At 41.0% G+C, this 144,179-nt stretch overlaps 6 protein-coding genes across 6 annotated transcripts in view; 3 read left to right on the top strand and 3 right to left on the bottom strand.

Moving 5' to 3' along the window:
• LOC139443696 (DNA helicase MCM8-like) overlaps positions 1-29,934 on the bottom strand; it is a 30,737-nt gene extending 803 nt beyond the window's left edge. The window contains exons 1-27 of the mRNA XM_071224633.1: positions 29,775-29,934; positions 28,908-29,036; positions 28,153-28,235; positions 27,408-27,468; positions 27,080-27,168; positions 25,996-26,155; positions 24,995-25,095; positions 24,051-24,092; positions 23,327-23,412; positions 23,056-23,141; positions 21,453-21,521; positions 17,122-17,308; positions 15,791-15,821; positions 13,766-13,828; positions 12,584-12,652; positions 10,965-11,042; positions 9,824-9,961; positions 8,774-8,817; positions 8,185-8,271; positions 6,717-6,780; positions 6,407-6,462; positions 5,713-5,746; positions 4,033-4,146; positions 3,179-3,244; positions 2,286-2,455; positions 1,474-1,558; positions 446-535 (exon numbers count right to left, since the gene is read on the bottom strand). Of these exons, the coding sequence (XP_071080734.1) occupies positions 446-535; positions 1,474-1,558; positions 2,286-2,455; positions 3,179-3,244; positions 4,033-4,146; positions 5,713-5,746; positions 6,407-6,462; positions 6,717-6,780; positions 8,185-8,271; positions 8,774-8,817; positions 9,824-9,961; positions 10,965-11,042; positions 12,584-12,652; positions 13,766-13,828; positions 15,791-15,821; positions 17,122-17,308; positions 21,453-21,521; positions 23,056-23,141; positions 23,327-23,412; positions 24,051-24,092; positions 24,995-25,095; positions 25,996-26,155; positions 27,080-27,168; positions 27,408-27,468; positions 28,153-28,235; positions 28,908-29,036; positions 29,775-29,934 (2,442 nt within the window). The remainder of the gene's footprint in view (positions 1-445; positions 536-1,473; positions 1,559-2,285; positions 2,456-3,178; positions 3,245-4,032; positions 4,147-5,712; positions 5,747-6,406; positions 6,463-6,716; positions 6,781-8,184; positions 8,272-8,773; positions 8,818-9,823; positions 9,962-10,964; positions 11,043-12,583; positions 12,653-13,765; positions 13,829-15,790; positions 15,822-17,121; positions 17,309-21,452; positions 21,522-23,055; positions 23,142-23,326; positions 23,413-24,050; positions 24,093-24,994; positions 25,096-25,995; positions 26,156-27,079; positions 27,169-27,407; positions 27,469-28,152; positions 28,236-28,907; positions 29,037-29,774) is intronic.
• A 3,815-nt stretch (positions 29,935-33,749) lies between these two features.
• On the top strand, positions 33,750-48,875 carry LOC139442352 (uncharacterized). The gene is made up of 5 exons (XM_071223151.1): positions 33,750-35,109; positions 38,479-38,628; positions 39,604-39,806; positions 42,130-42,372; positions 43,312-48,875. Exons 1-5 carry the CDS (start codon positions 33,957-33,959, stop codon positions 44,788-44,790), a joined length of 3,228 nt encoding a protein of 1,075 aa, XP_071079252.1. The 5' UTR covers positions 33,750-33,956; the 3' UTR covers positions 44,791-48,875.
• A 15,793-nt stretch (positions 48,876-64,668) lies between these two features.
• On the bottom strand, positions 64,669-68,303 carry LOC139443047 (cyclin-dependent kinase 2-interacting protein-like). The gene is made up of 5 exons (XM_071223967.1): positions 68,090-68,303; positions 67,515-67,677; positions 66,666-66,759; positions 66,029-66,149; positions 64,669-64,865 (listed from the first exon to the last, which is right to left on the bottom strand). The coding sequence occupies exons 1-5, from the start codon at positions 68,301-68,303 to the stop codon at positions 64,669-64,671; spliced, it is 789 nt and encodes a 262-aa protein (XP_071080068.1).
• On the top strand, positions 68,258-90,961 carry LOC139443046 (serine--tRNA ligase, mitochondrial-like). Its single transcript, XM_071223966.1, has 16 exons — positions 68,258-68,411; positions 69,430-69,748; positions 70,611-70,646; positions 72,520-72,597; positions 73,113-73,167; positions 73,367-73,430; positions 74,178-74,283; positions 74,917-74,964; positions 75,843-75,951; positions 78,397-78,442; positions 79,549-79,636; positions 80,023-80,135; positions 82,779-82,872; positions 83,349-83,441; positions 84,252-84,317; positions 90,839-90,961. Exons 2-16 carry the CDS (start codon positions 69,458-69,460, stop codon positions 90,959-90,961), a joined length of 1,410 nt encoding a protein of 469 aa, XP_071080067.1. The 5' UTR covers positions 68,258-68,411; positions 69,430-69,457.
• Positions 90,962-92,321: 1,360 nt separating this feature from the next.
• LOC139442069 (putative lipid scramblase CLPTM1) lies at positions 92,322-120,868 on the bottom strand. The gene is made up of 14 exons (XM_071222851.1): positions 120,736-120,868; positions 117,703-117,897; positions 112,363-112,521; positions 111,116-111,233; positions 110,265-110,350; positions 109,074-109,191; positions 108,350-108,452; positions 107,146-107,290; positions 106,506-106,599; positions 106,005-106,195; positions 105,313-105,408; positions 101,305-101,440; positions 98,179-98,346; positions 92,322-96,961 (listed from the first exon to the last, which is right to left on the bottom strand). Exons 1-14 carry the CDS (start codon positions 120,841-120,843, stop codon positions 96,663-96,665), a joined length of 2,016 nt encoding a protein of 671 aa, XP_071078952.1. The 5' UTR covers positions 120,844-120,868; the 3' UTR covers positions 92,322-96,662.
• Positions 120,869-121,129: 261 nt separating this feature from the next.
• On the top strand, positions 121,130-143,851 carry LOC139444341 (menin-like). The gene is made up of 6 exons (XM_071225277.1): positions 121,130-121,550; positions 123,940-124,092; positions 126,697-126,881; positions 128,857-128,897; positions 130,698-130,922; positions 132,281-143,851. The coding sequence occupies exons 1-6, from the start codon at positions 121,136-121,138 to the stop codon at positions 133,347-133,349; spliced, it is 2,088 nt and encodes a 695-aa protein (XP_071081378.1). The 5' UTR covers positions 121,130-121,135; the 3' UTR covers positions 133,350-143,851.
• The last annotated feature ends 328 nt before the right edge of the window (positions 143,852-144,179 follow it).

Genomic DNA, 144,179 nt, shown 5'->3' with positions numbered 1-144,179 from the left:
TGCTGCGTTAAACAACAAACCAACCAACCAACCAAGCTTATTAATCTATTTTATCTAATGCTCTTATGATACTGGGCCCTGTTCCAAAGAGCAATCTTAGCACTATTATTGTCTAAGTTAAAGTATGGGAGTTACGATTATCTTAGTGTACCCGTGAAGATCCAGGGTAGAAAAGGTCTTCAGGCCGCCGTCATATAGCTGTAATATTGCTGAGTGCCGCGTTAAACAATAAACCTACCAACCAACCATCTTAGCGCTCTGATCACTTTGTGGAACAAGGCCTGCTCCTACAAACATTCTCGGTATAGAATCAACATGCCTGGCATATATGAGTACATGATTACCACATGTATAAGACATGAGACAAAATGGACAGCAGATGTCTGTTCTGTTCTGATCTACCGCATGTGCCCTATTAAGTACTATTCAGTACTGCTGTTCCCACCTTGGCTATCTGCCTCATCTGCTGCACAGTGAAGATGGAGTTGTACGTCTGCTCCGCCACCTTCTGAAGGGCTGCCACAAACCTCTTGGGCTGAAACAGAGGGAAGCCATCCATCCCGTTCTTCTATATTTTCACTATTTTGGTTATTAAAAGTTTCAGGTTATGTTGCATCCCTGTAAGATATAACAACACATCGGATTCAAACCTGATTAATAATTAATCATAATTATCAATGCAGCAATGATGTTTCATGGCAAGCTCGTATTTTATAATATGCTGGTCTTCCCATACTCTACATTCTGTGTCTGCATGGAAACCTTTATGTGATAAAAGCTGTCCTTTATTGATGACACAGACACCATATTACCACACAACACAAGGAACATATCACATATTACAAATCAATCAGTTCAAATGTCCATGAAACAAACCTTATTTGTAATAGTTGCAGGGCAGTTATATATCCCTTCTACACTGCTGTGCTTTCTGTAGAAATACCGTATTCGACGTAATAAGCGCCCAGGGCCTTCTCAAAATTAGAAATAGGGGCTCTTATTAGAATATTATTTTGGTGAAAAAAACAGAGTTGAAAAATCGTGGTTTATGCTGACAGCCTGAAATGTTTACATACAACAGATATATTTTTCAAGAATTTAATTCCCCATAATTGAGGGTGCATATAACACCTGAGTGCGCATTATACACAAATAAATAAGTCTTGTGTACATTGATCAATCGGAAGGGATCCTAACTGGGATCGTGCACTAGCCATCATATTAGCAAATATCGCCGGGCGCTTACTACGTCGAATACGGTATGTGTAATATGCTCGAGGAAATACGGAATGCCATGTCAGTTTTCGGGGTCAGTATCAGTTCAGTATAAAGATTACAGGTTGGTCAAGAAGTTGGTCAGGGGATGCTTAAATACAGTGACATCTCTAATTGTAATTTATTGCAGTTGAATCAGTTGTCATTACCAGGTTTCATGTGCAACACAGCCTTATATACTTGATAGAATCTGCTTACCTGAGATCTCCCACTCATGCCTGAGCCGTGCTGTGAACGTTTGAAGTCCAACCACCCAAACTGATCCGAGTAAACGTCCACCATGCTGGGAGTAGACAGACACACTTCATCAACAAACTAGAACATCATTTATCAGTCATGACTAATGAATAAACCTGTCATATTAAAACAAGCATGAAATACACATATCCCTGCCAATTATATGTTGCACTGAGTGTGAGACACCAGACCCTGACCACAAAAGGCACCTGGGACTCGTCCCAAGCAGTCAATAGCACAACAATAGACTGATTAATATGCTGCTAGTACCATTAGCAATCCCAGCAAGGTAGTGTTACTTTGAGAAGATCACTGGGAGCAGTGGTTATTATCAGATACACTGGTGTTGTACATTTGCTTCTGTGGATAAGAGACATAAAATTCCTAACAGTTGACCACTTGTTTGAAAAGTTAGGAAACGGTTCAGAAGATATTTTCACTGATTGAATCTTAAATTGAAGTCCAATTGTTGTTTCCAAAATTCCTAAATAATAAAAGGCACCAGTTCAGGGCTTGGGTGATATCTGAGAAAAATTTGATCAAGAAATATTGAAGTCTTTGATTTAACCAGAAACTTGACGGACAGAAGAAGCGACACACTTTCCTATATCCCTGCCACACTATTCAAGTCTGAGTCCCTCTCAACCTCATGATACACACACATCTCTCCATGCCAGTCTAGCCTCTAAACCTCAGTCAATCTTATGATATATGCTCCACTCGCAGCACAAGCCTAGCCTAGGCCTGTCAACCTGCCAGGAAGTGACACTCACCTGAACTTCATGATCTCCACCACCTCCTCGGCATCCTGTGAAGTGGCCACCTCCCTCAGCTCCAGTCTAGCCCTGGCCTCTGTTAGTCTGATCAGGGACTCCAGCTGTCGGGTTGTGATCGGGGTGCTGTCCTGTGTCTGATGCTTCTTACGGAGGTCCAGATAGAAGTTCTGGGGGATAATTAGGAATTGAATTCAATACTTTTTGCATTTATGGAGGTATAATTACTTTTATGAAAAACACTGGTGTGCCCTCTCTGGAAATCCGTGTAGCAGATTTGCAAAGTGTGTGCACACCTGTTTTCACATTTTTACCTCCATAAACGCTACATATTGCAGATAACAATACGAAATCATCGACAACACAAGACCCACCCACTCTATTGTCTAGCAATCAGGAACAGTAGTCAGTTACTAGGCACGGCCTACTATTGTTTTAGGTTTATGGAAACAAATGCAAAAATATTGCTTGGTTATCCAAACAAAAGCCATGTAATCACTTGCTATTTATTTATTCAAACATTATCAGGAATGGCAATAACGTAACATATAAGAGACCTATATGTCATATACTGATCCATCTGTTCACATCATTGTACTGTACTACTATCAGTTACCTTTTTGGACATGAATCAACATTACTGTTTCCATTATCAAAAAAATATAAATCAGTCCCAAATAATTCATGACAAAATTAAATGCATTACCAGAGCAGTAATTGAAACAGGCATCTTAATTGCAAACTAACCTACCATATTTATTTCATTGGCATCCAACACTCCAAACATGGATTAGAATTAATATGGATCAGATTGTCTTGCCGTAGTTAATCATTAAAACAATAAATCATTCACATGGAGTTTAAACACAAACATCTATTCTTCAAATACAAACCTGTAAAACCCTGGCTGCTTCAGGGCCTATGGTTGTATGAACATACTTCCTGGCATAGCCTATGTACTGCAATACAAGAATACAAAAAAGTGTTTCAAAATAGTTCAGCAACATTCGGATAAAATGTTAGTCTATAAGAAAACATATTATTTTCTCAGTGTAAATGTTGACAATTTGATCAAACATGCAGATTTATTAAATTCCCTCAATTTCTGATGTGAAACAGCAGTCCATTGGTGACATTACAATGCAGTTTAAGAACATTGTGGCACTGCTCCAACTCAGTTAGAAAGGTACTATATCCACTTCTTATACTTTATTGCAAAACTGTGAAGACGGTGTGTGATGTCCCTATACGTCTCTATAGTAAAATGTTATGTTTCTAGGTTTGTCAACACCATACCCGTGCTCATGGGTTTCACCGAAGTGGTAAACGTCTAAGACCTGTATCACTTCGGGCTTTCCTCCCACATTAAGCTGACACTCCACGATATAACTGGAATACTGTTAAAAGCGGCGTTAACCCACCTCACTCACTCACTCACTCACTACAGTAAAGTGTAAATTTTGCGCTGTTTCCTGATTTGGACAATTAGATCAATAACAATATCTCCATCCTAGAAATAGTTACACTCTCTTAATGCAGATGATCAGGTATTCTTAACCAACACTGATTCCTATTACAAGAACAGGACCAACCACCTACAACCACCTGAGAACCAATAGCTTGTAATTTTTCAGGCTACAGACCAATGTGTGAATATTAAGTGGTTAATTTGGATTCGCTTGATAAAAGCATGCATAAATATGTTTGAGAAGTGACTGACTAGGTGTGGGACTGTACGAGGACATACCTTCCGAAGCAGCTGATAGGGGATGGGATCGAAGGCATCGAGCTTCGGGATCTTCAGTCTCTCACTCAGTGGCTTGTCTGCCTCCCACTGCAGCCGGGAGGAATCAAGGTCATCCTGAAACAGTCGAGATCTATGCCGTTTTTATCAATGTTATGGCAGGGGACACCAAGAATGGATTTCACTTTACACATATGGGGAATCAAACCCTGGTCTTCAGCATTGTGAATCCAGGCTCTAACGGAGAGGAGACTTCATGGACACATGCTCCTGCATTCTATGTGTATAAACTTGAAACTGCAGAGTGCAGAAAATTCATATGCATGTTCAGGAATGAATGCTGATATTTCATAATTTGGTACCATTCAAAATTTATTTCTGTACATAATCATGTTTAAATTCAATGCATTTCAAGGCATCTTGTTCATTTTCAAGGCAGATCAATGTAAAGCCTCATCAAGGTAGGGATCCCAAATGCAAAGCCTTTTCAGGCCTGTGCCAACATTGCTATGTTGTAACCATGACTTGTTTAAGATTATTGTACATGTACTTACATAGCGATGTATGTGTGTATGTGGCTGCTTGTACTAGTCCGGACTCCTGGCGATTTTATAGGGTTAGCACTTTGAGATACCATGCGGTAGTATACTGACTCAGTGCCAACCAGTCTTTGTTTTAGCCCCTTAATGTCGAGCACCAGGCAGGGTAACAACAAGTTGCATCTTTCAACGTCTTTTAGTATGATGTGGGCAGGGATCGAACCCACAACCTTCTGCTCTCGGAGATGTGTTTGTGGAAGATCTGAGAGCACCTCAATAGGAGTCGTGTCAGATGATAATTCAAATAGGCCAATCAGCATCGAGGCTTCTAAATTCTCAGTACGAATGGACGAAACATTCAGACCAGCATATCTGATTTCTGTATCTTGAAAAACAACTTAACCACAAATTCTGAATGAACATAAATAAGGCTGCACTATTATATTGTGGATATTTTACACCCTGTCGTTTCTGACCGCCATGGCATCAACATCAAAAGGCGGTGCCATCAATACTTGTGTTCCGTGGTAGTGTCAACTCAAATCTATCTTCTGGAGGCCTGGCAGTTTCTTTTAAGGACAAAACCTGGGCCACAAAAAGTTACTTGATCACTCTTGGCCCCATTTTGGATGATTAATAAGCTGTCAGATGTTACAGAGATTCTTAATGTCATGTATTTTGGAAAAATCACAAATTTCTATAACTTCTTGTGCAATATAAATGAATGTGTCAAAAACCAACAAACAAATATCCCAGGACAGACACCCACAATACATATGCTCAATCCCTTGGTCAGTAACTCCCTCCTCTTAAGGTAATAGAGGGCCTACAAAGTACATCTACTTACCATGCAAACAGCTTATCAAGGATGCAACTTGGCAGTAGCCTGCTACCCCGAGTCACTTTGCCTTGTGTTAAAGGTATCTCAAGGGCTAGTACAAGTTCATGATTTTAGGGTGTCCCCTTACATAGACTACTCAAAAAAAGTTAAAGAACGCCCAATTCTTTCATATTACTACAGTTAATCTGTCGTGGCATGAAACAATCAGGCATTCGGTAAGCTCTCTTCAGTAGTGTATTAGCACTATTCAGGTATGTATGTATCAGGTTAACTTGCATCCCTGCTTATCCAGTAGCAACTTGCCTGAGTTCTTCTGACTGTAACTCCCAGAAAATCACTAAAAATAAAATGACAGGTGCTAAATGATCGACAATCGAACAGCATAATATGCCAATATTTCTTTGAAGACAATTGAATACATCTATCTGTAGATTTCAAACAGATGCAGTCAAAATAACTCTTGAAATAACAATAATATCTAAACACATCCAAACAGATGCTGTTATCCATAATACTCCTCATCGTGACATCCTAACAGATGCTGTTATCCATAATACTCCTCATCGTGACATCCTAACAGATGCTGTTATCCATAATACTCCTTGTCGTGACATACAAACAGATGCTTAAGAAACCATATTTTCAATCAAACAGTATTTCTAATTTAATACGTATTTACTTCTGGAAATTTTGGACAGCTTCACCCATAGGACAAGAAAGAATATTGATCTGGCCTGAAAATCAATTTAGACATAAACAGAAATCTTGACCTCTGTCAGTTTACTATAAGACTTATGAAAAATATATATTCTTAGTCACAATATTGTCAGTAGAAACTCAAATAGCTGTATCTTTACTTTGAGTCGTATACCAAAGCTGAGAATGAATATCATGTGCACACTGATCAGGGTAATAAAAATGTAGTTATTTGAGAATACCCCTGCATGGTGTGGAAATGTAATCCCAATATAGTCAGTAGAAAGACAAATAGCTGTACCTTTTCTTTCCTGCATGTAGCGCCATCACATGTTCAGACAGCATGTTGTCCATTTCCTGTAAGACATCACAATGGTCTTTTATAGAGAGAATTGCCCTAAACAGTCAGTGCAGTGAGTACACAATCACATTTTCTCTTCCCTCATCCTACTATTCCAGGAAGTAATCTTTTATCAACATCATCTGTATTCAACGACAGCATCAAGTTCAAACAAATTAGGTATCTTCTATCAAACATTTCAAATTATTAATTCACTTTATTATTTCAATAAATCTGCACAGCATGATGTTTCCTGTACACATATTCTGACCTCGTCTGGCTTGTCCAACAGGATGAAAACTAGGTCAAATCTTGACAGGAGTGCACTGCCCATTCTGAAAGGACAGACTTGGGATAAGGCTGACTCATATTTATCATAAATAGCAGTGAATCGATTCACCCAGTATGCAGTGTACTGCAATGTAAATTGTAAAATATTAATTCTGCTCGAGTAAAGAAATGTCTCAAGCCACTACCAGTACATCAGTTGACTCAAGTACGCAAAATATGGTTAAAATATTGTTAGGGCACTTAGAAATCACCTGTGGTCAAATAAAAAAACTTGCCAGTGACAAATGTTCTTTCACACAAGGAAACTTGATAAATGTATGGAAATGATGAACATTAAAGAACCAAATTTCATGTATTTTTGAAACCGGTTCTTTTTTCATTGAAAAGTTTTCTTCGGAATGGCACACTGAAATCTCCAAAGGGCACACTTAAACATCAATAGACGTGCCCTGTGGCACAATTGAAAGAAATATATTCTATCCCCGGTTTCCTTCACATTCCAAGTGTTGCGTCAGTGGTAGAAACTAACAGTTTTAGTTCACTAGTCCTTATAATGATAACATATAGCAAAGCCCTTAAAAAGGGCAAATTTATACTAGTCACTTAGGATACCTTAACTATTGGGCAGTTTGGAAAGGATTTTAGGACTAGTGTTAACACTGTTGTCTTTATGAATCGTAATGTGCATCTCTTCTCAACCTTACTGTCAATATAAATATCTTATCACAACACAGCTCCCCATCATGAACCCAGGTGAAAGGTGGCCATCTAAAACTTAGTGAATGCTGATTTGAACAGTATTTCATCTATACCACAGTTCGTTAGCTTTCACATGAGAGGAAAGACAAAAGTGATGCAAAATGTAGTAAATATTATACATAAAAATTGGAAAGATATCACATAACAACTTATGCCATTGATTAGTGTTCAATGCTTGTTTGAGTGCTGACACTTCACTACTTAGATGTATTTGTTGGGGAACAATGAAGACCAGACAGGGAGAAGCAATGACACTTCTTCCCTTTACTCAACTGTGACTATCCCTGGCACAAGTCTAGATGCTGTAGCAGCCATAAAAATTCTGAGTCCCGTGATGGGATTCGAACCACGGACCTTCTGATCCGAGGTCGGACGCCTTGTTGACATGACCAAAGGGGTTAACCCCGTCAGCAAGCTGACAAGGTAAGGATGTCATCTGTGGGATGACTCCACGCCCTGCTACAGACGCCACAGCGATAAGTTGGCAAAGACATTAATAATACTAGGGGTGTCACAATATGCCTACTTCAAGTATCAAGGCATATCACAATACTTGAGTCACAACTATCACAATACTTAATTTGCCCAGTTTTGGCATGAAAGTCCTAACATTCCACGTGGCCCAGCTAAGAGGTTGTTGCTATCAACTTAACTATCTCTGTCAACCAATATAGATGTTACAGACATACTTGAGGTTTTCTGAAACTGTTTTAGCCTTGTTGTAATGTCCGCCAACTGGATTGGCTGCTGCGATGATGGAGGTACGAGCAGGCAGACTGAAATGTAATGGTCATGTGACTTTACAGATATATGTGCTCTCTTCCAAAAACTAATAACAGTGTTTATTTACAATATTTCTCGTGTTTAAGGAGGTATAAAAGAAAACAAAGTGTGTGCACACTGAGTCAAATCTTATGAATAAAATGCAACAAAAGCCCTGCAAATGCTATTATCAGCCAATCAGGAAACAGTAGTGTGGGCAAAAATTGCTTGGTTAGCCAATCAAACGCCACGAAATCAATTGCAATTTATTTATAAGAACAGAAGTTCTCAATCATTACAAAGAGTGACCATTAAGAAAGGTTTGTCGCTCAACTGGGTATTTATGGCAATGAGTGAGTGAATATTGGTAATATTGTTAAGTCAAGGCTAAAGAAAATTATATAAAAATAGTCTACCACAAAATGACTTTTAAATAACTGATTCAACCAAGCAGATTCATTCTTTATGCAGAGGGCAAAATGTAAAACCAGTGTGTCAGAATTTGACCCATCTCACCTGCAGACTATTCCGGCTTTAGCAATACTGATACTCTGCTGCTCCTGCAAGAGTCACAGACAAACATCTCACATCACTGAGAACTGAACGATGGTGTACAACCTCAGTTTGTTTCAAGTCTTTGAAGGCATTTAGAAGTGATGCACATGAGGAAGAGAATTTATGGATGTCAGCTTCTTTATTATGAGGAACACAACGTTTCGGGGTATATGCTTACTCCTTCATCCTCAGTTTGTTTGCTTGTTGTTTAATGCCTCACTCAGCAATATTTCAGCTATATGACGGTGGTCTGTAAATAATGGATTTTGGACCAGACAATCCAGTGATTGACATGATGAGCATGAATCTACATATTTGGGAGATGATGTATACATCCATCAATCAAGGCAGTGAGCCTGACCACCTGATCATGTTAGCCGCCTCTTACGACACAACCTCAGTAGACTGTCCCACACAACAAGACATTCTTATACTGAGTTTTACCAGGAGCAGCATATTGAATCCTATATGGATACAGATTAAAAAATGAACACATGTAATATCATTTGTGAGTTCCACTCAACTGAAGCAGGTACTTAAGATTTATGTGTTATTTCTGTTCTCAGAATAGAATCGTTGTTTTGGACAATCTGATTTTCTTCACTCAATCATTAACTTGATTAAGTCTCAATTCCAATAAGGAATCCCCATCTGAAGGAAGCATTAGGCGTCATCATACTTTGTTTTTTTATTTGTAAATCCAAGAGACACATTATTATTTGAATTTGGCATGGGGGTGGGGTTGAGATGAGGTATTACAGCAATAGAAACTAAAAAATGTAGCCCACTCGTCCTCATCATGATAACATATAGCAAAACCCCTAAAAGGGCAAATTTTAAAAAATCCTCAGGATACCTTAACAATTGGGCAGTTTGACAAGGACTATAGGACTAGTGCCAATTTCTAATGCTGGTATTACAATGTCAAGACCTGTTGAAAACATGTCAAAGTCACTATATAATGAATCTACTAAACGTTATTCCCAGAATTCCATATCTTATACTACTCACCATAGCCTCTAAGAGAGCTTGATGCTGATTGGTCATCTTGTCAAACTCATCTATGCAACAGCAGCCCTGGTCAGCCAGGACAAGAGCACCTGCTTCCAGGGCATAATCTCCGGACCCTCCATCTTTGGACAGTGTCACCTGGCAGACATCAGACAGCATACAATTGTTGCCATACACTACTCTACCAACTCAAACTTCAGGTAGTTCTCTTTGCAAACAGGGCGTACTTTCACACCCTAGCTTAGATATTACTCATGTAGCTACCAAGGCTGACTGTTACTCAGGACACATTTCCATAAACATCTCATCCAAGACACTTGCTGAACAGATACAAGCATTTTACAGAGGCTGAGCGAAGAGAACAGGGACTCTGTACACAAATATGCACCAAAATGAAGCACTTGACTCTGAAGTCACATAAATTCAAGCACTTTTCACATCAGTGCACAAACTCTCCTGTCCTTTGTTAACCTGGAATGTTTTCATTTAATGATTTAACAGAGAAACCAGTAAAGAGATGCTGAAAATGTGTTCAATTTTCTATCCAAAGCAGCTGGAACGCTTGTCATTGAAGTCACATAAACATCTTATCAAAGACATGTGTTGAAGAGATACATGTTCAACAATGTTTTTGCAAAGAAACAAAAATTTTCTTCTTTCAACTGATAAATTAGATAAAAGGAAAATACCTTTTAAAATCATGTTTTGAATAAAAGCCATAAAGCCACATCATTAGAACACATATTTCATTTTTGAATATTCAAACAGCTGGAAATATATACAATGGAATTTTGTTCAAGAAATTATTAAAAGTGAGTTACATATTTCATATCAGTTATGTCATATCAGTGTGTCAGTGATGAAGGTCGAGTCACAATATGGCTGAAAAACTGCCGATGTTACTTAAAGGTTTAACCCCCCCCCCCCCCCCCCCCCCCCCTTGAAGGTCGTTGATGCGGAGTAGTGAAACCATAAAGCAATGGTGTAGTTCTGATATAGCCCAAGGATCATAATTCTGATGAACCTAGGATTTGAACCTATCACCAGCAGATCATTGACCAGCTAAGGGAGGTAACAAGTAATAAGCAGTACTTAGATCACTGCAACACCAGTACCTAGGAAGAATAAGTAGGTTACTTACAGTGAGGCCTGACGTTGTTGTGGTGTTTCCACACACATACACGCTCCTGGGGGCGATGTTCGACACGGCCTGCAACATCTGCAACATAAACAGCATCCTTGCAGGCAGTGCTAACAGAACTCTACTAGCTTCCAGGCTAGTATGAAATGAAATTGATTGTTACCTGCTTATTTATAAATTCAAGTCACATATGACAATGAAATGCATGTTTTACAGTTTATGTTTTACCTAAACCTTGAAATTACTCTGACCACCATTGACAAACGTTTCAATCATTTAGGTCCAAATACCACAAATGTACTGTAATGTAACAGAACCAGCAGTGACACAGATACATTTGAAATCTTCAACACTAAGGGGTGTCATCTAATCATGTGCACATTGTTTCTAAACAAATCTTCATGAATGTTCAGGAAGAGTCATCAATTACAGCTATTTCAAAGCAATTAAGCACTTCAGAAAATACTTTCTTTCATATAAGTCATAAGCTTCCATTGCATTATACATTTTGGAACCGAACTAGTATTTGTAATAGACAATATTCCAATTCATATGTCTGAGTGAGTGAGTGAGTATGGTTTTATGCTGCTTTTAGCAATATTCCAACATTATCATGACAGGGGACACCAGAAATGGGCTTCACACATTGTACCCATGTCGGGAATCGAACCTGGGTCTTCAGCATGAAGAACAAACGCTCTAACCACTAGGCCACCTGACCGCCCCTCCAATTCATATGAAATGCCAAGGACTTCTACTTACAGATCATACCTCCTCCTCAATTGAATCTTAATGGGAAATACAATTAAGATAAACATTAATTCAATATTCAATCTACTCATGGACACGCATGGACAGAAGCAAATTGCAATTATCTGTGAGAGTATTTGTTCACTCAGCAATATTCCAGCTATATGACAACATCCTGTAAATAATCAAGTCTGGACGTGAAAATCTAGTGATTGATATCATGAGCACCTATCGACACTGACGGATTAGTTTGGACACCATTGACCAATTCCCCAAGCCTGACCACCAAATCCATTGAGTTGCCTCTTATAACCAGCATAGGATGCCTGGGACTAGTTCTAACCCATAATCACTAGGGGTAACTTGCAATGGAAGAAACATAGAAGTTAACAATAGGTTGATAGAAATATCTACTGATCTTCCCTAGATTTACACATGGATGTGTCCTTTCTTACAATTTGAGCACTCTACATTGGCTGACCAAAGAGAACAGAGACTTTGTACACACATATGCATCAAAATTAAGCACTTGACACGGAGGTCGCATTAATGCAAGGACATTTAACATCAGTGCACAAACTCTCTAGTCCTATGTTAAACTGGACTGCTTTCATTTAACGATTTAACAGAGAAATCAGTAAAGTGATATTGAAAGTGTGTTCAATTTTCCACACAAATCAGCTGGAACGCTTGTCATAGAAGTCACATAAATTCAAGCACTTTTCACATCTGTGCAAATCAGGGTAAAAAAACACTCTGGTTTTGAAGGCCTCTAAACGCTCTGCCACACTGACACTAGTCCAGACAGAAAGAAACTGACAATGGCCTTTAGATGTTCTTCAAGAATACCCTGCAATAAGTAAACAAACCTGACTCTTCCCCAGCCCCGGGTCCCCGACAACCAGTATGTGTGGATCTCCTCGGACCGGGATACGGTTCTGAAATGTACGAAACAGATGAACATCAAACAATGTCTTAGAATTGTACATGACTTCCTACTTTCCAATTACTATAAACTGAATGCCTTGAAAAAAATAAAATATAGGTCTGCATCAACCTTTCAATTGTTTCAATATCATGGACACTTATATTCCGAGGAGTCAATTATTATTCAAATCTCACGTCACAGGGAATTCATTTGAAGCTATTTAGGAGGCTTGGATGTCTAGTTTTCCCCACCCAGCAACCTGGGCTGTGTTCCCCAAAGTGATCTTTTAATTATAGCACTTGATAGTTGTAGCGCAAAGACAGCTTTGCGGAACGGGCCCAGGTAATTCATTCTTTGTTGGTCATAAAACCTGCAAATTTTTCAGGATTTTATTTTCAGTCTTTGATTGTCAACTTAGTGATGCAACTTAACCTGAAACATGGTACCGGCTCTTATATCGCTAATAAATAAGGACACCCCCTGAAGAGCCAGAAATACTACTAACAATGATAGCTTTAACCTTAAATAGACTCTGGCTTGTGTCAAGTTGCCGCCCTGCAGCTACAGCACTTCATACTGGTGACAGGTTGACTCAAATATGCAGGGTTCGCAATTAACACAAGTCCGCTAGTACGACACTAGGAAGATTTCATTGTGGACTAGCACTTCCACCATTACCCTATTGGCAACTCTGTAGCAGTTCATTTTTTGCAGACTCGTGAAAATTAACCTCTGGCCCTGATTCCACTAATGGACTCCCGATACACAACAGTTTGAGTTGAGCAGAGTGAGTGAGTGTGTTGGGTTTAACGCAGCTTTTAACAGTGTTCCAGTTGTATCGCGGGTCAGCTTAATGTGGGAGGAAAGCCCGAAGTGATACAGGTCTCAGATGTTTACCACTTTGGTGAAACCCACGAGCACGGGTATGGTGCTGACAAACATAGAAACATAATCGAGGCAAACCGGGATTTGAATCCACAATCATAGGTTTCTGGCGTGTCCATGGGACGCAACTCTGTGCCTGGGCCACCCGTGCCCCCGAGCTGAGTAGAGAGTGTAAGTACATACCAGAAGACCTGCTCAAGCTGACAACAGAGAGGTGGCTGAGAGGAATACTACGTACCTTGTCATTCGTGTACTTCTGACCTCCACCAAACATGCCCAGTGTCAGGCCAGCCTTCACCAACTGAAGAAACAATCCACAATAAAAATTGGAATTATCATTTTATATTATTGAAACTGTCCTAGCTACTTGAGGTATAACAATATAGTGGGCCTACAATACGATACATATCCAATACTATGGGTGCAATACGATTCATATCAGATACAGTACTTTGCAGATGTATAACAACCCTGGATCATTTGTTTTGAAATTTCAAAGAGTAAAGATGGGAAATGGTAGGGCAGAAACATATAGGCTTGAGGGCACTGTGAATGTTATGCTATTCATAGCCAATCAGGAATACTGGAGAATCTGTGTAAGCTGGGTGTTGAACAGGCTCTATTATTATTCATGTGTTTATACAACACAACTTGTAATGTAATGTATCGTATTGTATGTATCACGAAACAGGCGTTGTAAATCAATGCATTGTATCATGGCCTCATACGGCAATAAAATGCTGTATTGCCGTATTGTTACACCACTACTACTGTAGCTACATATATTTTTGAGAGAAGACAAAAGAGAGATAACAGATTAATATAAAAAGTAACTAGCACATTAATCGTGTTTTGAGTATGGTTTAACGCCGCTTTTAGCAATATTCCAGCAATATCCCGGCGGGTGACACCAGAAAATGGGCTTCACACATTGTACCTATTTTGGGAAAACGAACCTGGGTCTTCAGCATGACAAGCGAACGCTTTAACCACTAGGCTACCCTACCACACCCAATCATGTTTTGATGAGGCTCAATTGACCATTCTATAATCTTGACTCCCATGGAAAATCACTCCCTATCATAAAGTCAAATCCATGAATCCTAAATAGTCAAAAGGTTTACTTGGATACTAATTGACAAGTATTGCTGTTCTGTTAGATATACTTATGTATTCCCTTGTGTGTCTGGTTTGTTTTCTACATCAAGTGTTTCGAAAATATTTTCAAAAATGCATGATACAAACAAATTTTCCTAAAAGCATTTCACCAAGATCATATTTTATATGGTATCACAGAAATTCTATGGAGCTTGGATGCTGTATCATAAACTTTTTGAAAATGAGGAGCAGCTTTCATTATAGTAATACTAATAGTTTTATACTTAAGACTTTAATGTTTGAGACCATGTTCTTTCCTGTACTGCAATATGATAACAGAGCTCCAGATAAGCTGCGTATCTGCGTAAAATACGCATCAGAAATGCAGAAATACGCAGTAAAACAAAATCCAAGCGTATCAAATATGCAACGAACATTACAGATACGCTACAAAAATAAAACTTGTGCGTATCATCAAAATATTGTGAAGTAACTCTGCGTATCGATTAGCAAATCAACAACTTATTTTGAAATTATACACCGGCATTCCGTCAACCTTGCCAAACTCCACGATGACAGTTACATCATGATCGTTTGCCATCACACTTTCTTGTGGAAGTATCATGGTATTTTTGAGTCCTATAAAGCTCTCGAACCCACACAACACCAGTTTGCAGGGACTAGATGAATAGTGTTTTTAAATATTGAACTTAAATACCCACATGTGTAAAAACTAGTGGGTAACAGAAATTTGAATACCCAGATAGAATTACTGATACCCAATGATTTTAAAATGCATGGGTAAAATACCCACAACACCAAAAGCTTATCTGGAGCTCTGATGATAAGCTTTAATAGTTTATGCATACTTGATATACATATGCAATATATCTGTATTACTAGAGTGAATGTGTCAGAGAAGTATGTTATTGTAACATATGCCATGGGCTTTTTGCTACCCTAGGCAGGAGCCTATTTTCATGTAACAGGTACTTCTTAAAAACAGAAGAAAAAAGAGAGAAAAATATGTATTTTGTATCATCATGTATCGTGATACAGGTCCGTATGTATTTTGTATCATATCCAAGGCCACGTATTGCATATGCTTTAACACATCCACATGTGATTGAAATCAGTTCTGATCAATGTAACCATGGTGTAATACCTCATGTCCATAGATGGTAGGGCATAGTGACCTGCAACAAGAGCATCATTATCACTTAATACAAACAAATCATTTCTATGTCAATGTCTATTATCTTTGTATGATTTCCTAATACGAAAAAACACGAGTATGTTCACAACCTCAAAGTATGCTCATGAAATTACTGATGTACACATCCATGTTAAACATTGAATTGGAATTCTTTGAGCACAAGATACATCCATTGCTGGGATCATTCATGCAAACATTTCAGCTTTATAAGCCTTGCTTGTTTGTTTTTTGTTGTTTAACGCTGCACTCAGCACTATTTCAGTTACATGACGGCGGTCTGTAAATAATCAAGTCTACACCAGACAATCCAGTGATTGACATCATGAGCATCACTCCACGCAATTGAGATACGATGACATGCATCATGCAAGTCAGTGATCCTAACAACTTGATCCCGTTAGTCGCCTCTTACGACAAGACAGTCGCCTTAGATGACAAGCATGGGTAAGACCTATTCTAACCTGGGTCCTTACAGCCTTATAGTTTCTGGGATGTCTTAAATATAGTAACATCAAAAAAGGTAAGATGTAAAGATCATAGCTGGTATAACAGGGCTATGTTTTTGGGTTTTTTTTCATTTTCATTATTCCAAAAGTTGTAGAGTAGTACAGTATTCCATCATAAACATATTTATAGGCCTATGTTGTTCTACATCATTTCATAATCATACATGCAGAAATGACTGAGTAAAGGGCAAAAATGACATTTTTAAAATGGCTGCCATGGCTGCTATGTAGTTTTAGATGGACATTGGAAATGTAAACGTTGATAGATCAACAGACCATGACTAATGAATAGAAGAGAAGGTTGGTTGGTTGGTTGGTTGGTTTGTTGTTTAACAGCGCACTCAGCAATATTCCAGCTATATGACGGCGGTCTGTAAATAATATAGTCTGGACCAGACAATCCAGTGATTAATAGCATGAACATCGATCCACGCATTTGGGATCGATGACATGCATCAACCAAGTCAGCAAGCCTGACCACACAATCCCGTTAGTCGCCTTTTACAACAAGCATAGTCATCTTTTACGGCAAGCATGGGATGCTGAAGACCTATTCAACCCCGGAACCTTCACGGGTCAGAGAAGAGAAGGTGTTTCATGGTTATTCATCAGACATCCATTTACAAAATAGACTTCATATATCAAAGTTTCTGATCCTTCCCAGTAAGACATCAATGTTTGATTCTACGCAATCCTAACAAACATGTGTGATATGTATAAAATCCAATTCATGCGCTGAATTCAGTTAGGAATCAATAAATGAGTCCAACTCACCCGACCAGAAGCCTGAAGAGATTGTCTTGACTGTGTATTTCCTCTATAGCATACAGCTCCTTCATGGTGAAGTCCATGGCAAGCCCGGAGCTGCCCTCGCCTCCAGACTTGTTGCCCTTCAAGTTGCTCACCGAGTTGGCGTGGAGGTACAGCAGGAACATACACTTGTCCTTGTTCCTCCCCTTCCCTGCAGCACACAGGACGGTCGGTACACACGGGATGATCGGTACATACAGTACAGTCGGTACACACAGGACAGTCGGTACACACAGGATGATCGGTACATACAGTACAGTCGGTACACACAGGACAGTCGGTACACACAGGATGATCGGTACATAGAGTACAGTCGGTACACATGGGACAGTCTGTACACACATGACGGTTGGTGCACAGAGTACAGACAGTACACACAGGACAGTCTGTACATACAGGATGATCGGTACATACAGGACAGTCGGTACACACAGGATGATCGGTACATACAGTACAGTCGGTACACACAGGACAGTCGGTACACACAGGATGATCGGTACATACAGTACAGTCGGTACACATGGGACAGTCTGTACACACAGGATGATCGGTACATACAGTACAGTCGGTACACACAGGACAGTCTGTACACACAGGATCATCGGTACATACAGTACAGTCGGTACACACAGGACAGTCTGTACACACAGGATCATCGGTACATACAGTACAGTCGGTACACACGGGACAGTCTGTACACACAGGATCATCGGTACATACAGTACAGTCGGTACATACAGTACAGTCTGTACACACAGGATGATCGGTACATACAGTACAGTCGGTACACACAGGACAGTCTGTACACACAGGATGATCGGTACATACAGTACAGTCGGTACACACAGTACAGTCTGTACACACAGGATCATCGGTACATACAGTACAGTCGGTACACACGGGACAGTCTGTACACACAGTAGAGTCGGTACACATGGGACAGTCTGTACACACAGTACAGTCGGTACACACGGGACAGTCTGTACACACAGTAGAGTCGGTACACATGGGACAGTCTGTACACACAGGATCATCTGTACACACAGTAGAGTCGGTACACATGGGACAGTCTGTACACACAGTAGAGTCGGTACACATGGGACAGTCTGTACACACAGGATCATCTGTACACACAGTAGAGTCGGTACACATGGGACAGTCTGTACACACAGTAGAGTCGGTACACACGGGACAGTCTGTACACACAGTACAGTCGGTACACATGGGACAGTCTGTACACACAGTAGAGTCGGTACACACGGGACAGTCTGTACACACAGTAGAGTCGGTACACATGGGACAGTCTGTACACACAGTAGAGTCGGTACACATGGGACAGTCTGTACACACAGTAGAGTCGGTACACATGGGACAGTCTGTACACACAGGATGATCGGTACATACAGTACAGTCGGTACACACAGGACAGTCGGTACACACAGGATGGTTGGTACACACAGGATGATCAGTACATATAGTACAGTTGGTACACACAGGACAGTTGGTACACACAGTACAGTGTACACACGGGACAGTCTGTACACACGGGACAGTCGGTACACGCAGTACAGTCTGTACACACTGGACGGTCGGTACTTACAGGACGGTCGGTACACATAGGACAGTCGGTACACACAGTACAGTCAGTACAGTCGGAACACGTGGTACAGTCGGAACAGACGGTACAGTCAGTACAGTCGGTACACATGGTACAGTCAGTACAGTCGGAACACACGGTACAGTCAGTACAGTTGGTACACATGGTACAGTCTGTACACACAGTACAGTCAGTACAGTCGGAACACACGGTACAGTCAGTACAGTCGGAACACATGGTACAGTCAGTACAGTCAGAACACACAGTACAGTCAGAACAGTCGGTACACACGGTACAGTCAGTACAGTCGGTACACACAGTACAGTCGGTACACACGGTACAGTCGGTACACACAGTACAGTCAGTACAGTCGGAACACACGGTACAGTCAGTACAGTCGGAACACACGGTACAGTCAGTACAGTCGGAACACACGGTACAGTCAGTACAGTCGGTACACACGGTACAGTCAGTACAGTCGGAACACACGGTACAGTCAGTACAATTTTACACACGGTACAGTCTGTACACACAGTACAGTCAGTACAGTCGGAACACACGGTACAGTCAGTACAGTCGGAACACATGGTACAGTCAGTACAGTCGGTACACACGGTACAGTCAGAACAGTCCGTACACACGGTACAGTCAGTACAGTCGGAACACACGGTACAGTCAGTACAATTTTACACACGGTACAGTCTGTACACACAGTACAGTCAGTACAGTCGGAACACACGGTACAGTCAGTACAGTCGGAACACATGGTACAGTCAGTACAGTCGGTACACACGGTACAGTCAGAACAGTCGGTACACACGGTACAGTCTGTACACACAGGACAGTCGGAACACACGGTACAGTCAGTACAGTCGGAACACACGGTACAGTCGGTACACACGGTACAGTCTGTACACACAGGACAGTCGGAACACATGGTACAGTCAGTACAGTCGGTACACACGGTACAGTCAGTACAGTCGGAACACACGGTACAGTCGGTACACACAGGACAGTCGGAACACATGGTACAGTCAGTACAGTCGGAACACACGGTATAGTCAGTACAGTCGGAACACACGGTACAGTCGGTACACACGGTACAGTCTGTACACACAGGACAGTCGGAACACACGGTACAGTCAGTACAGTCGGAACACAAGGTACAGTCAGTACACACGGTACAGTCTGTACACACAGGACAGTCGGAACACATGGTACAGTCAGTACAGTCGGTACACACGGTACAGTCAGTACAGTCGGTACACACGGTACAGTCTGTACACACAGGACAGTCGCAACACACGGTACAGTCAGTACAGTCGGAACACACGGTACAGTCGGTACACACAGGACAGTCGGAACACATGGTACAGTCAGTACAGTCGGAACACACGGTTTAGTCAGTACAGTCGGAACACACGGTACAGTCGGTACACACGGTACAGTCTGTACACACAGGACAGTCGGAACACACGGTACAGTCAGTACAGTCGGAACACACGGTACAGTCAGTACACACGGTACAGTCTGTACACACAGGACAGTCGGCACACATGGTACAGTCAGTACAGTTGGTACACACGGTACAGTCAGTACAGTCGGTACACACGGTACAGTCTGTACACACAGGACAGTCGGAACACATGGTACAGTCAGTACAGTCGGAACACACGTTACAGTCAGTACAGTCGGAACACACGGTACAGTCGGTACACACGGTAGAGTCTGTACACACAGGACAGTCGGAACACACGGTACAGTCAGTACAGTCAGAACACACGGTACAGTCAGTTCACACGGTACAGTCTGTACACACAGGACAGTCGGAACACATGGTACAGTCAGTACAGTCGGTACACACAGTACAGTCTGTACAGTTGGAACACACTGTACAGTCAGTACAGTCTGTACACATGGTACAGTCAGTACACACAGTACAGTCGGTACAGTTGGAACACACTGTACAGTCAGTACAGTTGGTACATACGGTACAGTCTGTACACATGGTACAGTCGGTACACACAGTACAGTCGGTACACACAGTACAGTTGGTACACACAAATGCACATAGTTTGACAGATTGTTCATCCAAAGACTTTTGCAGTGGGATTTTAGTTTGAATCTTTAACCTAAAAAAAAAAGATTTCCTGTCAAACTGAATGAATTAGGAGCCACTTATGATGACAATGATGCTGCTTCCACAGACCTACATGTTGTGATTGTAGCGGCCATAAAATTTCCGAGTCCAGTGATGGGATTTGAACCACGGACCTTCTGATCAGAGGTCAGACGCCTTGTCCACATGACCACAGAGGTTAAGTTAACCCTGTCAGCAAGCTGACAAGGTAAGGATGTCATCTGTGGGATGGCTCCAGGCCCTGCTACATACTCCCCCGTCAACAGAAGGCACTTTCCAGGCCGCATAGGGTAGGGTACTGAGACTTATTTTCCTCAAATTTAAAATGAACGTGCTCAGCCCCACGTTGGGTGCCAATGTAGCGGCCATAAAACTTCTGAGTCCCGTTACGGGATTTGAACCACGGACCTTCTGATCAGAGGTCAGATGCCTTGTCCACATGACCAAAGAGGTTAGTACCGTCAGCAAGCAGACAAGGTAAGGATGTCATCTGTGTGATGACTCCACGCCCTGCTACATGAACATAATGACAGGACATGCTGACGATGTTGTACTTGCCTTCCTCAAGACTGTTGACTTTCACAATCCCCGACACAGTCACAATGTCCCCAGGTACACAACTGTCCACTGAAATACACATTGACATGTACTGATACACACTGATACACTGTAATACATGTTTATACACCTTCATAGTTAATACACCTTGATACAGTAAAACACATCTGGATACATACACTGATACAACAAATTGATACACCAAAATACACTTTGAAACAACAACAAAACATTAGGATTTTCTTTTTAATAATTTGTTTTCCCCAACAAAAAATATTTCCTCAGATTTTTAACCCAAAGAAACCGTTGGACATACCAAGTGTCCTGAAAAGAATGTGCTGTGAGAAAAAACAGATGTTCGGCTCGTCATATCACAGAAAAAAGTGTGTGTTTTGAAGCAGTGACCGACATATTATCCTGACTCAACCAAAACTCCCACTGTGGCACACCACCAAGAATATGTAAAGGTGGGTCTCTAACACAACTAACTACATATTGATACACTGATACATATATACATCGATAGTAATGATACACCTAAAACACAATGATACACCAACAATTTTGAAACACTGACATATATGTCTAGAAAGTACACTGCCTGCAAGCATAATTGTGGTGAGAAGTCCTAGGGCTTCACCCATCAAGTATTACACATACCTTAAAGTCACTGTAGCCACCTGATGAATGAATGAATGCGTTTATTCCGTAAAGGGGCCACCGGCCCATTATACAAGGTACATTGGATTAGTCAGTTCACATGTACAGAGAGCGCTGATTATTACATCAGGGAACCGATTCACAAAAGCGCCCGCGAGCCATGAATTAGCGGTCAACACTCATCGGAGTGCTGAGAAGGATGCACAAAAGGTTACTGAGGCCGTTCATAACCCACAAACGCCCCGTGGATCGGGTCCCAACACATGTTACACACACTGGCAACAACCAGTCTCACATTGTTACAATGGCATAGTGCTACATAACAGGCACATCTTTAAGAAGAGTGTTCCTTTTATTGAGAGCGAGAAATACATACTTTCGCAAATCTTCTTATAACATAGAGGTTGCAGCTATATAATTGTCTTAGTTTATCCAGAGTTAGACTTATGCAATAATATTTAGGAAGTACCTGTTCCCTTAAATTTGAATAAAATGGACACTCAAGGCAAAGGTGGAATTCAGTTTCTATATATACTCATATAGTAGCCACCTGATTGTCATTAAAATAAGTGTGAGTGAGTGAGTTGGGTTTTATGTTTAATGCTGCTTTGAACAGGATTCCAGTTGTATCAAGGCATGTCAGCTTAATGTGGGAGGAAGGACCAGAAAGTATACAGGTCTCAGATGTTAACCACTTTGGTGAAACCCTTGAGCACAGCTTTTTATGCTAACAAACCTAGAAACATAATCAGGGAGAACCGGGATTCGGACAATCAAAGGTTTCTGGCATGCCCAAAGGATGCAAAGCAAATTGCAGCGCCTAAGACAACTGGGCCACCCGTATCCACTAAATAAGCATGAGATACAAGAGACCTGGTCTTCCCTGGATCACAGAAATCACTTCCAACAAGTCAGATACATTAAATTCAAGATAGTTCCTCACCTAAGTCTGCTGTCAGTTCACAGTCTATTGTACGTGGTATCCTTCCAGATTCCTTCTGTCCTCCATCTCCCATAATTTCCTGAACCCTAAAACACCATACATCTACTTTGAACATTTAGAATAAGGTGAAATGGAAAATAAATTCATAACGGATGTAAATTTTACATCAACATGGCCAGTATAAATAACTTATCACATTAACATCCCTTTCATTCCGAAAAACAAGGAGGGAAGCAAATCCTTTATCTACAGTAACAGTCTTGTACCATACCTGACAGTTTGCCAATCAATAGTTTCAGTTTGACTTGAGTTGCGTTGTGGGATGAATGTCTTTCCTCTGCACTGCTGAGCAGGGCACTGGTGTGAAGAAACTCATATTAAGAACACAATTCTGGACTAAAGGTAATGTCAAAGAAGTTTGAAATACATGATACATAGCTTAGAATAACTTTGGCAGCTTTGGTAGTATAATCGTCAGCCAGGGATGAAAACTAGCCTGCTAGCCAGGACCAGTTTTGTTAATGCTAAAGGTGTCCTAAGGCCTTAGAATTTCAAAGATTTACAAGGTATTGCTATATGTTATCACTATTCAGGGTAGTAGACTTTCTTTGTTAATTTCTATCCCTTCCAGGGAGCTGAGAATGATATTCAAGAGCACAGTAATCCATTGACAGGGTTTATAATGGTGTGGTGTGTGGATCTAGCATTTCATCATTTTTCATGGTGGCTTGTAAATAATTGAGTTTTGACCAGACAATCCAGTGATTGATACTGTGAACAATGACCAACACTGACGGGGATACGAGGGACGCTCAATCAACCAAGCTTGACCACCCAGTCAATGAAGTCACCTCTTACGACAAGCCTCGGTTGCTGGTGACCTATTCTAACCGGGACTCCAAACGTGGGCATAACCCTACTACTGAGATGCATCTGTTTACTGCTCCAACTCATAAACAGATTCACTCATAAATACCTTATCATTCTATACTTACCTTCGTGGGGACAATGAATTTTCCATCAGGTAACGATATACTCTGTGAAAATAAGAAGAAAATGACACAAACTGCTGCCTTAATGTACACAAAAATATAAGGTCACAGTTTGAAACCTACATAAAAGAAGAAGTTAGGATCACCCAATTTTTTCATATTGCTATAGTTAATCTGTCATGCCATAACAAAGTAATAAGAAAGAATCGGGTGGTGCTTAACATATTTTGCATAGGATAGTTAAGCAGGCTTATTATTACATGACTTTGTTCATTGTTTAATGCGGCAGTCACTATTATCCCAGCCATGCCATGGTGGTTTTGTCCCACAGTCAGGGAACGAGGACCCACAATCAACCAAATCAATGAGCCTGACCACCTGATCTGTAATTGTTATGATAGCATAGTATTACTGATACCTATTCTTATAAGGGATTCCCAAAAGTTAAAAACATGAACTCGTGCATCTAATGACATGCTCACCTTAGGTTGAAAATTATGATGTACCAATAGTGCCTTCTACATGTAAAACCAGTTCAGCAGCATCGTACAGGTATGTATTGTTATTGCATTTACCCAGTGCATTGAGATATTATTAGTTGGTTGGTTTGTTGTTTAACGCCGCACTCAGCAATATTTCAGCTATATGACGGCGGCCTGTAAATAATCGAGTCTGGACCAGACAATCCAGTGATTGACATCATGTGCATCGATCCACGCAATGGGGATCGATGACGTGCATCAAACAAGTCAGCGAGCCTGACCACCCAATCCTGTTAGTCGCCTTTTATGGCAAGCATGGGTTGCTGAAGACCTATTCTACCCAAGATCTTCACGGGTCTGAGATATTATTACATTTAATACATAGTAACTGTAGTACCATGACTATTAGCCAAATCGCTAGACATCACTACTATACTTTATCAGTGTGGGCGATGGAATACCTACCTGAACAGTTCCACAGCCAGCACACTCAAACGCCATAGCGGTGCACAGGGGCTTGATGTTGCTCACCCTCACTACTGTTCCCTTCACACACACAAACTTCCCTGCAAAGTGAAATCCCGATCTCATGAAAATCTGATTTAAATTATTCAGTACATGTACCTCTCTCCATCAACATGTGACAAAACCCTCTCTAGGTCACCTGCTATAGGTGAAGTTTTACCACCCAATCAAAATGAAAGCTGTGTGGGCAAGGGGACCAATCAGGTGTGATGTTTCTAAAATGTTTTGGCATCAAAATATTCTTAATTTTGTCAACAAGTCTGTTGTCAGTGTCAGTCTGGGTTTCCGATTTGAAAAATCTGGTCTGAACATAAGAAAACCCACACCAAACACAAACGATGCTTTAGTAGGGAACCTTTTTGGGTGGAGATGCTATGGCTCTTAAAAGACAACGTATAAAATTGCTTTTACTAGTCTCAATTTTAGACCACCCATTAATGTCCATTTTTGAGATACAGAAATCAGATGTGCTGCTCTTAATGTTTTTGTTTGTTTGTTGTTTAAAGCCGCACTCAGCAATGTTCCAGCCATATGACTGCAGTCTGTAAATAATCGAGTCTGGACCAGACAATCCAGTGACTGACATCATGAGCATCAATTACACAGTTGGGATATGATGACATGCATCAAACAAGTCAGTGAGGCTGACCACCCAATTCTCTGAATGTAGAAGCCATGGATGATTAAATATCTAGTTAAAGTTGTTTAACTCTGCAATATTCCAGTAATATCACTGCAGCCTGGACCGTCTTCCATAAAGCAATCATAACATTAAGTCGATTTATTCATTAATACTGTGACTAACAACAGTCGTAGAACTAAGATCGCTTTGTAAATAGGGGCCCTGTCCAACACAGTATACAAGCAGTCTACAACTTGAGTAACAGTAATATATTGTAACAATGAATAGGAATGGATATCCCAGTGCCTCATGTTCTTACCATAACAACTTGCCTTTACATTTTTCAGTGGTATGGGTTGTGCAAAATTGACAACCCTGGCATGAATGACAGGCACTATGACATCACTGACTACAGCTTGGCTGCTTTCTTCGTCCCGCAGGTCAGCAGCAGCCTCTCTTTCATTCTTCTGACAAACAGACTAGAACAAGATATTTAAATTTTGCAATACACCATGCACAACTTGCATGCAATAAACACATTATATACCAGTATATCAATACTGTTTATCAATTAAACTTATCACAAAAAAAACATTTCATGATCTTTCAGGAAATGTTGTCCTTATTTTGAAAATGTTCCTGACTCTTTATGCTGTGTCATCGACTCATCGTACATGAGTGGAAAGCCTTAAGTGAGGCAGGTCATTAACTCTTGGGCAATTAACACTTTGGAGAAACCAACAAGAACAGGTATGGTGCCGACAAAACCAAGGATGCCAATTGAGTTGTATCTTAAACCCAGAAGATGCAATCAGCTAAGGGAAGCAACCCTGCACAGTGAGCTGCAGCACCTTAGGCCACTCAGCCACCTATGCCATGTTACTAACAACAGTTTGTACAAGTAACCAAATTTCACAAAGGGAACAAGAAAGAAAGTGTGGACTGACTGAGGCTTGTTAATTTCACACTACGGCACAGTGGCAACTATGCATGCATGTGTGTGTGTGTGTGGGGGGGGGGGGGGGATAAATACACAAATGGAAATAAGTTTGCATTTTTCAAGACATTTTTGCAATGAATTTAACTTATCGGACAATCTTTAACAGATGATAATTATATGTAGCAGTCTTGTTGAATGGATAATGGAATATAGTCACATAGGCTGGCCTGTGCCAGTGGTACTCCATTAGGGTTAGAAATTGGCACTAGTCCTGTAGTCCTTGCCAAACTGCCCAATAGTTAAGGTATCACAGGGACTAGTAGAAATGTGTCCTTTTTAAGGGTTTTGCTATATGTTGTCATTATAAGGACTAGTGGAAACCTGTTAGTTTCTACCGCTGCTCCATTGACCATAGGGTACTCTGGCTAGGAAAGTGACTTCATTCATTTTATTTTGCACTTACCTGGTGCATAGCAAGCCCCATGCAGGCCAGAATGTTGTCAGGCATTTCTCTCATCTGTGCAGCCAGCTCTGGGAGGCCCTCCATCAATACTGAAACACACAACGAGTGAGTGAATGAGTTGCGTTTTACGAAGCTTTTAGCAATAGTCAAGCAATATCACAGCGAAAGGACCCTAGAAATGGGCCATATACATTGTACCCATGTGAAAATCGCACCCAAGCCTTTGGCATGACGAGATAACGCCTTAACCACTAGGCTACCCGACCTCCCCGAAACACACCATGAAGAAACCAGCAATTCTTGCTGAGTCATCACCAATAGGACTTACACTGATCTGAAGACAAATCTTTGAAGTCGACTGTGAAAAATCCTTTCACCTCAATTTCAGACTGAAATAAAAAATATCAAAATATCATAATTTGAACAACATCAAGCTAACAACAACAAAATCTGATGTCCAGGTTTTGTAAAACAGATGCAGACCTTCTGCTTTAAAACAGAATCTATATGCTGTCTTGCATGGCAGAAACGAGGGGTGAATTAATCATATAGTCTCATAGGTGAAACCACAAAAGGAGGGGGATTTACCATGATGTTCAAAGTATAGTGACAAAATTGTTAATGGCAGATATTGTGCTGCTAGTTAGACAGTACATTCAGGGAAAGGTGAGTGAGTAATGTATTAAACACCATAATTAACATATTTCAGCATTTTAGCCTTAGAAATTCATTGAAGCATTAAGAACTGGTTTAGAATTATAACTTCAAATGCTATTAGTCAATGATAAATACCATCATTGCATTCTTACTGGTACTATCATGCCTTGTCAGCTTAATTTGTGAGACAAGTCCTAGTCATGCAGGCAGTATTTGTTTAACACTTGTTTAAATTCACGAGCAAAGGTATAGTTCTTACAAATCAAGGATCTTTATCTGAGCAAATCCAAATTTCAAACCAGTGCCCAGCAGATCCATGGCACAGCATCATGTTTCATCATGAAGCTCTTTATCAACCCTGCTTCTGGAGGGTCAAGAGGAAATCTATAAATACCTCAGTAAATGGTTTAACTTACTAATTTAAACATCCCTGACCAGCTGAGGAAATACTTTTCAAATATTTGAACCTTCTTCACTGTTGGCGAGTGGTCAGAGTACCCTACAAGAAAGTTCAGTATGTCAGTACATCAATAAAAGTGTATGTGATGAAAACATTTTGAAACTAAACCATGTTTGTGAGAATGAAACTGGTTCATTTTCCAGACAAACCTGGAAAAACCTAGAAACATTACCAAGGCAAATCTAGGATTTGAACCTTAGATCATAGGGTGCTGGCATGCTAAAGGGATGCAGCAATGCACAGAGAATTTTGGAACACTAGACGAGGGTGCCACATGAGCCCCTAATGATAAAGGAAGATTTCTTAGCCATGTTATGCTACCCTAAAAATGTAAAGCCTTTTTATTCGTATATTTCTAAAACCACATGGTTGGTGATCGATATTAGCAAGCTGCATCAGCAATTGTTCAGCCACATAGCTTGAAGTTGAAATAAAAATAGAAATGAAACGATAAAAACACATTATACCGAATGATCTCACAAAAGTAAATTGATTATATGAAATAAATAGAGTTTGAATGCTACATAACCATAAGCCAAGATTTTAAAACATAACAAACTAAAGGGGCCTTTTACAGACAAAATATGGAGTGAGCTACCAAATATGTCAGAGAATAATGACACAAAGCCATCACAACAAATCAAACATTTCTGTTACTAGCGTAAGCAAAAAATATCTAAATCTATCAATCACAGTATATATTAATGCTACCTTCGTCTGGAAAATATATTTTCCATCCTTTGTAAGGTGAGGAAACTTCAAGACGAGTCTGGACCATTGGTTGACGACGAGGACTTGGATCATCCATTAACCTCATGCTTCCCTGAGAATTCTGTGAAGCTGTTAATAAGGTTAGTTTAATTTAGTATATGTATCATTTATTAGATTATCATCAATATTCCCTGAAAGTGAGTGAGTGAGTTGTATTTAATGCAGCTTTTAACAGTATTCCAGTTATATCACAGCGTGTCAGCTTAATGTGGGAGGAAAGCCCGAAGTGATGCAGGTCTCAGACGTTTACCACTTCGGCGAAACCCACGAGCACGGGTATGGTGCTGACAAACCTAGAAACATAATCAGGGCGAACCTGGATTCGAACCCACAATCATAGGTTTCTGACGTGCCCAAGGGACGCAACTCTGCACAGCGAAATGACGACGGGGCCACCCGTGCCCCCTCCATGAAAGTGAGAAAGTATGCATTAAATGTTCTGTTTTTATTCTTTTTACAGAAAGATGATAATGAAATGAATTTACTTGAAATAATTAATACCCTCATAAATATCAATATAGAATTTGTCTATTCATACCATGGACACTTAATACGATCTATATTTAGGGTCCATGTTCATACACATGCACAACAATTCAGAATTTAAAGCAAAAATAACTTATAGAGGCCTTTTTCCAGTTTAGGTCTCATTGTTATAACTAATGTACAGTACAGCAATGTTACCATCACTGTCCATTTGGGTAAATGTGAACTTGCTACTCAGCTAGATTGATCTACATCCTAAACTATACCTTATCTGACAACCATATTGCAGCTTATTTACAAATTCTCCCAATCACAACTTACAATTTCCCCTGCCTCTCCAGTTTCCTCTTCCATTTCCTCTGTTGCCATACTGCTTGAAGTACCCACCCCTGCCACGCCCACGACCCCAACCCCTTCCTCTCCATCCCCCACCGCGGCTCCAGCCTCTTCCACCTCCGCCTTGGGTTTGATTCTGGCTCATTTATACGGCAATAATTTGAGGAGGAAGATGTTAGCGACTGGGAGGACAATCCAGCAATGTCAAATAGGAAGTGTCACAGAAGCAACCAGGAGCGTGATGATCACTGATCAGTGAAGCTATCAGCAAGACTAAATCAACTCTGTGTCGTCTGGGCCCTCGTCACAAATCATCAGCATTGATAATTCTGATATGCCTAGATTTGGTTCAGTTGCAGCATCACTGATGTTGATACATTTGCTTCTTTCGAAGTGCTATTTGGCATTCTCATCCACTGGGAAGTGCTTGTTCTTTTAATATTAATAGTTTATGTTTTGATTTTGCCGCCTGCGGTGGAAATGTTTCAGAGGAGACAACTCTCAATTTTAACCCCAAAGTCAAATTTGCAACCCACTAAAACCACCATTCTGTTCTTCAAGTACCTATAGAGAAACGCCATATTATATTTAGAATTTACATGGTGAGATATATGTTTACATTATCTCCATAGACCATTGAGAAGGTTTCCCATAACAATTAGTTCAAACTGTAACAAAATTCAATTTTAAATACTTGTAAATATTATACGTTCTAAAAGATTTTGATATTGGAAGGAAAACAACCATTGCCTTATGGGATCGGAGTCGATTATACAAGAATTTTAAGTCATTATTCGAAGGTGTGGTCACAATACACAAAATATCCTATATACCACAATCCTGTGTGTCTTTTCTACTAAATGGTATTTTCTTTCATATTCGAATAATATATACAATTAGAGCTTTTGTTTGTTCATCTGTACATGTACGAGGTTATCGAAACAAATATTGTTTCTCGATTTTATATCACTTCTATTGTATTCTGTTGTATTTGATTACAGTATTTATTTTTACAAAAAGAATGGTATTTAGATATATCACAGTCAGATAACAGCAATTAAAAGTCAAAAATAATAAGTACAGAGACTATCCACAATAAGAAACCGGGGCCTTAAGCTGAGTAGAAACAGTGACGCTTATTAGAAGGAATGCGGTATACTGCACCGGTCGTGTTTAAGGGTTACACGCAAATACTGAAATTAAATTATTAAATCCAATTTTGTTATACACTACACATCCTGTAACAAAATACAACATGATATGCTTTGTTCGAAATGAAACCTCTTTGACGATAGTAGTCTATGGTTATTGTCGACTGGAGGAAGTATGGTGTGTCAGAGGGCCATTACCAGTCTACACTAGACTTTGTAAGAAGTGACGTGTGGCAAACTGAGTCGCTTGTTGTAGTTGGTGTAACCAGGGAGCCTATCTCCGTCAAGTCAGTCTCCCTGGTGTAACCCTTCAGCTACCAACACTGAAGTGGCGACCAAAAGGATCTGGTGGTCACGCTCGGTGACTTGGTTGTAAGCGAGTCATAGTACATGAACGGCGTGGATCGTTTCTCACAGTATCGGCCACTGGGTCGTCTGGTCCAGAAACATTTACCTACACACCATCGTCATAGAGCTGGACTATTGCTAAGTGTGGCTTTAAACAACAAATTGATATTAATAAATAATAGAGTTAAGGGACAAACGAAGACGTGATTCAACCTTGCCTTGACTGTAATAGATACGCGTCTACATGGTTTTCAACAGCTTGTTCCTTTACCTAAAACATAATACGTTCAATTACTCTACTGTAACAATAAACTATTCAACATGTAATTGAGAGCTTATTGTAAATTACCGAGAACAATTACACCAATCAGTTATAACAACAATATTAATACCTCAACTCGGACTTGAATTGCTGTCAACACTGTCCTGGTACCTGGTTTGGTACTCTCATTTCTTCTGTACCTTCTGATTGGAAACTGACATAAAAGTTACCGATCACCTTTTCAATGATGGGATCTACGCATCCGAAACAGCGGAAAGGGAAGTTTTCTTTTGTCCGGCAAATTTCTTTTTTACGGGCCACAGTTATCACATGATACAGCATGTTGATTTTCTCTGACATTCTTCTCGCATGCAACACAGCGAATCGTCTAATTTCTTAATTGTTTTATGTAAGTTTATTATCATTTATTTGACCAAGGTGTAAAAAAATATAAGGTGCCGTTTTCGCCAGGAAATAGTAGCCGTTTTCGCTTGAGTCGAGGTGCCGTTATCGCCAATCGGTGCCGTTTTGCTGAGGTGACGTTTTCGCTATAACCCCTTTTAATGACGATTTTTAAAAAGTGTTTCATTTAGATCATTTTCATATGAGATCCTGACATCTAATATAAGGGACGTAACTCTGCATGTCGAGTGTCAACAACTAACACTACTCATCATCTCTGTGTTGGGAGACGTTTGATTTATGGAGTTAGCATCATAGTAATGGAATTAAATGTAACAATTCTCCCAGGGGAGGAATTCCACTCATTCTTGTGGGTTGGGTAGCGATGTTTTCGTCAAAGAAATTATTCATAAAATACAAATAATAATTCCTCAAATTTTTGTCGTAGTGTAAAAGTTGATCATACCTGAATCATATTCAGAAACGAACACAAAATGTTTTTCACATGTCTGCAAACGTTACCGCAGAAGAAGCCTAAAAGATCTTGATGGTTTCTAGTTGTTCAACAATTTAATGGGTGGTATATACATGCGTCGGTTCCATGACGATCTTCATGCGTCACAACTCACAAGCCATAATAGATGAAAGGCATGCATCGCTTAAATTGAATCATTATTTCCGTGTTTCTCAAACTAGTATCAGGGAAATACGTCGTTTTAGACTGTTAGTGAAAATTATTTATTCAGAAAAAATACACTATTTACATGGGTGTCACTTAATCAATCTCAAAAGGGATACTCGATTCTTGTGTATAACCATGGCCTGCTACAAACATTTCATCACTGACGATTTCTTTCTTAATATTATAATTATCATTTGCTTTCCCTTTCTGAATACGCGCCATAACCAAAGAGATGTATACGAGCTGAAGAAACGACTCTTTTATATGTTCTTTGGGTGATCAAGGCAGTTTCATCTATCCATACTCATAGCATACAATATGGCTGGATAAACGAGTATTTTTACGCATTACTGTTTTGTTTATTCCTTTAAATGTTTATTTAAGAATTATGTGATTTGTTATTTAATTTATCAAACATCAACGCTGAAACCATGTGTATGTCAGGTTTAATTTTGTAACTTTTAAAGAAACAAATGTGGAAATACATGATATCAAAATATTAAAATAAAACAGATTATCAATTAGTTACAATATGTTAACATAACTTATACCTTGCATATGAATAGAGAAGACGAGAGAATTACATTGTGTATCAGCTTTCATTTCATTGTTAAAAAAAACAGGCCTACATGGCACCTACTATTTGACAGATGTATATGGTATTCAGACCTTGGCCTGAGATATTCAGGCGTTATGACCACACAAAGATTCATTTTAGCATGCTGATCACAGAAAATTATATTTACGCATTTTTATTTCGAATGAAAAGTCTGAAACTGTTAATTGGTGCATTCACCCATCTCTAATATTGTCACTTTGCATTGGAACGTGTTAATTTCACTTGTACAGAAGTTCGAACACATTTCATTATTTGTAAACAAACATTTTCCACAAAGGAAACATGCGAGATTGTGAACTTTGACCCACGTGTTATTACCAATACTTTGTTTTTCCAGACCAACTTTAGTTGCTCAAACTTGATAGGTCATGTACTGGCGTATAAGTACGACATAAAGTTATTTACAAAGGAGAGCATCGTTTTCAGCATGCACAGCACATGCAGCTCGCGCGGGTCACCGGTCACCTGCAGATCGCAGCGCCATCTACCGGTAAGATTTAGCTCAAGGTGGTGAGTTCGCGGGAACGAAAATAAAGGGACTTTTCAGGCAGTTTACGATGGAAATGTGCAATATGGTAGTTATATTTTTAATAGATGGTTATATCTAGCTTGAATAAGGAGGGTCAACATGCATAATTTCAACTTTTCCCCACCGCTTTTGGCCTGAGATCACGGGCACTCTCTCGCTGCCAAACCAACAAATATGGCGGACGGCAGTGAGATCGAATCGGGCCTTTTGATGGAAGTGACAACAGCCCCTAGCACACTTAGTCAGGCTGCTCCGGTGCAAATCGTATCGGTGACGGATGGGCATGTGTCAGTCCCGAGTGAGGGTCAGGTTGCTGAAGATATTCTTCAGCAGGCCTTTGTAGGAGCAGAAGATTTTACCCCAAATACTGTTGAATACACAAGTGGTGAAACTGTGGAAGATACATCTGTCGCTGCTGAAATTGTAAACAATGTTATTGCCGAAGACAGTTTGGTCACAAATGTTGCAGATTCGGTGTCAGAAACCACAACTTTCGCAGGGGTTGAATATGGGGTTGTTGGGACTGAGTCTGAGGTGGGAAGTGCGGAAGTAGCGTTAGTCGAAGAAGGGGAAGAAAATGGCATGGTTCAGTCAAATGGCAACACAGTTAGTGTAACGTCAGTGATCGAACAGACTGAAGCTTCAGATTCCAATAGTCAAACTGTTGTTGCCAGTAGTCAACAAGCACAGACAGGAAGTGTCAGCGTGGCTGTCATCCCTGGCACTGGACCAAACCTTGGCTCAAGTCATAACCCAATTCGCATCATCCAACAAGGAAATCAGTACACACCGGTTCAACAATTGACTGCTGAGCAACTACAGCAGATAATGCAAGTAGTGCAGCAACAACAACTTGCCAAAAGTACATCACAAGGTGGTGGATCAAGTGTTTTGTTCAATCCACAGACTAATACACGGATAGTTTACCGAGTCATCTATCCATCTGAGCTGCACAAAGGTGGCACTGCTGTGGTGACAACGTCAACAGTGTCTCCGGGGCAGCAAGATTTACTTGGTAGTCATCATAAGAGACCCTACAGAAGGCGAGTCAGAGAAGATGAGGATGATAAAGTTGAAGGACCAGAACTTTCCAAGGAGGAAAAGGAGGAGAGAAAAAAACATAGACCTAGAACAAGATCTGGTCGGGTGTCAAAACCTCCCAAACACATGATGAAAGACTATAAACATATCCATGTGTTAGATTGGGATGAAGACTATGATGATTCTGATGGAGGCTACTCTGACTACAAATGCAGTGATGAGGAGAAGAGACGCAATGAAGAAGGAGAGGCTTTGGAGAAAGAAGAGGCAACATATGTTTATCCAGGTGTGTATTTATTAGTCAGAAGCAGTGAGTAAAGTGTTTTTAGTTACTGTACTTCACCTGCTGCACCATAATTATGCCAAATCGCAGGCACTGGTTTTAGAAAAGATGACTTTTCCCCATGGCCTGATTTATTTCAGTTGTTCAAAACTGTTTGCAGCTAGTTCTATCGTGTCTCTTTGGCATTTCAGGCCTTCTGTTTTATGCCGTTGTAAGCACCCGGCTCTAATTAGCAGCTCTTGTCCAACCTGTATTAATCTGTTATAAACACCCCCCTACCATGCCTACTAAGATGGAAAATTTACTTGACAGAACTGTCAGTCCATATTTTCTTGTGTATACCAAGTATGTTTTGTACAGAAGTAGAAGTATATGATTACCTAGTCACTGTCTTCAAACTTTGTACACTACAAATCTTGATCTACAAATACATTTGACTCATTGATGACTAAAGTGCAACACGCACCCACATACCCCTTTGTAAATATTCAGAGCACAAGAGGTTCTTAATACGGCATATTAGGTTAATAATATGACATATAACTGAAAAAAATGGTGGTCTGGATGCATGATGTTCTGATTAACGAATGTGTAAGTAACACAACCCTTCCAGAGCTCCACATCGGCAGTGTATTTGCATAAACTACCTGAAATTAATCACCATTAGCCAATTAGTTTTGAGTTGCTTGCAGAATTATATTGAATACCCAAAGAAAACTCTCAATAAGCAATCATAACTTGTGAGTAAATGGCTAAATATATTATCTGGAGCTCTAATCCATTATCAATTAATTAGGTGGGAATTCTTAACATGCTTAAGATTTATTTGGATGATACTATCCAGGGTGCTGTTGTACAAAGCAATTTTAGCACTGAGGTGATCGTTACTCCCATACCTGGGGGATTGGGTGGTCAAACTGTAACTTGGCTGATTAGATGTTGTACTAAGGATTTATCCAGGATTCCAAACATTTGAGGGGGGGAGGGGATCAGCATTTTGGTCAAGTTGTTCAATGAAATACAACATCCTTGTACATAGTCATAACATTAGTTATTGCAATATTACATGTATATTACAAATATTTACTGACATTTGTTGCAGACTTGGGGCTGAATATTGGCCTCTGAGCAAGCTGACCCAGTTGTGTGGATCAACATTGTGTGATCAATGCTCATGCTTTCACTGGTTTGCCTCATTCATACTTTATTGTTGACAGAAATAGATCCAAGAAATGTGCATTTCAGGGAGGTAAAGGTAACAGATACATGTGATACCAACACAGTCGTTGACATTGGCCATCTTATGGTACATCGTTCCATAACAGTAATGCCTTTGAATGAGCAACAGTTCAAATGCCCACAAACGTTACCCCTTTGGACATGGAAGACGAGGACAACATAAATGTATCTTTAAAAAAATCATTTCATTATATGCCAAAGATTTTCTTTCAGCACTGTTTTCTGTAATGCTATATGCAGGGTTTTACCACAGAAGTGGGGGTCCAAGGGACCCCAAATAATTAATTTTGAGGGTCCTTTCAGGCAATATGGATATTGAACCATGTGGCCTCGGGTTGCAAACTGCCATTTGTCGTGATATATTTTTTAAATGTGAAGTTTACACGGTATACAGCCTTGCCATTAAACTCAACATGCTAAAGGTTGGTCACATGACCGTGAAATTGATGTTCATAAGTGTATGAACAACTCAATTTGATGTTCATATGTTACTCACAGGACTGTTCTCGAAATGACGTAAACACTGACAGACTACTTACACATTCCTGGGGGAACCCCTGGAAATTTAAGAGCACAAATACATACAGGATCATTGTATTAACTATTATCTGGACCTTTTTAATTATCCTCCGCCCAGCAATGTTGGCGGGGGATATAGAAACGGGCTCAGTCCGTCCGTTACGTTTCGTTTCTGGAGCATAACTCATAAACCGTTCAATATTTTTTCATGAAACTTTGCAGGTCTGTGAAGTACATGCTGAACTGGTGCCTTTTGCTATTGAGAAATTTTTATTTTTTTTACGTTTCCATGGCAACAAGATGGACTTAGGTTCAGTTAGGGTAGGGCTCGTTTAGGGAGCATAACTCATAAAACCGTTCAATATTTTTTCATGAAACTTTGCAGGTTTGTCAGGTACATGCTGAACTGGTGGCTTTTGCTATTTAGAAATTTTTGAAATTTTTATTTTTTACGTTTCCATGGCAACAAGATGGACTTAGGTTCCAAACTCTTCTTTCTTTATACACTTTCCATGACAAGTTCTACCTCGGTTAAAAAATGTTAGGGTTTGTTTAGATTTAATTATGTCATAATTTCTGCAACAGGGGCGGGGGATATAGCCACGTTAGTGGCACACTCTTGTGTGTGTTAATTTTGTGTTTTAGCTTACATCAGATAAGTTGACTGCATGATCGTTCACAAATATCCTTGCTACGACCCATCCCAGTGAAAAAAACCAATGCAAGCCTAACCTATCATGGTATCAAACTAGATTCATGTCTAGACTGACGGTGGCAGTCTAAAGAAATCTATGAATTTCCTTAGTATCTATTTGACATATCTTTATAATCACTTTTCAATGATTGGCCAGTTGATCAATGATGACTAACACATGTGACCGCCACAGGCTCATTAACAACTTCAGAAATCTCCTACGTTTTTCGCTTTGGCCATTTTGACATCTTGCACTTGATGCAATTGTATTACAACATGCTGTCATTGTGACTGACTGACTTTGGTAGTTCTTAACAGACCTAATCATATAAGAGGATATTATTTTAATACATTTGTTCCAAACAAACTACATACAAACCTCATGACACCTCTTTTGGAGGAACAATTTTATTCCGAGATGCAGCTTGTTGTATGGCTGTCGGTGTAGTCACACATACTAAATAGAATTTTGAATAGATCTAGGCCTACATCCTTCAAGGTAAAAAAAAGAGCAATATAAGAATTGACTTTCACTTTGTGTGGGTTCATTGGAGTATGAACCTTCATGTACAGCATGACCCTCACTCTATGAAAGTGCATACCATGCATACTCCAATGAACCTACACTAAGTAAAAGTCAATTCTTAAGTAGATTTTGACATGGATGGTAAAGGCATGGTATTGTCATGATAGTTTTTTCTTCAGAAATGTTACTCTTTCCATTTAACTTCAAGATGAAATGCAAGTCAGCTGCAAGGCCATGTTCATGCTTGCTCTGTTGTACATGCTAAGCTATCATTATGCCACATGTAGGAGACTGGTTTTGAACAGTGGGGGTCAGCGTGGTGTCATGATGCATATCCTTTACTGATTGAAAGAATAGTTAAAAGCACGTACACAAAAACTGTTGGATGTTGCAGGTCTAGGGTCAACCCGCCCCAAGAATTACAAGTGTGACACTTGTGAGAAGGCATATATCGGACAAGCAGGTTTGAGTCGGCATTATCGTTTGAATCCTTCACATGGCTCCATACCCGAAGGAGAACAGGAAGATGACAGGAGTCAAGATGGTGAGCTTGAAATATGAAAGTCGAGCCAATATCTAATATCCAATATCCAATTACTAGTGGGATGATGCATCGGTGGATCACAATATTTACTTCCCGATACAAGTATCGAACACAGTCGCACAATCAGTTTAAAATATTGATTCATACCTTAAATGTTAACCTAAGTGGCTGTTACACCAACTGTAAGTGAAAAAGTAAATATTTCATCCATTGCGCCATACTTGACACTGCCCAGCACTGTAAATCTTCAGTGTGCCGGATATTTGGCCATCATGTCTATGAAAGAGATGGCTTGTGCACCACATATAAGAGCACATACTAGTATTGTGAACTTACGCGTATCAGTTATGGTGTATCGTCCCAGCCCAACTTATAATGATACGTGTTGTTGCAATTAGTACTGGGACGATACACAGATGCATTGTTGGGTCGCGATGTTTTACTTCTCGATACAACTATCCAAAACAATAGCATACACTAGAAGTAAAAGGTATTGACTCTTACCTTAAATGTATTCTTTAATAAATGTTACAACAAACACTAATTACTATTGAAAATGAGAAGTGAAAACGTAACTATTTTCAGCCATTACACCATATTTGACACTGCCAACCCTAAATTGTAAGTGTGCCAGGTATTGGTTGTCCTGTCTATGAAAAAGATGGCTTACGTAACCACAGATAAGAGCACATGCAAGTATCAAGATATGTATCGGATAATGAGCAAGGTATCGTGATGCGTAATGGATTGCACAGTTAGTGTATTGTCCCAGCCCTAGTTGCAATTCAATGTACATCTCGATAGTAAGGTTGCAATTTGATACATTAAAATTAACACTTGACATGCTAAAATATTTCAATTATTATAAAAGGAACTGAATATTAAAGTCATGTCTTCTTTACAAGAGACTTAAAAAGACTTTCTTCGATGAAAATGTGTTCCATATTCTCTGCCTAACCTTGTTTGTCATCGCAGGGTCTGGACGAACAAATGGAAATATGGGCAGCTTATCAGAGGATAGTAATACTCAAGACTCCATACCCGGCCTGGGGCTGATTGGTACAGGGACACCTTCACCAGTTGCCAAAAGAGGAAACATCCACTCCAGCCGCGGGAGGGGGAGGGGGCGCCACCTACAGGAACTCTCGCTATCTAGGCGGAAAGCCAAATTAAAAGAAGTAAGAATACAAGATCAATACACATGTTATATTTGTAAGAAAAGAAGACAACGATGGATTATATTTGTAGCCATACTAATTTATTTGAAGCAGAGCTAGCTATTCTCAGCCTTTTGCAATTACTAATTTACATTTGAAGCTTCCAGGGTTTTTTGTTTGTTGTACAATCTTAACTTTTAAGAGATAAGAAGACCTGCATAATCTCACCTAAATCTATGCCATTGTTGGGCTTTTTAGCTTAATATGCATGTTTGTGTTTATGTTCATACCTTGGACTCAAAAGAATTATTACTGAAACTACTCCCATGGCCTCGAAAAAAGATAAACCCGGGTAAATCTCTTCACAATTCAGTTCAGACTAGAGACAATGATGCTCAAATATATCCTGCATGCTTCAAAAGTGAAATACGAAGGTGACAATATTTTGCCCAGTAAGGAGGAATAGCAATTAGCATAAGCTTCACTAATGTCAAATGTGTCATAAGGGCTAGTAAAGTTTCAAACATTTTTGTGGGTATTGCTATATGATATTACTATTCGGGCTCGTACACCTTCTTGCCAATACGTCACTTGAACAATACAGAAAGGAGGCTATGATGCTTAATATTTTTCGTCATCCAAATTGAGAATGATGCGGAACCTAATTATCTGAGCCTTCTGATTCTTTATTTTATGTAACATAAGATGGAACTGGATGTGTGGGAAATACAGAGGTGGTGTAGGATCACTGTGCAGAGTTATATCCCTTAGCTGCCAGGACCCTCTGCTTGTGTGGTTGAATTGGTTTCTCTCTTATGATCCTTGACACCACCATACACATATTTGTTTGTTTCTCTAAATGTCAATGACTGGTATGAAGTATGACTTTCCTCCAAAATGTAGCTGACACTGCAGCTGAACTAAAATACTGGTTAAAGTATAGTAAAAATTGTTCTAGAAAATGTTTTCTCTGTTAATTATTGTGGAAACATATTTGGTAAATGGATTTGACATTTCAGGGTTCGTATAGGCTTGGGAAGGCGTTGAATTTTAAGGTCTCTCTTGAAAAGCCTTGAAAATCAGCATCATAGCTTAAAAAGACTTGAATTTGTACAAAATGACAGTTACTTGTTAATAAAAGTATTAAAGCACACAAAAATATGAACCAGTGATGTTTAGTGTGATTTATCACATTGACAGATTTATGTTCCAAAGACAATGAATAATTCATGACAAACTTAATTCAATTTTTTGTTGCGTTGGAAAATAAATCTTGTTGGAAAATGTCTGATGGTCATAATGCTTTTGATAGTATAATAATAATAATAAAAAGAAACACACATAAATGTTGATGGAATATTCTCTTAGATTCCGAATCCTACACAGAATACTTATTGTAATGTTTAAGAAAATTTGAGAACATGAGTAAGAAGGCTATGATGTTTCATATTTTTCGTCATCCATATCTTGAATGAGGAAACAAATTATCTGAGCCTTCAAATTCTTAAAGATAAATAAGCTTACTGAATCAAACCTCTGTTGTCCATTTTATTTAAGGAGCTAAGTTAAAGTTTGTTCCAGACATGTTATTTCCCTCTATTAAATATTCATTGTATAACTGGATGTTCACATTGATTCATCTCCACTTTCCAAAGATGCCCAGTTTGTGTCATAAAGCTTGAATACTTCAAGTGTGGTGTTAACAAACAAACATAGATAAGTCTAGTGGTGAACTAGTGCCTTTTGATAGGTTGGATTTTAAAAAAAAAAAATATATTTCCAATTTCCCTGGCAACAACTTTGACTTGGGCAGAAAATGGCAGTAGTGCTCATTTCCAGAACAGATCCTGTATTCCTTACAATATTTATTCACCATAGTTGCTACTTAGATAGGCCAAGTGGTGAACTGGCCTTTTCTTTTGCTATTGTAGGATTTTTTAGACAAATATTTTTCGAGCTCTCTGGCAAATTGTTTAATAAATATTTATTCGCAACAAGTATATACCATTGCGGGGAATATCTCCATTGCGGTCGAATATACTTTTCTCAGCTCTTACCTGAATAATTGAAAAACAGAGAAAGGAAAATTCTATTGCCCCAAGGATGCCTGGACTGCTAACATAGGTCAAATTGCTTCAAGTAAGTCGTTAGTTTAATTCAGTAAGTGGGTATTTATAATTATGTTTCTAGAAACATGAGAGTTTCTCAGCAAGGATGTTTTCTTTTAATAAAAGAGATCATATATCCTATACGCAAGTCCCCGAGTCATGCAGAAATGCTTCTGGTGATGAGAGTATTTTGGGTCATCAGTGGTTTTGATTGAGCAACTGTCATTGTGTTTCAGATAGTGCGACAGTGTGAGGACGAGGATCTGATGGAGATTGTGTTACCCCGGCTGGCCAAGGTGATCACACTGTGGGAGTTCCTCCTCATGAAGGTGGAGAAGGGTTATCCATCACGGCCACATGTTGATGACATCTACCGGGAGTTCGAGGCCCTCCACAAGCAGGTCCAGAAAGTCTGCCAACTCTATCTCAGTCCTCGCAACAAGGACAAGTCAGAATCTAACTCTACTCAGTCATTGCAGGTGTGTGGAGAAAATTAATTTGTGGAAAATGTGAATGTTTTGACAGCTTTATTATGATTGGGACTTTTATTCTGATACAATACCTCTGCATGAAGATCTTACAACACCTCCATGCAAGGTTGCGACAGGTGAACCTTGTGCAAACTTTGACTGCCCAGTTTATATGAAGTATGTGTGGCTTCTTGAGCCAGTCAGATGTCAGCTTTCTAAAATATTTTTGCTTCAGTTCTTTGCCATCTCGATTTGAGACAGGAAGAATTGTTTGTTTAACGCCGCACTCAGCAATATTCTAGCTATATGATGGCGGTCTGTAAATAATTGAGTCTGGACCAGACAATCCAGTGATTGACATCACGAGCATCAATCCACACAATTGGGACCGATGACATGCATCAACCAAGACAGCAAGAAACCAACACCACATGCAACTATACCTTTGATGGAACTCCAATTTGTTTGTCGATAGCATTGCACAGGATTACTTATTTGCATTTGGAACTGGTTGTTTTGAGTGTTCTTGAGAAATCAGATATGCTAATCTGAATGGTAAGCTCACTCGTACTGAGAATTTAGAAGCCTCGACACTTATTGAAAGTTCACCTGACTTCCTCAAATCTTCACTCAGGGAGGTATCGTATCAGAGGGTAAGGTCTGATTTTAATGAGATTGATATTTCTGTCAAATTGGATTGCAGACTGAATTTTGACAGTTAAAGCTCTTCTTCTTCAGACCAGTGTTGTCGATCAGAGGTGACTGTGTAGTTACACAAATATTTTTAGCTTTGTAGTTGTATTTACCCATTATCGTAATTTCCTGTTACTAGCATTATGGTAACAGGTGATATGATTGCATAGATTTCCAAGTAGAATTTGAGCTTGTTTCTCATGTTATGACAAGAAAGAACTTTCCCATCTCAAAACTATATCACATATATTTCAGGTTGAGAATGTCCAGCTGGCTCAAGCTCTTGGTCTTGAAGTGGGGATGTTTGATGTGAAGGAGATGCCAGCAGAAGAAACCCCCACATTCCAGTTCAAACTCACACCAGAAACCATACCCTCCCCCAGCAAGCCGTTGCCAGTCCGCCGCAAGATCCAGGTGACCACACCCGACCAGACGCCTGGACTGCCGGCCGCTAAACGCCCTAGGACTGTTTCTGTACTTTCGGACACGAGTCCTATGAAAAACAATAGTGCTACATCAACTTCAATTCTGAAAGGGACGCAGAACGTTCAGTTCCGTGTTGTCTCTGCATCCTCCCCGGCAGCTTCATTGACAACTCCGCACATAATCGCTGTGTCCAACCCCCATAGTGTCAATATCGCCAACAACAACACAGCACCTGCCTCACGTTTTGTGACTGTGTCAAATCCGAACATAGTGACAGTGTCAAATCCCAACATAGTGACAGTGTCAAATCCCAACATTGTAAGTGTGTCCAAGCCCAGTAACACAGCTTCTACCCTTCCTCATGTCGTGGCTCTTTCAAATTCTAGTATTGTATCACACCCGCAGATAGTGACTGTGTCAAATGCTAATGTGTCTGGCTCAAACATTACAACTGTTCAACCAAAGACAGTTGTGCGACCACCAGAATCAAGTGTTCAGACCACATCTCAGGTTGGAGGTGTCAGTAAATCTCATGAAATCCTTACCTCTCAGGCAGCTACTTCCACAATGCCATCCAGTAGTACAGAGACAATTGTTGCTGTAGAGACCGACAATGTGTCAGTTGTGGACACAATGAATCAGAACGTTGTGTCTGCTGTCAACAGTGCTAACTTAGTTAGCAGCAGCAATGGCTCTGGTGTCAGTAGTGCTAGTAACAGCATTGAAAGTGCTCCCAATGGTGAACCTGTTACCCTAAGAACTATCCTTGTTAATGGAGGAGTGACAGGCGATGGTGGTGTTAAACAGCTTCAGCCTCTTGTCCAGGAAGCCCTTCACACTAATATTCAGAATATTCAGGTGGTGGAAAGCCTGGAAGAAGCTCAGCAACTTATTCTGGCACAATCTCAAATGAATGGTGTCGACCCGTCTTCAAATATTGCCACCCTAGCTGAAGTCATTCACAATGAATCTGAGTTTATTGAACAAACCATTGATGGGGATGTGAAAAGGGAAATTGTTCTCAACCCTGTTGAAGCCAAATCTGAAGAAGTGGATCCTGGTGAAGTGCAAGGCCAGATTGTGAGTGCTGAGCAAATAGAAGGACAAGTGATAAGTCAAGATCAGATAGTGACTCATTCCAATATCTACCAGACAGAGGATGGTATATTAATCATACAGAACCCCGATGGAACCACGTTCCAGCTGCAGGGTGCTGAAGGCATACCGTTAGAGACAGTTCAGGCCTTGCTAGCCATGGAGGGGCAGTTCGAGGGAGGGGAGGCAGTTCAAGCTGAACTTCAACAATAGCATCTTGCATTGTTATTTCACTGCTTTTGCCAGAGTTCTTGTTCGGATGTAAGGGAAACTTATAGCAAACAAAATATAGTAAAATACTTTCAACCTTTACCAATATTCATATGTTTTGGTCTTCATAACTCAAAAAGGTGGAATCAGTGGTTGGTATGTTGTTGTTTTTTAAGTATTTCTTTATATCCAGCTACAATATCAGCATATTTGTATGTTTCCCCAGATGCCCCGATAGTTGTCCATCGGGAGTTACTTCCCTTCCCTTTCACTTGCAATATTTTAATTGGTCAAAATCTTAAATGCAAATTATTCTTTCGTGATATGGTTACCTAAAGGTCGGTGTTGAGGTAGGTGTTATGCAACTAATGGATGCACCTTAGTTTCAAGAAATAGAGGGTGAATAAGAAAAAGAAAATAAAGGTTTTTGACATTATTCCATCTCACAATAGAAGATCAAATAGCCTGTATTCAGTGTGAATGATAATCAAAGTGACAGTTATAGGTGTAAAAACACATGTTGTAATTGACTTTTATTTTTATTTTTTTATTTTTTTATTTTTTTCATTTTGTAGGATATATTGAATTTGTCCCTTTGAGATTTGAGATTTGATCAATATCCACTGTATACCCCAATGTTTTGATGACACAAGATTCCATTGTTAGTATTCTGCTGGTATTTTCAGACAAACGTGGATGAGCATGTTGAGTCTTAGTCTGTGATTTTTCCTTGCACCGCAACAGAACTTTGGTGAACATCTTCATCTTTGCATGGCACATCCTGAAATCATCTTTGTACAGTTCAGACCTATTTTCTAAAAGCATTATTATTGGTTCATGCGCAATAAACATTTACCATTGATCTCATTTTCTACTGAAATTCACCTTGTACGTCTGATTTTGTAATGAAGGAAGGTATACAAATGTAATGTCAATGACGATATGTTACTGCCTACACAAAGACAATTGGTAATAAGGTGTAGTCATGAAATACATATTACAGCGCATGTTAAGAATGTCAAGACATACATATGGGAAGTATTTGGCTCACTGACATGTATTGGACTTAAGGCTTAATTTATGCAAGGTATACAAGGCCAGTGTCATTAAAATCAGATCTTCGTGTTCGCTACTGCTATGCAAAGTTATGAGGGCATCTAATAACAGGTCACATCAGAATGACCTTTCGCAAATATTAAAGTCGACATGGGCCAATTGGAAAGAAGCTTTCTGTAATTTTACGGCACTAGGTTCAAAAGGGCATCTTCTATTCCAGTCTAAACTTTAAAAAATATTGAAAGTCTCTTCCATTTCAATTTTTTATCCCCTTGATATAATCTGTCATACAGCCCCTAACTGTTGTTCGGAATGCGCCATGTTAACCTTTTTGAGGTTAAATTCGGAAACCTTCACTTTCATGATCTCATAAGTGACTCTGATTGGTTGGATGACCCATAATTTGATGTCCTCAGATCTTTGTTTAGCGAAAGCAAGAACTAAAATATGATTTTAATGAGACTGACAATAAGGTCGGATCTCACTAATGAGAATGAAAGCAATATTACAGTCAGCCATGCTCTGGCTTATGTAGCCTTGAAAAGGCCCCCATCAGATTTTGTTTGTTTAATGTGTTAAGTTTTTATAGAAGATTTTTTTTAATGGCCTAAGGTAACACTGGGAAGAAGAAAAAAATACTGTTTTTGAATTTTGGTATATTTTTAAACGTCTGGAAATGGGTTTGCTAATCTATAAACAAAGTTACAATGAAATGAAGGAAATTGTTTACACATGAAAGTTTCCATCTGATCAAAGGTAGAAAGAATGTGCCAACCAGTCATGTAAGGCCACAATAAATGAATAATAACATTCTCGCCCATTTCTTTTTTTAAGGTTGGATATGTGGGAAATTACTTTTTTATTATTTATTTTACAAGGTCACAGGTATAACTGTTCACACACTTCACATGAGTACTAGTCAAACTTCCATTCTTTCGAGGGGGCACGGGTGGCCCAGTCGTCTAAGGCGCCGCGATTCGCTGTGCAGAGTTGCGTCCCTTGGGCATGCCAGAAACCTATGATATAATATCACCTAGATTTTAATACAGAGAATTGTTAAAATCTTTTGAAAGCCGCACATGTGCAGACAAAAACTTCCACCAATCTATTTAAGAACATACCAAATGAAGCATTCATATGATGTCAGTTTAACACTTGGAGTTGCATTGTTCTAAATGCCGATACCAAACATCGGCAAGATCTAGGCAGACGTTTGGGTGGCAAATACATTTTACTGAGGCGTGTTTGGTCATGAGGCCGATAGGGATGAGAATGTAATCATTAATTTATTGTGGCCTACTGAACCAAAATTAATCTGTAAAATGTAAAACAAAATGTTAAAGCTTCCTTTCACCAGACAGGTTATTTTTGTCAACTTTAAATGCAATTTGTGTGTACTTTGTATTCAACAATTATAAGATACACTTGCAATTTTCTATACAGTAAATTTTAAAGAGCTAACAGTCTTTGCCAGTATATATATGTCCCATAGATATCAGTCTCTTTGTAGATAAATCTGGTTTTCCCAAACTGCTCTCCCGAGACTGACATTTAGGACCACTTAATACTGATTATTAAGACTTTCATGCAGGGAAGGGTACTACATTTTGATGTCATGCAATTTTGCTTTCCAAATTGGTCTAATGAAATATTGAGTAATTCATACCAACACAAAAAGTCCACTTAACTGAAACAAGTCATGTGAGAATATACATGATAAATAGTGCATAGGGCTTTTCTTATTAAATCTCATGACCTGAAAAAGTGGACATTTTCACTTGTGGCTGAGCCACTCATGTCAATTTTGTCAGGTCAATGAGATAAGATGTCCTCCATGTACCCTTGTAGCAGTTAACAATTTAAGGAGGTTTATGTATATTTTAGGACTGCAAGATTGTCTCATTGAAAATCTTTATTACTGAAATATTTAGATTGGTATCATCAATCAAGAATCTATACTGATCCCATCCTTCTCACAAAAAGATAGAGGAAACGGTTTTCTATTAATTTCTCTATATACATGCTGTACTGCCCAGACTGAACTCTGCTTTATCAATTATCTAACTTCGAGGGGTCCTTTCAACATAAAGATCAATGAAGTCTGTCGGATGGAATATATTGGGGTCCTTTCACTGAAGTAGGGGAAGATATGTTATGCTAAATTGTTAAATGTCGACTACTGCATTGACAAAATCGGTTGACAATGTAAGCAGATTCTTCCGTTTATTTTTGTTCCTGAGCATGCGTCTTGAGTTGATACAGGTAATACATTTGCCATGGCTTTGCTCGGGACAATAGAGCATTTGTCATTAATTGTATTAAACTTGTCCATTGTGCAACTGATGTAAAGTGTAAATGCCTTATTTTTTGTATACCATTTCAAGACCAGTGATTTTTGCAAATAGTTTGTATTCCAAATACCATGTATGAAATAGGCCTAGCCTAAGAGGTTGGTTTTGTCTTGAGTTTGTCGAGTTGATACGAGACCCGAAGAAATGTCCACCCTACAGACCATACATTATAAAAGACTTGTACATTGAAGATTTTGTGAATAGATTCCCTCAGTAATTGTACAATAGATGTAATAGACGTTTTATACTCACAACTATCTTAGAACTAAGTTATTGGCATAGGACTGTGGTGCACGTTAAATTATGTTATTGTTGAAAACTGTTTTGAATGCTTGTTCGACAACATGTCATGTTTGTTTGGTCAGTGTGTATGTTTACCTGAACTTGGGAATTTGAGAATGTGTACAAGAGTTCTATTATCAATATTATATGTAAGGAAATCTTACGGAAGTGAACAACTAGAAACTTGTTATTTGGATATGTTTGTTTTATCAGGAGGAGACATCACAATTTGGACATATTATTTATTAAATCAGCATGTATGGTCCAAATCTGCTTCACAATTGTCAATTTCAGTGGCAATTCGGATTCTGTAGTTGGCATTGTTGCTGCATTTAGAAATCAGATATTTATGAATTCGATTCTCAGAATTGATTTGAACAAGAAATGAACAAATGCTAAACCATTCGCCCTGATGTTGTTTCTAGGTTTTTCAGCACCATACCATGCTTGCAAGTTTTACCAAAGTGATAAAGTCTGAGACCTGCATCACTTCGGACTTCCCTCCCACATTAAGTTGCAAAGCCATGATATAATTAGAATATTGTTCAAAGCTGTTTTAAAGCCAACTCACTCACCCACTCTGCAGTTTTATGGCTTGTATCGACTTCGATGACCATCTTACACAAGGATAACTGAAGTTAGCCTTCATTACGATTTGATTACACACTTACTAAACATTTAGCATCATTTTTGTCTGTTAACTGACTATGAGACTTTTTCTTTATATTTATTTTCAATGACAAAATGTTGGTGAGCCAGCAATATCTCATATCAACATATCTTGGCATATATACTACTCAAACAAGCTAAAGAACACCTACAATTGAAAGGCTATGTGTTGCAATACCCACTAGCCATGACAGATTAAGTACATGTATAGTCATTTGAAAATAAAATAGGTGTTCTTTCAGCTCTTTTCTGTAGTATATCCAGTATAATATAGTCTTTGATAGGCACTTACAGGTAGGAAAAACATGAAGACAGGAAACGTTTGTGGGAAATAACTTCTTTATTGTTTGTAAAGTCATTTCAGGACACATCTTGCCCTTGAAACATTCAAACAAGAATGAAGTTGTTAGCCGTAGAAGTTTCATGTCTTTGTTGAGTATGTATGAGATAAGTCAGGTTTGAAACTTACTGTAAGATTGTGCACAAATTAAATGGTTGGAAACAACTAAAAGAATGACCCAAGACTAATAAACATTGACACCCATAGTATTATGTCTCCATTCTATAATGATAAAAATCCTGGACCCATTTGCAGTCATGGTTTCATTTGGGATGTCCTCATGCCATATTTCCTTTCAGTTGCTTCCCCCAGAATTGTACATGCACATGAGAAGTCTGCGTCCTTCGATTCATTTTATCAGAGCACAACAATGTGTTCTATTACACCCAGCTATAAAATACCATGTATTAAAACTGTAAATGATACTAGGAGAAATTTTGACTCCCGACTTTTGCCATGGACTGCACAATGGTAATTTTTTGCATCATGTCATTTGAATGGATCCAGGGCATTAATCAGAATGGCAATATAATGCACTTGATAAACGAGGATGGTATATATCTTGAACTCAGGAGACCTATCATCCATGGAGTTTGACTTCAGGGCATACATAGCCTCCAATTTTTGGGGGGCACGGGTGGCCCAGTCGTCTAAGGTGCTGCGATTCGCTATGCAGAATTTCGTCCCTTGGGCACGCCAGAAACCTATGGTTGTGGGTTCGAATCCCGGTTCACCCCAATTATATTTCTAGGTTTGTCAGCACCATACCCGTGCTCGTGGGTTTCACCGAAGTGGTAAACGTCTGAGACCTGTATCACTTCGGGCTTTCCTCCCACATTAAGCTGACACGCCGTGATATAAATGGAACTGTTAAAAGCGGCGTTAAACCCAACTCACTCACACTCACTCTTATTGTTCTTACCTCCTACTTTTGCACAAGCCATCAGAATTATTTCAAGTAACAAATATTCAAACGCCATTGTAGAGGAACATATATATTAAATATTTATTTGTTGATATGGTGCTGACAAAAAGTGTTCCAAATTCTTGTTGACAATGAATGAAGACAATAAGTTATTTTTCCTCTGTCAAACAATACAACGTGATTAACAGGGAAAGGTATTTTTCAAAATCGTAATTGCTTGTCTCCTCCACCTTTGCAGGCTTAGATGTTCTAAACAGATTTATATAAGTACACCTGTCCATTAGTCTGAGACAAGTGACATTCAGGAGGTACAAGTGGCACTTGTACCATTAGGTTGATGTAGGTTTTGTTTTGTAGGATGTCATTATTTTTTTAGAACAAGTTGAAATAAAACAAAATATTTTGTGACCCTGTTAATACAGGGATACAGCAATTAGGTTATGATTCTCTTCACTTTTCTCACTGATGGACTGTACAAAACCCGGTGAAAGGTAGCACCTGTATATTCATTTACAGTTGTAATCAATGAAGAAAATCGTCAGGACACATTTCTATTTCTTTTTTGTTTTCAGAAAGATACTTGAAAACATACATAGGAATAAAATATTTTGTTCAGGCATTTTAAGAAAATGTTATTTCCCTCTTCTTTTGAAAACCAAATCTTCAGATCAGTGAATAAAATGTATCTAGCAAATTAGCAATGAAGTGTTATTGCTATCCACTCCACTGCTTGTATCACATACAACTTACAGAATGCCATTCAGTTATGTAAGCATCATAAAAGTAAGCATAAGAAATACGTTATCTCCACATCTTGAGCATTTGTTGCATTGGTCCTTATTTTCAAGGTTGACAAAGCATGTTGAATACTTACTTTTATGTTGTCAGGATATGAACAGAGGTGTACAAAGAGTGTGTTTTATTATGACTAAGGCAGTTAACAACTTTAGCCATTGTCTGGATTACAACACATGCCATTCTCATTGTATCAAGTTCATCCCATGTCATGGAGGCAATACAGGCTATATCATCCCATTGACGTGCCATCTTTCACTGTATATCATTCTTTATATTTGGAATCCCCCAGTCCTTGTATTCACCCATACTGCATAGTCATTTCATTGTTCAAAAGATTTATGAATATACAAATCCAGTTGTTAGAAATACTGATGAAATATTCTCTATTTCACTTGAATAAATCTTGAAATTTGTCCCACCTAGTTGTGATTCTTTTTCTATCTTTACATATTTGTTTGTCCATCCTGTTTTGTGTACTTGAGAAGAAAATTAGTGATTGATATTTATGAATCTTGAAATGGGCAGGATGTGAGGACAAACCAGTGTGTGGTGGTGTGAGCATGGGCCCATGACAGGATGTGTTGGGACAAACCAGTGTATGATGGTGGGAGCATGGATCCATGACAGGATGTGAGGGTACAAACCAGTGTATGATGGTGTGAGCATGGATCCATGACAGGATGTGAGGGTACAAACAAGTGTATGATGGTGGGAGCATGGATCCATGACAGGATGTGAGGGTACAAACCAGTGTATGATGGTGGGAGCATGGATCCAGGACAGGATATGTATGGACAAACCAGTGTGTGATGGTGTGAGCATGGATCCATGACAGGATGTGAGGGTACAAACCAGTGTATGATGGTGTGAGCATGGATTCATGACAAGATGTGAGAGGACAAACCAGTGTATGATGGTGTGAGCATAGATCCATGACAGGATGTGAGGACAAACCAGTGTATGATGGTGGGAGCATGGATCCATGACATGATGTGAGGGGACAAACCAGTGTATGATGGTGTGAGCATGGATCCATGACAGGATGTGAGGGGACAAACCAGTGTATGATGGTGTGAGCATGGATCCATGACAGGATGTGAGGACAAACCAGTGTATGATGGTGTGAGCATGGATCCATGACAGGATGTGAGGGGACAAACCAGTGTATGATGGTGTGAGCATGGATCCATGACAGGATGTGTTGGGACAAACCAATGTATGATGGTGTGAGCATGGGTCCATGACAGGATGTGAGGGTACAAACCAGTGTATGATGGTGTGAGCATGGGTCCATGACAGGATGTGAGGGGACAAACCAGTGTATGATGGTGTGAGCATGGGTCCATGACAGGATGTCAGGGGACAAACCAATGTATGATGGTGTGAGCATGGATCCATGACAGGATGTGTTGGGACAAACCAATGTATGATGGTGTGAGCATGGGTCCATGACAGGATGTGAGGGTACAAACAAGTGTATGATGGTGTGAGCATGGATCCATGACAGGATGTGAGGGTACAAACCAGTGTATGATGGTGGGAGCATGGATCCAGGACAGGATATGTATGGACAAACCAGTGTATGATGGTGTGAGCATGGATCTATGACAGGATGTGTTGGGACAAACCAGTGTATGATGGTGTGAGCATGGGTCCATGACAGGATGTGTTGGGACAAACCAATGTATGATGGTGTGAGCATGGATCCATGACAGGATGTGAGGGGACAAACCAGTGTATGATGGTGTGAGCATGGGTCCATGACAGGATGTGAGGGTACAAACCAGTGTATGATGGTGTGAGCATGGATCCATGACAGGATGTGTTGGGACAAACCAGTGTATGATGGTGTGAGCATGGGTCCATGACAGGATGTGTTGGGACAAACCAGTGTATGATGGTGTGAGCATGGATCCATGACAGGATGTGTTGGGACAAACCAGTGTATGATGGTGTGAGCATGGATCCATGACAGGATGTGTTGGGACAAACCAGTGTATGATGGTGTGAGCATGGATCCATGACAGGATGTGTTGGGACAAACCAGTGTATGATGGTGTGAGCATGGGTCCATGACAGGATGTGTTGGGACAAACCAGTGTATGATGGTGTGAGCATGGGTCCATGACAGGATGTGAGGGTACAAACAAGTGTATGATGGTGGGAGCATGGATCCATGACAGGATGTGAGGGGACAAACCAGTGTATGATGGTGTGAGCATGGATCCATGACAGGATGTGAGGGGACAAACCAGTGTATGATGGTGTGAGCATGGGCCCATGACAGGATGTGTTGGGACAAACCAGTGTATGATGGTGTGAGCATGGATCCATGACAGGATGTGTTGGGACAAACCAGTGTATGATGGTGTGAGCATGGGTCCATGACAGGATGTGAGGGGACAAACCAGTGTATGATGGTGTGAGCATGGGTCCATGACAGGATGTGTTGGGACAAACCAGTGTATGATGGTGTGAGCATGGGCCCATGACAGGATGTGTTGGGACAAACCAATGTATGATGGTGTGAGCATGGGCCCATGACAGGATGTGAGGGGACAAACCAGTGTATGATGGTGTGAGCATGGATCCATGACAGGATGTGAGGGGACAAACCAGTGTATGATGGTGTGAGCATGGGCCCATGACAGGATGTGTTGGGACAAACCAATGTATGATGGTGTGAGCATGGATCCATGACAGGATGTGTTGGGACAAACCAGTGTATGATGGTGTGAGCATGGGTCCATGACAGGATGTGAGGGTACAAACAAGTGTATGATGGTGTGAGCATGGATCCATGACAGGATGTGAGGGTACAAACCAGTGTATGATGGTGGGAGCATGGATCCAGGACAGGATATGTATGGACAAACCAGTGTATGATGGTGTGAGCATGGATCTATGACAGGATGTGTTGGGACAAACCAGTGTATGATGGTGTGAGCATGGGTCCATGACAGGATGTGTTGGGACAAACCAATGTATGATGGTGTGAGCATGGATCCATGACAGGATGTGAGGGGACAAACCAGTGTATGATGGTGTGAGCATGGGTCCATGACAGGATGTGAGGGTACAAACCAGTGTATGATGGTGTGAGCATGGATCCATGACAGGATGTGTTGGGACAAACCAGTGTATGATGGTGTGAGCATGGGTCCATGACAGGATGTGTTGGGACAAACCAGTGTATGATGGTGTGAGCATGGATCCATGACAGGATGTGTTGGGACAAACCAGTGTATGATGGTGTGAGCATGGATCCATGACAGGATGTGTTGGGACAAACCAGTGTATGATGGTGTGAGCATGGATCCATGACAGGATGTGTTGGGACAAACCAGTGTATGATGGTGTGAGCATGGGTCCATGACAGGATGTGAGGGTACAAACAAGTGTATGATGGTGGGAGCATGGATCCATGACAGGATGTGAGGGGACAAACCAGTGTATGATGGTGTGAGCATGGATCCATGACAGGATGTGAGGGGACAAACCAGTGTATGATGGTGTGAGCATGGGCCCATGACAGGATGTGTTGGGACAAACCAGTGTATGATGGTGTGAGCATGGATCCATGACAGGATGTGTTGGGACAAACCAGTGTATGATGGTGTGAGCATGGGTCCATGACAGGATGTGAGGGGACAAACCAGTGTATGATGGTGTGAGCATGGGTCCATGACAGGATGTGTTGGGACAAACCAGTGTATGATGGTGTGAGCATGGGCCCATGACAGGATGTGTTGGGACAAACCAATGTATGATGGTGTGAGCATGGGCCCATGACAGGATGTGAGGGGACAAACCAGTGTATGATGGTGTGAGCATGGATCCATGACAGGATGTGAGGGGACAAACCAGTGTATGATGGTGTGAGCATGGGCCCATGACAGGATGTGTTGGGACAAACCAGTGTATGATGGTGTGAGCATGGATCCATGACAGGATGTGAGGGGACAAACCAGTGTATGATGGTGTGAGCATGGGTCCATGACAGGATGTGAGGGGACAAACCAGTGTATGATGGTGTGAGCATGGGTCCATGACAGGATGTGTTGGGACAAACAAGTGTATGATGGTGGGAGCATGGATCCATGACAGGATGTGTTGGGACAAACCAGTGTATGATGGTGTGAGCATGGGTCCATGACAGGATGTGTTGGGACAAACCAGTGTATGATGGTGTGAGCATGGGCCCATGACAGGATGTGAGGGTACAAACCAGTGTATGATGGTGTGAGCATGGATCCATGACAGGATGTGAGGGGACAAACCAGTGTATGATGGTGTGAGCATGGGTCCATGACAGGATGTGTTGGGACAAACCAATGTATGATGGTGTGAGCATGGGTCCATGACAGGATGTGAGGGGACAAACCAGTGTATGATGGTGTGAGCATGGGTCCATGACAGGATGTGTTGGGACAAACCAATGTATGATGGTGTGAGCATGGGTCCATGACAGGATGTGAGGACAAACCAGTGTATGATGGTGTGAGCATGGATCCATGACAGGATGTGTTGGGACAAACCAGTGTATGATGGTGTGAGCATGGATCTATGACAGGATGTGAGGGGACAAACCAGTGTATGATGGTGTGAGCATGGATCCATGACAGGATGTGAGGGGACAAACCAGTGTATGATGGTGTGAGCATGGGTCCATGACAGGATGTGTTGGGACAAACCAATGTATGATGGTGTGAGCATGGGTCCATGACAGGATGTGAGGGGACAAACCAGTGTATGATGGTGTGAGCATGGATCCATGACAGGATGTGAGGACAAACCAGTGTATGATGGTGTGAGCATGGATCCATGACAGGATGTGAGGGGACAAACCAGTGTATGATGGTGTGAGCATGGATCCATGACAGGATGTGTTGGGACAAACCAGTGTATGATGGTGTGAGCATGGGTCCATGACAGGATGTGAGGGTACAAACCAGTGTATGATGGTGTGAGCATGGGTCCATGACAGGATGTGTTGGGACAAACCAGTGTATGATGGTGTGAGCATGGGTCCATGACAGGATGTGAGGGTACAAACAAGTGTATGATGGTGTGAGCATGGATCCATGACAGGATGTGAGGGTACAAACCAGTGTATGATGGTGGGAGCATGGATCCAGGACAGGATATGTATGGACAAACCAGTGTATGATGGTGTGAGCATGGATCTATGACAGGATGTGTTGGGACAAACCAGTGTATGATGGTGTGAGCATGGGTCCATGACAGGATGTGTTGGGACAAACCAATGTATGATGGTGTGAGCATGGATCCATGACAGGATGTGAGGGGACAAACCAGTGTATGATGGTGTGAGCATGGGTCCATGACAGGATGTGAGGGTACAAACCAGTGTATGATGGTGTGAGCATGAATCCATGACAGGATGTGTTGGGACAAACCAGTGTATGATGGTGTGAGCATGGGTCCATGACAGGATGTGTTGGGACAAACCAGTGTATGATGGTGTGAGCATGGATCCATGACAGGATGTGTTGGGACAAACCAGTGTATGATGGTGTGAGCATGGATCCATGACAGGATGTGTTGGGACAAACCAGTGTATGATGGTGTGAGCATGGATCCATGACAGGATGTGTTGGGACAAACCAGTGTATGATGGTGTGAGCATGGGTCCATGACAGGATGTGTTGGGACAAACCAGTGTATGATGGTGTGAGCATGGGTCCATGACAGGATGTGAGGGTACAAACAAGTGTATGATGGTGGGAGCATGGATCCATGACAGGATGTGAGGGGACAAACCAGTGTATGATGGTGTGAGCATGGATCCATGACAGGATGTGAGGGGACAAACCAGTGTATGATGGTGTGAGCATGGGCCCATGACAGGATGTGTTGGGACAAACCAGTGTATGATGGTGTGAGCATGGATCCATGACAGGATGTGTTGGGACAAACCAGTGTATGATGGTGTGAGCATGGGTCCATGACAGGATGTGAGGGGACAAACCAGTGTATGATGGTGTGAGCATGGGTCCATGACAGGATGTGTTGGGACAAACCAGTGTATGATGGTGTGAGCATGGGCCCATGACAGGATGTGTTGGGACAAACCAATGTATGATGGTGTGAGCATGGGCCCATGACAGGATGTGAGGGGACAAACCAGTGTATGATGGTGTGAGCATGGATCCATGACAGGATGTGAGGGGACAAACCAGTGTATGATGGTGTGAGCATGGGCCCATGACAGGATGTGTTGGGACAAACCAATGTATGATGGTGTGAGCATGGATCCATGACAGGATGTGTTGGGACAAACCAGTGTATGATGGTGTGAGCATGGGTCCATGACAGGATGTGAGGGTACAAACAAGTGTATGATGGTGTGAGCATGGATCCATGACAGGATGTGAGGGTACAAACCAGTGTATGATGGTGGGAGCATGGATCCAGGACAGGATATGTATGGACAAACCAGTGTATGATGGTGTGAGCATGGATCTATGACAGGATGTGTTGGGACAAACCAGTGTATGATGGTGTGAGCATGGGTCCATGACAGGATGTGTTGGGACAAACCAATGTATGATGGTGTGAGCATGGATCCATGACAGGATGTGAGGGGACAAACCAGTGTATGATGGTGTGAGCATGGGTCCATGACAGGATGTGAGGGTACAAACCAGTGTATGATGGTGTGAGCATGGATCCATGACAGGATGTGTTGGGACAAACCAGTGTATGATGGTGTGAGCATGGGTCCATGACAGGATGTGTTGGGACAAACCAGTGTATGATGGTGTGAGCATGGATCCATGACAGGATGTGTTGGGACAAACCAGTGTATGATGGTGTGAGCATGGATCCATGACAGGATGTGTTGGGACAAACCAGTGTATGATGGTGTGAGCATGGATCCATGACAGGATGTGTTGGGACAAACCAGTGTATGATGGTGTGAGCATGGGTCCATGACAGGATGTGTTGGGACAAACCAGTGTATGATGGTGTGAGCATGGGTCCATGACAGGATGTGAGGGTACAAACAAGTGTATGATGGTGGGAGCATGGATCCATGACAGGATGTGAGGGGACAAACCAGTGTATGATGGTGTGAGCATGGATCCATGACAGGATGTGAGGGGACAAACCAGTGTATGATGGTGTGAGCATGGGCCCATGACAGGATGTGTTGGGACAAACCAGTGTATGATGGTGTGAGCATGGATCCATGACAGGATGTGTTGGGACAAACCAGTGTATGATGGTGTGAGCATGGGTCCATGACAGGATGTGAGGGGACAAACCAGTGTATGATGGTGTGAGCATGGATCCATGACAGGATGTGTTGGGACAAACCAGTGTATGATGGTGTGAGCATGGGTCCATGACAGGATGTGAGGGGACAAACCAGTGTATGATGGTGTGAGCATGGGTCCATGACAGGATGTGTTGGGACAAACCAGTGTATGATGGTGTGAGCATGGGCCCATGACAGGATGTGTTGGGACAAACCAATGTATGATGGTGTGAGCATGGGCCCATGACAGGATGTGAGGGGACAAACCAGTGTATGATGGTGTGAGCATGGATCCATGACAGGATGTGAGGGGACAAACCAGTGTATGATGGTGTGAGCATGGGCCCATGACAGGATGTGTTGGGACAAACCAGTGTATGATGGTGTGAGCATGGATCCATGACAGGATGTGAGGGGACAAACCAGTGTATGATGGTGTGAGCATGGGTCCATGACAGGATGTGAGGGGACAAACCAGTGTATGATGGTGTGAGCATGGGTCCATGACAGGATGTGTTGGGACAAACAAGTGTATGATGGTGGGAGCATGGATCCATGACAGGATGTGTTGGGACAAACCAGTGTATGATGGTGTGAGCATGGGTCCATGACAGGATGTGTTGGGACAAACCAGTGTATGATGGTGTGAGCATGGGCCCATGACAGGATGTGAGGGTACAAACCAGTGTATGATGGTGTGAGCATGGGTCCATGACAGGATGTGAGGGGACAAACCAGTGTATGATGGTGTGAGCATGGGTCCATGACAGGATGTGTTGGGACAAACCAATGTATGATGGTGTGAGCATGGGTCCGTGACAGGATGTGAGGACAAACCAGTGTATGATGGTGTGAGCATGGATCCATGACAGGATGTGTTGGGACAAACCAGTGTATGATGGTGTGAGCATGGATCTATGACAGGATGTGTTGGGACAAACCAGTGTATGATGGTGTGAGCATGGGCCCATGACAGGATGTGAGAGGACAAACCAGTGTATGATGGTGTGACATGGATCCATGACAGGATGTGAGAGGACAAACCAGTGTATGATGGTGTGAGCATGGGTCCATGACAGGATGTGTTGGGACAAACCAGTGTATGATGGTGGGAGCATGGATCCATGACAGGATGTGAGGGTACAAACCAGTGTATGATGGTGTGACATGGATCCATGACAGGATGTGAGAGGACAAACCAGTGTGCAATGGTGTGAGCATGGATCCATGACAGGATGTGAGGGGACAAACCAGTGTATGATGGTGGGAGCATGGGTCCATGACAGGATGTGAGAGGACAAACCAGTGTATGATGGTGTGACGTGGATCCATGACAGGATATGTATGGACAAACCAGTGTATGATGGTGGGAGCATGGATCCAGGACAGGATGAGAGGGTACAATCCAGTGTATGATGGTGTGAGCATGGATCCATGACAGGATGTGAGGAAAAAAACAGTGTGTGATGGTGTGACATGGATCCATGACAGGATGTTAGGGGACAAACTAACAATTCATTACGAAAAATCTACCTCTGTTACATATCTGCCATAAATCCTTTAATTTGGCTTCAATCACACTAACTACAATTTTCAGATTTTCAACAGACATCCTCTTCACTGTCAATCACACAATTAGTTGCTTCCAAGTAGTCTCGTAACTACTCATGCCATGACGTCATAATGGCGGCCATATCACTTGTTTCCTGTGTGTGCTAGAGTTAACACTTACTACAATAGCACTTGGTAGTAAGTCACCTAAGATGATTCTAATATGTTTTCTACAATAACAGACAAACACGCACGTAAATATAGCTGGTGTTTTAGTGATTTTGTGAAGTCATCATGCCGTCTTGCTCTACCCCTGTGTGCAAGAAGTGTGGCCGATTCATGGTCACGGGGGATCCTAATGAAAACCACGATCAATGCAGCAATGCAGTTACACATCAGAGAAGATCTCCAAGATGACAGGCCATGACTAAAGCCAAGAGTCTGCCAACAAAAATGTGGAAAACATCATAACTGCTAAGTCAGTTTCCATGCCAGCGCCTCTCTCCAGCCAATCAAACCATCTCCTGCACTCACCATGCATCTAATCCACCAACTGTCCAATGAACAGCAGGAGATGGTGAAGGGCATGCTCGAGACGAAGCTCTCAGCAATGGACATGGAGATGCATAAGATCAAGGAGATCAAGGTTCTGGCAAAGACTATCAGATCTTCATCTACCGCAGGCCCATCTACACAAGACCAACAAGCTGAGTACGGTGGTCACATGGACCCCATGGGCCTGCCTTCCATGGCAACCCAGCTGACGGATAAGCCGTCCAGCCAGCCAGCCAGCAGTAAAGATACCTACGGCCGTGGCACGGACTCCATCGGCCAGCCAGCCAAGAGGACAGCCATCGCAAAGAAATTTAAGTCTACAGTTCAGTGAAGAAAGTTATGTATTCTGGGATGCAAAGGGTGAGATGGTTGTTGAATACTTAGAAAGTCAAAAGGCAATTACCGGTGCCTACTATAATGATTTGCCTCATCGCCTGAGAGATTCTATCAAAGAACAGCAGCGATGAATGCTGACTGATGGAGTTCTATTGTTTCATGACAATGCCTCTTGTCACACCTCTCGACTTGCAAATGCTGCTGTGCAACAACGTGGGTTCGAAGAGCTTCCTCACCCTCCATACTCGTCAGACCTGGCACCAAGTGATTTCTACCTGTTTCCTTAAACTGAAAGAACACCTTTGTGGAAAGAGCTATGACGACAACGATGACCTGAAAGCTGCTGTGAATGGGTTTTTCAGGCTGGCTTCAGAAAACTTCTTCCCGACTGGAATTGAAAAGCATGTTGAAAAATAAAATATAAAAACTTTCAGAATTATTTTTTGTGTTGTTTGTTAGGCTTAGAACTTTTTGATGAGCCCTCGTAAGTTGTCAACTGATCTTGAATCGTATATGGTCTGATGTACCCTGTCGTTGAGTGAGTGAGTTAAAATTCAAAGTCACATCTACAGTATTTCAGCCATATCGTGACTCTCAAAGGTCATCACACCATATACCACAATGAATTTATCTCACCGACATTCATTAATACAGACCAGGTAAAAATGTCCGAAGTTTCACTGGATAAAATGTTTTGATTCAGCCATTTTGACGGCGAGCAGATGATGCAAATGAACCGAGTAACTTCCCTTTACAGCTTAATGATACTTAGCTGAGATAAGCAAGGTACCTGAGGTGTTACGATTGATTTCTCAGCAGGGTACATAAGCAGGCTACATAGAAAATAATTGCCTGCACCTCAACCAATCAGAAGCTAGTATTTGAATGTAAGGTGAGATAAGGATCATTGTCGGGATGTGATGAACATTTACAAGACAGAAGAAAGAATAAAAGGTCTTTACAGTTGATCGAGTATGAATAACATTACTTAATCAGCTAGTGAGTGACAGTTGTTCATGATGCCGCAGTCATTGTAGCTCAAGTAGGACAACACAAACTAGTGGCTGATAGCATAGACAATATGATATGCCACTGGCTGGAATCGACTGTAAACACACTCTGCAGATAGTTGGATTTAATAAATCTGTATATCCCTGTACATGAACATTTGATCAAGCACTTACACATACAACATTGGAAATTTGGCACTTGACCATATTCCTGCCAAGAAACTAATTGTCTGGTTGGAAGTTTCTGGATCAACTGGATCTAACAAGGTGTAACTGTTCATTGAAGAAGAAGAAGAGCACATTCGGGGGAAAGCACAAGAGTCCTGCTCTCAATCAACTACCAGCATCAACTCTTATGAGGACAGTTTTCTGTGTGAGGTAAGTGTATCATCTGTGACCAATCTCGGTAGCCAGACATAGCACCATCTGGGCCGAGACTTACACGTGATGTGCTGATGTGTCCAGACGTCACTTATGTCCTGTCTCAGTTATCAGACTCTCCATCAGCATCTGGGCCGAGTCTTCCACCTAGGGCTGATGTGTCCAGACATCACTTATGTCCAGTCTCAGTTATCAGACTCTCCATCAGCATCTGGACCGAGTCTTCCACCTAGGGTTGATGTGTCCAGACGTCACTTATGTCCTGTCTCAGTTATCAGACTCTCCATCAACATCTGGGCCGAGTCTTCCACCTAGGGCTGATGTGTCCAGACATCACTTATGTCTAGTCTCAGTTATCAGACTCTCCATCAGCATCTGGGCCGAGTCTTCCACATAGGGCTGATGTGTCCAGACGTCACTTATGTCCAGTCTCAGTTATCAGACTCTCCATCAGCATCTGGGCCGAGTCTTCCACATAGGGTTGATGTGTCCAGACGTCACTTATGTCCAGTCTCAGTTATCAGACTCTCCATCAACATCTGGACCGAATCTTCCACATAGGGTTGATGTGTCCAGACGTCACTTATGTCCAGTCTCAGTTATCAGACTCTCCATCAGCATCTGGGCCGAGTCTTCCACCTAGGGTTGATGTGTCCAGACGTCACTTATGTCCAGTCTCAGTTATCAGACTCTCCATCAACATCTGGGCCGAGTCTTCCACATAGGGTTGATGTGTCCAGACGTCACTTATGTCCAGTCTCAGTTATCAGACTCTCCATCAGCATCTGGGCCGAGTCTTCCACCTAGGGTTGATGTGTCCAGACGTCACTTATGTCCTGTCTCAGTTATCAGACTCTCCATCAACATCTGGGCCGAGTCTTCTACATAGGGTTGATGTGTCCAGACGTCACTTATGTCCAGTCTCAGTTATCAGACTCTCCATCAACATCTGGACCGAATCTTCCACCTAGGGTTGATGTGTCCAGACGTCACTTATGTCCAGTCTCATTTATCAGACTCTCCATCAACATCTGGACCGAGTCTTCCACATAGGGTTGATGTGTCCAGACGTCACTTATGTCCAGTCTCAGTTATCAGACTCTCCATCAACATCTGGACCGAGTCTTCCACATAGGGTTGATGTGTCCAGACGTCACTTATGTCCAGTCTCAGTTATCAGACTCTCCATCAGCATCTGGGCCGAGTCTTCCACATAGGGTTGATGTGTCCAGACGTCACTTATGTCCAGTCTCAGTTATCAGACTCTCCATCAACATCTGGACCGAATCTTCCACATAGGGTTGATGTGTCCAGACGTCACTTATGTCCAGTCTCAGTTATCAGACTCTCCATCAGCATCTGGGCCGAGTCTTCCACCTAGGGTTGATGTGTCCAGACGTCACTTATGTCCAGTCTCAGTTATCAGACTCTCCATCAACATCTGGGCCGAGTCTTCCACATAGGGTTGATGTGTCCAGACGTCACTTATGTCCAGTCTCAGTTATCAGACTCTCCATCAGCATCTGGGCCGAGTCTTCCACCTAGGGTTGATGTGTCCAGACGTCACTTATGTCCTGTCTCAGTTATCAGACTCTCCATCAACATCTGGGCCGAGTCTTCTACATAGGGTTGATGTGTCCAGACGTCACTTATGTCCAGTCTCAGTTATCAGACTCTCCATCAACATCTGGACCGAATCTTCCACCTAGGGTTGATGTGTCCAGACGTCACTTATGTCCAGTCTCATTTATCAGACTCTCCATCAACATCTGGACCGAGTCTTCCACATAGGGTTGATGTGTCCAGACGTCACTTATGTCCAGTCTCAGTTATCAGACTCTCCATCAACATCTGGACCGAGTCTTCCACATAGGGTTGATGTGTCCAGACATCACTTATGTCCAGTCTCAGTTATCAGACTCCCCATCAACATCTGGGCCGAGTCTTCCACATAGGGTTGATGTGTCCAGACGTCACTTATGTCCAGTCTCAGTTATCAGACTCTCCATCAGCATCTGGGCCGAGTCTTCCACCTAGGGCTGACGTCACTTAAGTCCAGTCTCAGTTATCAGACTCTCCATCAGCATCTGGATCGAGTCTTCCACCTAGGGCTGACATCACTTATGTCCAGTCTCAGTTATCAGACTCTCCATCAGCATCTGGGCCGAGTCTTCCCCTAGGGTTGATGTGTCCAGACGTCACTTATGTCCAGTCTCAGTTATCAGACTCTCCATCAGCATCTGGGCCGAGTCTTCCACCTAGGGCTGACGTCACTTATGTCCAGTCTCAGTTATCAGACTCTCCATCAGCATCTGGGCCGAGTCTTCCACCTAGGGCTGACGTCACTTATGTCCAGTCTCAGTTATCAGACTCTCCATCAACATCTGGGCCGAGTCTTCCACATAGGGTTGATGTATCCATGCAGCGGAGTAGAACATCATTATTTGTCGGCTCTCTGCATGAGCAACATTTTCAGCAATGGACTTCTTAAGTTTCAGCTCTGAAAGGTACATCTCAATCAGCTGGTCCATTGTATTTACTGTAAAGAAACCAAATAAACCTTTCTGAATACCAAAGGACAGTGCAGATCAATGATTTCAACATTTTTTACAGTCAATACCACAAACGTTTGAGTCTACAAACCCAAACATGGCACTGAGCATTATTTTCACTGAGTTCAGTGTTACCATATGGTCTGTCACCATATGAGCTTACAGGACCGAACAGAAATTTACTGCACTTGGGCTTTGGACAATGTGACTAAAGTTGAAAGACAGTTTTTCCTCTGTCATCACAGTTTTATCACAGCAGTCTGAAAACTGTTCTGGAGCCTGTTCTACCAAGCAGTATTAGGGTTAAGATGAACATACCTCCAGACATTAACTAACCAATCACACTGCTCAGATCACTTTGTGGAATGGTGCCCGGGGCTTCTTGCCCTTCATCTTACAGAGATATATTTTTTAATGGGATTCTTCAGCAAAGGGATTTTTTTTACCTATCATATAATCCAGTGAGAGCAGTGCTGTGCTAAATGGTGCTGTGCTAAATACTATTTACATAGCTCAATCCAGACAATTCTTTTTTATACCTTTTTTCACTTTTTCTCTCTCTTCTCATGGAGGTTTACTTTACACTAACACTAAGTTAAAGGACACCCCATTCTTTCATATTACCATACAATGAACTACATCCATAACGAACACGCTTATAACAAACTGGCGGATATAACAACTGACTTTCTTTGTCCCGGCCATTTGCTGTGTATATGCTCTATATATGTCTATAACAAATAACGGTTATAATGAACTAAAATTAGTGGTCCCTTTGAGTTTGTTATAACTGGAGCTTATTGTAGTTAATCTGTGGAATAACTATAGTAATATGAAAGAATCAGGTGTTCTTGAACTTATAATAGAAGCATAAATCACTTATGATATCATTAGTACACAGCCAGTGTTGGAGGGACATAAATCTTTAACAAATACAAGATGGATGGGGACTCAACCTTGGTGAAAGGTTCTGTGATATACAAAAAGGAACAGAAAACAGTAAAAGGTGTGGATGTTCTGTCAAGAATGTTTAAAATGCGTCCACAAAACCATCAGTAGTTGTTGTATTGTTCTAAAAGCTACCATTCACTGAAGCCAGTCCTGTAAATTGGTCTGTAAGAAAATGAATACAGGAAGTCAGTTCACCTACCAAAATCCTGAATGTTCCAAGTGTGAAACAAAATGTCCTCTTCCCCACCCTTGTGTCGAGACAGAGCCTGCACACCGCACAGGGCAGCCCTCAGCTGTTGCAGCTTCCCCACAATCTTCTCCTGAACAATATCAAGTAGTGCACAACTAGAGGTTACATTTGGACCGACTCGTACTACATAGAGGACTTCAGGTCACACACAGTCTGCTTGATCACTCAGAATTATTATATCTTTTGTGAAATAAAAAAAATATCTTCTTTGAGAAAACAGAATTAATTTCATGCTGTAATACAACAGCATATCACATCACAAGTAGCAAACTGAGGCTTTTGGTAGGGGGAGTGAGTGAATTTTGTTGAAAGTCGCAGTGAGCAAGACTCCAGCTGTATCATGGCAGGAAATAATCAATCTGAACCAGACGAACCAGTGGATGATATGGACAATATCCCTCACTGTCAGGGCACGATGGAATACAATCAACCAAGTAGGTAGGTTAACATAGCATTCAATCCATGATGTAAAACTAGGCATTAAAGCTTGGGAAATTTTGAATTCCAATTTGTGAAATGTACTGACATTTGCTGCTGTCTAGATAGCTCCCTGATCAGTGTATCTGAACCAAGGTTGAAGCCTCACCATGTTGTTATATACGGAAGTGAGTTTGTCACACAGAGGCTCGAGGCTGGCCGGCAGCAGGTTCCCATCTGTCTCCTCTCCAGCTACATTGAACCTGCGAGGGTGAAGCAGTAATGATGGTTAGATACAAGACTGAACCATTTCAATGGTGTGGTTGGCAGCATGAGGAAAGGTTCATGCTGCTAAGGTATGCAAACACAGAACAACCAGGTGACACATTATTATATTATAGTATACAAGCATGAGAGACTTGTCTGCCCTGGACTGGATGAGTGAGTGAGTTGGGTTTAACGCCACTGTGAACAGTATTACAGTTATGTCATGGCACCTTGATGTGGGAGGAAAGGTGAAGTAATGCAGGTCTCAGACATTTACCACTTTGGTGAAACCCACGAGCATGTGTATGGTGCTGACACACCTAGAAACATAATCAGGTGGAACCAGGATTTGAACCCACAGTCATAGGTTTCAGGAGTGCCCAAGGGACACAACTCTGCACAGCCCACTGTCTTCCCTGGAATCCCAGTGGGAAGTTGCACATGTACTTTTGTTTTTTGAAGTGGTCACCCACTCCAGCACTATCCATAATCTACAGTAAACTTGACCACCCCTTCCTCATATTAGCTTGTGACCTATATTCCCTTGAATTTTCATGAAGTTAGCTACTATATATATCCAATGAGACAGAGAATATTATTTTTCCACAACACATCCTCAAACAAACATACACTGTATCATTCATAGGAACACCTTTCAGTAGTTATTACTTTGATGAACAAGAATTCCACCCATGGTTTTCAAAACTAAACATGTGTACTAATTTGAAAATAGTAATTCCAGAGTCCTCACACTTTTTCTATTTTGGTGTTAGCTATTTCACTGATGATGTTGCTTCCTTCAGTATTCAGTTTCTTCCATTTGAAAATTTGATTGTGAACGTCTGCAGCAGTGTCCTTGACCTTCCGCAGCATGCCTGTAAGATTGCCCTGGTGACGGCCATCATACTGGGGAACTATATAAACAAGTATACTTAGTTAAAAATTATTTGTGTGTATAGAAAATGCTTCACATGACATCTCCATAATTTCACATTCACATGACATGATACAAAGTCTTCCCTTCATAAATCTGAAAAGACAGAATGCAAAAGCACACTAGATCTATAATTAGATTATAGAATATCCATTTGTTTTCATATACATCTCCAAATATTTGTAGGCCTATTATTTTTATGACCCTACCCTTGAGACTGTCATGTTTTGGTGACCTTCCCCCGATCCCCTCTGACACCCCCCATCCAGCATAATAAATGAAGAGTCCCTCAGCAGACGACATATACAATGTCTAGTATCTAAACAGACAGTATGAACTTAAAACCCTCGTTATTGAGGGTTAATCGTGAAGACCCATTAATCGTCGAATACCTGGTGACTTTACAGGGGAAAATGTAATTTCTTGTCCATCTGAACGGTTTCTACTTTTGTCTGACGATTTAGTCACTTCAGCCATTGTATTTGAGCAAATATAATCGGAATATCCTTTTAGATTCGGGCACCTGCTTCGACATTTGCCATCAAGGGGAACACCGGAAACTGTAAAGTTGTCCCCCTTATCTATATCCAATATGGCTGCGCCCATGAAAACAAATGTGAAATACTTTGACTGCAGACAGCCCAAATGATCAAAAGAAACTGCAGACAAATTGACGTGACATTTTTAAGTTTCCACGCATTGGAACTTTCTCATGTAAATATTTCTTTCTTTTTTTGAGAGAGAGAATAAGCCGCGTTATTTACAATCTCAAAATTGGTCGGTGATTGCGAGAGTCGACAGGTATAGCACTTGGTAAAAGCCTGCAGTTACCTAGGCACAGCTATTGGCTCCGGATGTGGCCAATGATTCACCGAAAAACACCCCTCAAAGAGAATAATTTGAATGCATTTTTGTCTGTCATGTAACAATTGGGGACGGTCCAACTACATTTATTATATTTTTAATGTATTTTGTGTTCTAAGTCAGTAACTTTAACTCATTCATGTTTACTATTGATCATAACTTAAGCTTGTTGTAATAGATGGAAATTGGCTGGTACAATATATTAATATGTGTTAGAACTCTCATTAATTGTGTGTCATTGGACCTAATACCAAAATACCTATGAAGATCCCAGGTAGAATACGTACGTCTTCAGCAACCCATGTTTGCCGTAAATGGACTATGCTTGTTGTAAGAGGCGAATAACGGGACTGGGAAGTCAGACTCGCTGACTTGGTTGATGCATGTCATCATATCCAAATTGTGTGAATCGATGCTCATGATATCAACCCCAGGATTGCCTGGTCCAGACTCGAATATTTACAGACTGCCATCATATAGCTGGAATATTGCCTAGTGCGGCATTAAACAACAAACAAACAAACAAATCATACCATGGATACTGATGGTATTAATAATTGATCATGCTGAAATACTGTTCAAGGCTGCGTCAAACCCAAGTCACTCACTTGATTCTTTACAAGCTGCCGTGATATACAGACTGGTGCTGCAATATTGCTGACTGTGGCATTAAACTACATTCGCTTGATCAATAGCATGTTGTGAACAGTTGGGATATATCTCATGTTCCAGACAACAGACAATGAAGACAATTTCAATGTTAACGTCACTGAATATTAAATTCTTCACATTTATGTATTACATGAATTCATAAATGTGAGACAATAATTTCAGGTTTCAGTTAATATCATACTATTTTCATTTACAGATGTTGGTTGCCAAAATCTCAAACTGTCATGATGCTTGTGTCTGAAATTATTTCACCTGTTATCAAGCAGTGTCTTGCAAGGGTTGTTAATCAGTCTCGGTTTAAACGCCTGCTTACTTCGCCACACATACCCTGCCGCCGATGTCCTCAGCGAAAACTTCACTCTAACAGTAAAGAACAAGTTCCCCAAGCCTGGCAGGAATCATTTCATCTAGAACCTCCACAACTAGATCTTCAATATCTCTGCAATCCACAAAATACTGAGCAGATTCATCAAAATATTGTCAACAGAAAAGGAGTTGGTGATATTCATAAGGTGGTATGTGGTAATCTTGGCATTACTTTAGTCAATCATGGAAGCTCCAAGTGGAAATCAGAATAATGTCCAAAGCACCCATTGCTATTCATAAAAGGCAACTAATTTGTATCAGGTGAACAGCCTCTGACCTCAGGCACCTGGGATATAGCTGGAATATCCAAATGAGTTCAAATGAGATCTTTCACTCTTAAGATACCTCTCTGTGAGAAGTGCTGATGACACATCCATAGGAGGCACATCGGGTGAATTTCCTAATCAGCCAATCAATGTTGAGGCATTTATATTCTCCGTGCGAGCTAGTGAGGCATTCAATCCATCATATTTGATTTCTGTATCTAAAAAACGAACTTAAAACGACTTCCAACTGTAGCTGATTAATGCCGTGCCATTATAATGTTGTGGATACTTTATTTACCCTGTTGTTTCTGAGCACCATGTCATCTTCATCCAAATGTGAGTTCCAGCAAAGGAATAAGTGTGTTCTCTGGGTTTTTCTGTTGTTTTTTAATTCAAAATTTTCATATCGAGGTGGTGATGAAATTAAGCCAAATTGTTTGAGAAAGTTGACATATGATTGGCTCAAGAACCTACGCATCCTTCATTCAGTCCGGGCAGTCAAAGTTCACTCAGGTCCATCTGATGTGACCTACTATGGATCTTTCATCAGATCTTCCTGCAGAGGTTTCATATGAGTGTTAAAGATAAGGATTTTAATGAGATTGAGTATATACCTGTTTTGAAATACAAATGATCCAGGTAAAAGTCAACAGTCAACAATCGTGCTTGTTATTTAGGTTCATTTAACCTTTTACAAAAATATGTGCTGCAACACATATTGAAATAGTATTTTTATTTCTTCCAGGTTTCCCTATGGCAGGAGTATAACAAGGCCACTGAGGTGTGTGCAGTGTAGTCATGGAATAGTGTCTTAATAACATTAAACAGAAACAAATAATTGTTTTTGTTTGTATGTTAAATAACATTGAAAGGCCTTTTGACATATTCATCATACACTTAAATGAAACTTTTGACAGAGCTTAAACTTTATCCATAGACTCCTTAGCTATATTTGTCCGATACCATGCAATTTTCAAAAACTAAGAATTAAAGTCCAAAGTTATCTTGTCATAACTCTGTTAGACCCTGTTAGATTTTCATCCCCACCTACCTCACCTCATTGTCTCCTTGTACGTGGTCCACAGATGAAGGAAACCGCTATGTATGCGTACATCTTTCATTCCTTGACTAAATGAAACATATAAATATAACCTGACAATCATGTTTTATGGGAAGATATCCCTCAAAAGTAATATACACAGATGCCTTCAACATTTGTTTAAATTTAAAATGTTTAAAAATAACATGCCACCAGCCTCACATAGTCATTCGTATATGTACATTTTATATATCATATAGATAATCAACAGATGGTAATCGTTTGTTTAAAATTGGCACACATAATTGTCATTGACCCAGGTTCAGTATTGCACACATAGAACAATAGATTTTCAAGGTGAAGGTCATCTGTTCTCAATATCTTGTATAGCCACCAACTGACTGGCATCGTCATCCCATGGAAGCAATGACATCACATATTGTGGCCTGGGGAATGGTCACCCACTCTGCCTGCAGTGCTTGTGCCAACTGTCAGAGGTTCTGTGGTTTTTGCTGACATGCTTGCAGTCGTTGATCCAGTGCATCCCATAAATGTTCGATTGGGTTAAAATCTGGAAACCCGAGGGGCCATGGCAAGACCTGTATGTTGTGATTCCTGAAAAAGGCTGTTGTCATTCTTGCCTTGTGAGGCCGGGCGTTGTCTTGTTGGAAAATGACGTTCGCTTGTTGTATAATGGGAAGGATGTGTGGCCGAGGAATCTGTAGGAGATGGCTGCCCACATCATCACACTACCACCACCAAATCTGTCTACTTCCTGTATGCAACCTCATGACTAACGTTCCCTGCGACGCCTGTAAACACAATATCTACAATCCGCATGGAAAAGCATAAAACATGACTCGTCACCAAACCAAACTTGTCTCCATTGCAATTGTTGCCATACTCTGTGACCATTGATGTCAGACAACAATGTGGTCTGTCAAAATGACACCTCAAACTGGTTGTGTAGTGCAAATACCTTCTGCGTGGAAACAGTTCCTCGCTGTCTGGGCTGATATCCTACTCAATCATGGTACTGCCGTTATTGTAGAGGTGGTCATGGTGGTTCTTTCACGTAAGTGAGGTAGCCAAAAGAATCTGTCCTGTTCTCTTGTGGTGATACGTGGTTGACCGGATGTGGGAAGCTCACGTGTTGTCCTGTGTGTCTCATAATGGTTCCACAGTCTTGTAATAGTGCTTGCTGCTACGTGGATCAACCTGTCTACAGCCAAATATGATTGTTTGTTTGCAGTCGGCCGATGGCATTGTTGCGTTGGGCTTTTGTCAGTCAAGGCATGTTTTCGCTGTTCACTTGCTGTAAGATTGTTATAGCAAGCAAATGAAAACACAAGGTTTTTATAGACCAACAAGTGATGTTGACCATGCATGTCATGTTGGTGTATTTTGTTGCCACGCTCTCACGTGGTTGTGTTTTTTGTGATTTTTCCGTTGTTTCACCAAATTTCTGAATTTCTCATTCTTTCCACACAAATCAATCCCAATTGATATTTGTATAGATGTTGGCAACACTCTGTCAGATATTTACGTTTTTACTACATTTGCGTTTCTTTTGTTGCAGAGTATAGTATGTTTTATGTGTTGCATGTTATTTTAGGCTGACTACAAGAAGGAAATATGGAAACAGCTGATTGCTGCAGCTAAGGACATCCCCAATACAAGCCATCCTACTTCTGTGAGTGGTCTGTCCTCTCTGTGTCTGTGTGTTTATACTGGTACATCAGTACATGTAGCCCCATGGAGATTCCAGTAGGTCCTCAGCAGCCTATGCTGGTCGTAGGAGGCAACCAAATAGATCGGGTTGTCAGGCTTAGTGACTTGGTTGATGGCGTGTCCTCTAAACCATGAATCGTTGCTCGCAATTTCGATCACTAGATTGTCTTGTCCAGATTTGATTATTTACGGGCTGCCCTCATATAGATGGAATATTGCTGAGTGCAGCCTTAAACAACAAACAAATATAACATGTAGTGTTCACCTGTTTTATAGCACTGTGACACTCTTAACACAATAAGATGTTTTTGTAAAACGAAAGGCCGTTTTATATTGTTAGTACATGTTAATTGTTTAATTGTTCATTTGAATAATATGTCATCTTTATAATAGAGAGAGAGAGGGGGGGGAGAGAAAGACTCTTTGAGAGTACTTGTCAGGTTATTGTTTGTGATAAATTACCATTTATGTGTGTAGCCAATTGGTGATGAGGATCAAGCCAGAGTAGTCTCCCTTGTTGGCACAAAACGAGGTGAGTTGAGCTGCTTTGACCAGTTACATCTATCATCAGTAAATTGCATTCGTAATCAAGTAATCAAGAATTATATGATACAACTGAGATAAATTTGATAGTTTATGGTCTGTCATAAGGTCCTTAAGTACCAGTACCTAATATTTTACTTTTCATTTCAGCACTAAATGTAAGAATGTTTTTCTTCGGTATTTTTCAGAGTTTGATTTCAAGCCAAAGACAGTGGTGGAACTCGGAGACAAGCTGGGCTTACTAAGAACCGAGTAGGTTTTACATCATTGGTGATTAACACTTCGTCTCATTTTTTACTCAGGGAATCTCATCAAGGATGCCAACCATTATGAATTTGATGGATCATTATGAAATCTTGAACTAAGTTCTTATAACATGGGAGTGTTAAATATTTTACGATTTACCAAAAAATGACTGCCAGTAATTTTGACTATCACTAATAAATTAGTACTGTTTGGCATATTTACTGAACAAAGACGTCTACATAGAATTTTTCATACTAGTGATGATTACTAATTATGTTTTTTAAAATAATAATTTTAGACCCTACAGCAAAAATGTTTAGATCTAACCCAGATATTTCTAATTGTTTCAATTTTGGGGGTTGACATCTTGTCAATGTATGTTGTTGTATATAAATTTATTTTATCTACAACTATTATTATGGTAGTGTATGAATTTTGATGGTTTGTTTGTTGCTTAACACCGTACTCAGCTATATTCCAACTATATCACAGCAATCTGTGAGTCTGGACCGGACAATGCAGTAATTGACTTCATGAGCATGGATGTACGAAATTGGGATACGATGACATGCATCCACCAAACCATGTGATCCTGACCACCCTATCCCGTTAGTTGCCTCTTACGAAAATAATAGGTCTTCACTCGGATCTTCGAAGGGCTTTGATATGAAGAGGTAACCTCTGATAGTGTATACTACAACGATACCCATATTCTCTTGACGTCTGTGTTAATAATCAGAGGCTTGTTTACAGCAATGTCTCCATGACAACTGGTGAGAGGACATACTATTTGAAGGATGAGCTGGCGAGGCTGGAGCAAGCTTTGATTCAGTACACAGTGGACAGGGTCAAGCAGAAGGTACACCATGGCAGCTTTGTGCCTTGTGTGACTGTGTGAACGTAGGTATTAGATGGAACCTGGAGTCTAAGGCCTCTTTTTGTGTCGCACTAAGCAACCCCAAGTTGATAAATGTCATGGCTCGTTTGTTTGTTTGTTGTTTAATGCCATACCCAGAAATATTTTCAAGCTGTATGACGGCGGTCTGTAAAAAAATCGAGTCTGCACAAGACAATCCAGTGATTGACATCAGGCAATTGGGATATGATGACATGCATCAATCAAGTCAGCGAGCCTCACCACCCAATCCCATTACTTGCCTCTTACAAGCATGGGTTGCTGAAGGCCTATTCTATCCCGGATCTTCATGGGTCTCATGACCTGTAGCAAATACACTTGTTAATTCACCTTCGACTACTTAGCCTTCTAATGTTCTTTCAAGTTGGTAACATTCTCAGTTAAGGGAGAGTATTTGTGGATGTCAACTTCTTTGTTATGAGGAACACAAGGCTACGGAGTACATGCTTACTCCTTCATCATACTCCAAAACGTTGTGTTCTTCATAATCAAGAAGTTGACATCCATAAATTCTCTCTTTTATGTTTATCACTTCTAAGTGCCACAAAAGATATAATCCTTGTTGTTGTCCCACAGGGGTTCCAGTTGGTGACGGTGCCTGATATGATTCACCCAGCTGTCATTGTGAGTTCTGTTAGCAGATGGGCCATGTGTTGCCAAGTTGTCTAAGATGCCACAATTAAACGTGCAGAGTTACCTCCCTTTGGTGATCCAGCAACCTATGATTGTGGGTTCGAATCCTGGTTCGCTGTAATTCAATCTCATTCAGATCTTAGTTCTCGCTATCGCTGAAAAGATCTGAGCACATCTCATTACGGGTCACGTCAGAACGACCTTTCATCCGACCAATCAGAGGGTCGCTTACCAGATTATGAAAGTCATAGTTGGAATGTGTTTTCTAATCGTGCAACCTCGAAAACATTAAAACGGAGTATTCCGAATGACAGTTTGTATGTTAAGTTTTCAAAATTTTAATTGAGAACTGTGTCAACATATTTTTCAAGCGTAGCCTGAAATTGAAGTCGCCAGGTTTAAATGAGTGCCGTGAAAAGAGCAGCAGCGAGAGTTAGATCTGGCTGCGATTATGTTTCTAGGTTTGTCAGCACCATGCCCATGCTCATGGGTTTCACCAAAAAGGTAAACGTCTGAGACCTGCATCACTTCAGGCTTTCCAACTACGTTAAGCTGACACGCCGTGATATAACTGGAATACTGTTCAAATAAGCGTTAAAACACGACTCATTCACTCTCTACATTTAATAGCAGTCATTGTGAGTTACACCATTTTGTAATCCTGGTAGTACTCCTGGAAAGATTAGTGAACAATCACAAGAGCATCATAATGTCATTTTGTCATCACCATCATGATCCCAGAATTCATTGAGCCTCTGTGCTGCTTGTCAATACATAGAGTTTAATCTAGCAGATCAATTACATTGTAAATCTATATTACTGAAGCTTAGTGTTTGGAAGTTTCTGAATATATAAATTCCCCTCTCAAGGAGAGCTGTGGCTTCAAGACATCAGGGGAGCGAACTCAGGTATACAAGTTGGACCCAAGCAAACATGGCGACGTCTGTCTTGCAGGAACGTCCGAGATGCCTCTGGCAGGTCAGTTTTAACGCCATTCAGTTAGGCAGACACAGTCATGTTTAATTCATCCCCAGTTCTTGCTTTTTGAATGGTTTGTTAAACCCTGCACTATAGTAGCCCTATGATAAACCAGTTTTATGTATTAAAAACAACGTCCCCCGTCATCGGGGTAAAAGGAAAGGCAGTCAACCACATCACCAAGCAGGATAACTTTATCCATTAAGTGTCTTGCTGGGGAAGTTCCTTCTGAGTTTGCTGTTTGAAATACTGACTGAAATGTATGTCAAATAGTGGGTAAATGTTTCACTGCAGCAAAGGAGTCCGTATATAAAAATAGACGCCCTCATGCATATTCATGACCATGTCCACACGCCCAGGCTCGCGTGTGGAGATGGTCATGAATATGCATGAGGGCGTCTATTTTTAGATACAGACTCCAGTGACTGCAGACAGCAATAGTCGAACTCCGCTCTACAAAAGAAAGAAGTGCTTAGGTGGTAACAATATTTCACTGCTACATGAAAGTAACGTTCCTTTTAACTGATAAAGTGTCACAAAAGGGATTTATTGTCTTTGATAGAGTTATGTCGATAATCTTTGAGATTTGCATGATGCATTTTCTTGGGAAGCCGAAAAGCAGATGTCTTCATGGAAGTCATGGAATTTGTTATTGGGCAAGTTTATGACACATAGTTATCACGAAACATTCAGGTTACGAAGTGACTTTTAAAAATCATTATGCAACAATAATGTGAGAAATAATGCTATTTGTAGACTTGAAGCATGTGAATCACAAGCATGAGTGGGAGGCATTTCAACATTTCCCGGAGTACAATTTCCTTTGTGGGCCCAATATTGTCAACATGGCACCACTAGAGATCGCCCAAGATCAGGACTCTGTATTAGCAGCCCTGGATCGCTTCATCTGGGTCCTTCACCATCGAAACTTCTCCATTTCTCACTGCATCGTACACTGCAACACAAGTTCCTGGTTTACATGCCATATCTGCACAAACTGTCTGGTACCGCTTACAAGCTACTGTGATCCGAGTATGAGGGCGCTACATTGGCCTTATTATACCTCAATGTAATCAACTTCAGTGGCTGCAGCAGTGTCCATTACATCCTCAGTGGTTTCCCCAACATTGGCATAGCGTTTGGTAAAGTGACGAATCTTCTTCAAATGAGAGATGTGGCGTACATGTGTATCATCCATGGAATGAACGTTATGCTGGATGTTGTATACAGGAAGTATCATGATGTGGGGAGCCCACTCTTGTAGGCAAAGATCTTGTTCGTATCCAGGGCAACAGATGTGCGTTATTGTGACAAGATCTCATGTTGTCCTGGCTCGTCCCCACACAGCACACGACAGTACTGATTTCCTGAGAGGTCAGGACATGAACGTAATTCCGTGGCCATCAAAGTCACCCAATTGAGCATCTGTGTGATAAGTTGTTTATGTTTTTGTCAATGCAACCAGGGTGCTGTTGTACAAAGCGATCTTAGCACTAAGGTGATCATAACTCCCATACCTCAACATAGCCTTACGACAGTCGTAACGCTAAGGTTGTTTTGTACAACGACACCCAGGGCCACAGAATCTGCAGCAGTTAAATCAAGCTCTTCAGGAAGTAAGGGCTGCCATTCCACAAGGCAGACTTGTTGGTTCCATGGGCAGGAGGTGTTGTGCAGTCATTCAAGCCCAGTGGTGGAAACACACGATACTAGGCTTTAGAACTTGAGCAGTGACATAACTGATACATTCAAAGACTTCTCTGTTAACATTTGATGAACTCTATTTCACAGTTTAATCTTCCAAAGCCTTGTAGAAGTCACATGAATCTCTTGAAAACCACATATGAGTTTCTTCTTAGGTGGAGTATATATTGATGGGTAACAAATAATCATCTCCGGACTAGCTATACCATTGGATGATAACATGAGCAACAATCCCTGCTGTTGGGATACACACGTTCAGAAAGTCACACAATGTGACCACCTGATCCTCATTGGGTGGCTCTTTAGATAAGCAGTGGATGTTGGGGACCTGTCCTTCTTTGAATTCCCTGGAAGAAGTGTCTGTGCCCTGCACCATAATGCGGCCTAAGCACTTTTGTAAGCCAAAGTTGACGGATGAGAGTCATGATCATCTTCGAGCTTTGTGGAATGGGGTCTAGGATCTAGTTTGGTTGTGGATTAGGAAGGCAGAAATCTTATTTATCTGTTGAATTCATCTAAATATTTGCCCTTTTGTTCTGCAGAGCCTTCTCAAATTCTTGTCTTTTTTTCCATGACGCTTTCTTCAATTTAGTTTTGTCCCACCATATAGAAATCAGCAACTGTGTGCCTATCAAATGTCTAAATGTCTGAGGGACGGTCAGGTAGCCTAGTGGTTAAATATTGCTAAAAGTGGCGAAAAAACATACTCACTCACTCACCCTAAATGTCTGATATTTTCAGGATATTTCATGAATGAGGAGCTGCAGCTAGATCAGCTTCCAGTAAAGTAAGTAAGGAATCTTTAAGCAGCGACTGTAGTGGGGGCGGTTTAGTGTGTTGGCTTGAACTTGAGCTCAGCTATGGTTTTTAAACCATATACTTATGATAGATGTTAGAGATTTCTTACTTGAGATGTATGCAATGTACTCCCTGGGGAAGTTTATGACCTATTATTGGATGACATTGAAGGTCACGGTCACTCAGTATGAACTGGCACCAAAAAGCTTATGTACATGATAACTTTCTTAATGGAATTTGACATTAACATTTGACACTAAAGAGTGGTCTGTTTTGGTGTCACCTCTGTTAATGGTTAAGGTCACTGAAGGTCAATTTCTGAAACATGGTTCATGTTTCACCAAACTTTGGAGTAATTCATGAACAATCAGTTAAGATGAACTCTAAGTAACTAACTCCAGCTATTGTGTCATGATTGTGTTAAATGTCAAATTTGCTTAAAAGGTCATTCATTCTTGAAATCATTTGTAAATAGTAGCATGAATTGGAGACATTGTATTTGTAACACCACCTAAGTTGTGTTCTTGCATGTTATTGTATGTGGTTTTTATGAGTAATTATAATTTGAATCAATCTCATTAAAATCAGATCTTAGTTCTTGTTACCGTCAGGACCTCCCATTATGGGTGATGGGCGGTCGGGTAGCCTAGTGTTTAAAACGTTCGCTCGTCACGCCGTAGACCCGGGTTTGATTCCCTACATGGGTACAATGTGTGAAGCCCATTTCTGGTGAACCCCGCCGTGATATTGCTGGAATATTGCTAAAAGCGGCGTAAAACCATACTCACTGACTGACCATTATGGGTGATGTCAGAACGACCTTTCATCCAACCAATCAGAGCGTCGCTTACCAGATTGTAAAAGTGACGACAAGATTACTGTGTTTTTTATGTTGATGAGTAAATCTTGTTACTGCAACTTACATACTGAAAGGTTGAAAGATACTTTTATACTGAACAAAAAAAGTTAGGAATCATAAATATTTGTTGTTGTTGTTATGAAGACTGGGTACACAAGTTCATAAAAATATCCCCAAAGTATTCATGATCCTTGACTGTTTTTGTTCAGTATGGTTATTTGGTTGTTTGTGTGTAGATTGTCATCAATCAGCCGATGTTACCGGGCTGAGACATCCGAGTTACAGGAGGAGAAGGGCATCTACAGAGTGCATCAGTTTACTAAGGTACTGCTAGTGCTGCTGAGCACTGCTCAGTGTTACTTAGTGCTACTCAGCAACTCAGTTGCTCACATCTCTCAGGGGGTTACAGTTAGCAGCCTGGCTGATTGCGCCACCATGCCCTGGTAATGTAGATGATTGCTGATGATATAAACCACTGCTTTGCCCAGCCTGGAGTCGATTGTTATTGGAGACTGTTATATATTATTGCTGAATGCGGCATAAAACAACATTCAATTACTCTCTCTCTCTTAAGAGGACTTTACTCTAAGTTTATGAATTCTTCACTCCAGAAATGTAAATATGAAGAAATTGAGATCCTAATGACACATTTTGAAACGCCTTGATACTATTACAACAAACAGCCTGCACTTCACTGTGTTCCTGGTCAGGTGGAGTTGTTTGGAGTGAGCTGCAGTAAGGGCGGCGGGGAGAGTGACCGTCTGCTGGAGGAACTCCTGGATCTACAGAAGAACCTCTTTGCTGATCTCGGGCTGCACTTCAGGTAGCAGGACATGGGATCTCTGACTTAAAGTTGGGAGTGTGGGATTGGGAGTTGGTTGTTGGATGGTGGGGTTTTGGTTGATGGATGATGGGGAGTTGGTTGATGGATGGTGGGGAGTTGGTTGATGGATGGTGGGAGTTGGTTGATGGATGGTGGGGAGTTGGTTGATGGATGGTGGGGAGTTGGTTGATGGATGGTGGGGAGTTGGTTGATGGATGGTGGGGAGTTGGTTGATGGATGGTGGGAGTTGGTTGATGGATGGTGGGAGTTGGTTGTTGGATGGTGGGAGTTGGTTGATGGATGATGGGGAGTGGGTTGATGGATGGTGGGGAGTTGGTTGATGGATGGTGGGGTGTTGGTTGATGGATGGTGTGGTGTTGGTTGATGGATGGTGTGGTGTTGGTTGATGGATGGTGTGGTGTTGGTTGATGGATGGTGGGAGTTGGTTGATGGATGATGGGGAGTGGGTTGATGGATGGTGGGAGTTGGTTGTTGGATGGTGGGGAGTTGGTTGATGGATGGTGGGGAGTTGGTTGATGGATGGTGGGGTGTTGGTTGATGGATGGTGGGTATTGGTTGATGGATGGTGGAGTGTTGGTTGATGGATGGTGGGAGTTGGTTGATAGATGGTGGGGTGTTGGTTGTTGGATGGTGGGGTGTTGGTTGATGGATGGTGGGAGTTGGTTGATGGATGATGGGGAGTTGGTTGATGGATGGTGGGAGTTGGTTGATGGATGGTGGAGTGTTGGTTGATGGATGGTGGGAGTTGGTTGATGGATGGTGGGGTGTTGGTTGATGGATGGTGGGAGTTGGTTGATGGATGGTGGGAGTTGGTTGATGGATGGTGGGGAGTTGGTTGATGGATGGTGGGAGTTGGTTGATGGATGATGGGGAGTTGGTTGATGGATGATGGGGAGTGGGTTGATGGATGGTGGGGAGTTGGTTGATGGATGGTGGGAGTTGGTTGATGGATGATGGGGTGTTGGTTGATGGATGGTGGGGAGTGGGTTGATGGATGGTGGGGTGTTGGTTGATGGATGGTGGGAGTTGGTTGATGGATGGTGGGAGTTGGTTGTTGGATGGTGGGTGTTGGTTGATGGATGGTGGGGAGTGGGTTGATGGATGGTGGGGAGTTGGTTGATGGATGGTGGGAGTTGGTTGATGGATGATGGGGAGTTGGTTGATGGATGATGGGGAGTGGGTTGATGGATGGTGGGGAGTTGGTTGATGGATGGTGGGAGTTGGTTGATGGATGGTGGGTGTTGGTTGATGGATGATGGGGAGTGGGTTGATGGATGGTGGGGAGTGGGTTGATGGATGGTGGGGTGTTGGTTGATGGATGGTGGGGTGTTGGTTGATGGATGGTGGGAGTTGGTTGATGGATGGTGGGAGTTGGTTGTTGGATGGTGGGAGTTGGTTGATGGATGATGGGGAGTGGGTTGATGGATGGTGGGGAGTTGGTTGATGGATGATGGGGAGTGGGTTGATGGATGGTGGGGAGTTGGTTGATGGATGGTGGGGTGTTGGTTGATGGATGGTGTGGTGTTGGTTGATGGATGGTGTGGTGTTGGTTGATGGATGGTGTGGTGTTGGTTGATGGATGGTGGGAGTTGGTTGATGGATGATGGGGAGTGGGTTGATGGATGGTGGGAGTTGGTTGTTGGATGGTGGGGAGTTGGTTGATGGATGGTGGGGAGTTGGTTGATGGATGGTGGGGTGTTGGTTGATGGATGGTGGGAGTTGGTTGATGGATGGTGGGGTGTTGGTTGATGGATGTGGGAGTTGGTTGATGGATGGTGGGGTGTTGGTTGATGGATGTGGGAGTTGGTTGATGGATGTGGGGTGTTGGTTGATTGATGGTGGGAGTTGGTTGATGGATGGTGGGGTGTTGGTTGATGGATGGTGGGGAGTTGGTTGATGGATGGTGGGAGTTGGTTGATGGATGATGGGGAGTGGGTTGATGGATGGTGGGGAGTTGGTTGATGGATGGTGGGAGTTGGTTGATGGATGGTGGGGAGTTGGTTGATGGATGGTGGGGAGTTGGTTGATGGATGGTGGGGAGTTGGTTGATGGATGATGGGGAGTTGGTTGATGGATGATGGGGAGTTGGTTGATGGATGATGGGGAGTGGGTTGATGGATGGTAGGGAGTTGGTTGATGGATGGTGGGGAGTTGGTTGATGGATGGTGGGAGTTGGTTGATGGATGGTGGGGAGTTGGTTGATGGATGGTGGGGAGTTGGTTGATGGATGGTGGGGAGTTGGTTGATGGATGATGGCAGTTGGTTGATGGATGGTGGGGAGTTGGTTGATGGATGATGGCAGTTGGTTGATGGATGATGGCAGTTGGTTGATGGATGGTGGGAGTTAGTTATTGGATGGTGGCAGTTGGTTGATGGATGGTGGGGAGTTGGTTGATGGATGGTGGGGAGTTGGTTGATGGATGGTGGGAGTTGGTTGATGGATGGTGGGGAGTTGGTTGATGGATGGTGGGAGTTGGTTATTGGATGGTGGGTGTTGGTCGATAGATGATTGAGAGGTTTAAGCTCTGACAGTACTGATAAAATGTTTGTTAATATTAAAATATGTTCGTGTTTTCTCTTAAAACCATGATTGTGATGTGTTATGATTTGTTCACTCTGTAGAGTCCTGGACATGCCGACCCACGAGCTAGGGGCCCCCGCCTACAGGAAGTACGACATCGAGGCCTGGATGCCAGGGAAACAGTTCTGGGGAGAGGTAGACAAGATTTGGTTGTTTATATAGATCTTGCAGTCCGAGATCAGTACGAACATACAGACTAGTCTCTTGTCACAGACTTGTTATTTAGTACCTTACATTTGTAAGTTGTATTTCTATATCTAGTACCTCATATAAACAGAACATCAAGGTTTTAGCTCACCTGAATAATGCTGCCTTCCCATTGCTGTGACACTGTAACCCTGTAGAGATTCCAGGGTGGAAAGGATCCCAAGTAATCTATGCTTGTTGTAAGAATCGATTAAAATGGATCAGGCTGTTACACTCATCGACTTGGCAGATTGTGTCATTGTAGCCCCTTGGTGTGGAGTGTTGATTTGTCTGGACTCGATTATTTACAGGATGTGGTTATTAAGCTGGATTGATGTTTTTGTGATAGCCCTGTGATGTATCTGTGACACATTTAATGTTGCTGTAGCCGTGATGTTGCTGACAATGACTTCCTACTTCTCCAGATTTCTAGTTCCTCCAGCTGCACAGACTACCAGAGCCGTCGTCTCCACATCAAGTACAGAGGGCAGGACGGCCATCTCAAACATGTCCACACAGTGAGTAGCTCAGACCATGCCGAACTCTGTCTCATTAAACTGTTTATAGGCACCTTTGTCAATTATTCTGAGTGAATTTCTTTATTAATCATGCTTATCAACCTGTAAACATATCCTCCATTATTCTGATATAGAATTAATGTAAAAACAAAGAAATGTAAATGACAAAGGCAAAAATACAAATCATAGACCATGTACAAAGCAAATCAGTTTAAAGTTACCATTTATCATGTTGCAAATAGCTAAGTTCAGGTGAACATCATACCGTTAAAGGGGCAGAAGGGTAGTTTAGTTGTTTAAGCGTTCAGTCATCATGTCGAAGATCCGGTTTCGATTCCCAACATGGGTGCAATATTGTGAAGCCCATCTCTACTGTTCCCCGCCATGACATTGCTGGAATATTGCTAAAAGTGTCATAAAACTATACAGACACTCAGTCATATGATTAAAAACCAAACAAACTGATAGTTATGGTGCCTCAGATGTGTCATCCTCAATTATCCAGTGAATACCTCCATGCCATGTTGATGCTCAATGCATTTGCCTCCTTAGCTTCATCTTAGCCCAACTGGAAAGGCAAGGTCGGGTAGCCTAGTGGTTAAAGCGTTCGCTCGTCACGCCGAAGACCCGGGTTCGATTCCCGACATGGGTACAATGTGTGAAGCCCATTTGTGGTGTCCCCCGCCGTGATATTGCTGGAATATTGCTTAAAGCGGCGTAAAACCAAACTCACTCACTCAAAACAGCATGACAAGGTAATTGAGGGTGAGATGTGTCAGTCTGTACATGGAACACCTCCTCTGTGTGTAGGTGAACGGGACGGCCTGCGCTGTTCCCCGGATGATCATGGCCATCATGGAGAACAACCAGAACAAGGTAGGGACATAACTGTCTCCATCATCTGTATTGGTCAACATAAGGGGTTGATACAAGTAATATGAAACACTTGTAAAATAACTATTTCCCACAACCAGAACCAGGTAGGGACATAGCTGTCTGCAGCATCTATATGGATCAACATAAGGGGTTGATACAAATTATATGAAACACTTGTGAAATAACGATTTCCAACAACCAGAACAAGGTAGGGACATAGCTGTCTGCAGCATCTATATGGATCAACATAAGGGGTTGATACAAATTATATGAAACACTTGTGAAATAACGATTTCCAACAACCAGAACAAGGTAGGGACATAGCTGTCTGCAGCATCTGTGTGGGTCAACACAGGACAAGGTAGGGACAGAGCTGTCTCCAGCATCTGTGTGGGTCAACACAGGACAAGGTAGGGACAGAGCTGTCTGCAGCATCTGTGTGGGTCAACACAGGACAAGGTAGGGACAGAGCTGTCTGCAGCATCTGTGTGGGTCAACACAGGACAAGGTAGGGACATAGCTGTCTGCAGCATCTGTGTGGGTCAACACAGGACAAGGTAGGGACAGAGCTGTGTCGTCTCTAGGGTCACAACCAGAACAAGGTAGGGACAGAGCTGTCTGCAGCATCTGTGTGGGTCAACACAGGACAAGGTAGGGACAGAGCTGTCTGCAGCATCTGTGTGTGTCAACACAGGACAAGATAGGGACAGAGCTGTCTGCAGCATCTGTGTGGGTCAACACAGGACAAGGTAAGGACAGAGCTGTCTGCAGCATCTGTGTGGGTCAACAAAGGACAAGGTAGAGACAGAGCTGTCTGCAGCATCTGTGTGTGTCAACACAGGACAAGGTAGGGACATAGCTGTCTGCAGCATCTGTGTGGGTCAACACAGAACAAGGTAGGGACAGAGCTGTCTCCAGCATCTGTGTGGGTCAACACAGGACAAGGTAGGGACAGAGCTGTCTGCAGCATCTGTGTGGGTCAACAAAGGACAAGGTAGGGACAGAGCTGTCTGCAGCATCTGTGTGGGTCAACACAGAACAAGGTAGGGACAGAGCTGTCTGCAGCATCTGTGTGGGTCAACACAGGACAAGGTAGGGACAGAGCTGTGTCCAGCATCTGTGTGGGTCAACACAGAACAAGGTAGGGACAGAGCTGTCTGCAGCATCTGTGTGGGTCAACACAGGACAAGGTAGGGACAGAGCTGTCTGCAGCATCTGTGTGTGTCAACAAAGGACAAGGTAGGGACAGAGCTGTCTGCAGCATCTGTGTGGGTCAACACAGAACAAGGTAGGGACATAGCTGTCTGCAGCATCTGTGTGGGTCAACACAGGACAGGGTAGGGACATAGCTGTCTGCAGCATCTGTGTGGGTCAACACAGGACAAGGTAGGGACAGAGCTGTCTGCAGCATCTGTGTGGGTCAACACAGGACAAGGTAGGGACAGAGCTGTCTGCAGCATCTGTGTGTGTCAACAAAGGACAAGGTAGGGACAGAGCTGTCTGCAGCATCTGTGTGGGTCAACACAGAACAAGGTAGGGACAGAGCTGTCTGCAGCATCTGTGTGGGTCAACACAGAACAAGGTAGGGACAGAGCTGTCTGCAGCATCTGTGTGGGTCAACACAGAACAAGGTAGGGACATAGCTGTCTGCAGCATCTGTGTGGGTCAACACAGAACAAGGTAGGGACAGAGCTGTGTCCAGCATCTGTGTGGGTCAACACAGAACAAGGTAGGGACAGAGCTGTCTGCAGCATCTGTGTGGGTCAACACAGGACAAGGTAGGGACAGAGCTGTCTGCAGCATCTGTGTGGGTCAACACAGGACAGGGTAGGGACAGAGCTGTCTGCAGCATCTGTGTGGGTCAACACAGGACAAGGTAGGGACATAGCTGTCTGCAGCATCTGTGTGGGTCAACACAGGACAAGGTAGGGACATAGCTGTCTGCAGCATCTGTGTGGGTCAACACAGAACAAGGTAGGGACATAGCTGTCTGCAGCATCTGTGTGGGTCAACACAGAACAAGGTAGGGACAGAGCTGTCTGCAGCATCTGTGTGGGTCAACACAGGACAAGGTAGGGACAGAGCTGTCTGCAGCATCTGTGTGGGTTTACACAGGACAAGGTAAGGACAGAGCTGTCTGCAGCATCTGTGTGGGTCAACACAGGACAAGGTAGGGACAGAGCTGTCTGCAGCATCTGTGTGTGTCAACACAGAACAAGGTAGGGACAGAGCTGTCTGCAGCATCTGTGTGGGTCAACACAGAACAAGGTAGGGACAGAGCTGTGTCCAGCATCTGTGTGGGTCAACACAGGACAGGGTAGGGACATAGCTGTCTGCAGCATCTGTGTGGGTCAACACAGGACAAGGTAGGGACATAGCTGTCTGCAGCATCTGTGTGGGTCAACACAGGACAAGGTAGGGACAGAGCTGTCTGCAGCATCTGTGTGGGTCAACACAGGACAAGGTAGGGACAGAGCTGTGTCCAGCATCTGTGTGGGTCAACACAGGACAAGGTAGGGACAGAGCTGTCTGCAGCATCTGTGTGGGTCAACACAGGACAAGGTAGGGACAGAGCTGTGTCCAGCATCTGTGTGGGTCAACACAGGACAAGATAGGGACAGAGCTGTGTCCAGCATCTGTGTGGGTCAACACAGGACAAGGTAGGGACATAGCTGTCTGCAGCATCTGTATGGATCAACATAAGGGGTTGATACAAATTATATGAAACACTTGTGAAATAACGATTTCCAACAACCAGAACAAGGTAGGGACATAGCTGTCTGCAGCATCTGTGTGGGTCAACAAAGGACAAGGTAGGGACAGAGCTGTCTGCAGCATCTGTGTGGGTCAACACAGGACAAGGTAGGGACATAGCTGTCTGCAGCATCTGTGTGGGTCAACACAGGACAAGATAGGGACAGAGCTGTGTCGTCTCTAGGGTCACAACCAGAACAAGGTAGGGACAGAGCTGTCTGCAGCATCTGTGTGGGTCAACACAGGACAAGGTAGGGACAGAGCTGTCTCCAGCATCTGTGTGTGTCAACACAGGACAAGGTAGGGACAGAGCTGTCTGCAGCATCTGTGTGTGTCAACACAGAACAAGGTAGGGACAGAGCTGTCTGCAGCATCTGTGTGTGTCAACACAGGACAAGGTAGGGACAGAGCTGTCTGCAGCATCTGTGTGTGTCAACACAGGACAAGGTAGGGACAGAGCTGTCTGCAGCATCTGTGTGTGTCAACACAGGACAAGGTAGGGACAGAGCTGTCTGCAGCATCTGTGTGTGTCAACACAGGACAAGGTAGGGACATAGCTGTCTGCAGCATTTGTGTGGGTCAACACAGAACAAGGTAGGGACAGAGCTGTCTGCAGCATCTGTGTGTGTCAACACAGGACAAGGTAGGGACAGAGCTGTCTGCAGCATCTGTGTGGGTCAACACAGAACAAGATAGGGACAGAGCTGTGTCGTCTCTAGGGTCACAACCAGAACAAGGTAGGGACAGAGCTGTCTGCAGCATCTGTGTGGGTCAACACAGGACAAGGTAGGGACAGAGCTGTCTGCAGCATCTGTGTGGGTCAACACAGGACAAGGTAGGGACATAGCTGTGTCGTCTCTAGGGTCACAACCAGAACAAGGTAGGGACAGAGCTGTCTCCAGCATCTGTGTGTGTCAACACAGAACAAGGTAGGGACAGAGCTGTCTGCAGCATCTGTGTGTGTCAACACAGAACAAGATAGGGACAGAGCTGTCTGCAGCATCTGTGTGGGTCAACACAGAACAAGGTAGGGACATAGCTGTCTGCAGCATCTGTGTGGGTCAACACAGAACAAGGTAGGGACATAGCTGTGTCCAGCATCTGTGTGGGTCAACACAGAACAAGGTAGGGACAGAGCTGTGTCCAGCATCTGTGTGGGTCAACACAGGACAAGGTAGGGACATAGCTGTCTGCAGCATCTGTGTGGGTCAACACAGAACAAGGTAGGGACATAGCTGTCTGCAGCATCTGTGTGTGTCAACACAGAACAAGGTAGGGACAGAGCTGTCTGCAGCATCTGTGTGGGTCAACACAGAACAAGGTAGGGACAGAGCTGTGTCCAGCATCTGTGTGGGTCAACACAGGACAAGGTAGGGACATAGCTGTCTGCAGCATCTGTGTGGGTCAACACAGAACAAGGTAGGGACATAGCTGTCTGCAGCATCTGTGTGTGTCAACACAGAACAAGGTAGGGACATAGCTGTCTGCAGCATCTGTGTGGAACAACAAAGGACAAGGTAGGGACATAGCTGTCTGCAGCATCTGTGTGGGTCAACACAGAACAAGGTAGGGACAGAGCTGTGTCCAGCATCTGTGTGGGTCAACACAGGACAAGGTAGGGACAGAGCTGTCTGCAGCATCTGTGTGGGTCAACACAGAACAAGGTAGGGACAGAGCTGTCTGCAGCATCTGTGTGGGTCAACACAGAACAAGGTAGGGACAGAGCTGTCTGCAGCATCTGTGTGGGTCAACACAGGACAAGGTAGGGACAGAGCTGTCTGCAGCATCTGTGTGGGTCAACACAGAACAAGGTAGGGACATAGCTGTCTGCAGCATCTGTGTGGGTCAACACAGAACAAGGTAGGGACATAGCTGTCTGCAGCATCTGTGTGGGTCAACACAGAACAAGGTAGGGACATAGCTGTCTCCAGCATCTGTGTGGGTCAACACAGGACAAGGTAGGGACAGAGCTGTCTGCAGCATCTGTGTGGGTCAACACAGGACAAGGTAGGGACAGAGCTGTCTGCAGCATCTGTGTGGGTCAACACAGAACAAGGTAGGGACATAGCTGTCTGCAGCATCTGTGTGGGTCAACACAGGACAAGGTAGGGACAAAGCTGTGTCCAGCATCTGTGTGGGTCAACACAGAACAAGGTAGGGACAGAGCTGTCTGCAGCATCTGTGTGGGTCAACACAGAACAAGGTAGGGACAGAGCTGTCTGCAGCATCTGTGTGGGTCAACACAGGACAAGGTAGGGACATAGCTGTCTGCAGCATCTGTGTGGGTCAACACAGGACAGGGTAGGGACATAGCTGTCTGCAGCATCTGTGTGGGTCAACACAGAACAAGGTAGGGACAGAGCTGTCTGCAGCATCTGTGTGGGTCAACACAGGACAAGGTAGGGACATAGCTGTCTGCAGCATCTGTGTGGGTCAACACAGGACAAGGTAGGGACAGAGCTGTCTGCAGCATCTGTGTGGGTTTACACAGGACAAGGTAAGGACAGAGCTGTCTGCAGCATCTGTGTGGGTCAACACAGGACAAGGTAGGGACAGAGCTGTCTGCAGCATCTGTGTGTGTCAACACAGAACAAGGTAGGGACAGAGCTGTCTGCAGCATCTGTGTGGGTCAACACAGGACAAGGTAGGGACAGAGCTGTCTGCAGCATCTGTGTGTGTCAACACAGAACAAGGTAGGGACAGAGCTGTGTCCAGCATCTGTGTGGGTCAACACAGGACAGGGTAGGGACATAGCTGTCTGCAGCATCTGTGTGGGTCAACACAGGACAAGGTAGGGACATAGCTGTCTGCAGCATCTGTGTGGGTCAACACAGGACAAGGTAGGGACAGAGCTGTCTGCAGCATCTGTGTGGGTCAACACAGGACAAGGTAGGGACAGAGCTGTGTCCAGCATCTGTGTGGGTCAACACAGGACAAGGTAGGGACAGAGCTGTCTGCAGCATCTGTGTGGGTCAACACAGGACAAGGTAGGGACAGAGCTGTGTCCAGCATCTGTGTGGGTCAACACAGGACAAGATAGGGACAGAGCTGTGTCCAGCATCTGTGTGGGTCAACACAGGACAAGGTAGGGACATAGCTGTCTGCAGCATCTGTATGGATCAACATAAGGGGTTGATACAAATTATATGAAACACTTGTGAAATAACGATTTCCAACAACCAGAACAAGGTAGGGACATAGCTGTCTGCAGCATCTGTATGGATCAACATAAGGGGTTGATACAAATTATATGAAACACTTATGAAATAACGATTTCCCACAACCAGGACAAGGTAGGGAGATAGCTGTCTCTGGCATCTGTTTGGGTCAAGACAAGGGGTTGATACAAGTAATTTTAAACACTTATGAAATAACGATTTCCCACAACCAGGACAAGGTAGGGACATAGCTGTCTCCAGCTGTTCTAAATAAAGGGTTGATAAAAGTGATACATGGATCCAGAGCGGGTTGCATGGGTGAAAACTCCAACTTTTTTGAGAATGCTAAATACAACATATACAGAACATTTAATAAAACCATTTGGTGATATTGCAAAAATGTATACACATTACCGAACACAATTTGTGTGGAAAATTACATGCATGCATCTTGCATCTTCTGCTAAGTGCACTCCTCTTTTCCGAAAAGCTGTATTCATGCGAGATCCCCTCGGTAAATTCAGTGACATATTAATGTTTGTGGATATTTCCTTCTTATGATGTCTTTACTCAGAGTGTTTCAGTAGTTTGAGATATGTTTGTTGCCAGGACGGGTCTGTCAGTCTCCCGGAAGTGCTGTGGCCTTACATGAACACAGAAGTCATCACCAAGTCCCACAGCAATGTTCAACCTCACTGGATCAGGTTGAAAAAGATCAAGTCAAAGAAATAAATGTCTTATTCATAGCAATGTTTTTGTGTAATTTTTAGGGGCATGGGTGGCCCAGTTGTCCTAGGTGCAGCAATTTGCTGTGCATCTTGGGCATACCAGAAACCTATGCTTCTGATTTCGGATTCCGGTTTGCACGGATTATTTCTAGGTTTGTCAGCACCACAACCATGGGTTTCACCAAAGTGGTACACGTCTTGAGATCTGCATCACCTTGAGCATTCCTCCCACATTAACCCAACACACTAACATCATCATCCATCATAAGTATCTCATTTTTCTTGAGGAGTGAATTGTGGTTTGATGCTGCTTTGTACAATAGTTCAGTATAGTGTATCAGCTGAAGTTGGAACCCAAATTGATTCGCGTGAGTGGGTGCAAGAACGTGTCACTGGTATTCTGTTTGAGATACGCCAGTCCGATAACACAAGTTTAGACCCTATTGTGTGTGTAGCTGCTTGTTCTAATCCTGCACTGCTGATTTCATAGTGCTAACCCACTGAGATTCCTTGCTGCTCTTTAACTTGGGATACCCGACTAATGACACAGTATACAGCCAGGCAGGGTAACAACAAGTACCATCTTTTTAAAGTCTTTCGGTATGACGTCGCTGGGGCTTGAACCACAATCCTGCTAGAGCTGGTTACATAATTTGGTCTCCTAGTTGAACTCATTGTACTCACAACAGTTTCTGACTGGATGTTTGTTGCATTATTGTGCTGAACAATGTCCCAAATATTAACAAAAATATTGTGTGTGTGTTAATGATGATGTAAGCAATCTATGGAGTTATGGTTGACATTTTTATTTATAGGAATTGACTTCAATATTATTTTGTGTTTATGGAGTAAAACATGTGCACTCTTTGCTTAAATCTGTTACACATGATTGACAGTTTGTACACTGGTTTTTACAGGGTGGGCGGGTCAAAGGGAATCGGGATGTCATAAAACATACACATATTGGGGAGGTTCATGACAAAAATTGATTTTCATAATAAGATATAAAATGCTTTTGCATTTTGTATTTTCAGGGAGGGTCATAAAAAAATTATACAAGGACAGAGGTCATCCAAAAGTATTGCAAGCATTAGGTCATTCTTTTCAGTTCATTAGTGCATGAAAAACCTCTGACCCAGTCACCCCTGAACAAATTATCGGTCTCTTATGTTATAACTCCATAAACACCAAAATACTGAAGTCAACTCTCTGTGAACCTTTTTTTTCATCAACCACAAGCTTGCATTCTGTTTTTCAAATTTCAAGTGACTCTCTTGTTGGGAAATCCAATCCGTGTTTCCTCGAGTGTGATTCTCGACCTCCATAACAAACACACCAAATAACACAACACTCGAGGCAGCAGGATCACTTCATTTGACTCTTCAACAATGATGATAACATGCAATATCACAAGTAATGCTACACGCTACAATTTACACACCTTTTCAATTCCTACATGACAATCTGCTTACAAAACAGTTCTAATACATGATACATCTGTCTGCATGTCTGGGCAATTGAAAACAATAATCCGCTAGTCATTATATTACTCCGATATAACATCAACATCTCCTATATGATTGACAAGTAACAGCTTTCAGAAAAAATATACACATACTACTCCATGTTTCAGAGGGGTCATCAGATATGTCGTTCTATTTACATATACACTCGACATATGAGAATCACTTTTGTGTATCATGGAAAGATAAAGATATCCCTATAAAAAATGGAGTAGTATATGTCCTTCCCATGCAATGAATGGACAGAATCAAGTCTTTCATCACCTTGATGTAGGTATCACTGTTAGAGTTTACATGGTACAGACTTTGAAACATCTGTTCAGTGGCCAATGGTGTATTATTGCAGCATGGGGAACACTGAGCTTTTCTTGGCCTGTGAACCCGAGGATCCACATCAATGTTGGTGAGGGGAAAGGAACTGAACATATCGTGGAGCAGAGATAAAATCCTACACTCAGAGTGAGTGAGTGAGTTGAGTTTAACGCTGCTTTTAACAGTATTCCAGTTATATCACGGCGTGGCAGCTTAATGTGGGAGGAAAGCCCGAAGTGATGCAGGTCTCAGACGTTTACCACTTCGGTGAAACCCACGAGCACGGGTATGGTGCTGACAAACCTAGAAACATAATTGGGGCGAACGGGGATTCGAACCTACAATCCTAGGTTTCTGGCGTGCCCAAGGGACGCAACTCTGCACAGCAAATCACGGCACCTTAGACGACTGGGCCACCCGTGCCCCCCCTACACTCAGAGGCTTGGTGGTTGGTAGAACAATTTGGGGTACAACTATTCAGTACATCTTCTTCACATGACATGTATCATAACAATTTCACTGATAACATTCATTCTCCGTGAAAATCACTGAAAACAATCCTGTGTCACTTAGAATGCTAAATTTTAACTCGCTCACATATTTATTTAAATTGTCTTTCCTTAAAAATTGAAACGCTCTAATCATGAAAGTAAGTTAAAATTTGAGGTCTTCTAATTTAGGATCAATGCCGATTTGAAAAGAATATCAGTTATATTAGGGTTTGTCCTATTAATCCATCTACACAATGAGTAGTCCATTAACTTCCAAGACTGATAAATGCATCATGTTATCTTTGTAATACAGCAAGATGACTAAACCCTTTGAAAAACTGATTGATCAGTTATTGATTCCAAAAGAAAGGACTTCGGAATGTCTTGATGAATTAATGTAGCTGAACCTGACCACAAGGAGTTTTACTGACCCTCTAAATACTTCTGCATGGACACAGGTTGTAAGTTGTATCTATGGGGCATTAACCAATAGATATTCAGGGGACAGCTGGTCGTATTAAAATGCATCATGTACTTCCCAAGTTATTTGTTTCGTCTGAGATTACCGTGAATTTTGTCGAAGATTGGAAGTGTCTATGAATTCTTCATGGCTACGAATTAGTATGGTTATGAATTCACCGACATCCCTTACATCTTGAAGGCATTGAGCAAGCTCCATTTCGTTTGATATGAACAGGAAACATTTTAAATGCAGTAGTCTGGAAAAGCATCGACAGACTTAAACTGTATCTGACAATTTTGATCCATTTGTTTCTTATGAGAACAGTTTGTGACTTTAGCCACGAGTCCAAAGCCAGAGTTTAGAAAAAGTCAGTTTGGTAGTTGATAATAGTTCATATGATGACATATAAAAGCACTAAAAATTATTTTAAGACCCAAATTGGGGCCAGTAGACTGCGCGAAAGAGGATAAAAAAGTGAAAGGCTTACAGGCGTGAAGTGAAAACCCTCAATCCCAAAAATCTAAAATGGCCACTTTCAGCAATAAAATGTTTACAATCCTGTTTCCCTGGAACAAACTTTTTTTTTTTGGTTAGAACTGCTATCTCCTGATGGTGATAACAATATGAACATTTTGACAAAAAACATAAACTCATGTACGATTAAAACAAATGTATGCAATATGAAAAAACATGTATGTGAAATAGATGACAAGCTGTATAAAAGTGAAAGAGAAGTGTTTGTTCCATATCAAAGTTTGAAAAACTAGATAAAACGATAAATAAAATTTGTTTTTACAAGAAAACATAAAATGGACATGTAAGGTTTCCTGGGGTGATGGCACTTCTGTTATCATAGATGTTTGAAGTGATCACAGCCACGTGTACAGGTCAACAATGTTACAGTTGCCTTCATGTATCTAGCTAAACTCTAAACTCACAAATAGTTATTTCAACATGACAATGATTCATCTGCAGTAATGAGATCTCTTATTACATGTATCAATACTATTTTAAATAATGACTTGTGCAAATGTTTCATTAAAACAATAATGGTTATCCTGCAGTAGTGTAATACCACCAAGAAATACTTTACCATGTACAAGGACAATGACTTTGCCAATCTCTTCAATTCAATTTGTTTACTACAATACAATGCCTCTCTGTGAGTGAGTGAGTGAGTGAGTGAGTATGGTATTACGCCACTAATATTCCATTAATATCACGGCAGTGGACACCAGAAATAGCCTTCACACATTTTACCCATGTGGGGAATCGAACCCGGGTCTTTGAGGTGAGGAGTGAACATTTTTAACCAGTGGGCCACCCCACCGCCCCTCACAATGTGGAGACTTTTAGGATGCCTCCATGGGAGGTCACATCAGGGTAAGTTTCTAATCAGCATCTAGACTTCCAAATTTTCAGTACAGGTGAGTGAAACAGTCAGACAAGCATATCTGATTTCTGTGTCTCGAAAATAAATATCATCAGGGATATCTGATTGCAAAATATACAATAATACGCGACAATATTGTGGATGTTGAATGCATCAAGGTATAAGCTACATCTAAAAGGGTGTACAATCTTTTGCATAGATTTAAAATTTCCTTAATAAGGTAGTAAAGAAATGAAGCCAAATCGCTTCAGAAAGCTGTCATCTGATTGGCTGAAGAACCCACTCATCCTTCATACAACTGGATTGGTCAAAGTTTGCTCAGCGCTCACCTGATGTGACTCTTGTGTCCTAAGATGTTCGCACAGAGAGGAATCATATCAGAGTGAAATATGGGATTTTAAAAGACACTGATGACATTAAATCTGAGCTTCCCTATTAGACAATAAAACTCCATAAATCCTAACACTGGGAAACACAAATCTCACAAGATGTATATGCTAAGTGGAAATTACAAATAATCAAGTGTCCTTTAAATCAACTTCTCTTTACACAATAAACATTCCGTTTATAACAATGCAAATAAATTATTTTCCAGTACCCAACTACTTGTCCGCACAGCAACATCTCTGATTACAAAACTTGACAGACAACACAATATAAACACAATGAATCTCAACATCGGTGAAACAGACATGACAGTATGGTGGTATGGGCACGACACATTTTGATCACATAATATTGAATGTTCGGTGACCGATGTATTTCTCCTCAATGATCTCAGGAAGCATATGCTAAGACTGGCCATATTGGTGACTTTCACAGTATGTTACATAACACAGGGCAGATAATAGGAGTTCTATAAAGTCCTGTCTTATAAGTCCATTAAAAAATGCATCCGATTCCATTCACCAAGTGAATGCCTATTACCCAGTCTTTATTTCTAAAAGCAACATCTGAGTATAGGTGGTCTGAATAGTTGTCAAACAATTTTACCTTCAATGCAGAACATTTTGAAAGGGCACCTGTCATGTCCTATATATAACAGGTTTTGTTGACAATCTTAAGAGTTAAAAAATTGAGATTTGGGGGAGGGGTCCCTGTAATTTCCAACACTGCTATTTTAGGCTGCCAACTATCTAGGTTTTCTGTCAGACCTCTTATTCACACTCTTAAAATAAAATTCTATTGCACAATATAATTGTTCTAAAATAAAGCTGGTCAAAATAAATTCCATCTAAACATTTAAGGGGGTTAGGTCCATAGAGAACCATCAGGCATTCCAATAGAGTTGTGGCCAACACTTGTGAAAACAAATCATTGGATTTCAAACAATTATGCTGTTCAGCTCCTGTGAGAAAACAATACAAAAGACTTCATAACACACCACCGAGGAGCAATATATCTTTCAAGTTTTGGCTCAGAGTTAAATACCTGCCATTCTCCAAACACTAGCATTCCTCTCATCTACCCTCTCACACACATTCATCAGAGCTCTGGCTTCCACAACGGATCTCAATCTACTCCTAGTCATTCTTCTTCTCCTCAGCTGGCTTAGGCTCTGATGCTGTGGAGTCCGTTGCTGTGGAGTCCGTTGCAGGGTTCTCTGTTGCTGTGGAGTCCGTTGCTGTGGAGTCCGTTGGTGGCTTCTCTATTGCTGGGGTCTCACCTTCTGTTGTAGACCCTGCTTTAATCGCTGCTTGATCTTCAGTTTTGACCTCTGCACTTTCATCAAACATATCCTGACTTGTTCCATACTCATTGACTCTCTTTGGATCAATCTTATATATGTAACGCTGATAGACATATATGAAAAATATCACATCTGAAAAGAAAAGACAAATCATGAGAGTTGAAATTAATCATCAAACGGAGTAGGTAATGATTCAATTTTAGCAAACTTAGTGTAATTCACTGAAACTGTGGACAGGAGTGGACATCCACAACAGGATGCTCATTGGCCATTTTCCATTTCAATCGTTCAGAACGTCTCATGAGCCAAAATACTTTGATAATCCAATTCATTTGTCAAAAACATAATCTATGTTAAAACTACTCAATGACGGAGATTTATTACAATACCGATCTTGATTATCAACAAATTCAAGTGATATGAGAAGTGGATTCTGATTAGTCAATAGGAGAAACACAGAAGGGACATAACTCTTCATATCAACTGGTGACACGAAGAACAAGCCATGAAATTCCAGCCTAGTTCAGCAAAAGTGGAATCTGGACATCTATAGTCAGTAAACTCTCTTGCCTCATTAAGATGACAATGAAATGAGGCCATGTGTAACTCTTGGAAGTCAAAGGTCGAGCCATAAAATTCAAGCCTAGATCAGTAAAGATGGAAACTGGACATCTACAGTCAGTAAACTCTCTTGCCTCATTAAGTCAACAATAAAATGAGGCCATGTGTAACTCTCGGAAGTCAAATAAACGTACTTTGTGCATGACACTGAAGCAATAAGTTGAGCAGATAGGACAAGGCTAGGGCACATGAGGCACAGGATGTCAAACAAGTACCGGTATCATTGACATTTGTGTGATGAAATCAGAGCTGGTTTCCCTCTCCAAGCTGCCAGAAGTATTTATGGGTGATGGTTGGTTGGTTTGTTGTTTAACGCCGCACTCAGCAATATTCCAGCTCTATGACGGCGGTCTGTAAATAATCGAGTCTGGACCAGACAATCCAGTGATTGACATCATAAGCATCGATCCACGCAATTGGGATCGATGGCATGCATCAACCAAGTCAGCGAGCCTGACCACCCGATCCCGTTAGTCGCCTTTTACGGCAAGCATGGGTTGCTGAAGACCTATTCTACCCCGGAATCTTCACGGGTCTCATGGGTGATGGAGGAAGGTAGTGTATACAGAACTGTGAAGTCTTGTTCATGTGAGTGTTGCTCAGCAATATTCCAGCTACTGAAGTATTGACAATGCAAGTGAAGATACTAAACCAAAAGTCTATAATTACAATTCAACGCAGTTAACAAATCACTTTCAACATGTTCAATATGAAGCATTGAGACTTACCATCACGTAAACATCCTAAACGATATAACGTTGGCATCTTAATGACAAATGCAAATATATCATCAATGAATGTGTTGAGGGCTTTGTACGTCAGCATCCTCCACGGTAGATGAGCCACAGACTTCAGCTTGTAGTTGATGAACAGCTGGGGAGTCATCATGATGAACCCTGAAGACAACACACAACCGCAACATCACAATCACACTTTCTCAAACTCATTAAAATCTTATCTTTTTACTCTGATACGATACCCCTTAATTGAGTGAGTGAGTGAGTGAGTGAGTGAGTGAGTGAGTGAGTGAGTGAGTGAGTATGGTTTTATGCCGCTTTTAGCAATATTCCAGCAATATCACGGCGGAGGACACCAGAAATGGGCTTCACACATTGTACCCATGTCGGGAATCTTCTTCCAGGTCTTTAACCACTAGGCTACCCGACCATTCCCCCCCACCCACCCCACCCCCTTAATTGAGATCTGAGGACTCAACTTATATGAAACCTTTGTGGGCTCTTTCTACATCAACCACCTCGATTCCAAAATTTTGATTTGTACAAATATTTTGCTCAGAAACAACAGGATGTAGAAAATATAAACAACATAACGGTACTGATTTCTACTTTTGGAACTTGTCGTTGCAGTTTGTTTTCAGGATACAGAAACCAGATTTGGTGGTTTGAATGATTCACTCACTCGTACCGAGATTATGGACCCCTAAACGGTGTTAGGCTGATTAGAAAGTTCACCTTAGACGATCTCAAATAGACATGATGGAAGTGTCCTAAGATTGTATCAGAGAGGTATCATATCAAAGTAAAAGAACAGATTTTTGTGAGATTGAGCTAAAATGGTGCCAAGTCATCTGTGACTTCTGAAAGGCATGTTATGGCAGTCTGTTACCTCTCTTCTTAACACTACTAACATCCCTGTATTTAATTACAATGTTATAAAACTAGACATTTACGGAGAGACTGCTCACTTAACTGGCCTCATAACAAGATGGATGTCTTAAGCTTCATGTTTATAACAAGCTAGACTCTCCAAAGTGAGACTGCTCACTGAGGTGATCTGAATTAATGCTTACTGTGTATCTGATACTGCAAAAACATGACAATACATGTTTAAGGCACATAATGTTGAGTACAACTTGCTCCGTATATTCATGACTCCTACTCCATCCAAGAATAGCATGTTTTGTTGAAACCCTTTCCCAAAGGTCATGAGGTAAAAGTAACTACAGAATTCGGTCAACTGGTCCTTATATGATATAGGTCAACCAGCCCAGGGCAGCTGTCACAAGTGCCGAGGGATGGGCTGTAGGCCTTCATCATCCTGTCTGGGTCACAGCGACCCAGGCATCACGATGCCAATACAGATATACAGGGTTGGGTGACCATTGGCAGGATATAGCGACTGTTTATAACTGGTTGCAAGTTGAACATTTCAGGATGAAAATGAATTGAACTCGAGTCATCAGGAGATGACATATCACCCCCTGATCTGGTGCATTTCTGAAATGGACTATGGCTATTCGGACTCCACTTTTTAGCTTATTGCCCTTGGATACCTTCAGTTCAGTGAAGAAAACAAAAATGTAGTTTAGTTTTTTTAAAAATCAAAATGCACCACTTCACCACTAGACTGATCTGTATAGCAATTTTCAACAAGAAATGTTCAACAGTTTTGAAGTCCCACTCCACAAATGAGCTTTTCATGAAAACAAAAAAATTAAAATTCCAAATTATCAAAAGGCACTTCAACAATAGACTTGTATGGCAAGTTTCAATAAGAAATATTCAACGGTTTAGGAGTATCTTTGTGTCTGAATCTCATTTTTTGAAAAAGGTGCCCACTGCGTTGGCAAAATGGATACTGCACCAATTTTATATGAAGTTGATCACAATTTAACAGAACAACTTTGATTTTGTTTGGTTTCTCCACAATAACAACATTTCCTCCGAAAATCCTAAACACCATCGTGATATAACCCTGTCTTGACAGTCTTCACAACGTGGTTATACAGAATAATCACTGATACAGGTTCTCATAATAAAGATATGAATATCTCTGCCACCCTACTAGCACAGCCATGTTGTTACAGCCCATCCTCATGATGTCACTACCTCCATCTCAGAAAGTGAATTTGGCATAAGTCGACATTCAAACTTGTGGCCTCACCCAAGCAAGTCCCTGATATATTTAACTGAATCAGAAGATAGTCATAAGTCATTTTTATCCAGAAACGCTGTATCCTCAGTACTCAAGCTCCTCACAGCAATAGCAACTGACTGACCGTTATGTTTATAAAAAAATGATGACCCCAGGTAAATTACTTTCTTTGTTCATTTGAATTTCTACCGGTACTTCATTTCAACTATGGTGTAACTAGTTGGTTGCCTTGCCAAACTGATCAAACAAACAAACAAACAAACAAACGTAAATTCAACTAAGAAATACTAAGTTAGGAGTAAACCTTTTCTCATTTCACTATAATGATGTTCACAAAAACATAAATGTCACAACATTTCAGTTACGAGGGAAAATTCTCAAGATTCTTATCATGGCCGCTTGCCTACTGGTGGCAGCGATGACACAGGGAGGGGAACAAAGTTGTCAAAGGGGCTTGCGGAGTACTAACACAGAGGGTAGTAAGTCCTTTTGCTACAAGACAGATCGCTGTATTAAAGACAGCACACAACAGTCGAGTCTTGTACTGGTCAGTCAGTCAGTCAGCGATCCGCTGTGCAGAGTTGCGTCCCTTGGGCACGCCAGAAACCTATGATTGTGGGATTGATTGTGGGTGTGTCAGCTTGATGTGGGAGCCAAGCCCAAAGTGATGCAGGTCTTAGATGTTTACCACTTTGGTGAAACCCATGAGCATAGGTATGATGCTGTCAAACCTAGAAACATAATCGGGGCTCACCGAGATTCGAAAACACGATCAAATGTTTCTGGCTTGCCCAAGGGACACAACAGCACAGCGAATTTGCGGTGCCTTAAATGACTCGGCCACCCATGCTCCATATCATGATAGAACAGTGACATGACATGAATGGATGATCGAGGATGGTTACAGCTAATATACTACAGATGTACAACATTGCTATTCATTATCAAACAATACTCACCGAATGTAAGGAGGAAGCCATACATCATGCCCAGGACAAATGAGTACCATCCCTTGTGTTCATTGTAGAGGAGTGAGTAGACAGCATATACTCCCAGCAGGGGAAACAGAAGCCAGGACAGGTACTTGAAGGCCAGCTGCAACACCACACATCAATGTCAGCGACTCAGTGACTAGGGCTGGGACGGGTAACTCGGGTACTCGGGTCAGGTAGGACCCGGGTACCCACAGGACTACCCGGACCCGTGGTTAGTCACGTGATATATTGTTTCATGACAAAAATTCACAATATAACTACATGGTGACACAACAATTTTAAGTCTCTAATGTTCGCATTTCTCCATGACTATGAACTAGTTCCTTCTGACTATGTTTGTACAAAGCTGAAACTTCAGTGTATGCATGACCTACTGTCAAACTATTCCCAATTAGACATTGTGTACCTATCTCTTGACACCAACAGCGAGTACCCGGGTAGGGTCGGGTTATAGGGGTGTGGGTACCCAGGTAGTAAAATTGGACTTGTCCCAGCCCTATCAGTGAGGGTATATTTCATAATCAAGGTAATAAATCAAGGGTACACTTTTATACTTTTATGATCTAAAGATTTTTGCTTACCAATTACAGGTAATTCGCATCGGTTAGTTCAATTGAAAATAATCTGTATGGCATGAATTTGTTCAAAGGTACTTTTTTACTGCCTAACATATGATTAAAGTGCAGCATGTCCCAGTTTTTATTAGAGGTATATGGATTACATTCTGAAAAGGTTTTGTTCTCCTTATAACATGTATAAGGGAATTGCAGGGCTCAGAGACAGTCCATTTGTGATTCATTATTATTTCAAAAGTATTTTGTATGTTTCTCTAAAATTTAATCCATAGAACACAGAAGATGGAGCAAAAGAGATAAATTTGAACTTTTTTTAATTTTTTTACTTTGGCTTTGGGCCCTGGTCTGTAGAATTCATAAACCGAAAATAAAAAGTATTGATTAATAAGACTGCTCAAAGTGAAACGGCAGTCTGTAAAGATTTCACAGGTCAATAAAATACAATAATTTAATGTTTGAGCAAATAATACATTGCATCAAATCAAATTGTTAAGTATAGGACATGTTGAAGGCTCAGATAATTTAGTTCCGCATCATTCATAATTTGGATGACGAAAAATATTAAACATCATAGCCTCATTTTTTCTTGTTTGAAACAAGAGGGTGCAGAATTCAAATCATGTTTCAACAATACATTTAAACAAACTTTATATGTCGAATTCATTCACAGTCTATGACTCCTTCAAGAAGTTTTGGCATTCTTCTATTAGAAATCTACTTTAATCATAAGGAAGGTACTTTAGGAAGCCAGTCAAAAAAAGTGCAATATTTTCAAATTAAGCAACTTGTGATTGTCAATATCATTATGTCCTCACATCTGTAGCAGTAGTAACCAAGGGTAACTGTTGTTTATCAGTTTCAATGTATGAACACAATGATGAAGACACATGACCTTTTTTTAACATTGGGGGTACAAGGACATACGATGATTGATTGAGGTAAAGGATAAGGCTAAGATAAAAAGATGTAAGAACTTGCTTGAAAATAATCAAAGAGAAGCCAGAACATTTCCAACAATTTGCACTGGTGAATGTCCAGAAACATCCAGGTCAACATAGTGTGCACAAAGCTGACTGATCCAAGGCCAGTAAATCACTTTGTAGACATTGGAAACATATCCAACTTCTCCAACATGTCCATGGGCCAAAAAAATGTCAAACCTCTTAAAAAGTGGCAACAGCTTGAGTGAGTGAGTGAGTGAGTGAGTGAGTGAGTGAGTGAGTGAGTGAGTGAGTTAGTTGTGTTTAACGCCGCTGGTATGGTGTTGACAAACCTAGAAACATAATTGGGGCAAACTAGGATTCAAAACCACAATCATAGGTTTCTGGCGTGCCCAAGGGATGCAACTCTGCACAGCGAATGGCGACACCCTAGACAACTGGGCCACCCGTGCACCCCTCAACAGCTTGAGGATTCAAACTTGCCTTATTATAACAAATGTTTTAATGGGGTATTTGTATTGTTAAGTATTGAAAGGCTCAGATAATGTAGTTCCGCATCATTCATAATTTGGATGACGAAAAATATTAAACATCATAGCCTTCTCCCTCTTGTTAAAAAGAAGAGGGTGTAGATGTCAAAACATGTTTCAAACAACACATTCCATCAAAATTTACATGTATAATTCTTGCATCTCCACTCCATCACACTACTATCTGTGATAGTATTTTGGGAAGCCACTTTAAAATGTCATTTTTAGAGTAAAAGTCTTGGGATGAGCAGCTTTTTCTGTTCTCCGGGTACAGTTTAGGAAGTTTCCACTACATTTTGGAATGTTGAGGTAAGCAAATAGTATGAGTCAGGATAAGGTAAAATAATAACTGTGCATTATTTACAAACAAACAGACAAAGTTTGATTGTCAATACCTTTTTCTTCACATTTTGAACTGTAGAGAATTTATTCATAAGAAACTGTGAGGTCACAGGCCCATAGTACACAGCATTTAGGAAGTGGTTCTCTTAAACATAAAAACTTACTTTCTCACCATGCTCACTGATATATCATGATAAATGTAAGTGGACAAATTTAGTATAACACCCATGTTAACAGAAGATATTTTAGAGACAAATTTTTGTATATTTGGACCAGATAAAACTGGTTATTTTAAATAAAAATTTCTTATATTATCATATTTACAGCCTATCAAAGTGATATTCATCTTCAATAAGATCTAGATTACATTGATTACAAAATCATAATTGTCTATGTCTTGTCTTGGTAACCGTTAGTTTCAAGTATGGAGAGACATGATCCCAGTTAATAGTGGTGGCACAAGGTCAATGATATCAAGATGATTGAACTACCCCGATGAAAAATATGGCTGAGAAAACATTATGTAAGAACTTGCTAGAAAATAATCCATGAGAAGCCAGAACACATTTGCTCTGGGGCAAGCCCAGATATATCAAGGTCAACGTAGTGGACACAAAGTTGCATGATCAAAGAACATTAACTGTTTGTTAGATATTGAAATGAAGCATCTCCAACATGTCAAAGGTCCTCACCAAGTTGAACCTCCTGAACATCCTCAACAGCCTGAAGTTATTAACTTGCCATATAAACTATCATTGAGAATCAGAAGGCTCAGATAATTAGCCTCCGCATCATTCAAAATTTGGATGACGAAAAATATTAAGCATCATAGCCTTCTTCGTGTCCTAATATAAGATAGCTACACAATAAATTGCAATGAAGAATGAAGAATGAAGCGTGGTTTATTTCACTATAAAACATTGTTCTATCATGACGTCATTTCTGGAGATTTGAACATGCGCTTGCAACTTGATAACATATATATGACAATGTTATTTTTGAGAGGGGAGTGTCTGCTAGTGAGATGTTCCCCATAGATATAGCCGGGCAATGCAGATAAACACGATGACTGAATGTTCGCATCCCAAAGCGGGAGAGATTTGACAATCAGTATTGTGAGAAAAGGTACAGGTAAGCGACATGAGGATTGTGAGAATATGCGGGAAATACCAAGCTGTGCATCAATTGGACTTGTCTGACATTGCCGAGGTCGGATTCTTTGAGGGAGTCATGATTATTTAAATACGGGTAAATGTTTAAAAAGCTTGTACAGTTTATCGTCATCCTTAAAAAGGCTGTACATAATGTTGATATCTCATGTAAGAAATAAACGACGAGTAGCAGTTGTTTATCATACAATAAAACACTGCAGGGAGATTAAACCTGCACCCCTGCAGTGTTTTATTGTAAAATAAACAACTCAAACGCATCATTTATTTCTTAAATATGGAAACAAAACATTGTCTATGGCTATCAGGCCTCAGCACACAATAGGGGAACAGCGCAGAGTCTACGACTATCAGCCACAGCACCACCCAAATAATTGTGACTATTCAACTTGATATGACCATGATGACTACTTACAGTATCATACTTCTTTGTCATAGATTCAGTGTAGCTGGATTTGTCTCCCAGGCTCAACCGAGGAAGTACCCCAAACAGAAGATTCTCTCTGTCAAACTGCAAATACAAGGTAATTCAAGACATTGAACCTGGATTATCAGTTACTTATATCTTGAGTGAGTTGGGTTTAACGCTGCTTTTAACAGTATTCCAGTTATATCGCGACGTGTCAGCTTAATGTCGGAGGAGAGCCCGAAGTGATGCATGTCTGAAGACGTTTACCACTTCGGTGAAACCCACGAGCACGGGTATGGTGCTGACAAACCTAGAAACATAATCGGGGCGAACTGGGATTCGAACCCACAATCATAGGTTTCTGGCGTGCCCAAGGGATGCAACTTTGCACAGCGAATCGTGGCGCCTTAGACGACTGGGCCACCCATGCCCCCACTTATACCTTGAGTAAATCATACAGTACGATTCCTGATTGCCCTCCTGAGCAGACCCTCAGAAATGTCTGTCTGAACAGATGACTGGGGACGTATTCTCTAATTTTTCTCTCAGAATTATCATGGAATAAACTAAATGTGTGTCAGATGGACAACATCATTGATTATTAATAATTACTGAACTTTATCATGTTTATATTGACACAAAATAAAATATAATATGTAAAACCATACTTGGAAACCAGGAAAGCATAATGTTTATACCTTGACATTGACAACTTTGTGGATCTTCCAAATCTCAATACACAGTCCAACGAACACACTGATCCTGACAACAGTGTTGGTCTCGTTGTCCATGACATACAGCAACACAATCAGGGATTGGAACACATTGAAGAACACGGAACGCACTGACAAGCCCTCCAGAGACTTGCGACTCTTCCAGAACTGAATATCTGGAACATCAGGACAGGAATGCTTATCTAGGATGCAGCGTTGGAAATTGGCACTAGTTCTACAGTCTGCCCAATGGTTAAGGTATCATAAGGACTAGTAGAAATTTGCACTTTTTAAGGGATTTGATATTTGTTATCATTAAAAGGACTAGTGGAATAAAACTGTTAGTTTCTATGGCTGTGATGAGTGAGTTTAGTTTGCGCCTACTTTTAACAATATTCCAACAAATATCCCAGTCATTGGCACCAATTTGGTCTCAAAACAGTACATGGATTATTTCCCTTTGATTACAAAAACCCCTGAACTTACCGTTTTTGAAGGCAAGGAACTCAAAGACACTGTGGAGAAGTGACACCACTATGGTCATCGCAAGGAGGTAGGGGTTGGTCTCCAAGAAAGCTGTCTGTAAACCAAAGGAAGTCTTGCTCCAGTTTGTAGACATTACAAGGGCACAATATTTCCATGACAAACCAGGTAGTGTAACTATCATGTGAACAACGTTTGTTGCTTCAAACAATTCCTTATAAGCTAACACAATTACTTTCTTATTAAGCTTAATAAGACCTACGTAAAGAATAGGTCTTCAGCAACTTATGTTTTTCGTAAGAGGTGACTTTGCTTGTCGTAAGAGGCGACTAACGGAATCAGATGGTCAGGCTTGCTGACTTGGTTGATGCATGTCATCATATCCCAATTGCGTAGATAGATGCTCATGATGTCGATCAGTGGACTGTCTGATCCGGACTGGATTATTTGCATACCACTGTCGTGCAGCTGGAATATTGCAACAAACAAACAAAATTTTAATAATTTTTTGTTTGATCTAATGCTGCACATCCTGCCCAGTGTCTTTGCTGTCTCGACTTTGTGGTGTGTGAGAAGACTACACGGAATTGGCATAAATCTATCTAAATATGAAGCAAAATGAAAAAGTATTCAATATTCTGACCTTCAGTGAATCCTGATCATCATCATTCTCCTCAATCAGGTCGCTCCCCATGAAGCTGTACCACTTGTTGCGCATGCCCTGCGCTGCATAGATCTGCCAGCGGAACAGCGAGATGGGGCTGTAGGTCAGGGTCAAGTTCAGCTCTCTGCATAGAACACACTCAACTAGAGCAACATTCAAACCTACCACATTTAAAACAGAAAATTTATATCTTTTCACAGACTTTTGACTTTTATTTTCTATGATTATTATTTCTTTCACTCAATTGAACGACAGATCCCGCAATAAAATCAATTGTCACTATTCTTAAAAATCATCATATATGAAAGAATCTTTAATTCTATTATTCAGTTTATGCAGCAATCACAATCATCCAGTATAATTTTGTGTGAGTTAAAATATTAAATCGCATCAGCAATATTGCTGCCGTATCTCCATGCTATAAATCAATTCCCAGGATCCGTTCTCCACCATAGCTTAGTCACATCACACCATCTCCAACTTTGCACAGACTTTCTATCACTCATGATAGTAACTTGTTAAGACTGTCCTTTTCAGTTTCATGACAGTTGATTCAGTCTCAAATGGGTTCTGCATGATGACAGAACACTTTAACTACTAGGCCACTACCCCTAAAGGCCTATAACTATATTATACGATGCAGAATCCCAATTATGGAAAAGACCAAATATATTTTAAGTGTCATAACATTTGAATCCGTCTCAAATGGGTTCCGCATGATGACAGAACACGTTAACCACTAGGCCACAACCCCACTACCCCTAAAGGCCTGTAAGATGCAGAATCCAAATTATGGAAAAGACCAAATATATTTTAAGCGTCATTCCATTTGAATCCGTCTCAAATGGGTTCGGCGTGATGAGTGAACGCTTTAACCACTAGGCTACCCACTGCCCCTAGAGATTTTTATTGCATCCCAATTATGGAGATGACTAAATGGAACAATCAGGCTGGGGCCAGGGTGAGTGAATGAGTATGGTTTTATGCCACTTATAGCAATATTCCAGCAGGGGGACACCACAGTGGTGGACACCAGAAATGGGTTTCACACAATATACCCATGTCGGGAATCGAACCCAGATCTTCGGTGTGACAAGCAAACACCCTAACCACTAGGCTACCTCACCAAGAACAATATAAAACCATGCAAGGTGTATGAGTAATGAAGAGATAAGGAACGTACGTGACTGTGTCATTGACAGGCATGTAGTGACTATTGAGGTTCCAGTAATCATTCAGATACAAGACTGGGAAGTACTTGTCAGTACCAGGGATGAAGTCAATATCTAAAACATCAAGATGAAACATGAGATAACAAGGGGAGTGAGTGAGTGAGTGAGTGAGTGAGTGAGTGAGTTGGGTTTAATGCCGTTTTTAACAGTATTCCGGTCATATCATGGCAAGTCAGCTTAATGTGGGAGGAAAGCCAGAAGTGATACAGGTCTCAGACGTTTACCACTTCAGCGAAACCCACGACCACGGGTTTGGTGCTGACAAACCTAGAAACATAATTGGGGTGAACTGGAATTCGAACCCACAACCATAGGTTTTTGAAGTGCCAAAGGGATGCAACTCTGCACAGCGAATCGCGGCGCCTTAGATGACTGGGCCAGATGAAACATGAGATAACAACAAGGGGATATGATGGTGATTCCACATAATCATGATGATATAGATGCAGAACTCACAAGAACATTATCGTGATTAGTGTCACCAAAGGTACCACTTTAAGTGTCAAGAAACCTATCTAAAAATGGTAGAAGGGCTGCTATGAACAATAATGAAACTGTTGCAGTTAAAACCCTTTTGGATGCAGCATGACCTGTTTTTCATTGACCTATTTTCAGCCAATACAGAATCAATAGGTCAGATTAAAAAGAAATCCTGAAAGGATTATTGAGACTCACATTCATCAAGTGGAGCTGGCACATGGCCTTCAATCCAAGGGGAGTAGTCATCCAGAAGGTTGATGGTCATGTTGGGATGCCAGTGGGACAGGACCTCAAAGGAGGAGGAGTTCTCTCTCTGTCAGTAAACAAAAAACATATCAGATTTGTTACATGTTAATAATCAACAAGTCTTGTTCCAAGAGTACTATTAGTAATATGCTGAGTGACTGATTCAGTTACACAGTAGTGGCATCATAAATGAAATTGAAATAACTTTACCACTTAAAGGGAACCCATGAGGTGGTGCTGTCACTCCAATGGTCATTATTAAAGCCTAACTTTGATTCAAACATTCATGTACTGTCAGCGATTTTCAGTCCAAAGACCAGAGTTGTAAATTTCTGTTTGGCCTAGTCAACTCAGCTAGTAATAGTCAAATAATAACATCAAAATCTTCAGAAAATCATGCTAGTAGCCAAGTTCGGGCTAGTAATGAGTTAGTGAGGATGGTTATGCTGATATTTCAGCAATATCACAGTGTGGGACACAAGAAATAGACTTCACACATTTTACCGTAAAATGTGTGGAATCAAAATGTGTGGAATCGAACCCAGGGCTTCCGATGTGACTTTACAATGGTTATATTACAAGCATGGGTTAAGAGCTCAGTAATTATTTTCAAAATGGTTAATTTGGTGAGGGCAAAGAGCCATTTATATCACCATGACATATCTTTTCTGATCATTTTATCATAATATGAGTGAGTATGGTTTTACGCCACTTCAAATAGGTTCACGCGTTGCCCCACTTTGGGATTTGAACCCGGGGCTTTGGAGTAATGACCAACCACTTTAACCATTAGGCTACCCCACTGCCCCTCAAGATGTACCGGTAACATCTTTGACTGAGCATGCTGGATAATGATAATGCTCCAGCAACACCTGGTATATGAGTTCAGTCATAATAGAAGTTACACCATCCAATTAGACTGTCCACATATATGATGAGAGATCATACACCCTATTTAGCAATCTAGAAAATCAATAAAAAATATCTTCAGCTGATTGCTAAATCCTTTTATCCTGAATTCCCATTAATGACTAAACAACTGTTACCATCACGATAATTGCACCTGTGTGTATTGAGAAACCCATTAAGACATATCCCCCATCAGTTGCAATTCATAAACACCACAGTGCCGCCACAAACCTTGATAAGATCAGGATGTACATCTGTCTCTCCTGTGAGCAGATTAACAGTGTTGTGGAAAAAACGCTTCTTGAATTTGTTCAGGCCTAGAAAAAGAGATTATTGGCTGTGAAACATCGAAAAAAAATAAAAAATCTGTACATCATTAATTTGTATAAGGCTTAAAAAAGAAAAGAATTAGTTCTCAGGCAATGGCTTTTGTAAATATAGTGTGGGTGGGCTGTGTCTTTTTTTTGGAGGGGGGTTCAAACTAGTATGTCACAAAATAAGCAGTTATGTAACCATATAATCAGTTGTGTACAATGAACCTGGATAAGGGCCTCCCTACATAAATGAATTCCTTGATGAGTAAATGACTGGAATACAGTATTTGACTCCTGTTGGGCTTGGGATATTTAAGGATTGTTTTGTTGTTGATTTTTAAATGAAAAGTGCGGCAAACTTTATAATGAAGCAGGCGGGGCCTGAGAACCAAGACTATTATTTTTTTAGCCTGAACATGAATGTGTTCAAAACATACAAATGCAGGTTACTGACTGCAAGGAATATTTTAAGACATACAGGACTGAGTGAAATACATCACACTTATCTCAAAATCTCCAAACTAACTCAACTAGAAGTACCTCAGGTTGATGTTGTAATCTTCAGCTTCTGGACATGTGATTCTTTTTTTAAATGGAGCTCTTAAGGACTTATGAAGTATTATCATGACTTTATGCGGATGATTTGTTTATGGAATAAAGGATCAGTGTGCTCTCAAATATAATTCTCAGCTTCCTATGTAGTATACAACAGGTATCGAAAACGCTGGTGTTAATATGAATCTTGCAAACATATATATATATGCCTACGTTTGGATCTGTACACTGTTGTTTTCCTGGAGAACTTCCCCTTCTCGTCAGGGTCGGGCAACTTTCCAGCTTTCACAAAGTAGACATGTAGATACACTGATCCGTTGCTTTGAATGGTCTGAAAACATAACGATTTTCCATTACTGACATGAACCTTGTTCTTATGTGTTTTCATTGTGTTCTTCCAAGCATATCATAGACACTACACAGTGCTTTAGCTTCCCTACCTTTCACAAACAGACAGTACTGAAACTGAGAGACAGTTGAAAAAGATTATAGTCTGTGCCCGGATACCAAAGGGACATCCGCCTTGGCCTGTACTCCCTCATATTCTTCATTGTAAGGCAGTAGGCACAACATGGACAGTGGTACCTCAACAGTAAGGCTTCGGGAGGGTTTCGTCCAAACAGTCCTGGATAGTGGTGTTGGCAAAGAGCCGAGTCCATATGACCAAGTTGAGCGTCCGTCATTGGAATAGAGGACATTCCTCAACATCATTACCAAAATTGAAAAATATCTTCAGGACGTTTTGGATGACAATGAGTCAACGTCCTTGAAAAGGAATCGACCTGAAATCCTGTTAATGGGTGTCTGATCCTTGTCAAGAAACATGTATGATGGCAAAATCATCTAAATTAATTTCAGATCAGTTTCCATACCAATCATGCCAATAGCCTGTTTAAATTTCTAAACTACACAGGCACACTGCACCATAAAGCATGATCAGTTTCCATACCAATAGCCTGTACATGTGACCCTTGTTTAAATTTCTAAACTACACAGGCACACTGCACCATAAAGCATGATCAGTTTCCATACCAATAGCCTGTACATGTGACCCTTGTTTAAATTTCTAAACTACACAGGCACACTGCACCATAAAGCATGATCAGTTTCCATACCAATAGCCTGTACATGTGACCCTTGTTTAAATTTCTAAACTACACAGGCACACTGCACCATAAAGCATGATCAGTTTCCATACCAATAGCCTGTACATGTGACCCTTGTTTAAATTTCTAAACTACACAGGCACACTGCACTATAAAGCATGATGATTATTTTCAGTGCCCAGATTGTGACCAGAAAATAAATGCAGATTAACCGCTACAAACATCTCATGTACATCACTTGATCATTCTTCTGAAACTTACGTTTTACTCTTGGAAGGATTAAAGATATAAAACACTTTTCCTCTACAATCAGTCAGCTAATCTACAATTTTCATCAGATCAATATGCACACACCGGAGTTGCTTTAATCTGATCACTGTGAACATATGACCCATCTCCATCCGGTCCACTGGTCCAGTCTCCATACACAAGTGCCCGCTTTGTCCAAAACAATGCATCAGGATTCTTGAAGTCTGTGAAATGTTCTTGCTCCGACACATATACATACATGTCCTGAAACAAATATAACATAGTCAACACACTGATTTCACACTTAAATACCACTTCATGAAACAAAGAGTAAAAACTTGTTGAAAGATTCATTTGCAACCATGTCTATACTGCTGTATTTTATTCTAACAAGAGTACATTATACATAAGAAAAGACGGTATTGGCTTTTACAAATTACTGCTCCATTCAGAAACCTTACTCAAGCTATAATATAAGACGATATAACTTTAATGTAAGAGTGAGTGAGTGAGTATGGTTTTACGCCGCTTTTAGCAATATTCCAGCAATATCACAGCGGGGGACACCAGAAATGGGCTTCACACATTGTACCCACGTCGGGAATCGAACCCGGGTCTTCGGCATGACGAGCGAATGCTTTAACCACTAGGCTACTCGACCGCCCTTATTGAAGAGAAGAGTCTTCATTGGTACTGTGGTCTGATATCGGCTTAACTTCAACTATGGGTAAAATAAGTGTTTGTTTTATGGTAGATAGAACTTTGACCATATTTCTTTTACATTTATTAAAAAAAAGGTCTACAATCTACATCTACAATTATCTCCAAGAGATTACTTTGATTACTTTTCTGCATAAGGAAGATTGGTAGATACAAAGTACAAAGATGTTTAGCAAACTTCAAAATCTTAAATCTTCAAAATAAATTGTATATTTATATACTTATCCTTTCTCACACTATGCATTTCTTCTTCGATCCTATGTGGAGATGTACTTGAACAAAGTTTCCAGCCTCCAGAAATCAATTCACCCGACGACATCCCTGCATCAACATGGTAACCACCCAAACAAATGGGTCACAAACTGTAATCCTGTGCATAGCGACATGACTACCCCTGCCCCTCTTCCGTCAGAGCAACAGGCTTGAGGAATTGTGTGGTGACTTTGATGTTGAAGACCTAAGTCTCTACAGACGAGTGAATCGACCCTTCAATTGGGGACTCAGTCTGGGAACCAGAATAACAAAAAAACAATAAACACAGAAGCAAATTTCCAAGACTTATTCTGTATATAAAAGCAGGAGTAGGTACATGCATTGGTTATCTGTGCTGGTGTGCATTTAACAGCTTCTGTGCCAGGACCAAGGGACCGAATTGATGAAAGCCCTAGACGTTTGTAACAGAGATGTCACAGAGATAAAGAGTGAGTGAGTATCCATTTTTTCAATATTCCAGCAATATCATGGCAGGGGGACACCAGAAAGGGGCTTCGCACATTGAGCCCATGTGGGGAATCGAACAAGGGTCTTTGGCATGCAAGCAATCACTTTAACCTCTAGGCAGCCACATGCGGCGATAATGGGAAGCAAAGACTGTATCAGAGTTCCAAATGCACCCTTCCATAATAAAGGCGGACAGGGTGCAATTGCTGTGCAAGGCCATGGCAGCGGCGACGTCTCGAGTCTCGTGAGGATTGGATGTGATCGGGGCGGCAATCCATCAAAAGTGTAGGCCCATAGTATGGGCGACTGGAGCCAAAAGGAGATTGTGGTATGGGAGACCTCAGTTCAGCCTGACGTTGAAAGTGGGATGAAGTGTCTCTTCTGAGAGTGCCAAAGTTGTGTCGCAGCTTCCAAGTAGATTCGGAGCGCGCAAACCAAACATAAGGAGCTATCTTCAAGGTCATCAGGGCTCATGATGGATGCCAGTGACAGGACCACAAACAGCCGTTCTTTGTTTTCATGGATGCTGGTTTTTTTGCGACAAAATCCAAGCGAAGGCCCAGAAAAACCATCCTTCTCTCTGTTTGAACTGGACTGTTTACAAAACATAAGTTACATCAAGAGCATGGAACTCGCTAACGCATGCAGCAGTCACATACTCATACTCGACCGAAGTCAAACGACAGATGATGATGTTTACATGCCAAGTGGGTGGCCAGTAACGGGATCATTGGTCTGCCAACTTATAGAGCCAAATGAGGGACTGAAGTTCAGCAACTGTAGGAATCTTCGATCCCGTGGTAGTAGCAAATAGATTGGCGATCTGTTGCGGAGAAGCAGTGTTGGAAATAAAGATGTCACAAGCAAGACAATAAGCCTCAAATGCCTTCCAATTGTGGTCGTAGAGGAATGGTGAGTCTCTGTGAAGGTCTTAGCTACCCGCTGAGAATAGAAGGAACCTCTGTAGATGCACCAAACGCAAAGATGTAGGGTGTCAAGTGACAGGTGGAGCACATGGGAGTGAGGCTACAGAAGTAGGTCATCTTGTAGTGGAAGACGGTGGAACCTTCTTTGGACGAACTGTACCAACGTGGTGAACCAATTCCGTGTTGGCAAAAAGGGCGCGACCAAAATCAGTGTGAGGAGACCCGTGGCAGACCCTTTCTGAAGGACCTGAGGGTAGAACACTGGTCGAGAGAAAGGCATACAATATGTTTCTTGAGTATATAGCAGTAATCTGACCGTTGTTGCTGTTAATAACGGTGAGTTGTGCAATCTTCCGATCGCTTCACACACGATTTCGCCAAAATTAATTAAAACAATATTAAAAGGAATTTTGAATATAATTAATGAAATAAGTTACAAACATAAGTCCAGATATACAATGAACACTTTTGTATAACCAGACAGTGTAATTACAAGATTTTATTGTGTACTCCAGTGCGGCTTTGTTGACATGGTATTTCCGGTGATTACGTGCTCACGGTAATGTCTTTGCGTTGGGGGAAAAATACAGCCAAACTCATTAGGTCGTGTATAATGTGCACCCTTTATAACAGCCGTGTTTTGGGGGGGAAAAGGTGTGCACTATACTCAAGAAAATACAGTAAGTGTTGAGGCTTTCTCAAGAGATCGCCAGAGCATTGTGTGTGGTCCCAAGCTTGAGGATCAGGGATGGAAGAGATGAACCAGGAGAGCTGAGCATTGAACCTTGCTGCGAACAGAACTACCTCTGGGATTGGAGTTGGCAGATCAACCAGATTATCGACAGGAGGAGACGCCATTCTGTTGGTGATGGTCTGTCGGGTCAGGAAAGGGAGTCATTGGTGATCCAGGGAATGAGCCTCGTTCAAACCTGAATGTTGAGGGAGTTGATCAGAAGTCAATTGAGAGCAACATCGACTTGGTGCAACCCAGCTTGTTGACGTACCAGACGTCCGAGAGATTGTACAACTGGATCATGAGGTTTGAATTTCGAAGAAGCTCTGACCAATGGGACACCACCAGGATGACTTCCATGAACTCGGAGTTATTAATGTGAAGTCGCCCATGGTCATGGAGGACTGGCCGCATAGAGAATCTGTCACAAACATTTGATGTTACCAGCCACCACTGAAGGTGTGGACGCAGGGGAAGCAACAGTGAGATCGGTTTCTGGTCATCAGGAGGGTAGTTAACCCCTCAAAGTGAGGGCTTGCCCCAAACTCAGAAGGCCAAGGATCTGTTGCCATTGACGTTTTTGTTTGTTGTTAAACGCCACACTCTCTGCAATATTCCAGCTATATGACAGCAGTCTGTAAATAATCAAGTCTAGACCAGACAATCTAGTGATTGACATCATGAGCTTCGATCCACACAATTGGGATACAATGACATGCATCAATGAAGTCTGTGAGCCTGGCCATCTGATCCTGTTAGTCACCTCTCATGACATGCACAGTAGCCTTTTACGGTAAGCATGGGTTGCTGAAGCCCTATTCTACCCCAGATCTTCACAGGTCCCACTGATGTAGCAGAAGCGGATGTCTGAGTGCCAATGGCAGGGGACGCTGAATCTGGAGGAACGAACAGCTTGCCAAGGTGGATGTCAAGAAGTCGTTGAGTGGGAGTCATCCCGGACTTGCCTATGTTGACGAGCTGATGGAGAAGACATTGTGAGAACTTGAGATGTTGTAATAGGATGTTTGGATCTGCATTGGGGTGAATGTAATCTTCTATGTAGGAATCGAACACTATCCCCTGGGAGTACCTTCCATTGGTAGTTGCAGCCTTGGAAACAAACCATAGGAAATGGCAGTGATTCCAATGGATAGGAACGTGATGGTGAACGTCCTGTAAGTCGAGACTAATCATAAAACCACCGGGACAAATGATTGTACGAAGAAGCGCAAATTACGTCATGTGGAAATGCGGAGGGTTTTCTAGGTATAAAGCGTTGAATGCTTCATGCTGAAAATGAACTGAATCTTGAGGCTGTCTATTTTCTGAACGAAAAATATTAGTGAGTAGAAACATTCTATAGTATTCTATGTCCCTGCCATGAAAAGAGCTTGATCGTCCCCTGAGAACTTCGCGGAGGTCCCATTGGGCGGGAACTAAGTGTTGGCGCTGATGCTCTTTCTCCTGTTGATCCTCCAAATGTTGTCACTGTAGATGCAGGGTATCCCACTGAACATCCTGCGCAACATCCTGAATGCGGTCCGCAAAGAGACTCTGAGATACAAACAGATTTGAAAGCATCATGCCAAGTTTAAAGAACGCCTCTGTGTCATAAGGCTGTGACCGATCCCACATGATGAGAGACAAGGTACAAGATAGCCGTGATCCTATCCTGAATCAAAAGTACTGACTCTCCTGTCATTGGAGGAGGGGACAGTTGGTTGGTTGGGCTTCTTGGTAGATAATGACTTGTGCTTGATAGCGTCCTTTCATTTCTTGGACATTGAACGGTGATCCACCTCACGTCAATGACACTTGTGAAGATATACACTGAATGAATCATCCGGAAGATAATAACACAAAGAGCACCTCTTGTCAGAACTACACCGGCCTCAGCAATCGCAGCATCAATCCTGAGGGTCTGATGTAGAAAAAGTATGCCTCCAGGCAGTCCGGGCGATCTTTCCTACTCATATTCCCAGATGAAATACATTATCACTACTATGTGGTTGGAAAACTATGAAAAACAAACAAAAAACTATCTTCTCCAACACTGACAGTACACGTCTCCAGTGAGTAGCGATGCAGGGGATTACATTGTGTGACCCATTTGTTTAGGTGGTGACCATGGTGATGGATGTGTTAGGGTGAATTGTTTTTTTAGAGGCTGGAAACTCCACATATGTTAAGATCGAAGAAGAAATGCGTATAGTGAGATAGGATAAGTTTAATAACTATATTTGTCAGATTTCTAAATTTTTTCGAATGTAATTTATCATATGAAAAGATCACCGATTTACCTTCTCATTAAAAACCAGCTTTTTTGTAAATACATAAACCACAAACCATTCTCATGTCTTTTGAATACACATTTGATGATGGTTTCTGCATGATGGATGATCCAGCGGTCCCATCAGTAGTCGTGTTTGTCTGGGGTGAACGTTTGAAGAGACTGGCGATGAAATAGATGAACAACATGCGGACAATCAGAGTCTTCAGTATGGACCACATGTTTTGTCTGGGGGCAGGCTGCTGTGCAGGCTAAAACAAAATAAGCAGAGTTAAGGCAAGTTGAAACAGTATTGCTCTTATATATAGTGACGTTAATAATTTGGTTACAACTGCTGAGTAACATGACACCATGGATACCATGATTAAAATTTTCAAATTAGATAATTTCTTTTATACTTTTGCATTCAGTTTGTGACCTTAGCCACTTGTCCAAAGCCTTAGGCTACTGAAAACATTCAAGGTATATCGAAATCAGTTTTTGCTAGTCCAAATACTTACACCAAAAGTAAAACATGCTGGACATGATGGAATGATGCCAAAATACATGTTTGGGCTGTTTACAGTACACGCCATATACCGAACATTCCAAAAACCTTGGGATCTTGTAGATTATGGAGTGGGAAGAGTGGTAATAAATGGCATCATGGCCACTTTTCAGTGTCCGTAGACTGACACCATGGCTACCCATTACCTCACTAAGTGTCTGTCACCGACCTTTCGATAACATTTTATGCATGACGAGGTAAATTTGCCCTAACTTTGACTGTGCTGATGTAGCTCAATTGGGCCTGTTGGACTAACAATCTGAAAGTCTCTTTGACATGTGCATATGGTACAGATTGTTCTCACAAGAATTCTAAAAGGCTTCTAGTTTATTTCATCTAAAGGGAACAATCAATAGGTCCAGATAGGAATAAAAACAGGTAGCTGTTTTGTGGGGTCCGCCATCATGCCTTCAAAAACCTGTACCAGTTTTTGGTTTTGATCTGGAATCCTTATTCAAAATTCACGTTCAATTTAATACATATGTATACGCATGTGGTGGTACATGATTCAAGTGAGTGAGTGAGTTGGGTTTAACGCCGCTTTTAACAGTATTCCAGTTATATCACGGCGTGGCAGCTTAATGTGGGAGGAAAGCCCGAAGTGATGCATGTCTCAGACGTTTACTACTTCGGTGAAACCCACGAGCACGGGTATGGTGCTGACAAACCTAGAAACATAATCGGGGCGAACGATTCAAACCCACAATCATAGGTTTCTGGCGTGCCCAAGAGAAGCAACTCTGCACAGTGAATCGTGGCGCCTTAGACGACTGGGCCACCCGTGCCCCACATGATTCAAGAAGATATTGGTCACATAGATGTCTCAAAAATATTTTAAGATATTGTAGCCAATTAAGAATTGACTTTCACTTTGTGTGATTTCATTGGAGTATGAACCTTCATAGAGTGACGATCAAACTCTATGAACATCGGAGCTTGTGATGGCGTTCATACAATGTTTAGCCCTCACAAATAGATCTAAATAATATCATCATTATATGAAAAAGGGCTCTTAAGATTTGTTTGTTTGTTGTTTAATGCTGCACTCTTAAGAACTACATCAGTAAATCAGTCAGTGTCAACGCATGTAATACATAAATTATGAGACGTCAAAATGACCCACACGATAAACGTGACGGAAGATACTTTCGAAGTTGTTCATGAACCTGTGGTGATTACAAGTGTAAGTCGTCATTGATCAATTGGCTGATCATTGAAAGGTGATTAAATATGTGTTAAATAGATACTAAGGTAAATTTATAGATTCCTGTAGACTGATAGTGATACTTGGCAGTCTACACATGAATCGAGTCGATGCTACCATAGTTTTGACATGCATTTCTTTGTTTTGTTCTCTAGGATGGGTTGTAGCGAGGATATTTATGAACAAATGAATGATGAAGAATGGCTTTCCCCAGGAATGTGGAAATAGTCCATCAGTTTTTAAGTCATTTCAAGAATTGTCTTGTGAAAAAAGTATAAATGTCAAATTGTGTCGTTCATACAGTTATGAACATGTGGAGGTGACATGTGAGGATCAAACTCATGTTGCCAGCTTGAAGCTAACAATAATGAAATACTGTATTCAACGTAATAAGCGCCCACAGCGATATTTGCTAATATATTGGCCAGTGAACAATCCCAATTAGCACCCCTTCCAATTGATCAATGTGCGCAAGACCTATTCATTCGTGTATAATACGCACTCGTGTGTTATATGCACCCTTAATTATCTGCAATTAAATTCTGGAAAAATATATCCGTTGTATCAGGCCGTCGGCATAAACCTCGAAATTTATCTTTCAACTCTGTTTTTTTCCACCAAAATAATATTCTAATAAGAGCTCCCTATTTCTAATTTTGAGAGCGCCTTGTGCCCTTATTAAGTCGAATACGGTAATCTAATTAACCAACACCAATGGGGCTATCACAAATAATGAGTGCTTGTTTACCAAGTCATTAGCACCCAATTGTTTACCTTTATGAGCATGCACGGTAGCCATTTTCGAAACTGATCAAATGGTTTCCTCAAAATGCATTGGATTAATTCATTTAAAGGGATAGCTAATCCATACCCTACCTCACACCTAACCCTCCAAGGATCGTAAAGGTGTGCCTAACCCTAAGGATGGGATAGGTGTGTTTGATCGGAAAGGAATACCTAACCCTAATGTTCGTAGAGGGGTGCTTGATCGAGTTAGGGTTAACCTACCCTAAACCTAAGGATCGAAGAGGCATGCGAGATCTGTGATGAGAGGGGTTAGGTAAAATCTAGGACTAGTAAAAATTATTGAAATCCCATTTTCTGATTCGAGAAGAATTAGTGAACACGTGTTTAGATTTGCTCTTCAGCCTATGAAGAACCTCTGATTAAACAAATCGGTTATAACTGATTTATGATTCAGAAAGCATAATGAGCATAATTCTGCAAGAGCCGGGGCAGGTATCATGAGTAATCAGCGAAAAGCGAACGCGCGACTTCGATTTCTCATCATGAGTCATACAAATGAGCCACATCTAGACTCAGAAGAAATAGCTGAACCTGGGCAGACTGGTCTGTTCCATTTTGGACTTGATTTCCATCCCCATTCCCAGTAGAAACGGTTGAGGAACCTTCCACAGCATTCTCAGTACTCGTGTTTTCAGCCATCTTGTTGAAATACTCTCCAAATTACCTGAAATGCTTGTATGAATTAAACCAAGTGAATACATTTATAAGATAGTTAAAACCTTATAAGCAAGATATGTTTTTATAATTAAGAACATTATAGACGTTGTAAATAAGCTACTGTGTTTTGGACTTACTACCACAAACTGATTTTTATTTCGGTTCTTTGCTAGTAACTTGTTGTCGCTGGTTTCCGACAATCATCGAAAAGCGGAAGCAAATTTTACGGAAAGATCCGAACGTAGGCCGATGAAAGCCGATAAGCGGCTTCAAGATGGCGGGCTTTCGGGATCGCGAAAAACAACATTTCCCTCTACAAAGTATTCAATCTGCTGTCGACTTATTTAGAGATCAACTGGCAAATTCCGAAGAGCCCAACTTAGCTTTATTGTCAATTGTGTTGGGGTGTATTGAAAATACACTGACACTCAACAGAGCAGTGTCATCACGGGACGATAAAGCTAAAGGTTTGGAACCGATCTTTCCTGTGATCGAACTTTCTACAGTTGAAGCGCTCTACACTAAATTTGTGACGCTTGTCAAGAGCTCTGTTGATCTGTCAAACAACACTGGAGAGTATTCCTCACGAGAGTTAGTGAAGAAGGTGTCAGACGTTATTTGGAGTTCGCTAACGCGCAGTTACTACAAGGATAAAGCACACCTCCAATCTCTCTACAGCTTTCTGACGGGTAAGTACCTCACATGCGATCTCATGCTGTGGTCAATCTAATTAAAATCGTATGGATTTCGATGTACCAATGTGAATTTTAATCATTTATCTATGTAATCTTTGTGACTAAATGAGTTGCCATGGTGTCGTTTCTTCATAGTCTTGATTTTGTTTATAGACGACACCTGTCAGTTTGCGCGCAGTAATTCTAGTGCGCAGCCGGTGCACTACCATTTGCCTATGACGATTCACACTAGCAGAGACCATCGATTGAGTAAAGAGTTCCTCATTATCATATTGCTATATTTTAATATTATAATAAACCCGAGGTCGGTGGACGCGCACATCTTAGTTATTGATTGCTTGCTTAAGCGTTTAGTTACTGGTACATTTCGCAACTGGGAAATAAAAAGGACTGTTTAATAGAGAGGGTTGGAGTTAATTTATGATTTTCGTTATTGATCACCAACATTACTCATATTGTCATAAATAAAATGTGTTTGGTAATAAAGCAATGACATGCAGCTGATAACATTGGATAATGAATCATTATTTAATATTCTTCCTGAGAAACATGTTATTGTACCTACCTCATTTGTAGCTTATGTGAGATTGAGGTGTTCCTTGTTGTTATTGACATTCATAGCTTTACCTTGATTTCTTATCATGTTTATATGTTCTGTAGGTCACAACATTTTAGTCCTTGTTGAGTAAATATACAATTTATTAGAGCAACAGCATTTTAAAATATTGATTAATCATTTCCTCTAATTGTCTTGATGGTGATATGTAAACTCAACACTGTAGGCCTAGATCATGTCTATGAACATGGTGTAAATATGTGTTGTTGCATTGAAAGTTAAATTTGTATTTGGGAACAATTTAGCATTCTACGACTGGTAAATACATGTTATATATAATCCATATTGCTAAAACTCCCAGAGTTCCCTCCCTTATACCGGGCCAGTGCTGTTCAAGGTGCATTAATCTGAAGAAGTGACGTAAAATATATATCATCCAATGTTATTTAGAAGATGTTATTTCTAAAAGGAAGAATTAATGACAGTATGTTAACATTTAACATTTAAATACTGTTTTGTTGCAAAATCTATATTTACAGGAGGATGGAATTTCAGTTGAACATTTTACGGAAAGAGTTGGGATATCTGTAAACATAGACAGTTATGTATTGTACTTTGTAGTAATTACCAAGACCTGTTACCCAGCGTTCGAAACTAATAGTTTTAGACGACTAGTCCTTATAATGATAGCATATAGCAAAACCCTTAAAAAGGGCAAATTTCTGCTAGTCCTTACAATACCTTAACTATTGGGCAGTTTAGCAAGAACTATAGGACTAGTGCCAATTTCTAACTCTGGTTACCAGTGGTTACTGGTAATTTAAAGTAGATTGACTTTGACAACATATCGTACACCCTCAGGTGTTTCATTTTCTAACCTGGCTCAAAAGCATGTCTTTCTTATATGTGGTTTAATACCAGCTGGGGACCCCAAGTTTTATTCCAGAATGTCCATGCCTTTTCCATTTGTTGGTGACAACACAACCAGTTTAGCAGTCGTTGTCATTCATCTGTTATCAGCTTCCTCCTTATCAAGTTATCTGCACAAGTTGTTTCCATGATGTATTTATTATTACAACAGAAAAGTTTCATTAAGCACATAGATGCCCTAGCTAGGGATGGGTATTGGAGGTTTAAAGTGTATCACAATATTTTGCAATGCACAAGGCCGTATTGTGATTCGTACGACAATATTGTATAATGTAAAATTTTGAATTCAGCAGCAATCTGATACATTAAGGTATGAATTGAAGTTCATAAATGGAACAGAACAAGATGCTGGTACAACATGATGTTTACTCAGTCAATAAATACACTTTAACCACTAGGCTACCCCACCACCCCACATCAAGCATGAAAAAATGATATTGTCATATGTACCGAGGGAAGAATAAACCTCAATTTACAGATATACCGACAATACCGCACATCTTTAGCTCTAGCTGAAGTTTGTTTGAGTCTGCTTTGCACATGGTGACATGTGTCATATTGTTATTGCAAAAAGAAAACAAATATAATTCTTGTTGTCCTACAAGAACTGTGTAAGGGAGGAAACTTTGCCTGTTCTCAGCTGCCAAGAAACAACAGACTGTTGCCATTACATTAAAAAAACTTGCAACTTTATTGTCTTTATCAAATCATGGTTTGATTGTCCTGACTTAATACAACCTGCTTCTTTTGCAGGTGTCACAGATCGAGACTGGTATCAGCAGTGATCAGTGTTGGTCAAAAGCAGTTTTCAGCTTCACTGACCCTTTCTTTCGTCTGATTCCTAAAACTAATTTGACAAGAATTGGGAGTAAAAGTAGCCCTTTATTCATTTTCCAGGAAACAAGCTAGATTGTTTTGGTGTTGCATTTGCGGTGGTGGCAGCCTGCCAAGTTCTGCGTCTGAACGATGTACACCTGGCGCTGTCCGAGGACCATGCATGGGTTGTGTTCGGGAAGGACTTGACAGAGTCAGCTGAAGTCACATGGCATGGTAATTACAGGTTCACTTTTATGGGGACAATTTTGTTTTAGTGAATACAGTTGACCCCCTTGAGATTCCAGGTTAGAAAATGTCACCAGCATCCTATGCTAGTTGTAAGAGGAGACTTAACGAATCAGGTGATCAGGTGACTTGGATGATAGTGTCCCATCATATCCAGACAGCATGGATCTTTTGCTCATGATATCAGTCGATGGATTGTCTTGTCCAAACTTGACAATTTATGGCTGCTGTCATATAGCTTGAAAAGTATATTTAATTAAAATAATGTTGCTTGTTACATTTTATTTAAATCGTATGTACATACATAATTTTGAGGAGAAAAATACAGATTTAGAAAGAGTTGGAAGGGTGTCCAGGCGCTTTTGATACTTTGCAAGAGAAGATCTGAACACACATCAGTCATTACAAACTTGGCCTTGTGATTGTGACTCGAATAGGTCCCCAATACCTCATGTTTCTTCTAGGAGCTGATTAAAAAGAGGATTGTGTCCTCTTTTGACAGTGTGGGTGTTATTTTCTTCTTAAATAATTCCAATTTTACTCTACTGTTAGAAATATGAGGTTATCAAAGATAGGAGTGGAGACGGTACAGTAGGTTGCTTGTAAATGGTTTCTGAATATTAGTAAGACTGCACCAATTGCTATGGCTTTGGAAGAATGTGGAAGATGCCCTGTATGTTATGATTCTTTCCTGAGGTGTATAAAGTTCTGTAGAGGGATAATCTGTATGCCGAGAGCTCTAGGTAAGCTGTGTATTTGCCATGTTTGCATAAAATATGCATTATATAAACTGAAATACGCACACAAATCCAATCCTAGTGTATCAATTACGCATCAAAAATTATAAATATGATATTGAAATAAAACGATTGCATATGTTACAAAATGATTGTGTATCAGCCGTTTGCGAAATTCACCTACCAACAATAACATTCAGAAAAACTTGTGCAACTCAAATACTGATAGATTCCAACTGAATCAGCACACCATGCCAAGACAATGTATCTTAAACAGTCACTTATTGAAGTAGTGCCTTTCTTACAATGCCTTTTTTGCAAACAAAAATGGCTTCTTGGAGAGGGAGCCGCATGCAATGAATTAGAATTAGAATTGCAGGGATTCTTACGAAACAGGTTTTCAAGTTAATATGCCCAAATATCAGGAAACAGGTGGGTAAAAAATATTTGAACACCCTCTAAAAAATGTGGATTGCCAATCTAAATCAAACCTATGGGTAAAATCCACAAAATAACCAAAAGCTTGTCTCGTGCTCTGCCCTGTAGCACAAATAACCATAAGCATATGAAATGCTTTATGTCTTGGATTGTGCTTATAGTCATGTGGGCAGCTTTTGTCAAGAATGTCGTGTTTAGTTTCGGTTTTGGTTTTGCCTTGTCACTTTCAGGAAGTGGGCAATGTTCAGATTGTAAACAAAGTGTTAAGGATATGAGTAAGAATAACTCATGGGCAGTTAAATAGTTTGCAATCTAGTTGTGTATATGAGTTAGAAACTGAGTTGTATTTGACAAATTCTTAATTTGCTTTTTATCGTCGCGGGTTGGCAAAAATCTGTACATGTATGTCCATGTTAACTGTGGAACACGGAATGTATGTGTAATTAAAAGTCAACGCTTTGGATTTACATTTGATAGAAGATGTGTTTGTTTGCTTTTTGGTTAACACAGCACTTAGCAATATTCCAACTATTTGACGGCGGTCTGTAAATAATCGAGTCTGGACCAGACCATCCAGTGATTGACATCATGAGCATCAATCTACGTCATTGGGATACGATAACATGCATCAACCAAGTCAGCTAGCCTGACCACCCAATCCCATTAGTCGTCTTTTATGACCAGCATGAGTTGCTAAAGACCTATTCTACCTCGGACCTTTCTTTTTTTTCATTTTACTTGCCCTTTAGTATGAAGGTATCCTAAGGACTAGTAGCATTTCAAATATTTTGGGCGTATTGCTATATGTTGTCATTGTTCTGGCTAGTTGACATTATTGGTTAATTTCCGTCCCTTAAGTTGCGGCCCTGTGAAGATCCGGGGTAGAATTATCTTCTGCAACCCATGCTTTCGACTAAGGTGATAGGGTTGTCAGGCTCGCTGACTTGGTTGATGCATGTAATCGTATCCCAATTGCGTGGATTGATGCTCAATGACAATCACTGGATTGTCTGGTCCAGACTTGATTATTTATGGACCGCCGTCATACAGCTGGAATATTGCTGAGTGCGACGTTAAACAACAAACAAACATACAAATCTTGTGTGTGGGCCAGTGGTCTCACATACAGTTGGTTGGTTGGTCTGTTGTTTAACGCCAGGTCAGGCTCGCTGATTTTGTTGATGCATGTCATCGATCCCAATTACGTAGATCGATGATCCGATGATTCTCAGTATATATGTGTGTGTCTGTTACCAATTTCTCAGAATAATCTAATAACATTGTTCTGTGCCCCATTTGGATTATATTTTATATCTTGAATAAGATGACTTCATTCCTGTGACAAAGTGTTAGCCGGGTAGAACATGTACATTGTTATTCCTTTAATCCTGTTGTCATGTTGTGCATCTGTTGCTAGGCAAGGGCAATGAGGACAAGCGAGGTCAGCCAATCAACGTTGGCGTTACAGAGAAGAGTTGGTTATACTTGAATGGCCAGCCCGTGGTGTGCAGCCGGCATATGGAGACAGCAGCCATTGTGTCTGGAATAAATCCGTCTTTAAACGCCACCATGGACAGTGTGGAGATGGGATCCTTGCAGCAGGTATGCTCACTTACAATGATGCCAAATAGCCTTTCCCCCTGACAATTTAAAAATAAATTATTTCAAATTTAATATAGGCCCCATGAGGATTCCATGTTTGAATTGCTCCCAAGTAACCCTGCAGCAGGTATGCACACTTACAATGATGCCAAATAGCCTTTCCCCCTGACAATTTAAAAATAAATTATTTCGAATGTGATATAGGCCCCATGAGGATTCGGGGTTTGAATTGCTCCCCAACAACCTATGCTGGTCGTAACAGGCGACTTCATGGATCAGGTGGTTAGGCTCGGTGACTTGGTTGATTGTATGTCATTGTACCCTGACGTCATTGATCGTTGCTTACACTATCGATCACTGGACTGTCTGGTCCAGACTTATTTTGATAATGGCTGCTGTGATATAGCAGGAATATTGCTGAATGCGTAAATTTATTCATCTGAACAGTTTTGTTAGGAATAGTCTTTCACTGTACTTTTCATCAGCACAAATGGTATATGTTAATTGAAAAAATTCCTTTTCGAAAGGTGAAACAAATATTATGGTCTGTAGACAGCAGGATTCAGTTCGTATTTGTGCATCATGTTTGTCCTAATGATCCTTGGTTTAAAGGTTGAATAGTGGTTGGAGTTAGTTTCAGTGATTTAAAAAAGAATTACATATATGCCTCCCTTTAGCAAATATTAGACAAACAGGACACATTATTGTGCAATGATGTGACATCGATAAAATTCTTGGAAATCAAGTGAAGTGTGTAACAGGTCGACTGGCCCCCAATGTTCATACCTTACACCACTCAAATTTATGACTGAGAATCCCGGGACTTGAAAAAAGGCAGACCCGGGAAATCCCTGCATTCTAGGTACACCAACGATGAGACCAAAGAATGTAATTGGAGCTGCTATTTTAATTAATTTTTCTATTCACCAAAACTACTTGCTCAAGGATACTGAGGGGGCACGGGTGGCCCAGTCGTCTAAGGCGCCGCGATTCGCTGTGCAGAGTTGCGTCCCTTGGGCACGCCGGAAACCCATGATTGTGGGTTCGAATCCCGGTTCGCCCCGATTATGTTTCTAGGTTTGTCAGCACCATACCCGTGCCCATGGGTTTCACCGAAGTGGTAAACGTCTGAGACCTGCATCACTTCAGGCTTTCCTCCCACATTTAGCTGACACACCGCGATATAACTGGAATACTGTTAAAAGCGGCATTAAACCCAACTCACTCACTCAAGGATACTGTTCAGACTACTTATGGGGGGCACGGGCACTCACTCACTCACTCACTCACTCAGACTGCTTATGGATGCAGTGTTGGTGTATTATCAGAGGTGGAACAAGGTTACTCAAGAAACATTCAAATTTTGGTATTCATTGGAATGAGAGTAACATCCTATATTCATGTAGATTTCTCTTAATGATAACAAGGAGAAGAAGGAGGTTGCGGGGATCAGTGTATTGTGGCACTTTGTGCCATGATCACCTTTTTCTATTGTGGACGATGGGGTAGTCCAGGGATTAAAGCTTTAGCTCATCACGCCGAAGGCCGGGATTTGATTCTCCAATTGGGAACAAAGTTTGAAGCCAGTTATCAGGTGTGATATTGCTGGAATATTGCTTTGAGCAAGTTGGCTACCTCTGAATTTTAGACAGTAGACACTAGGCAAATTGAAATTTAGGTCGCACCGGTGACTGTTTTCATCACAACTTTGAGGCCAGCGGGGTCTGACATGAAGTAGCTGAAACTAGTGAAAGAGTTCAGATCGTGGCCATTGGCATAAAATAGCATTCTCTCACTGTCTGAGACACCATGGAAGATCAACCAATGAACGGAAAGATTTGAATAAAGGATAACAATCATGCTGTGCCCATCCGCTGTCAGAGTACAACTAAGGCTTAAATTTTTTTTTAAATTTTGGACCTAAAGAAGATAATTAGAGACTGCTTTTGATGTGGTTTTGTTCTCCCTTTTTCAGGAATTACTGTGGCTGCTGTATGATAAAGGTCATCTAGCAAAGTAAGTTGAGCCAATCACCACACAGCTGGAACACAGATAAACCTCATTCAGTAGACCTTACAATATAGTGTTATATCAATGGACATAACCCACGTGATGCACGGAGGTCCGTCCGGTATAGAAGTTCTTTTGTTCTAGTTGCTTTAATTTTTCAAATATGTTGTATTATAAGGGCTCGATTTAGCTATAAAACATGTACCAGTGCAACCTATTATTGAAAAATGCATCCTTATATTTTAATCTACATGCACATATTCAAATGTTTGGTTGACAAACCCTTACTTGTCCAACATTGATCTTCGAATAAATGCAGTACCTCTAACCTTTATTTACCACACTATGTTACAATTCTATGTGTTGTGTGTAGTTAATTCATAATACATGACACAGTCATCAAAGATATGAGATTTTACCTACTGTATATGACCGTAGATAAGCCGAATTTTGACAGAATAGATTCTGTAGAAAAGGGGTCGGCTTATGTGTTAGTTACACTTTCATCAAATTCTTTTTCTGTTGGTAAAAAAACTACATCAGGTGACTGAACAATGCTTTAACAAACTTGGTCAATGAAAAGGTGAAATTTGCAATTAAACATCACTATACATGATGATTTATCGTTTCGATTGTATTTCTTGTTATGCTAGGCGTTGTTTTATACGCAGGGATAATGATTACTCTGTGAAATAGCATTCAGCTGTAGACACATTTTCTCCCTATCTACCTGTGATTACGTTAAAACATACGCAATAATATAACGGAAAAGAATTTTGATGCAATGATTGAAAAAATTGTATCTTAAACTACTATTTTACTACGAATAATATATTCTGATGTTGTGTTATTTTAATTGGAGGTTTTACTATATATCTTCAATATAACTTTAACCGTAACCTTGATTGTGCAGTAGCACTTATTCGCAAGGAACAATTTGACAAATCACCGTTGAGGTTTGACGTGATCTTGCTATTTCCATTGCAGAAACAATGTTGACATTTAGTTGTATTACTTTTAACAAGTCAAAGTATGGCGGTTATATCCATTCTCTGTCAACTAAGGTTGGTTTCAAAGTGTCAATAGCGGTAATATGATCGTGGTTGCTGTAAATAACGATATGTTGGTAAGGCGGACCTTATGGAATGGGGCAAATGGAAGTTGTAAGTATCAGAGGAACACATGATTTCACCAAAATTTATGTAAATATGTTTAAATGAAAGTTTGATTAAGATTAATAAAATAGATCACGTAGATTACAAACATGAGTCCAGATATACAATGAACACTTTTTATTACCGATGGTGTAACGACAGGATTAACTTGTGTAATTAAATATAGATTTGTTGATATTCTATTTTCGATGACAGATCATGACGACACAAGGTTGGAAGTCCGGCTTTTCTACTGCACATAACATTTTGATACAGATTATCTATGAGATCGGCTTATCTACAGTCATATACAGTAGTTGGTGCAAATATGTTTCAATTTTGAATATTCATGGGACCTGAGCGCAAATTGGTTTTGTCTGGTGCAACTAGCTCTTCATGCCAACATGCACCTTGTGCAAGTAAAATCAAGTTCCTTAAATTGAGCCCTATTTATCCCTTTGTAGATATGTGGTCAGCTCAGATTGTCTCATACTTGACTGACTGATAGCTCCTCTTATTTCAAAGTATTCCTTCCATCCTGACTAGGTTTGCCCAACTTGGTTCCAGGGTAACTGTATTTCGTTATTGTGCGTGTTATTTGATCAAATGTGTAGTCAAGGAAAGCTGTAAGCTAAATGTCCCCTCTCTACAGGTATCCCATGGCCCTTGGCAACTTGGGAGATTTGGAGGAGATATCTACCTCACCTGGTCGACCTCCGCCTTTGGAACTTTTCAAGGAGGCCATCACATCATGCAAGAAGAATTACAACAACCAGCATGTCTATCCATACACATATCTCGGGGGATTCCTGTACAGGAAGAAACTCTACAAAGATGCCATACAAGCGTGGGCTGATGCCAGCTCTGTTGTCAAGAGGTAAGTGTGACACAGTGTGTATCATTGCGTCTACAAAGATGCCATACAAGCGTGGGCTGATGCCAGCTCTGTTGTCAAGAGGTAAGTGTGACACAGTGTGTATCATTGTGTCTACAAAGATGCCATACAAGCGTGGGCTGATGCCAGCTCTGTTGTCAAGAGGTAAGTGTGACACAGTGTGTATCATTGCGTCTACAAAGATGCCATACAAGCGTGGGCTGATGCCAGCTCTGTTGTCAAGAGGTAAGTGTGACACAGTGTGTATCATTGTGTCTACAAAGATGCCATACAAGCGTGGGCTGATGCCAGCTCTGTTGTCAAGAGGTAAGTGTGACACAGTGTGTATCATTGCGTCTACAAAGATGCCATACAAGCGTGGGCTGATACCAGCTCTGTTGTCAAGAGGTAAGTGTGACACAGTGTGTATCATTGCGTCTTCAAAGATGCCATACAAGCGTGGGCTGATGCCAGCTCTGTTGTCAAGAGGTAAGTGTGACACAGTGTGTATCATTGCGTCTTCAAAGATGCCAGCTCTGTTGTCAAGAGGAAAGTGTGACACAGTGTGTGTGTCTGACAGCCATGGGAGCCAGTTTGGTGAGATGTGCATGGCAAGGCTACATTGTGTGTGATTGTCTGACAGCCATACCAGCCAGTTTGGGTGAGATGTGCATGGCAAGGCTATATTGTGTGTAATTGTCTGACAGCCATACCAGCCAGTTTGGGTGAGATGTACATGGCAAGGCTACATTGTGTGTGATTGTCTGACAGCCATGCGAGCCTGGTTGGGTGAGACGTTCATGGCAGGGCTACATTGTGTGTGATTGTCTGACAGCCATACCAGCCAGTTGGGGTGAGATGTGCATGGCAAGGCTACATTGTGTGTGATTGTCTGACAGCCATACCATCCAGTTTGGGTGAGATGTACATGGCAAGGCTACATTGTGTGTGATTGTCTGACAGCCATGCGAGCCAGGTTGGGGAGATGTACATGGCAAGGCTACATTGTGTGTGATTGTCTGACAGCCATGCGAGCCAGGTTGGGGAGATGTACATGGCAAGGCTACATTGTGTGTGATTGTCTGACAGCCATGCGAGCCAGGTTGGGGAGATGTACATGGCAAGGCTACATTGTGTGTGATTGTCTGACAGCCATGCGAGCCAGGTTGGGGGAGATGTACATGGCAAGGCTACATTGTGTGTGATTGTCTGACAGCCATGCGAGCCAGGTTGGGGGAGATGTACATGGCAAGGCTACATTGTGTGTGATTGTCTGACAGCCATGCGAGCCAGGTTGGGGGAGATGTACATGGCAAGGCTACATTGTGTGTGATTGTCTGACACTGGTTCCTTTCTTGCAGCTTCAACTACAACCGTGAAGATGAAGAAATCTACAAGGAGTTCCTGGAGATAGCCAATGAACTTGTTCCAAACATTGTCAGAAGCGTAGCAAGTGAATTACACAGAAATTCAGAGACACGTCCACTTCTGCAAGATCCTGAGGTATACAAGGACATTTTACGCTTTTACGACGGTATCTGCGAGTGGGAAGAGGGAAGCTCTACACCAGTGCTTCACGTAGGTTGGGCGCAGCACTTAGTGTACACGCTCTCAAAGTTTGATCCCCGCGTTCGATGTTTCCTGGATGTTGGAGCGTCTGATGGAGACGATGATGATGAAGAAGAAGAGAACCAAGAACCGAAGGCTAAACGTGAATCAACACGAAGAGCATCACACAGTGACGGAACGGCTCCTGTTGGGAGAGGGAGACGGGGCCGGAAGAAGGCAGCGAATGATGCGGAGACAAAGAATGATGTGAAAAGTAATGGAAATGGGGTCAGTGTGAATGGTAAGAGTGACGATGATCAAATCAAATCAACGATCGAGGAACTTGTTTCCAAGGTCGGAGAAGAAGGACAGAATGACACGCCCAATCCCAACATTGCAGCTTTAGCTCAGGCCTGTAGTGAGTCTATTTTGAACAAGGATTATTTGTTAGGAGGGGGTGAGCCTTTCACAACAACAGCCACTGCTATAGCCACCTCCACATCCTCCGAGCCCAGAGTAGAAATTAATGAATTTCTTAGTACAAAATCGAATGGCACACCCTTCATGGGGCTGACGGTTGAGACCATGTTGAAAGCTGAAAGCCCTGCTGACATGATGCTGTGCAGAAAGGAAACAGATTCTCAACCAGCACCAGATGACCTTGGGACCAAGGTCGACATTCTAGCAAGCTTGGACCCAGTTTCTTTGTCTCTCCGCAGTGAGAAGATGAAGGGCCTGAAGAAGTTGCTAACATCATCTAAGCTGAACACAAGTGCGATAAAACTGCAGCTAACTGCGCAGTCGCAGGTGCATCTGAAGCACAGTAAACGTGGAAGTGAAGCCGAGATGGCATCAATGCGGAAAAGAACTAGAAGGGAATAAACCCTTCCAAAATTCAGGAATCAGATGCTGAGTTGTCTCCTCTTTAACTTGCTGTTCATTTTCTGTGGATGTGTCGGCAGTAATTCGGTGGGACATAGTAATGTATAGTGCTACTTGGTGCGTATCCCACAGTCTGTCGGTTTGTCTTTGTGTTGAAGTTCAGGAATAAAGTTACTGTAGTAGTTGTGTGGAAGTAAGCATGAATTTAAAGAGGGACTTGCTCCATTGCCAGGTTCCCACGTCCTCCAGGTTTATGTTGTAGTCGGTGCCCTGTGTAAAACTGACACATTGTCTGGGTAACTGGTGTCATTAACTAGGTTGATATACGTCATAGAATTTCAGTTCGCAGACAAAGTTGTCCTTGGCTTACTCGAATGAAACCTACTGCAAGTACCAGGACTGCCAGCCCAAGCATAGTCCCTCTTTAAGCCTGAAAGTTTACCATTGTGGTAAATGATCAGAGACATGTAAGTTTAAGTTCCTGATAGGACCCCAGGAATATCCTACCAACTGTAACCGGTGCATGATTCCATGAGTTCATAGGCATGAAAAAGTATGTGTGTTTCTGCTTTCCAGACCGACTCTGAAATCCCCAAACCTGAACATTTTCTCATTTTTCTCAAGTTGCACTGTCCATTTTTCCCCCATCTTGGTATTGTCAGTATTTCGTGCCAATGGCTTCACTATAGAAACGCCAGTCGGTGTCTGCATGTGGAAGAAGGCTTTAACTGACTTACTGCAAATTTCTGATTTGTAAAGAAACAAAAATCTTTTTAAAATCAGAAGAACCCACCTACCAGAGTTTTGAAAGGGCTGAAACAGGAAGTACACACATTCTTTTTTTTGCCTGATGATACTCTCTTAGTCAACTGAATTTCATTTTTTGAAAGAAAGTGTAGAATCTAAGTCTATATAAAGACATTGTATACCGGTAATCATGTACTTCTGCAGTTTGGGAGCACCATAAAAATCAAAAATGTTTTAAGCTTCTTAACTAACTGATATCCACAATATTTTTACATTTTAGCCTTTTTACTGCAGAATGTGCTGGTTTTTCTAAGCCTTTTATTCATTGCTGTCACTCACTTCAATGTTTTTACTGTGTTAAACTCATCCTGCCATATTGTATATATTTGTTGCCATGGTTACAGTGTGTTTATTTACACATCTTAGTTGTGACTGATGGAGTGATGGGTCTTGATCTACACCCTTGCTGTCAGTGCTGTAGAGCGATTTGTGCAGACGGCTGTATTTGTGAAACAACATCAATATTTAGGCCATTCTATGATGTTTAGTGCTAATTTACGTCACCTGTCACCCAAGTAGGTTAGAAAGTGATCATCCCGTATCTGAATGATGTTGCAGTCTCCTTTTTGCCCCAGTATCCATTTGACCACTGCAGGCTTTCTATATTTTGGGGACTTGATTTCATGCAGTTTTAGATTGATGCAGGAATTGGTCATGCAGATATATCTGACATTGGTAACACTGAAACAAGGAACGGCACTCTAGACATGAAAACCACAAGTGGTTATCTCCCAGGGATATTTGAAAAGCAAGAATCCCACATTGATAGCCAAGGAAAAAGAAATTTACAAGATTCTTTCCTGCTCACTGTTCAGACGTTATTCGTGCATGCTATTCATACATCTAAACAATTTAATGAACCCCCAATTCGGTGGAAGGGGATATATTTAAAATAGTACCATTAGACTTTGGGGGCACGTCTTTTAATGCTTCCTTATCTCAATAATTATTTTTTATAAACACATTTGAATTTGTCCTGGTGAATAAAGTTATTTCTGCATGGTAACCATGGTAACTATGTGGTTGTCATGGAGAAGTGGATCCCGACGTGTGACAAGCATGGTGCTGACAAGACAGTGTACATCAGCACTTGGTATATACGTAGGTTAGGTTCATTTAGGTTAGGCTGTTATTGTGCTTCCTGTTAAACAATTATCAATTTATTGTCCAGACATTTCCAAGATTACAAACTTTAAAGAGAAAACTGTACATTCATATCATCTTTACGATTCCCTTACAGGATACAAAAAGTTTTTTCATACCAGTTAAGGTTCACATGAAAAAATCTACAAATCCAGCTCTCAAAATGGCAACTAATTTGATTTGGAAAACGTTATGACTTATTTGCCACATGTTTTTGTTCATGCTTGGTAATGTTACTGTTGGTCACGAAATGATTCATGCACGCGTGCATGAATGCATGTAAATCTTAAACACTTTTCTGTCAATAATTTACCATAATCTTGAATGAAAGAGACAAGGCACCATAGAATCATATGGTTTGCCTACAAAGCCTTCAAATTTTTATCCAATAAATAAGTACTGATAATAAGATACCGTTTTACAATGTATTTTCTGGCAGGCCAAACATCTGTAGTACCAGTTTGTAAGTAAAGCAATCACAGATAAGTGACTTTCAGTGGATTATTCATTCAGGAAGGTTTTATATTTATATTGTTTCTTTGAGTGGAGGTATAGAATCTTGACGTTTCTGCACAGTGTATGTACTAGTGAACAACAATGTCATTAAAATCACACCTTTTATTCCACCCAATACCTCTCTACAATGTCCTTAAAATCACATCTTTTACTCCGGCCAATACCTCTCTACAATGTCCTTAAAATCACAACTTTTACTCTGGCCAATACCTCTCACTGCAAGAACATCTGATAACACCCCCAAAGAAGGTCGCGTCAGGTCAACCATGAGCCAACTTTGACCGCCCAGTCTACATGAAGGATGTGTAGGTTTTTTTATCCAATCAGCTGTCTTAAAACAATTTGGCAGTGTTGCTTTACCATTTTTTAGTTTACCATTTTTACAAAAGAGCACAAAACACAAATATCCCTTTTATGGAACTACTTTTTTAGTGTAGATACTGTGACCCATAGAAAAGACAGGGTGTATAAAATATCTACAACAATATAATGGCACTGCGTTCTACATTTTGAACTGGTTGTTTTAAGATTGTTTTCGAGATACAGAAATCAGATATGGTGGTCTGAATGTTTCTCTCACTTGTATCGAGAATTTAGAATACTTAGCTTGTAGCCTCATCAACCATATTGCGGCAGTCGCATTTATAAGAATTTAGAAGGCTTGACACTAGAGGTGTCAGATCTTCACACAAAGAGGTCTTGTATCGGAGTAAAAGATTTGATTTTAATGAGATTGTTGTGAACGACTAATTGGAAGTGGGGATGTCGTCATATACAGCATTGTTGTGGTAAAGATGTCATCATTATAATCAAACTGTTGATAAATATTTCATTAATATTTATGTTTTCACTTTCATCAAATATACTCATTCATTTCCATCTGGTTTGCGTATAATTTCCATCTGTTTCACCTCATGTCATTTGTACAGAACAACAGTTTGTGATCATGTATTGCCATTCGCACATTTTATTATATACTTGTGATTGCAGACGTTTCTGTTGTGTATTGAAACAAGGGCATTTTGTTCACAGGTTCACATTCTGTTATGAATAGTGAACATGATTTTCGTGATTGTATATACAGACTTACGATGAACAGTCATTTTGCGAATTTGTATTGGATCCATATAAATACATCAGTGATATATACTACTCAAAAAAGTTAAGGACCGTGGTTCTTTCATATTACTCTAGTTAAAAATGCCATGTCAGATTAACTATAGTAATATGAAAGAATCAAGTGGTCCTGAACTTTTTTGGAGTAGTGTAGTACTTGCCAGTAATGGTGTCATTATGACTCAGCCAATCTGGTGTTCATTCATTTTGTCACCTCATCTCCGTTCCACTATATCTCAGTAGAAGCTAAAATACTTCATCGTTCACGTGAGCAAGGGCTTTTGTGAGCATGGTGAGCTGCATCGTCTGTCAACAGTTCGTGATTCTTTAGTCTTCACAAGTGTCAATATGGTAGAAGTTCATAATTTGGTGTCTTGTTGTCAAATCTTGTAATTATGAGAGAATTAAAGTAAACAGCAAAAAATACTATATTCCTCACTTAACACAACACTCCATGTAACGTTTTCCTCAACAGAACATACACAACACAATGTAATGTTTCCTCACATATGCAACACTTGATGTAATGTTTTCTTCAGTTAAATTACACGATGCTTGATAGTGTACAAACGACTACAGACAGAACATACACAAGAGAACAGACAACTTTTGACAGGCCCTGGTTGAGTAACCAACACGTCAGAATGTACCCAACACCTGAGCATTCTGCACCACACTGAACAATCACAACACTTACTGTTTGTACTGTTAGTGTGAGCTACAGAACACCAAGGTTGTCTTATTTTAACTGAAGGTGCAATTTGTAAATACACCCGCACATACAATCTGCCCCATGCTAACAGACGTCAGTGTTGCCCTATCATTTTATCCTACAGCTTGACAATCCCAAGTCAACTTTTAGAGCACTGTACTCGCCTTTTTAACTAACTATTCAATTCTTAAATGCACTTCATGACTATTTGATAAAACAAATCTTGAAATAATCTCGTCTATAATATGTGTTGCCTCTGCTGAATAGACGTCAATTTTCTCCAAGAGTCTTAAGATTTATTTTATTGGGATATGAATTATCTCCCCTTAATGTTGTGTGATGCGTTTGTCGGACATCCGTCCTACAGCTCCCCGTCACTGTTGATCTATGCCAACCCCTGGTGGAGCTCGTTGTTTATTTGAAAAGTGTTAAGTGATGGTTATTGATGTGATATGTAAAGTGTCTATTAATCTTTCTTTGTTACTCCTGTTTAAGTTCGAGTTTCGGAGTTGAAGTGGCCTTATCGTGGTGATGAGATGTGTCTGTATCTATATCAGATATATCTGCAATATAAGTTTTACTCATTTTGGACAATATCTAAGATTTAATGTTTGATAATTAAACATGCATACATTTTCTTAATTCAATGTATCAGTTTAAGAGAGTTGAAACAATTGTTTTTATTTTCATTGGTATCTGATGTTTAGGATATGTAAAGACAGAATTCACCTTGGCCAAACCTGAAATAGTTCCTGTTTAAGTCATTATATATATATACATACATTTTGAGTGTTTAGTAAAGATATTGTCACCTGTCATTTTATTTATTTCCTAAAAACTAATGTGTATTTTAGTAGATGATGATTCTGACAATGCTGGGAAATTGGTTGTATGTCATGATTGAAAAATAATTTCATCGTTACGATATTGTATGTATTATGGTAATTTACTGGTACGTAAAAAGAAACGGAGAAATTCCTTCTCTCGATTTGCACGAGATTACTTTAATTACTGGTATTGTTGTTTCTAGAGCCTGTCGTCTGAAGTGTATGAGTTAGGCGATCTTGAAACAAACAGGAATGAAACAGAATCAAAAAAAGATGTTTGATCATGGAAGAAAATCAGTAAGGTGCATCCTAATCATCTCGGGAAAAGGTAAAATATACTACTCAAAAGAAGTTAAGAACACCCAATTCTTTTCATATGACCACAGTTAACCTGACGTGACAGCTTAATTTAGTCATATGCAAAAATTGTGTTCTTAAGCTTCTTTTGCGTAATATATATATGACCCTTTTAGATGAATAATATTTATATTGAACTTGTTTTGAACATTGAACAAGATCGCTTAAAGTTTCTAAAACTGAGACAGAAATACAAAAAGTGTGGTATTATTCAGTGAGTTTACGAGTGAAATGTGTTAAAGACTGCCTACAAAGAGTGTGTTTTGTCTCTTCCTGTGTTCTTCAGTCTATTGCTATTGTTAAAAATCATTTTCAAAATACTTTTTTCTATGTGTGACTTGGAGTCATTGGTTACTTTGACTTTCAAACTATTTTTAACTGACCTTTGTCCATGATTTAATTGATGCAGCCGTTTGGCGTTTAGTGCGTTGAAATTGACTTATTTTTAGACATTTTTAAAACCTTTCCCTCCCCTTTGTATTATACTTGACAAGACGGTGCTGATGTAGGGGACAAGATGTCTGGTAGATATGGTTTATGCAGTATTCACATTTTACCCTTGTTTTATTGTACAGGGAAGTATTCGCTACATGCAACTTGTTGGTTTGTTGGTTTGGTCAGTGGCACATATGTCCAAATTGCTGGTCCGATTCTTCTATGGTCATTCCAAATTTACTTGTCAAGGGCAATTTGGAATTTTAAGTCAAGGCGACCTCAAATTCTATTTTTCAAGTTAACACTACAAGTTCTTTTCTTCACTGGCTTCCTTGCTGCCAATAGCTGCAAAATTGCTGGTGCTGCGTAAGGCAATAATTACTCACTCACTCTTCACTTGCATCCTGATTGACATTTCGTAAATGTACAATTTATATTAAAAACAAACAATAAAAAAACATGCTTTGAGCAATTATGTTAGATGTCTGAATTTAACATCCTTGCTTTGAGTTATTGTCTGTATGGTTTGATGTTCAGTACGTGACCTTGGAAGGTCGAGGTGACCAATTCAGCCTTGTCATGGCTTCCAGTTATGGAGGCAATGATGTCTCAGAAATCTTCAAAGAATTTTGAATGAGATATTCTATTTGTTCATTTGAAACCTGAAACAATTTATTCCCAAGATCATTTTTATAGCGTCTATTTCCTTGTACATATCATGTTGATGTATATATTACCTTATTGAGTATTTTATCATTGATACAGTGTAAATATGTTCATTTCAAGTTGAATGCCCACCTGTGATTGTATGATGTTTTAGCAGTGAAATGTATGTTGCCCCACAACACATTAAACACACACACAAATGTTATAACATATTAAACCCAATAAGTGCCACAATGAAACTAGGTGAGTCTTGAACACTCCCTCCTCCCCCTAAACTAACACTTAGTCCTAGAAATAAAGGTATCTTATTAAAAAGTATAAATTACACAATTAAGATTATATTGGAGCTTAATTTTAGCCTAGAGTTGAGGCAATCCAGCGTTAGAAATTGGCACTAGTCCTGTAGTCCTTACCAAACTGCCCAATAGTAAAGGTATCATAAGCACTAGTAGAAGTTGGCCCATTTAAGGGTTTTGCTATATGGTATCATTGTAAGGACTAGTGGACAAAAACTGTTCGTTTCTAACCCTGCAATCTAAATCTGCCGAACCATTCTAGACTTGAGCTTGATTCCTTTCTTTCTTTATTCTCTTGGGTCTTGGAGACAGACTATCATGCCACTTCCTCCTTCCCGTCGCTCCTTCTCCTCTTCTTCCCCAACGATGGGAATATCACCGTGCGTGAACGGGTTGATACTTTGTAAAACGGATTTGTTAATTTTGAAATTATTTGTTGGATAAACAAGTGGAACCGTCCAGATTAGTGATATTTTCTGATAGTGCACCTTGTGTTGAAACCTACTAAGACAGACTGGGAAGTTTATTGGGTTAAATATGGTATATCCCATGACATTTTGAAAACATGCCATTTGACCTGCTTTAATGTGTTAATGTCACATAACTGATTGACAATTTGAACTTCACATATCAGGAAATAATATATTTTATTTTTAACTTTTATTCATCAAGGGTATATCAATGTACACTAGTTGATGTGACAGTGTCAGCATACCTTCACATATTATGTGTTGAAAATACACAAACATTTCATTGATGATCAGTGTTAAATAGACAATCGAGACTATTTGGAGCAGTTTTTTTACAAATCGTATTGTTCAGTATTTTGTTCATCTCATGGTATAAACATCTGTACACATATACCAAACATGTTTTGTTAGAAATATGTTAAATTAGGATAAACAGTCTATGTTCGGTTTTAAGGCATGTTTTCGCAATATTAGAACCCCTTTGAAAACATTTGGGGTTTTTTGCATAAAAATAGAAATGTAAATTTGGACTTTGATAGAACTCTTTTCTTGCTCTAAATGTGAGCATAATTTTTGCAAAAATCATTGCTTCAAGACAACTATTTATTGTCAACCTCTGATTTGAATAGGATAAATCTGGTTTGTGGGTTGGAGTTACCTCCCCTCTTTCATGTATTAGTGTTAGTGTTTGAGAAGTGTCTTCAGTGATGTCGTGGGTGCATGCATGTCCGACATTTGTGTCAGTTTCATAAAGTTTAGAATGTTAGGAGGAAGTATTGTTTTTGGTGACGATCGATTATAGTGTTGTGGTAGGTTTAGTTACGTCCATCGTACATATGTCAAAATTTCACGAAAACCTTCCTGGTTTGTTTATCTCATCACCTGCCATCTGAATCACGGAACAGGTTGGCAATACACCTTGTGTATTGGATGGCCACAATGGAGGCTGAGTTTGGATAAAACTAAGTGGGTCATGTGACCAGCTGATTTTCATTCACCAATAACTTGTTCATCAACCATTGGCTTGCCTGTTCCACACCTAATCACATATGGGATGCTTTAACATCAGTGATGCAACTACGGCTTTCACATGCATTCGCCATCTCGTCTCATGCTGGATAACACTGATTGATCCGCTTTCACCTGCATTCACTGTTTCGTCTCATGCTGGATAACACTGATTTGATCATAGGGAGAGTACACATTATGAAAAATTTGCCGAAAAACTAATTTGACATTTATATATGATTTCTAAGAAATGAAATTTTGAGAAAGTATTTCAGAAAGGTAATGTGTGATCAGTTTGGTTTGTTGTGCAACAGGGTCACTCATGTCATTGTTTTTGTCATCCAGTGTTAATTAGCATTTCAAGTTTAACCAAAGATTTATCAGTATATTTTTTCACAATTCATGAAGTAGTCACTAGGTTCTGTCAGCCATTATCTGATACAGCCAAGCTGCAGTCACTATTCACAGAAGCAAACTTCTAAGACAGGTAATTGAATTGATTCAGAGACTGAAGATTGAAGAAGGCATCCCCCTTTAGAGAAATGAGAAATGTGAAATAAGCCTTGTAGACTTTTGCTGTTTCAAATTCAAAAATGAAAGTTAAAGTATGATGCCTTTTCACTGTGTCCTGTATTACGTATAAATACAAGTAATATTTGTTCTTTTCAAGGACCACAAATTCTAATTTGTTAGACAAAAATTTTTCAGCGACTGACTCATTTGTAGACACTGGGGAATGTTTGCCAACCAATATGGCTCACCTTCAGGAAACCCTTGTGGCCTGAACACCTACTAGGATGGTGGGGTAGCCCACTGGTTAAAGCATTCACTCGTCACACCGGAGGCCCGGGTTTGATTCCTGCATGGGTACAATGTGTGAAGTCCATTTCTGGTGTTCCCTGCCATGTTATTTTGGAATATTGATAAGAGTTGCGTAAAACCATACTCACTCATTGAACACAATAGCAGCATGGTCTGCCATGCATGTAAATGGTGTTTAAGCAGTTTCTGGAAACGGCAGCCTTCATTTTGCTGTATTATAGTGATGTGTTTTGAGAGAATTATTATTATTCCAAAATGGTCAGTTTGTGGAACAGGTGAATTTGGACTTTTTAACACTTTCAGAAGACCTTTATACAGAACTTGTGAAATGACTTCGATTTGAGTCAATAACCATGTGTAAAATCAAAGTATCAGTAATTTCTCTTGTTGGATAGACTAACATCTAGTCTCTGAAATGAACATATTTTACAGAAAAAAACAGTTGTCAAATTATAGTTATAAAAAAATATAATAAAAAGGAGCCCAGAGACTTTCTTCATTTTCAGATATCTAGACTTGCCAAACATTATAGACTTGCATGGGCTGCATATATTTGTTTCAGGGTCTGTATGACAGACTACTTGTTGGGATAAAGACACTTTGAAGAATTGTAGTTGTGTAATTGAAAAAGTGTCATCTCCCAAACAAGCCAGTCAGGGTCTCTACTTTGTATAAACTAGTCAAAATATGTATTTAATGTGCCATTAAGTTGCCGAAATAATCACTGTAAATCTGCTTAAAACAAGGGGCGTTTCTCTCAAGGGAAATAACTCTTCCTTTTTGTAACTAACACTACTGGTATTCAACCCCTAAGAAGTTGCGGTCAGTGGTTTAGCGTAACTAGTCAACATGATTGGTTCCCGGTACTTCTACATGTACTTACTCTATTCAAAATATGTTAAAAAACACAATGACCCGAATTTTTTATATTACCATAGTTAATCTGTCATACTATGGGGGCGGTCAGGTAGCCTAGTGGTTAAAGCGTTTGCTCGTCATGCCGAAGACCCGGGTTCGAATCCCGACATGGGTACAATGTGTGCAGCCCATTTCGGTGTCCCCCGCCGTGATGTTGCTGGAATATTGCTAAAAGCGGCGTAAAACCATACTCTCTCACTCACTGTCATGCTATGATGATTATTTTGAGTGATATGAAAGAATCGGGTGTTCTTTAATTTCTGTTGAGTAGTATATTTTATCCTCACTCCAAACCAACACTGTTCCAGCAGGGGAGAGCTTGTTGGTGTCATCGTTTCATCTCTGTCTCATGTTGATGTAATCACAGTCAAATGTTGGACACTGTACAGATACCTGGCTTAATAAAAGTCTTTACTTTTTGTTTTGGTTTTACTTTTCAGCTGTTTGCAATTAAAAAATACAGGTAACCATTGGAGTTGGATATACTGTATTCGCCATAATACGCAAAGTTGTAAACTCATGAAGATCCGGGGTAGAATAGGTCTTCTGCAACCCATGCTTGCCATAAGAGGCGACTAACCGGATCGGGTGGTCAGGCTCGCTGACATGGTTGATGCATGTCATTATCCCAGTTGTGTGAATCGATGCTCATTACATCAATCAGTGGATTGTCTGGTCCAGACTTGATTATTTACAGATCGCCGTCATATAGATGGAATATTACTGCAGCGTTAAAC

Source organism: Haliotis cracherodii, unplaced genomic scaffold, assembly GCF_022045235.1.
Source record: "Haliotis cracherodii isolate W230 unplaced genomic scaffold, xgHalCrac1.p SCAF_5, whole genome shotgun sequence".
Lineage (NCBI taxonomy): Eukaryota > Metazoa > Mollusca > Gastropoda > Lepetellida > Haliotidae > Haliotis > Haliotis cracherodii.
Note: the sequence above shows the minus strand (reverse complement) of the source record. Positions and strands in the feature narration are given on the sequence as shown.

Coding starts and splice junctions, on each gene's coding strand:
- LOC139442069 (XM_071222851.1), bottom strand. CDS start 120,843: ATGGCTGAAAACACGAGTACTGAGAATGCTGTGGAAGGTTCCTCAACC. Junction 117,898..120,735: donor GAACAGACCAGTCTGCCCAG/GTTCAGCTATTT, acceptor ATTTTGTTTTAG/CCTGCACAGCAGCCTGCCCC. Junction 96,962..98,178: donor TTTAGGATGTTTACGTGATG/GTAAGTCTCAAT, acceptor TTTTCTTTTCAG/ATGTGATATTTTTCATATAT.
- LOC139443046 (XM_071223966.1), top strand. CDS start 69,458: ATGATGCTTGTGTCTGAAATTATTTCACCTGTTATCAAGCAGTGTCTT. Junction 74,284..74,916: donor TGGACAGGGTCAAGCAGAAG/GTACACCATGGC, acceptor GTTGTCCCACAG/GGGTTCCAGTTGGTGACGGT. Junction 80,136..82,778: donor GATCTCGGGCTGCACTTCAG/GTAGCAGGACAT, acceptor TTCACTCTGTAG/AGTCCTGGACATGCCGACCC.
- LOC139444341 (XM_071225277.1), top strand. CDS start 121,136: ATGGCGGGCTTTCGGGATCGCGAAAAACAACATTTCCCTCTACAAAGT. Junction 121,551..123,939: donor TCTCTACAGCTTTCTGACGG/GTAAGTACCTCA, acceptor TTCATTTTCCAG/GAAACAAGCTAGATTGTTTT. Junction 124,093..126,696: donor AGCTGAAGTCACATGGCATG/GTAATTACAGGT, acceptor ATCTGTTGCTAG/GCAAGGGCAATGAGGACAAG.
- LOC139442352 (XM_071223151.1), top strand. CDS start 33,957: ATGGCGGACGGCAGTGAGATCGAATCGGGCCTTTTGATGGAAGTGACA. Junction 38,629..39,603: donor AGATGACAGGAGTCAAGATG/GTGAGCTTGAAA, acceptor TTGTCATCGCAG/GGTCTGGACGAACAAATGGA. Junction 39,807..42,129: donor GGAAAGCCAAATTAAAAGAA/GTAAGAATACAA, acceptor ATTGTGTTTCAG/ATAGTGCGACAGTGTGAGGA.
- LOC139443047 (XM_071223967.1), bottom strand. CDS start 68,303: ATGGGCGCAGCCATATTGGATATAGATAAGGGGGACAACTTTACAGTT. Junction 66,150..66,665: donor CTTCCGTATATAACAACATG/GTGAGGCTTCAA, acceptor GATATTGTTCAG/GAGAAGATTGTGGGGAAGCT. Junction 64,866..66,028: donor TTGGAACATTCAGGATTTTG/GTAGGTGAACTG, acceptor GTTTCTTTACAG/TAAATACAATGGACCAGCTG.